The sequence below is a fragment of the Pectinophora gossypiella genome, chromosome 4 (genome assembly GCF_024362695.1).
Source record: "Pectinophora gossypiella chromosome 4, ilPecGoss1.1, whole genome shotgun sequence".
NCBI lineage: Eukaryota > Metazoa > Arthropoda > Insecta > Lepidoptera > Gelechiidae > Pectinophora > Pectinophora gossypiella.
In genome coordinates this window covers 5,074,701-5,212,697 of record NC_065407.1, presented here as the reverse complement: position 1 = coordinate 5,212,697, position 137,997 = coordinate 5,074,701, and the positions used below count along the sequence as shown (strand labels likewise).

General features: G+C 37.5%; 7 protein-coding genes and 1 long non-coding RNA gene across 15 annotated transcripts; 6 read left to right on the top strand and 2 right to left on the bottom strand.

Moving 5' to 3' along the window:
- Positions 1–19,210: 19,210 nt before the first annotated feature.
- LOC126366255 (sensory neuron membrane protein 2-like) lies at positions 19,211–48,313 on the top strand. Of its 4 annotated transcripts, none has more exons than XM_050009318.1 (11): positions 19,211–19,320; positions 26,101–26,325; positions 34,456–34,613; positions 34,924–35,068; positions 35,721–35,889; positions 39,357–39,448; positions 40,622–40,839; positions 43,094–43,219; positions 43,922–44,108; positions 47,447–47,572; positions 48,080–48,313. In XM_050009318.1, the coding sequence occupies exons 2-11, from the start codon at positions 26,212–26,214 to the stop codon at positions 48,305–48,307; spliced, it is 1,563 nt and encodes a 520-aa protein (XP_049865275.1). In that variant the 5' UTR covers positions 19,211–19,320; positions 26,101–26,211; the 3' UTR covers positions 48,308–48,313. The 4 variants fall into 4 exon arrangements, with proteins under 4 accessions (XP_049865275.1, XP_049865274.1, XP_049865273.1 ...); XM_050009317.1 differs by having other exon boundaries at positions 19,264–19,491; XM_050009316.1 differs by having other exon boundaries at positions 19,265–19,472.
- Positions 48,314–50,128: 1,815 nt separating this feature from the next.
- On the bottom strand, positions 50,129–66,641 carry LOC126366211 (periodic tryptophan protein 2 homolog). Its single transcript, XM_050009226.1, has 17 exons — positions 66,482–66,641; positions 66,133–66,245; positions 65,702–65,796; positions 64,565–64,693; positions 63,762–64,192; positions 63,069–63,237; positions 62,163–62,330; positions 61,089–61,341; positions 60,327–60,474; positions 59,534–59,725; positions 58,306–58,451; positions 57,268–57,415; positions 55,752–55,895; positions 55,175–55,284; positions 53,968–54,116; positions 52,362–52,569; positions 50,129–50,954 (listed from the first exon to the last, which is right to left on the bottom strand). The coding sequence occupies exons 1-17, from the start codon at positions 66,497–66,499 to the stop codon at positions 50,828–50,830; spliced, it is 2,748 nt and encodes a 915-aa protein (XP_049865183.1). The 5' UTR covers positions 66,500–66,641; the 3' UTR covers positions 50,129–50,827.
- A 6,749-nt stretch (positions 66,642–73,390) lies between these two features.
- On the top strand, positions 73,391–77,702 carry LOC126366343 (V-type proton ATPase 16 kDa proteolipid subunit c). Its single transcript, XM_050009464.1, has 3 exons — positions 73,391–73,625; positions 74,918–75,110; positions 76,690–77,702. Exons 1-3 carry the CDS (start codon positions 73,544–73,546, stop codon positions 76,895–76,897), a joined length of 483 nt encoding a protein of 160 aa, XP_049865421.1. The 5' UTR covers positions 73,391–73,543; the 3' UTR covers positions 76,898–77,702.
- Positions 77,703–79,524: 1,822 nt separating this feature from the next.
- Positions 79,525–82,728, top strand: LOC126366308 (tumor suppressor candidate 3). The gene is made up of 6 exons (XM_050009403.1): positions 79,525–79,717; positions 80,022–80,303; positions 80,484–80,624; positions 81,091–81,379; positions 81,869–82,055; positions 82,607–82,728. Exons 1-6 carry the CDS (start codon positions 79,640–79,642, stop codon positions 82,620–82,622), a joined length of 993 nt encoding a protein of 330 aa, XP_049865360.1. The 5' UTR covers positions 79,525–79,639; the 3' UTR covers positions 82,623–82,728.
- A 266-nt stretch (positions 82,729–82,994) lies between these two features.
- On the top strand, positions 82,995–89,460 carry LOC126366311 (magnesium transporter protein 1-like). Of its 5 annotated transcripts, XM_050009407.1 has the most exons (9): positions 82,995–83,096; positions 83,488–83,770; positions 84,462–84,636; positions 85,130–85,247; positions 85,988–86,275; positions 86,578–86,712; positions 87,176–87,455; positions 88,670–88,829; positions 89,292–89,460. In XM_050009407.1, exons 4-9 carry the CDS (start codon positions 85,152–85,154, stop codon positions 89,305–89,307), a joined length of 975 nt encoding a protein of 324 aa, XP_049865364.1. In that variant the 5' UTR covers positions 82,995–83,096; positions 83,488–83,770; positions 84,462–84,636; positions 85,130–85,151; the 3' UTR covers positions 89,308–89,460. The 5 variants fall into 5 exon arrangements, with proteins under 5 accessions (XP_049865364.1, XP_049865366.1, XP_049865367.1 ...); XM_050009409.1 differs by lacking the exons at positions 82,995–83,096; positions 83,488–83,770 and adding an exon at positions 83,210–83,461 and having other exon boundaries at positions 84,445–84,636; XM_050009410.1 differs by lacking the exons at positions 82,995–83,096; positions 85,130–85,247 and having other exon boundaries at positions 83,210–83,770.
- LOC126366317 (polyprenol reductase) lies at positions 89,346–93,029 on the bottom strand. The gene is made up of 4 exons (XM_050009426.1): positions 92,530–93,029; positions 91,050–91,238; positions 90,258–90,565; positions 89,346–89,701 (listed from the first exon to the last, which is right to left on the bottom strand). The coding sequence occupies exons 1-4, from the start codon at positions 92,855–92,857 to the stop codon at positions 89,609–89,611; spliced, it is 918 nt and encodes a 305-aa protein (XP_049865383.1). The 5' UTR covers positions 92,858–93,029; the 3' UTR covers positions 89,346–89,608.
- A 199-nt stretch (positions 93,030–93,228) lies between these two features.
- On the top strand, positions 93,229–98,471 carry LOC126366341 (bombyxin C-1-like). The gene is made up of 4 exons (XM_050009462.1): positions 93,229–93,294; positions 95,167–95,282; positions 97,036–97,240; positions 98,227–98,471. Exons 1-4 carry the CDS (start codon positions 93,264–93,266, stop codon positions 98,394–98,396), a joined length of 522 nt encoding a protein of 173 aa, XP_049865419.1. The 5' UTR covers positions 93,229–93,263; the 3' UTR covers positions 98,397–98,471.
- A 12,071-nt stretch (positions 98,472–110,542) lies between these two features.
- Positions 110,543–112,884, top strand: LOC126366370 (uncharacterized). Its single transcript, XR_007566339.1, has 3 exons — positions 110,543–110,669; positions 110,898–112,150; positions 112,482–112,884. It is a non-coding gene; the product is annotated as an uncharacterized LOC126366370 (long non-coding RNA).
- Positions 112,885–137,997: the final 25,113 nt, after the last annotated feature.

Below are 137,997 nucleotides of genomic sequence, written 5' to 3'. Positions count from 1 at the left end.
TAAACTTAGATCTACTCGTAACAACTGTTAGATTCAACGGCTATTAATTGTCAAAGATTAAGTCTTCTGTCCATGGGTATAATCCTTAGTTACCTAAATCTAAAATCTGTAAAATTTGCAATACGTAACCCAATTAGATGATGAAATCGCTTCTACGTATATCGTTGTAGGTCTGTGTGTACCTACAATTGAGGCCTATAAAATCAAAGGCAGCTAAATCCAAGTGTGCCAAGTTCTCTGAAAACAAAAAATAGCTGCTACTTCGTCAAGGTGACGACGAGTTCTATACTACAACGTAATATTTTTAAATTTAATTTTAAAGGAAGTTAGTCGCATTTCTTAGTAAAATGAATGCCCAACTATAGAAAGCGAGTTAGCTAAGTTATATGGTGTTTAGATGCCTTTGTTTTAAAGGCCTAAATTATCGATTATGGGATAAACAAAGCTGGCGACAAATGGGTGTACGGTCACGAGCATTAATATGTATGCACTTTGGTACCATGTCACATTAACTTTTTTGACAAATTGAACTGTAAGTCTCACTTAATGTCAAATATGTTAGTGCGACAGAGTCCTAAAGTGGGTACATTGTATTGCTCATGACTGTACTATGAATAAATGAGGATACAGGCGTTATGCTATGTCACAACATAGCATAACGCCTGTATATGTCACAACATAGCATAACGCCTGTATCCTCATTTATTCATAGTACAGTCATGAGCAATACAATGTACCCACTTTAGGACTCTGTCGCACTAACATATTTGACATTAAGTGAGACTTACAGTTCAATTTGTCAAAAAAGTTAATGTGACATGGTACCAAAGTGCATACATATTAATGCTCGTGACCGTACACCCATTTGTCGCCAACTTTATAATAACCTTTTTTGTAAAGTTTCTGTTTAACTAGACACATCTAGTTAAACAGAAACTTTACAAAAAAGGTTATTATAAAGTTAGTGATTATTTAGAAGATATGAATGCATGGGATTAGCTGTACGAAGCCACTGACAATGCCGTAAGCGTGGCCAATTATTGGTCAGCAAAAATTTAGCTTCGATCGCCATCGACTCGCAAAGAAGAAGAAGCTGTCTGAGAACTGATATTAGGCAGCTAAATTACTCAATTGTATAACAATATTTTATGTTTATTTATTTTTTAAAGAACGTCTAGGGCCCTGTGCCGAGGTTTTTCTTGCAGCTTCTTTTCCCCGGCTATACAGGTTGTGAGAAGCTGCAGTAGTTTTAGGCGGATGAGACGTTCGTTATGTAAAAATTGACGATTCAAAGTGTAACTATGTTACCTACTGAATAAAGATATTTTTGAATTTTTAATTTGAATTTGAATTATGTGATGGGCAGCAGATAGTGCACGTTTCACTACGACGATTATCAACAACCGACATAACATGCATATGACATGATATGAAAACCAGTACGTTTTAACAGTTTGTATAAAAACCATTTCGCGTGAAGTATCGATGCAAATAATTTCCCTTGAGTGTATTCTCAGCTGTATGAAGATACGGCCCAGTAAGTTTACACGATGCTCCGCAAAGAAGTTGTCAACGAGTTTCAGTTTCAGCTTTAAGTGATATCATATAACACCCTAGTCTTAAGAGCTCAAATAAAATACAGTATAAATTGAAGTGTCTCAAGATTATATTAACAATGGTTTTTGCGTTAACAATGTGAATATAATTCTCTTATATAATTATTTATATATGCTGTAAACTGTATCAAACTACATGTCTTCTCTCTTTCTCCAAACAAGTTTGGCTGTAAAATATCTCTAAATAGACATAAGTCCACTTTTTGTTACATCTTTCCTTTATTTGTTTTTATATTTTTTTGTTGAGTGAGTTGTGTTGAGGCTACTTGACGTCCGTGTAACTAAATCTAAGTTGTCATATAATTCGTTCGAATAGTTTTTGAGGTACCGTAAATGTTATAGAATAGAATAGAAATTGTTTATTATAAAAGGACGTCATACACAAAAACAAGACAATAACATGAATTTTAAATTTTCGCAAAACAATTACAAAAAAGCAAAACGGATGTTCGTCCAGATGATAATAAGGTGGTGGTGGACGTCCTGACCTAAAAGGGTCTCACTCAGTACAAGTCAAGTTATACGCATTTACGTATGTTACGTTTGTCCACGGTTTGTTTATTGTATTGTTATGCGTGTTGATGTTGTAATGGACGTGTTGGCTCGACCATTATAGACGACGACACGGCTCACCATCTATCACGTTGGTCTAACAGAAAAGTCGGGGAGGTGTAAGTACTTAGTTCATCTTGCTAAGAATATATCCCTGACTATCCCATTTGGGATATAATCGTGAGCTTATGTTATGTAACTGATATATCGAACGGAATGAATTGAATCCTTATTGGATAATGTTTTTGATAATAAGAATATGACAGGTGTAACTTAAAATTAGATGGTGTCTACATGAGTAAGCTCCATTATACTTATAATTGTGATATTTAACTAGTTTTTTATACCAGTATATACAAAGTAACTACTTAAGTTAATTTTAAAACGAATTAATAACCCGGGCAAATAAAATAGGCATCTCGCTGGTATGCAATCCGTTTGACGTGCTGTCTACTTAATTCTGTCAGGTTATTAGCCGATGTAAAATTTTTAGACGGTTGTTTTCTATAAATTTTATACCTGTCGATTACCAGTTCCTTTCTTTTTCAGCGGATAAAAAATGACAGGTTTAACTTAAAATAAAATAAGATGGCGGCTGTAGGAATTAGCATCAATGTGTTTTTAAATTTATAATAATGAATAAGTGTACAAGTACTTTTCTTTTTCAGTATTTTATGTACTTTCTTGATAACATTTGTGGTTTGGTGGGGAACCATGTTCTCGCTGACCCCACAGCCAGATATCGTGACACACATAACAGAAACAACCACTACTACTAGACTAACGTCAATAAAGTAAGATTTTACATTATATTTAATGGCATTTCACCTCTTTGCTGAAGATTTGGTAGATCCAGGGGGGTTAAAAAGACCACATTGAAGCGAGTCATCTAAAAAAAACAATATTGCAATTTGACATTTGCGCATATAAAAGTAAGTGCAAGTGAAATGCAAACAAATAACAATATTGCTTTTTTTATGTGTCCTTTTTAACCCCCCAGTTCTTCGTAGTCCTTTGGGAATACAGGCGTGATGCTATGTTATTTTCTGTCGACTGTGTCCTCCTTATGGATGTTTCCAAAGTAGGAATGTTCCCATTGTACTCGTAAAAACTCTTTAATAGTAAGGACACACGATGCTTTTCTTTTTCACACCATGATTCTGAGTTGATATCAAAAATATGGAACTGAAAATAATTTAAAAATACACTAAAATTTTCATAAATTTTCTGACGGGATATTCCACTCAGAATCTGGAGCTGAATTAATCCCCTTCAATATTAGTTATGATGCCAACTTACACCTCGTACAAATACGTACAGGTAGCCGTACTGGTACTTTTGAGTGTTAGTGACACCGTAGCGAAAACTTTTGTGAAGTGTTTCAAGTGGAATTTTCCATCGCAAAAGTATAGAATTGTAAATAAATAAAAAAAACACAAACAAATGTGAATTATGCGGCGGCAAATTCCACTTGATACTCGTATAAAGTCGCTTGAGGTATCACTAACAACACCCTGTAGGTATAGATATAATTTCTACGAGTGAACAGTCTATAATTTCCAAGATCTTTTTACACAATTTCACATATCTAGATATTCTTTTACAGACCAAGATGGACAACGAAGGACGTGTAAGTACCTATACCTATATTTAGATATTATCAAAGGCTAACTGACAGTGGTGTCAAGGAATTCAAAATAAGAAAATCCACGGCCGTATATCACAACTACGAGCCGATTCTCTCCTCACCACGCGTTGTGAGTCCAAGGGCTTTATTTTTGAATCGCTCGTGTGTAATCGTGATAGTCTTGACGGGGGGACACCTTTGGGGCATGGTCCCCTTGGTGTAGGCGCTCTTGCCGCCCGCAGAAACGAGCGGGGCTTGGGGGTGGGCAACGGCGGGCGAAGTTCGCCCCTAATTGGGCCCTGTCAAGTCCGTGCGTGCCGCTGGCGAGTCAGCCCACCACGTGAGTCCCTATTGCGGGAGACCCGGTGAGCGACTCCAGCCAGGCGGCACGAGTCTTAAAAGAGGTGGGCCGACGAGCACTGTCCAAGGGTTCGGACCGGCTCAAGCCGGCGGAACTAGAATTTAGAGACTTTGTTTTTTTAGGGGAAGAAAAAACAACAATTAGAAAGATACATATATAAAAAACGACGATAAATATACGTACTTGAATACAATAAAAAAGGCAGAAGAGGCGAAGACAAAGGAAGAGGGACAGAACCGTCGCGTTTAATTCACGTGCAAAAATATATACCTGTCTCATCCTGCAAATGACAAGTTCTGATATGCTATTTGAAATGTTTAGGTATTATATTTTCGAACGTGAGTCGACACGCAGCTAACAGCTAAGCTACACTCCTTAGCACATCGGCGAAAGGTCGCAAGTATGTCGGTATTCTACAGACTGCACTTCGGGGAGTGTGCCCGCGATCAACACGAGCTCATTCCACCATCCCCCTTTTATCTTCGGACTTTCAGACGTACAGCAGGGTTCCATCCCTATTTGGTGGTTATCTTAACTATTCGCACAAAGCGCTTGGCATCGTCCTTCATTATGCGCACTGTTAGGGAATGAAATTCTTTGCCGTCTTCTGTATTTCCGAATGCATATAACCCGGGTGCTTTCAAGGCCAGACTGAAGAGGCACCTTCTGGGTGAGCTCTCTCCATTTTAGGCCTCGTTAATGCCTTCGGGCAAGTCTGGGGCCAAGAGCAAACCCATCAAAGGTAAGAAAAGCCTAGCGATTCAAAAATAAGGCCCCGATCTATTTAGGTACATTATATCAATTTCGAATATACGCAGCTAAGTCATTTTAAACGAACAATATAATAATAATATTCTTTTTTATTTAGGGACGATTTGTAAGTACCTGTACTATTATTTTTAACACCAATTACTTACTCTTAGTAGATTTCGTTAATTATTCTTATTTGGTTTAATTACATACATACGTAAACTCACGCCTTTTTCCCACCGGGGTAAGCACCCACCCAGAGAGATGTGGTGTAAAAGACGACATAGTGACTAAGATTGAAAATGGAATAAAAATGGTCATCATTTAACAAACATAAAATATGCATATGGCTGTTATCTATGAAATTAGAAGGTTAAACGAAGGCAAATTTGGACAGTGCTATCTATATATAGTATGTACATATATCTATATAACGCATCTATATTATTTGGGGAACGTAGCTTGGAAAATTGTTCATTGAATTATTGATGTTATACAATTCTACTAGTGATGAAGAAGAAGAAGAAGAAGAACCGACCATGCCTCAACGGCCAGGCCAGGCCCGTGCGTGGAGCACAAAGTCCGATACAAACTATACGTATGTATTCCACAATATTTTTCATCCTTGCTAATCATTGACTTATCGGTTCCTAATATTGTAAATGCGAAAATGACTAGTATATAGATATATAATAACATAAACAACCTATATACGTCCCAACACTGGGCACAGGCCTCCCCTCAATGAACCTGATTGGGTATGGAGCATACTCCAATGCGCTGCTCCACTGCGGATTCCACCAATCCGCAACATGCTTTCCGACGACCAACGGTGTAACATGCTTTCCGAAGCACGGTATCTTCTTACTTCTTTCGGACAATCAGGTGATTCAAACCTGCAATATCCTTACCAAACAAAGGACAAGGTCAGAAATCACTTTCTGACCCTGTCCTTTCGCGACATTAGTCTCCCAAAGTGACTGCGACATTGTCCCCATTATCATTGCCCAGACATCCGATACACAGGACTACTGCATAGAAGACGTAATGTCTAAATGAGCGGTTTCCAGGATTGGTGCTCGATTAATAACTATAGGCTCGCCTCATGTAGGTAATGGCACTTAAATATGTCTGGCGAAGAGGTGGGTATATACATATATATACCTACTTTTACACCTATGCCTACCCTTCGGGGATACAGGGGTAATGCTGAGGTATATTATGTTACGAGTATGTTGACTGATGTCTAATTAATGACACGCCCCGATCGATGTATACAATATGTTATCAGGGGTAGGTACAAAAAACATCTTTTGTACCTTCCGGGGAATTAATTCCTTCTCTAGAAAATATAAAATAAATATGTTTTTATATAACGATTTGGAGAAAGACAGAAGGGCGGGAACCTACTAAGCTTCCTATATAATTCCATTTATACTTTTAATTCAGTGCTGAAATTGTTAAAAGTTCCTTGCTGATGAGAAGTTCCTTACGCCGTTTATCCTCTTCAGCCATATGGCCATCACATTCTGAAGCTAATGTGGTGTGATTAAATTACAGTCACTATTTGGTATCGAGATAAAACATAACGTTAGAATTTACCCTGCACGGCATCCGCGCCGCGGCGCGAATTATGTCGAGGGTTTCAACCAATAGACGCAGCGAATGCTATCTACGTAGAAAGACGTTGAACCAATAGTCGTTCAACGTCTTTCTACGTAAAGCCCTCGATTTAATTCGCGGTTGCCGTGCAGCTCTTCTGAACTCCTACTCCTATTGATAAGAAAATAACAGGTATTAAGTACTTAAGTAATTTAAACTTAAACTTTAGTAATACTTAATGGTGCTGATTCCAGTTATCCATTAGATGGTATGTATCAAATTTTATTTTAAATTATACCTTTTCTTATCCACCGATAAGAAAAGGGACGGGTAATCGACAGGCATACAATTTATCAGACGTCAATTTAAGGCACACATCTAAAATAACCTTCTAAAAAGTTACAGAATTAAGTAGACAGCACACGTCAAACGGTTTGCATACCAGCGAGATACCTATCTGATTCGCCTGGGCTATTCATTCATTTAAAAATTTACATTTGTCAGTCATCTGTCCTCTTCCTTTTCGGCGGATAAGAAAATGACAGGTATAACTTAAAATAAAATTAGGCGTCTCCTGGAATCAGCAGCAGTATCTGAGAGAGAGAGAGAGAAATATCTCTGGAATGTGATCTGCTTTTAATTCTGTTGTTTTTGCCGTCTAGCGAAACGCGTATCTTCAGATTATTTTCGAGGAACGTTTGGACTAAACCTACTGAGCCGACCATTACGTAAGTATTCATCAAATGAATGAATGATGAAAATAATGCCCATAAACCATAGAGTGTACGCTAAAAAAGTTTCAGCTTGCTTGGTAACTAATTATTTAATAAAGTCTGCTAGAGTACATGAAACCCAGGAAAGGCAAAAGAAAATGAAACTCGATTTAACGATAATAAAAAAGTTTGGCTAATAATTTCTTTTCGGACTTCTTCTATCGTGTAGGTTACGAGGTGGATTACCAACCTCATCCCTAACGCTTAGCCACTAGACGAGGTCGTTTCTCGGTTACCATTGCGTTGATTTTACAATACGATTTTTAAAGTATCAACCGATTCTCACTCGAAACCTACAAGCAAACACCGATACGATGCAACATTAATGAAAACAGTTTTTACCATAACTGTACTAACGTCAAAACTCGCTCGACGTAGACTCGCCGTAAAGAGACTCGCCGTAGCAAGAGTCGCCGTTCGGAGAGTCGCTGTCGGCGCTACAATTCAATGAGACACCGTATTTTTATTTTGAAATGTTAATATAATTACTTTGAATAAAAAATACTATACCGCCTCGTGCACCGCATCGTGTCTGCTCGATAGGGAACACGAGGGTGTATGTGAACATAAATAAATAAATAAAAATAATTTCATTCTTCTCCAGTATTTTACAATATCAAAATTGTAGACCTCCAAGTAAGCCATTTAATATGCTCGTGTCGGGAGTGACCACGCTGCTTCCAAGGGTTACAATGTACCTACAAGTAAACAAAACAAGTGTACAATTGTGTGTATTCAAACGTTTTTTATCATGTTGCAGGACTGGAAATTGGAGGACTTTACTTTAATTCAAGATCTAGAAACTTCTACAAGAAGCAAGTTGCATGCTACCGGCTGACATAGCTACCTTTAAAGTCATGTTTTTTTAAACCTTAAACTTTGTTCACCCCTGATATTATGTACCCACCTACGCAAAACCCTAGTAAAAACGCTGAAAAATATGTAACTTAAGTATTTAGGATCTAGATGATGACAAAAACATACTTTTTTTACCTTTGATGGGTTTGCTCTTGGCCCCAGACTTGCCCGAAGGCATTGACGAGGCCTAAGATGGAGCGAGCTCGCCTAGAAGGTGCCCGTTCACTTTGGTCTTGAAAGCACCCGGGTTATATAGTTTCTAAAAAAAAAATTAATACCGATCCCAACTAAATCATTTTTATGTAAAATGATACCAAAACGAGATCGTATCGATCGCAATATCAAAAAGTTATCAAATCTCATGTAGAGCCAAGTTTGTAATTCTATACGCTCTAACTATACAAACCCTAAGTTCCCAAACTCTACACGTTAGGCGAATATAGTGAGCTAATATACAGGGTGTTAGTAACATCGTAACGAAAACTTTAAGGGATGATTCAGGCAAAAGTATGGAACGGAAATTAATTAAAAAAAAAACATAAAAAGATCATAAATTTTCCGACAGGAAATCCCACTTAATATCAACTCAGAATCATGGTATGAATCATCCCCCTCAGTATTCGTTACGGTGTCACCAACACCCATACCTACTTGTATGGCTACCTGTATGTACTGGTAAGGGGTATAAGTGACATCGTAACGAATACTGAGGGGGCTGATTTAGCTCATTGTTCTGAGTTAATATCAAGTGGAATTTTCAATCGCAAAAGTATAGAATTGAAGATAATTAAAAAAAACTAAAAAAAATCATGAATTTTGCGACGGAAAATTCCACTTGATATTAACTCAGAATCATGGTCTGAATCACCCCCCTCAGTATTCGTTACGATGTCACTAACACCCTGTATAAAGGCTATAACAAAGGTGAGCTATGCATTATTATGATTTTATTAAACGCGAAAGTTTCTGAGGATGCTTCTATATATTTCACAGGTTTTGATGAAACCATACAGCAATGTAGCTTATAAGTACGTCAGAATAATATATAGGTAGACCAATATACAGGATGTTATTTACGCTGTACTGAAAACTGAGTGTCCTACTGGACGATTCAGCTCACGATTCTGTGTTAATATCACGTGGATATTTCCTGTAGGAAAATTCATGACAAAATTAGTGTCTTTTTTAATTATTTTCCGTTCCATACTTCTGCAACGGAAAATTCCAATTGATATCAACTCAGGAACATGGCCGAAACATCCGTCAAAGTATTAATTGTGATGTCACTAACACTCTGTATATGGGACGAATAGGACCAGGGACGTGCAATTTCCGGGTATGTTTCCACTTTGGGGACTTTGGGAGCTTGATATCAATTATCTATGATATGATGAACTCATAAGTCGATCTGAGTGGTTTAGATTCGGGACTGATATTCGAACCCATAACCCAACAATGTAAGTCACGCGTTCTCCAAACAGGGCTATCAAGAGTCTCTACAGTCGACAAAGTCCACTCAAAAAAATTGCCATTTAAATAAAGTAAGGCACTTCCAAAAATTCAAATAACCAATTTAACTAAAAACTTTTATTTTAAACTTAATGTTCGTAATGACGTATTTATCTGAAGGTCATCGTTTAATAATTTGGTCAAAACATCACCATTACGTGAGGGTATCAATTAATCGGATTGATCTTTATGATGACTATTTCCCGAGCGACTAATCATTAGAAGACTAGGAACACAATAAAATTGATCGCGAACCCCGGTACCGGACTTATTATTTGTGAATCATGAGGGCTCGAATTAATGCAGCCCGAATAGACACTGCGACCTAGTCAGACCTATTGTGGCCAAGTCCCTACATATAAATTTAAAACTCCACCTCTAAACCGATCCGTTCGATTAGATCGAGCTATTTTTGTAAGAAGCTCCACGACCTCCTGGGGATCCATTATGTGCAAGGGTACGGCTTCTACTATGTATGAAAGCCTCACAGCTGCACAGCAGGTGTAATGACGTCTCATCTTCCTTTAAACAGAATCTGCATAAAGGGGACTCGGTCAGCTCCATTCTATGTAGGTGCTTGTTGAGTCTGCAGTGCCCCGTGAGGCCCTTATTAAGATTCTTACCCGCCCCCTAGTAAGAGTAAGGACCTCCGACCGGTAACGGACTTGCACCAATGAGTTATTAATTTATCATAAGTGTAGTTTTCACTAACAGAGTTCGCTCGACCGTTATAGACGGCGATGCGGCTCTACCACTTAGGACTAACAAAAAATGAGGTGTGGGTACTTAATTCACCTGGCGATGGATGTACCTCTGTCTACCTCAATATGGGATAAGTCGTGAGCTTATGTTATGTTAAATTAATACAACAACATGACCAATCTACGTATAATTAAATCCATTAGTCAGTAATTCACTTAATTTTCAATAATAAAATTTACGTCTTTGGAATGTTGGAGATACCAATTTAATGGTAAATAACACTTATCATCGGCTAGCAATGGCAGGTTGTTGTCATAGTATTGAGCATACCTGGTGTACTTATACCATGATGAATAGTAAGTCCGATCTATCTTTGTGGTAATCGAAGAAAATGAAAAAGATAGAATTCACTCATAGTACACTAGTACTCCTAAGAAAGTCTGAATTAAATATATGTATATTTTTATAAGTAGATTTACTAAGTATTATGTGGTATTGTGTACAAATTGTTATAGCATTGGAGAATGTATATTATAAGAAATATACTTAATTTCTAATAAACAAAAGTAAGTGACTGCATGTTGTCTTCTAATTATTAGTGGCCCTGCCCATCCCAATAGGGCATTATTAAATATTATATTATATTCTTTATTTGCTTATTATATTACTCGCATCAGTTATCTAAATATATAAAAGGACAAACTGACTGACTGACATATCAACGCACAGCCTAAACGGCTAAAGGTAGGCACTTGAAATTTGGAAGGGACGTAGCTTAGGTACCGTAGAGGTGCACTAAGGAAGGAATTCCCGGAATTCCCACGGGAACGGGAATTAGCGGGAAGAAACATTTGTATGCAAAAATCTAAACTGCATAAGTTAGATGCTTGAAATTTGATATGCACTCCCACACACATAAAGATCTCTCTTTTACAACACGCCACGCGGACGAAGTCGCGGGCAAAAGCTAGTGTATGTATGTAAGTTATCCATTTTCCTAGTGAGTGGAACGCAACGTAAGATTGATAAGAAAGTAAGAGAGAATACTATGGAAGGATCTTCTTCTTATCGTGTGAGTTATGAGGTGGAATACCAACCTCATCAACAGGCGTCAGGGTTATTACTGAGCCGCCAAAGGCCCCTGACATGGCTCATGTAACGACTACATACTTACGTCATTAAGTAGTAACCGGGACCAACGGCTTAACGTGCCTTCTGAAGCACGGATCATCTTACTAAAGAATAATGAATGGGGATTTGGTTGTTTATGGTATGAATTTAAAAAGGGTTGTCTATGATTATTGGGGTCGGAATGTAAAGGTGCATTATTTTTTTGTAAAAACGGAGAAAATAAATATAGTGAAGATAAATAAAATATGCCTTTTAATTCTATATCCCACATGTATATTACTAATATCCTATAAACAAATAGACTCACATTCGCTAAGGAGTATTTCTAAAAAAGTGTCCAAACCGTGTTGTAAATATACGTACTTACGTTAAGTTACGTAGATAGTATAAGATCGTTTCCTCAAATTAAGATGTTAATAGCTGTTGAAATAAAGTTCAATATCGGTTGTACAGTCATGAGCAATATCATGTACCCACTTTAGAACCCTGTCGTACTATCATACTTGACATTTAATGAGACTTACGGTATAATTTACCAAAAAAGTTAATGTGACATGGTTTCAAAGTGTATACATTATTAGTGTTAGTACACGCCGTCTCTTGAGACAAGATGCGCCACGGGCACTTTTTTACAGAGATTGTTTTCCTATTTATACGAGGTCTATGATGTACCAACATAAACAATAGAGGCCACCGAAATGGTACTACAACGCTAGTCATGGCGAACGTCATCAGAAATCCCCTGCAATGTCAATTTTACGTCATTATCGCCAAACAATACCGATGATGGCCGCGAAACGCTTCCGCGACTGTGTGAACAAGGCCTAATGTTTAATCGTTGCCGATTATCCATAGTAGTGGCGTGACATGACAGTTTCAATACTTTCAGTCCACAACATTGTTACCCATCGCGCGGTACTAGGTTTTCAACATAAGTTTATAAACAACAGTTATTGATTCGAGTGAAAAACGCAAAGCCGTGCGCCTCACAACCCTATTTTCTTTTTAAATAAATACTTGTAAAATCTGTGCAGTCAGACAGGCAGTCGCATCTGTAAAAAACCGGACCTCTCAAATCTTCAGGTTAGGCAATCGGACCCCGTGAAAAACGGGGTAATGCTAAGGAGATGATGATGTGAAACTTCACTTATAAAATCTGTGTATACTTAATAGAATCGCAATAAAAGGATTTTATAACACAAAATTGTGATAGTTTGATATAAATATTTTTAAATGTATAATTTGCGTAGTGTTTCCAAAAGTTTCTGGAGAAAATGGAGTTAAAAGGTAAACTGAGCTTATTAACTATCTAGTAGTTACTTACGTTACATTAATTCTGTGATATGGGACCAATCAGTTCAGTTTTCATAATATGCAATGGATACTCTGTTTTCCGTCCAAGTTTTGAAGTGACCCGGCCAAGTAGTGAATGCCATATGCGAAATATCTGTAAGTCATGTCAAACAAAAGTAAGCTCTATTCATCGTGTTGGAGGGGGCACATTTAGCGCAGGGTGTTCTTGGGGCTCAGTGCTCAGAGCTCAGTGGCGCAGCGGTTAACGCGCTCGGTCTGCGATTGTTGAAGTTAAGCAACTATCGCAAAGGCCGGTCATAGGATGGGTGACCACAAAAAAAAAGTTTTCATCTCGAGCTCCTCCGTGCTTCGGAAGGCACGTTAAGCCGTTGGTCCCGGCTGCATTAGCAGTCGTCAATAACCATCAATCCGCACTGGGCCCGCGTGATGGTTTAAGGCCCGATCTCCCTATCCAACCATAGGGAAGGCCCGTGCCCCAGCAGTGGGGACTTGATGGGCTGATGATGATCTTGGGGCACGGGAGTGCACGCGCCATACATAAACATAAACTGCCTATATACGTCCCACTGCTGGGCACAGGCCTCCCCTCAATCAACCGGAGGGGGTATGGAGCATACTCCACCACGCTGCTCCACTGCGGGTTGGTGGAGGTCTTTTTACGGCTAATAGCCGGAACCAACGGCTTAACGTGCCCTCCGAAGCACGGAATCATCTTAATTTTTCGGACAATCAGGTGATTCAAGCCTGAAAAGTCCTTACCAAACAAAGGACAGTCTCACAAAGTACGCGCCAAGATAAGTATTTTAATTTTAAAAGAGATCTCCAAACCAATGATGTTCTTCATGTACCCAACATGATATAGCTCTTTATTTATTTATACTTACTTATACTTATATCTAATAGTACAAACACATCACCATTACAGGCAAGCCCAATGCGATGATGGAAAAACAAGGTACCTTTAAGAAACCAAATAAACATTCATACAAAATTAACAAAAATGAATAAAAACGTTTACTTATTTATTTAGGTATATATATATATTGTATATAGTGTGTATTTTTTATAAACCAATATAGAAAGTATATAATATGTTTATATATTTATGAAATATATATTATATTATAATTTATTTAAATGTGGTTTGTAGGTTTAGGTTAATATTGTGTCTTATATTAGTATAAGTAATTTCTAAATAATTTGTACGCGTATGTATGTCTATCTATATAATATTATACGTTGAAAGTCTCTCTTGTCACGTAGGTCAGCTGGAAGAAATCTCTTTGTTTAGAGATAAGCTTGCCTGTACTATCTGTTTTCTTTGTATGTTTCTTGTGTCTGTTTCATTGTGTACAAATAAATAAATAAAAAAAACTATATGACAGAAAATAACAACTTTACAAACAATATTAATAAAAAAACATATACCATTAACTATACCATTAACTATTATTAAAAATTTAAGAATTATTAACAACAATAACAATAAATTAACAATAAATTAAAGGAACCCTGTCGCACTATTATATTTGACATTTAATAAGACTCCCATTTAACGGCCTCCGTCGTCCAGTGGTTGAGCGTTGTGCTCACGACCCGGAGGTCCCGGGTTCGAATCCCGGTGGGGAAAAATCACAAAAATTGTGATCCCTAGTTTGATTAGGACATTACAGGCTGATCACCTGGTTGTCCAAAAAGTAAGATGATCCGTGATTCGGAATGCACGTGAAGCCCTGGTTATTACTTACTGATATAAGTACGTAGTAGTTACATGAGTCATGTCAGGGGCATATGGCGGCTCAGTAATAACCCTGACACCAGGGTTGATGGGGTTGGTAATCTACCTTACAATCCACACGATAGAAGAAGAATGTGACTTACCGTTTAATTTGTCAAATAAGTTCATGTGAGATGACTTCAGAGTGTATACATATTACTACCCGTGACCGTACATAGAATAAGTTTTATAAAGAAATATACCTTTATTTGTTGTTTTTATCACTCTCAGTACAGAAGATAAGTTTAAATCAATAGCGTATCAATAAAAAAAATAAGAAACAAAGCATGGTCATTATTTATGAGGACAATGTTAAAATTATTATACAGGGTGTTAGTGACTTCATAACGAAAACTTTGAGGCATGACTCAGACCATGATTCTCAGTTGATATCAAGTGGAATTTTCCGTCGCAAAACTATGAAAATGAAAATAATAAAAAAAACATTAATTTTCCGACAGGAAATTCCACTTGATATCAACTCAGAATCATGGTCTGAATCATCCCCCTTAGTATTCGTTACGATGTCACTAACACCTTATAATTATAATGTTTCTTCAGAATCCAGTTGTCGATCTTCTAAAGTTTTATTTTTAATTGGTTAAGTAATGAAATGTAAAGATGAAATTGACAACTTGCGTCACATTTCATACATCAAAGAAATTCCCAATTAGTTACAAGCCATACAATCGTAAATATTGTAATTACATGTTTGTACAGTATTGGTAATAAGGTCGCTGGTTCTGTTATTATTATATTATATTCAAATTGAGCAACTGACAACGTAGCTCTACAATTATAAGTAAACCGGTTTTGATATGATTTCTCATTACCAAAACATAATACAATTACTAGCCATAGGTATAGTTTATATATATGTCTGTTTGTTTATATCATCATCATCATCAGTTTATATATAAGCACATACATAAAATGACGTCAGGGCTTTATCGATCTAATAATTATAAATCATTCATAAAAATCCTGATAAATTGCTATAAAATGTGAGCAACCTGGAGTGTATCGCGTCTGAAGGATGAGTTACGAAAAAGAAAAGAGCCATCAGTTGGAAAAAGACAATTTTGATTGGAAATATATTTTCTAAGTTTCATTCTTTCCGATCTTTAGGGAAACTATGATTTTGTAGTTAAACGCTGCGCAAAGGGTTACAGTTAACAATATATTTGTTTACTCAAATAGTTTAGAGGAGCTCGGTGGCGCAGCGGTTAATGCGCTCGGTCTGCGATTGTTGAAGTAAAGCAACTTTCGCAAAGGCCGGTCATAGGATGGGTGACCACAAAAAAAAGTTTTCATCTCGAGCTCCTCCGTGCTTCGGAAGGCACGTTAAGCCGTTGGTCCCGGCTGCATTAGCAGTCGTTAATAACCATCAATCCTGGTTACTGGGCCCGCGTGATGGTTTAAAGCCCGATCTCCCTATCCATCCATAGGGAAGGCCCGTGCCCCAGCAGTGGGGACGTTAATGGGCTGATGATGATGATGATGACTCAAATAGTATGAGGTACTGTCAAAATTTAAGAACATTCAACAGTAGCGACACCTGATGGGAGAAATATGTAGTTTTTATCCTCATTGGGCTGGGTTTTCCTTCGGGTTGGGAGGTCTGATTGACAGTCACTTCTGTAAAAATCGGAGCAACTTTATACCCATATTTACCACAAATTTACTTCTTCTCACGTGTGTGTCAGTCACTGACTGGTGTCAGGATTATTATTGAACGGCCAAATGTCCCTAACATGCCTCATGTAATTAATACACACTTAATCCGACTGCCACAGAAACGCTGTTTGAATCATCTGATAAAGATGTAAAGGCCTGAGATGATGATGAAATCGACTGATTAACGTGCCCCTCGAAGCACGGATCACCTTACTTTCTTACAATCGGGTGATCAGCCTGCAATGTCCTAAACAAACTAGAGATTATAAAGAGATTTTTGTGATATGTTCCCATCAGGATTCGACCCAGGACTTCTGGATCGTAAGTCCAATGCTCAACCACTCGGTGCTTATGAGTACACCGTAAGAAGTTTAACAAACAATTTGAAACAAAACCTAGGGCGGTGATGTCTAGATAAACCAATTCCAAATTTAGTATTCACGTCGCACAGGGGAGTGATAATATGCAAATGGCAGCAACATTTGCAGAAACACGTTCTGAATATTTGCCAAAATGCATCATATTATCTATGAATTGCTAAAATTACTCGACCACGTGCTCCTGTGTTGGACTGAAGGGGTGTGTTGGAGTAAATATAAAACACTAAACCAGTGCAGCTGTTCATCTGCCCGAGAATGACGAAAAAACTGATTATAGAGGGATTTTGTTTTTCCTATAAGGATAACATAATTGGAAGGGTTAGGCAGAGGTGTAGCTTTGCCTCAATTCCGTGTAATAGGGCGCGAGCTTTTTGCCATTTACGGGGTACAAAATATGGAAACCAAAATATGATCCAGTTTGATCCAAACATGAATTGAAACTCATTAAGTCGAATTCAGCGGTTTAGCGCTAGGCTGACTTTACGATGTAAGTCACGCGCAAACAAGGCGACCGTGGATTGTAAAATGATGAACCATTATACTGGGTGATGAGCTAATCAACTTGCACCGAAAGATTCATCATGTTGCGGCACGATGGGTGGTGATTGAGTCCTGACCTGCCGGCAAATGAGTATAAATAGCGAAAAAAACAGTAAACACCAACAGAAGTACACAATTTATCAATTAGCACTTCACAAACAAGAACTTGACGAAATTATAACGATGCTATATAATATACAATGAAGAATTTATGATCATAAAAAAGGCACCTACAAAATACGAAAAATGAATATTCGTTGTTTTCTTATTTTCTAATTGTAGTCTAGCTGGTTTAATTCCTAAAAAAACATTTCCGAATTGGTGAAATGCTGATTTTCAAACAGTTTTTATCATGACGGTACTATTAAAAAAAAACAGAACAAAAAAACGCGCTACGTCAAGCCACTCGCCGTAAACAGATTCGCCGTAGCGGGAATCGCCGTTCGGAGAGTCGCTGTCAACACTACAATTCAAGTAGTGCACGGGCACGGCCAGAGCTCAGCGGAATCGATGTTGCTCTTATCAAGGTCGGGGATGCCATGCGTCAGCGTAGAATTATAGAACAGATAATTTCGAAATTTAAAATGATTGATGGTAAGAAGGAAATGCCAGTATGTGCAGAGTTTGTACTCAGCTACAATGTCTACCATAAGACTTTGCATCAAAAGTGACTGCAAGTTGTCGTTTAAATACTAGTAAATCTATCCTCAGCGTTCTGGTCTAATAAGCCGAGACTATACTTGGCGGAATAGTCTCGAAACGTAAGCAATTTGAACTCTTCGGTGGCTATCCAACTTAATATTAAAAAAGTTCCTTCATATGTCTTGAAAGTTGGATGTTTTGTTTAATATGAGGAAAACAAAAATAAGCTATCGTCATAATAAATAGAGAACATAGCAACACGCTTGCGTCCCCGTAATCTAGTCAGAGGTGTACTATACACCCACTTTATTAACGGCCTCAGTGGTCCAGTGGTTTGAGCGTTTGGCTCACGATCCGGAGGTCCCGGGTTCAAATCCCGGTGGGGACATATCACTAAAATCACACTGTGATCCCTAGTTTAGTTAGGACATTACAGGCTGATCACCTGATTGTCCGAAAGTAAGACGATCCGTGCTTCGGAAGGCACGTTAAGCCGTTGGTCCCGGTTACCACTCACTGATACAAGTTAGTAGTCGTTACATGAGCCATGTCAGGGGCCTTTGGCGACACCAGGGTTGATGGCGCTGGTAATCCACCTCACAACCCACACGATAGAAGAAGAAGAAGTACACCTACTCCTCCTGTTTAAATCCCATGTACTAGGGTTGTCATTAAGCGGGCACAAATCCGAGAACCCCGTGATATCATTTGCGTGATAGCATTTTGTATACGATATGTATTTGCGGGGCGGAAGGCAAGAGTGAAACCACTGCCCTATTTTTCATTAAAAAAGTAGCATGGGGAATGCTACACCGCCAAGAGCGTGGCTCTTAAAAGTGATACTTAATTATGTATTTGCGATCACCTATAATTGGCAATGTATTTATTAGTTTCAAAAATAATTAAAAAAAAAACATAAAATACATACTATACTAAGTTTTTATAGTGGCAATTAAAGAACCTTTATGTGAAATTGTAAATAAAAGACCATAAAAGTTGCAATCACAAACTCGCTTCAATGTAACTTCGCCTTAATCGTACATAACATGACTTGATTGCAAGGGTTGGCACTAGACTTGGTTTTCATTTAACATTACTTATTTTTAGATTTTTGAGTTAAAGTCGTACGTTAGTGGTAGGATTGGATCTCTGCCTACCCCAACGGGAAATAGGCGAGATATGTCTGTATGAGTGTATATTGTAGATTGCTTTATTGATGATAGCTTAATATTGGAGTAAATGAACATAAAACCACTGCCACAGGTAAATTAAATCGAAATCAGGAAAAAAAATAAACTTAATAAATGATGATGATGATGAAGGTAATAATACCTGTCAATCATGTTGATCTCTAATTAAAAATATAACACGCTAGTGCCAGCCCTGCCCAGTACATCTGTTTAGATTACCACTTATTATCGGAAAAAGACAAGGAAAACTGCAAGGCGCGCGAGCCTGCGCCATTATAATCGAAAAGCCTCGATCGGGTGCCCACGCGCATGGCAAATGGTCAGACAGAAATAAAAAAAGTTTGATATTTACGTACAGACCAAAATATAGTTGTGATTTTTTTGTATCTAACGAATTGTGACAGTGTGACAGCGTCATTAAACCGGAAAGCTGCCTACGCGCAGGATAAACGGACGGACTTGATAAGATTTGTCAGTGAATTTGTGATAAGTAATTGAAACAAATATATTTAAAAAATAAACATCGAGGGTCTTGGAAGGACTTTTTAGTGATTTAGTGATTATTATGGGGATTGTCTGTCAAATTGATGAGCTCTGTTATTGATATCTTAGCACCATATCTAGCTTACATTTTTAATATGAGTGTTGAAAATGGCACTTTTCCAAATTTAATGAAAATCAGTAAAGTTATACCTCTTTTTAAATCGGGCACAAAATCAGACCCCACGAATTATAGACCGGTTTCTATTCTACCAGTACTTAGTAAAATTTTCGAGAAAATTATTCTCGACCAACTGCTATGTCATTTTAATTTAAATAACTTACTCCACAGCCAGCAGTTTGGTTTTACTAAGGGTCGGTCTACAACAGACGCGAGTGTGACATTTGTTCGACACATTTTCGATGCTTGGGAGAAGTCGCAGAATGCCGTAGGAGTATTCTGTGACTTATCTAAGGCGTTCGACTGCGTGGATCACGAGACCTTGCTTTTGAAATTGAGGCACTATGGACTAAATAATGGAGCTCTCAGTTTGTTAAATTCATATCTAGGTGGTAGGATACAAAAGGTACAAATCAATAGTACAACTTCTTCGGGCTCTCATGTTCAAATGGGAGTTCCTCAAGGATCCATTTTGGGTCCTTTTCTTTTTTTAGTGTACATAAATGATTTACCTTATGTAGTACAGAACCAAGCTGACATTGTGCTGTTCGCGGATGACACTTCTCTTATATTTAAAAGCGACAGAAAGTTAGAGGAATTTGACGAAGCAAACAGCGCTGTGTCGCAGGTTCTAAGTTGGTTTACAGTAAATAACCTAGTTCTAAATGCTAAGAAAACGAAGTGTATTAAATTTGTTCTACCAAACGTAAAGAAAGTAAATAATAACATTAAAATTAACGACGAGAAACTAGATTTTGTTGAACACACAGTTTTCTTAGGAATTACTGTAGATTCAAAACTTCAATGGGGCCCACATATTGTATCACTAGCGGGCAAGCTAAGTTCAGCAGCATATGCCGTCAGAAGGATCCGACAACTCACAGATGTACCCACTGCTAGACTTGTCTACTTCAGCTACTTCCACAGCATAATGTCTTACGGTATTTTGCTGTGGGGTCGAGCCGCTGATGTAGAAACTATTTTCATCATTCAAAAAAGAGCAGTTCGCGCTATTTATAAGCTGCGTTGTCGGGACTCTTTGAGGGAGCTGTTTAAAGAAATAAATATACTGACGGTCGCAAGTCAATATATATATGAAAACATTATGTATGTACGTAAAAACTTATCTCTCCTTCCGAGAAACTGTGAAAGGCATACTTACAATACAAGAAATAAACATAAAATTGCTATTCAAAATTCTAGATTAAGTAAATTAAATTCATCTTTTTTGGGGTTATGTATACGTTTTTACAATAAAATACCAGATAATATTTTAAATTTGTCAGAAAATAAATTTAAAGCTCACGTGAAGCTTACTTTATGTAAAAAAGCTTATTATAAGATTAATGACTACCTAAATGATAAAAATGTCTGGTATTGAATGTGTTCCTCTAGTTATTAAATAACTTGTAATGTATATCCTCATTGGTTTTTAAAAGATGTGTTGCTGTTGCAGTTTCTTGTCATTTCTTCTCCTCAGCCATAACACCTTGCGAAATGACGTAAATTCAAAAATGTTACATTGACCTTCAACAAGTTTATCCATGATAATTACGTTGAATAAATGATTCTGATTCTGATTCTGATTTACAAAAAAAAATATATTTAACAGTAATATAATCGTTGACAAATTCATTGAAGCAGTTTAATTAGTGATTTAGTGGCAAATTTGTGTGTTATTATTTTTTGCCAAAGTACCGGTCATCAATCGTTTAGAATATTACGAGTATTAACCTTAATAACATATAATAATTATTTTAAAAAAATCCTGTGATAACTTTCGAAGACAATAATTGTGAGATGAAGAACTGGGGGTCTAAAAATTCCACATAGCTGCAATTCATCTAAGAAAAAAATATTGCTATTTCACATTTTTATTTGCATTGCGCACTTACTTTTATTTGCGGAAATGGCAAATTGCAATATCCTTTTTTTTTTAGATGAATTGCTTCGATGTGGCCTTTTTAAGCCCTCTGATTTCTTACGTTGATTATTGTTTTTTTTTTTTGAGATAATAATAAATATTTATAATAATAATCATGAACAAAATCATAAATATTAATATAATCATATTGATTTTTGATATTTTATTTTTTCTGAGTTAACCAAAAAGATTTACAGAAGAACTTTTAATATCCGCTTAATTATGATTGAATTATTAATGTCCCGTCATTAATCAGTGGTCAACATTATGGTCATGTTTAGAACGCTTGTACTAAATAATTTTTAACATGTTTAGGTTGACTTTAGGCTTGAACTGGGATAGGTATTGAGCTGATTATGGCCATGTAGATATACATAATGTATCTGGATAAGGGGCTAACGGTATTTACGGAATGAGTGTACCCTCATTGATTTAAAAGATGTGTTGCTGTTGCAGTTTCTTGTCATTTCTTCTCCTCAGCCATAACACCCTGCGAAATGACGTAAATTCAAAAATGTTACATTGACCTTCAACAAGTTTATCCATGATAATTACGTTGAATAAATGATTCTGATTCTGATTCTGAGTGTCTACAGATAAACGGTAGTGAAAAGGGGTAGAGAGACTCTTCCTTGTACTTTAATAAGCAAAATATATAAATACCTACATAAACAACATATTTATGTCTCAATTTTGCTGGGCATAGGCCTCCCCTCAATCAATCGGAGGGGGTATAGACAAAAAAAACAGTAGGGAAATAAATAATTAATTAATTTAATTGTCAGCAATATAATGATATTTATAAACCAGCCCACTACAGGTCAGGTCAAACGAAACGCATTTTTCGGAAATGTTCCTCATGATGACAATAATTTATAATCCAAACATGAATTCGAAAACAATTCGAAAATCATTGCTTTTAAGTTTCAGTCCAGTCTAGATAGGACACAGTTTTCTAAACAAAGAGGGGAGCCTAAGCCTTTGCTCAGCAGTGGAACGCAATAGGCTAGGAAAAACAAAGCATTAAAGGCAGCTGCACGCAGCCCGGGGTCGTGTATGAATCTGTATGATACCGCAAAAATATCCCGCGCTGCAGCATAGAATAAGGAATACGTCGATACGACGTGTAGAACGGCAATCCTCCGCTCCCCACCAGCAGCTGAGCTAAATTACTTTACCCTTACTTTAATCTTCAATCACACAGACGCGCGTGTACGATAACGTCAATGTGTAGTGTCTATGTAAAACGAGGATTTTAGTATGAAGTGTCCGGGGTGTGGCTACAGCCTATCTGTATCGCTTTCCTAGCTCTATGTGCAGCCAGCATTAGTAGATAAATCCTTTAAAGTAAATAAAAACTTAATGTATTCAAGTAATTGCCGTTTGACCTGGACTAAGACCGACCGGATCAAGGTGGACAGGTTTTATAGTAATTGATAACCATTTTACCATTTGCTTGTCCGCAAATTACAATTACTGAGATAAATGTTTTGTTTTCTTTTAAATAATGGCTATTGTAGACCTTGGTACATACAGTTATATGTATATACATTATTATGTATACAGGGTGTTAGTGACATCGTAACGAATACTGGTGATACCAGGATTCTGAGTTGATATCGAGTGATTTTTTTTGTGTCTTTTTTTATTATTTTGAGTTACATACTTAATGAGAACACTGATATCACCTATAACTTTATCTTTCGGCTTAATCTTTAGAACCTGGATATTATGTAGCAACGTAAAGCTTGTCGAGACAAATCAGATGAATCTGAATCAGTCAATATGTTTATAACAATTATGTAGAAAATATTTCCCCATAAAAATGTAAAAAAACACGATTCTTCATATAGCCAAAACTTTTTACCTACAGCATATTTTTGACTTCGTTTTGGTATTCAGAATATAAATTGTTTATTTTAAAAGGAATAAAAAAAGGATTAATTACTCGGTATTTAGTAGTGTTGCCGCTCGATAGCGCCCTATCGACAGTTTTCGATCGAATTATCGATAGTTTACCAAAAAACGATAATATCGATAATTAATCGATAGTATCGACTCTATCGATACTTTTTCATCTTGTAACTACCGATACCGGTTGGGTAGATGATTTTGGCTGTTTACTATAGATAGTAAAACTAACGATTTTTCGGAAACTCTAGTATTTAGTGACCTAACTCGATAAATAAATCGCGTTAGTGGTGGACATTGGGACCACTTTTAGTCAATCTCCTTTAACACTTTCGAGGACAAGGACGGGTCAATAACCTTTCATTCATAATAGACTATGACATTGAAACTCAAAAATATATATATTACTAGCTGACCCGACAGACTTCGTCCTGTCAAAAAGATTTGTAATGTGGCAGTTTTTGTGCCTACGTATTTTAAAAAATTCTCCTAAACAGAACCGTCACCCTGGTGATAGGGCGTTGTGAATAAAAAATAATTAAATAAAACATATATAAGGATTTAAAAGTAAGTAATCGCTTTATTGTTAATCATGTGAATCATAATTATTATTATTATCATTGTAGTGCTTTTTGGTATACGATGTTTTTTGTTTGATTACCTGGCGCATAGATAAACAAATCTGATGGTTTTCCAACACGGGAACAGGCAACATACAATTGACCATGTGAGAAACATGGGTTTTCTAGATTAATACCACAAACACTTAATGATTGCCCCTGGGACTTGTTTATAGTCATAGCAAAAGCAAGCCGCACTGGAAACTGTAGTCGTTTAAACTCAAATGGCACATCAGTCGGAATCATTGGGATGCGCGGTATGAGAACATCTTCTCCTTTATACGTACTTTCCTTTGAGTATAGTTGCTTAATATTACCGCTGCAATGACTCATCGGTATATCGCTTATTCTAGGCCTATATAATAAGTTTTCAATTTGCAACGTCATAGATAGGTCGCATCCACCAATGAGGTGGGGTACAGTCATAAGCAATATTATGTACCCACTTTAGAACCCTGTCGCACTATCATACTTACGGTTTAATTTGTCATTTTCAAGCAATTGCAAACGTTGACAGGCTTCTCTGTAGGATCCACACAATTCACCATCAAGAGTTCGTAACTGTTGGAATGATGTTGGGCCACGTACATTGACTAATAGCAGTCGTAAATAAAAACATTCATCATTGCTTGGATGTACTGAATAAATCCGGCCAATCGCATCGGTGGAATATACATCTGTATATCCTGGAACTGGTTTTCCTTGTTTCCGTCGTATAAATCTCCTTGAGGATTGATTCTAGGTATAATATTTTAGCATTTCAGAATATAGCTATGTTTGTGCGAAATCATCGTTTTGGCATGTCTCAAAAAAACTGGTTAATGTAGTAGATCGTGGCTGAGCAGCTCTTTGTACTGCGTTCTGTGCTGTAAAATACACTCTTTGTCCATTTTCTAAATGCACAGCTAAGTGAACAACAGAAGGGTGTCTCTCATGAATAGGAAAAGAAAATATTCGCCAAACTGCTTCATTACTACTGACATAACGGCCCATTTGGTATTGGGTAACTTCATCATTGGAATTCTCTGCACCAATTCCAATCACAGCCATATCACTCCCTTTGGTTACATATTTGCAAATGTATTTAATAGATTTCACTGAATGGCAAGATTCAACGTTGATGTGTGCTTTGAATGTCTTTGATAAAATGGGTGAATATGGAACAATCCAACGATTATCTATTTCAATATCTTACTCAACAGTGAGTGCTTGTAATTTAATATGAACTTTATACCATAGCAATAAAGCTCAAATTGACTACGTTCATTTGTATGGGAAAAAGAAAAGGGCTATTTTTAGGGTTTTTCCAGCAATAATTCTAATTTTTCTCGCTGTAAAAACCATCCTTGAACTTCAACGAACATTTTAAAAAAAGATTTGGCCAAATTGGTCCAGGCGTTGTTGAGTTATGCGCTTACCAACACATTTTGCGATTCATTTTTATATTATAGATTTATTTAACAGTTGATTGAGAGGAGGCATGTACCCAGCAATGGGACGTATATAGGCTGTTATGTATGAATTTTGAATACAAAATAGGATATAACAATATACAAACGGTTCAGCTTATTTTTTGTAGAAATCTTTTTCTTTTTTTTTTTTTTAGACCGGGAAAGAGATAGGTACCTACTTAAAACGTCACGAGTAATATCATGTACCCACTTTGGAACCCTGTCGCACTATCATAATTTGACATTTAACGAGACTTACGGTTTTACGGTTTAATTTTTCAAAAAAGTTAATGTGACATGGTATCAAAGTGTATACATACCAGTACTCGAGACCGTGCATCACTTTACTATTTTGTTGGTAACGTGTGTGGACTTTGAATTTTCAATATCACTTGCTTACATTACAGTACTTCACAATTGTGTAAATATCTGTTTTAATGTCTCCAGAGCTGAAACATAATACTACATACATACATACATATGTACTTATTATTCAAATTGAAATAAATAACAGTTTAATATTTCTTTACAGTGGTTGAAAACCAGTGAGTGTTAATAGTGATATTTTTAATAAAAAAGGATAATTTATTTAGTGTAAAGGTGTTGGTTTAATGAACTTGGGAAAAGACTAAAGTGATCCAAAATGTTGGGGAAACATTCAAGAATATGCTTCGCTGTGTCGCTCGTGGTTCTGATCATAGCCATCGTTCTGGTGGTGTGGGGGGCGCCCTTCATCATTAAAAGACAGGTGCAGAAGGTAAGTGTAGAAATTTCTTATCATTATCGTATTTTACGGTTAACAAGCTCGTCCCGGTTAGATAAGATTTACGTGTTCAAATTCCGTTCGACTTCTTAAATTTAATTTTCTCGTTGTGAGTTTCCCTCAGTACGGGTGAGTGAAAAACAGAATCCTTTAAAAAGTTAGGATGTTTTTCCGTCCTGCTGACCGAGAAGACGATGCAGTGACCTTACCAGCCACTTACCCTAACGGAACGCTACTAAGTATACTTATTTTAGTGCATTGACTGTATCGCTGCCGCCTTATTACTAAGATTTAAAACATAGTCCTTGCCACGAAAAAAGTCGACGGACTAACTGATAAGTCATAGTAGTTCTATATAGAATCTGCGACACTACCGCCGCGGCCGCGGGACTTCTTTCGTGGTGCGGACTATAATTTATTTTAAGCCCGGTACTGGGGTTAATCCCTGTAGATATCATCTTATTTTATTTTAAGTTATACCTGTCATTTTCTTATCCGCCGAAAAGCAATCGACAGTCATAACATTTATGCAACACACGTCAATTTTAGGCAGAAATTTAAAAAGCCCATCCAAAATTTTATATTGGCCAATAATCCGACAGAATTTAGTTCACAGCACACTTCAAACGGGTCGCATATGAGTGAGATGCCTATTTAATTTGCCCGAGTTATTAATTCATTTTAAAATTAACAGTTGTCAATCATGCGTCCTTTTCGGCGGATAAGAAAATGACAGGTGTAACTTAAAATAAAATTAGGATGTGTCTGCAGCAATCGGGGCCATTGCCAGGATAAATTCTACAAATCCACAATAACTTAAAATATAATTAGATGGTATCTACAGGAATTAGCACCATTATCGTTAGTTTTCGTTTCATAATAAGGCCAAGCTTCCACTGACGCAGAGATGGGCGGAGAAGAGCAGAGATGTGCGGATTTGACCAATCGCAGCGTTCGAGAGAGCGAAAAAACGAAGACGCTCTGTCACTCTCTCCCTCACGGTGATTGGTCGATTCCTGGACATCTCCGCTTATCTCCGAACAGCTCTAGATGTAAGATAAAATGTACCTTGTATCGCCCACAGTACAATGTGCTACTAACTAGAATCCACTGGTTTAATTACTTTTTACTGCGGAGCTAATTTATCTTTGTCAGACTGCCAGTAAAGAAAAAACTTAGAATGCGTTCAGCTGTTTTATTTTCATACTGGACGTGACCTAAAAGTCGAGTACGAGTTACACATTGTCCTGTCCAAAACAATTGACTATCTATTGACTCTGGCGAGTGTAAGCTAGTAACTTATCAGTATAGTTTTAATCATATCCTTTTCAAGAGAAGACAAGTTTGCCATACGTAAAACTTTTAACATTACATAGCATCACGCCTGAGTACCCAAAGGGTAGGCAGAGATGCATTATTATAAAATATACACCCACGACTCACCAGATATGTTTAAGTTCCATGTAATATGGGGCGAGCCTCAATCACCTGATTGTCCGAAAAAGTAAGATCTTCTTCTATTGTCTGGATTGTGAGATGGATTACCAAACTCATCTACCCAGGGTTAGTATTGAGCCACCAAAGACCCCTGACATGACTCATATAACGACTACGTACTTACATCAGTAAGTATGTATGTTATGATAAGCATTGTCGATCATTCTAAGTTTTTTTTTTGTTCCTGACCATGGAACGTAGTATTGTGATCTGTAAACAACTTCACAGATAGGTACTTTAATAACAAGTTTCATTACTCAATCAACAAAAAATAAATGAGCTTATAAGTATTACACGTCTCCACTTTATTTTTAGAACGTCTGCTTAAAATAAATATAATATTATATATAAAACTTCAGACATCAGAGAAACTAATAATAGGTTAATAGTGCCTGTAATAATAATTTTAATGTTGCATTTTTGTGAACGTCGCGACCGCCTTTGTAATTTCGTAAATTTTAATGAAATATTTCTGAATACCTAAACAAAGAAAAGCAGTATCTAAATACGTTATTTTTTATTTAAAAACCAAATTCATACATTACGACACTGAACCATTGATAGGTTTAAAGTGTGTCAACTTTGAGCATGTAAACACGTGTTTCTAAACGGTTCGACCCTAAGCAAGTAAGGACCTTAAGCTATTCAATCCGCAATAGATTTGGCGCAAAAGGCATTAACTACTTGGCCGGACAAATAGGGAGCGCTGAAGGTTCTCTCTCACCCGGTACAAAATTTAAGACAACAGGCCTAAGCGTACCCAGTTGGGCGCGAACCTCGGCTCAGGGCGTCGTCTAAGACGAAAATATTAAAAAGAATTAATCGACCCTAGCGGGTCGATAGCGATAACCGCTGAATGAGGGAAATCGTCGACCACACCGGCGGGGTTGGTATCGGGGCTCTGACGTGTTTGTTCTGATGGGTCTGATTGGCCGCTTTTATGGCTAGAAGTAGTCGGGTCGTCGGGATCGTGTATTACGTCCTTCGGACGCCGATACGTTTTAGTACCCTTAGCGGGATGTATTCGGAAGCCGCAACTACCAGGGGATTTGGGTGGTGCGTGCCAGAATCGAAAAAACGTTTGGAAGGTAATTTGAGCCATTGGGCAATAGTTGGCATAAGCGAGCAAGACAGTCCCCCTTACTTCACAACAACTTACGGCGAAGACTAAATTAAAATCCAGAGGGGGTAAGGTTGGCGCCCGATACGAATTAGTGCGGGGCGGGGAGAGTACGAGGCGTAGTAATTATTCTTTGTTCTATGGTACGGTCACGAGCATTAATATGTATACATTTTGGTACCATGTCACATTAACTTTTTTGACAAATTGAACTGTAAGTCTCACTAAATGTCATGTTATGTATGTTAGTGCGACAGAGTCCTAAAGTGGGTACATTATATTGCTCATGACTGTACAGGTAGTTTAAAAATTCGAAATATGAAAATATTGGTAACACTTACTACAGTTTGTGACAAAGTGATAATAATTGAAGAAAAAATTATTAATACGTAAGTAACTGCAGTATACTCATATCGTAACAGCGCACTTAATCTAAGTGTTAATCTACAACAGGACCATCTCACGTTTCTTTATTTATACACCAATAAACAATGTTATGGAAGCTTACCGGTTTTATTATACCACAAGCATATAATTTTGCATTCATACCTATGGTCATTCAGTATAAACTATTGTAGGATTTTCCACTGACGACGGTCAAAGGTACCACCAAGTTTGACGTCACAAACCTCGAGGCATTCGTCTCTTTTTATTAACACAACAACTTTTTCTAGACGGACAAACATGACGACAAAAACTAAGTCGTCACTTGATAATTATGCTAAAACATGCGTTTATTTTTATATCAACAATAAAACCAAATCAAGATCTTTCGATACCATCATCATCTTCTCACTCACTCATCACTCATCTGTCATCTTTGAACGGACAAACGGTTTTATAGAATACTAGCTTTTGCCCGGGGCGTCCCTCGCGTTAAATCCGGGGTAACACGGTTCCTACCTTTTTAGCTTCCTACCTTGAAAACTGCGAAAAATCCCATATACATTTTTTGAAAGGGTTAGGGGCAGATGTCTAAAAAAACCAATGATGCACGTTTTTTTGTTAGTTACTGCGGGTTGGCAGTGTTTTTTTAATACGCGGCACCATGTTGATATATCCTTGTTATCTGAATCGGTGTTGATAGAAAGAACCACCAACTTGTGGCACTGTGCGCTGACAGGGGTAGCAGACTTCCGGCCAAGTAGTTAATGCTATCTGCGGCAAATCTGCAATAAGTCACGTCAAAAAATAAAAAAGGGGTAGCAGGCGTTTGTGTGCGTGTGTGTGTGTGTTCGTTGACGTGTGCATAATTAGTCCTTAGAACAGCCTAGAGAAAAAATGAACCAAGTCACAGACATTCGCTAGTCTCGGACTCCACATGTTTCTTATAAGAAAAAATGAATGATTGTTGATGATTGTTGTATGAAAGTGTGTGTATGTGTATGTATCGTAGCGCGTTATTGCATAAGTCCTTGCCTTGATAATTCCCACGAATAGCATGCACATAGGTATTGTTAAGCGAATAAAAAAACTATGTTTGGTAAGTGTCACTTATTCAAGGATAATTTACAAAACGGATGCTACAAACTGCATATTTTTACATAAGACAAAACTCATGCCTGTAATCCTTATTGGGACGCGCAGAGCAATGAAATAATCAAAGACAACTTAAAGCCGCGTTTTCATACAAACTCCTACTCTCCGGTCCGCAACCTATACCGACCCCGCCGGCGTGGTCGACGATTTCCCTCATTCAGCGCTTACCGCTATCGACTAGGGTCGATTAATTCTTTCAAATATTTTTCCTCTCAGACGACGCCCTGAGCCGAAGTTCGCGCCCAACTGGGCACCCTCAGGCCTGTTGTCTTAAACGTTGTAGCGGGTGAGAGCCTTCAGCGCTCCCCATTTGTCCGGCCAAGTAGTTAATGTCATCTGCGGCAAATCTACAATAAGTCACGTCAAAAAAAATACAAGGTCCGCAACCGTATCGGGTGAGAGCCTTCAGCGCTCCCCATTTGTCCGGCCAAGTAGTTAATGCCATCTGCGGCAAATCTACAATAAGTCAAAAAAAAAAAAGGTCCGCAACCCAAGACCCCGATACCGACACGACATGGTCGACGATTTCCCTTATTCAGCGCTTATCACTACCGACCCACTAGGATCGATTAATTCTTTCAAATATAATCTTCTCAAACGACGCCGTGTGCCAAGGTTCGCGCCCAACTAGGCACCCTCAGGCCTGTTGTCTTAAACGTTGTACCGGGTGAGGGCCTTCAGTGCTCCCCATTCGTCCGGCCAAGTAGTTAATGCCATTAGCCGCCAAACTACTATAAGTCAGGTAAAAAGGTTCGTAACTCTCGGTCGCGGTAGCTACCTCCTCTGTACACATTAAATACAAAGGGCCATATCTCACCCAGACTCCAAACCCACATCAGTCGCCATTTTCACCATACAGTTTATATTGAAATTCTTCGTTGCTAAAGCGTCGCCAAGTGAGTTACCTGACATAAATTTCAGTATGAATTGTTTGGCAACCTAACACATATCGAATGTTCTACTTAAAACATTTCTAGCTTATTCTGCTACCAAGATTTTTATTTTTAGAAACCCTTTAAAACAAGAAAAAAATCATTAAGAATTAATTTCGGTCTCTTTTAAAATAAGCCCTGGAATTTGACAGGAAGCACGCATCCAATTTTAGTTTTATAAAAGTCTATTTGCCACAATTATTTTTTTGACGTGACTTATTGTTGCTACTTGCGACTTGTTATTGCTATTTAGCAATAAGGCCGCCTATTGTACTTATGTTTTTATTCGTATGTTTATGTCCTTTGTATATGTCGTTGTGCAATAAAGTATTATTGATTGATTGATTGATTGATTGTTGATTTGCCACAGACGGCATTAACTACTTGGCCGTTCAAATGGGGAGCGCTGAAGGCTCTCACCCGGTACAACGTGTAAAAGACAACAGGCCTGAGGGTGCCCAGTTGGGCGCAAACCTCGACTCAGGGCATCGTCTGAGAGGAAAAATATTTGAAAGAATTAATCGACTCTAGGGGGTCGATAGCGATAAGCTCTTATTGAGGGAAATCGTCTACCACGCCGGCGGGGTCAGTATCGGGGTCTTAAAGTGTTTGGTGTCGCGAGCTGATTGGCCGCCTCTATGACTACAGTAATCGGGTCGTTGGGATCGTATATTACGTCCTTTCCCACGATTTTCTACAATTTGCAGCCTGCAAAGGATTTTCTGATAACCAAAATGACGAATACAAGTGTCAAAATATACTTGTGAAATAAATAATGTGACAATTTTAATTCGCAATTTACATGTGAGGTTCTAATAAATTATTTTCTAATCATGATCAACTTACAGGAAATTTGTTTTTTAATAGCTTGTAAGTATTTTTTCATAAACAGGGAAGTGATCCAGAAATAAAGTTCTTTATCTCTTAGAAATATAATTTATTTGCTTTTATTTTTACTTACATAATAATTTACCTACACAATAATTCATATTTTTATTTTGAAGATTATTTATTTTAGTCGCGCACATAATTTATTGGCTTCCGTTCTGACATCATACTTATCGAAAATAAGGTTTTTAAATATCCAGATCGGAAATGAAAGAATATTAGAAATTTGAAATACCCCACCTACAATTTCCCGAGTTACTTACCTAAATGTTTTCTGTTAAATTATGAGTACATATATAAAAGTAAAAGTACTTTCCTGCGGGGCGGTACATATATAAAGTGAATAAAATCTAACAGAGGGATCCATACCACCAATATGGGCTATTAATAGGCTATTAGGCTGATCATCTGTCACCAGACCGTAGTATTTATTCCTTATTCTATGACCATGCGATTAATCATATCCATCTAAGGAATTCCTATCAAAAGAGGCCGCAAGTTATCTCCTCCATAATAATACAGGCCTCGATTCCTGCATACACATCCTAATTTTATTTTAAGTTTTTACCTATCATTTTCTTATCAGCCAAAAAGAAACGGGACGGGTGATTGACAATTGTTAATTTTAAAATGAATGAATAACTCGGGCGAATAAAATAGGCGTCTGGCTCATATGCAACCCGTTTGACGTGTGCTGTCAACTTAATTCTGCCGGCTGCAATGCAAATGCATGGCTGCAAGTTGTCTTCTAATTATTCGTGGCTTTATTCCTTAGGCATCCGAAGTGAGTGTTCGTTTGTATATATAAGTATTTATGCACCTACAAAATATTAGGTATACTACAAGCTTATATCAAGTTAGGTAAAGTCATGATCTTTGCAAAATTTCACAGCTAGGATACTCCATACAAAAATCTCTTTCTTACCGTGTGTCGCCTTACCCCGTCTATAAACTTACTCTATAAACTGAAACTCTCATCGGGTGGTAAGGTACGGTCACGAGCATCAATATGCATACATTTTGGTACCATCTCACATGATTTTTTTGACAAATTGCACTGTAAATCTCACTAAATGTCAAATTATGTTAGTGCGACAGAGTCCTAAAGTGGGTACATTATATTGCTTATATTATATTGCGGTGCGGAGCGGAAAGGGTCCCTTCTATACGTAGTAGGTAATATTGTTTACTCTATGGCATCATGAATAGGGTATTTGACTGGGTCAAAGATAAATTATAAAATGCTGTTCTAGAAATAGAAACCAGTCTAAGATAATCAAAAATCAATCTCATTTTACTTTTCGACCTATTTTCGAATTTTATTTATGAATTAAGTAACAATTAGTGCGATGTTTGACCGCTTTTATTGATGACGTCACAGGACAGTATTTCCATACAAACTCTAAAGAATACTTTCATTTTGACGTTTTGAAAAAGTACCTCATTTGACTAGGTTATTAAGTAGCCTATTCATGGGAGAAACTTTGTGTATGTTATCGACCTACCTAAATACCGGAAAAAAATGGCATTTCTAAACTACGCAAGTTATGATCTTGTATATATAAAGCTACAATATATTTATATAGGTACTACAGAAAATAAGAGCACTATTAACCTTTCAACTCTACTTAACGATCCACTTGTTTTGAAGATGAATATCGGTCTTCCCAACTTTAAGTGCGTCTTCGGATATTCCGACTCTTAATAAACTGTTTTGTACTACTTAGCTTTATTTACTATCATCATACTTACTTACTATATATTGAAGGCTATCTTTCTAAATGACTTCGACCAATAGACGCAACGAATGCTATCTATGTAGATAGACATCGAACAGCGTCGTGCAGAGCCTGCAGCCTTATTGCTAAACAGCAATTTAAAATGATATTATACATATATAACAGAAGTGTTATGTACCTTCGGAGCAGTAGGGCAATAGGCTAAGGTTATAGTGACGTTATTTTATTAGTAGTGACTGACTGAATACTGAATATTGAAAAATTAAAAAATATAATATAATATTTTAATTATAATTGTAAATATAGTAAATATTTTTCTAATTTGATTTAATTTTACTATTTTATTGTGTTTTAATTTTATAATTGATTTTATTTATTTGTTATTTATGAAATAACATTTTGTTTCCAGAACATGCAAATCGACAACTCGTCACTGATGTTTGAGCGATGGCGGAAGCTACCCATGCCTCTGGACTTCAAGATTTACGTGTTCAACGTCACCAACCCTGACGAAATCAACAACGGGGAAAAACCCAAACTTGCTGAGATCGGTCCTTATGTTTACAAGTAAGTAGATTAAGTATTTATTTATTTATACAGTTAGAAGAGAGTCACAGGGACTTTAACCTGGAAACTGACAGAGGGCAGCAGTAACTGTCAGTACTATTCAAAAGAGGAGGACAGGAGTCCTAGTACGGCTTTGAAATAAACCACTCTCGTCCGACTGAGTACTGCGGAGCAAAAAGCAAGAGCGAAACCACTGTTCTATTTTTTCCTAAAAAGTAGCATGGACGATGCTACACCGACAAGAGCGTGGCTCTTAAATTAGTGATGAGAAATTGATTTTATTTCCTGATTACATATTTTATTGTTTCAGAGAATATCGAGAGAAGATTATCTTAGGCTATGGACCCAATGACACTATCAAGTATATGCTCAAGAAGACGTTCCATTTTGACGCCAACGCATCTGATGTACTTACTGAGGATGATGAAGTTACTGTCATCAACTTCTCTTATATGGTAAATATCACAGATAATAAAATAACAATCGCATCGTAAGGCGGCATCGCCCGGCACGACCCAATCGTTGCCTAGTTGCTAGCGAGTGTTTTTCTATAATTGAAATTTTGTAGAGAAGATCTACATAAGGCAAAACATAAGGTATAGTTCTGTCCCTTTTCGGCTTGATACCTCCGTTCCGTTACACCCTAACTTTCCCAATTTTTTTTTACATGTTAGCCGCTTTAAAGTACGATGCCGCAATTGTTTATAAACAATAAAGCGACGGTAGGCTGAAAACCTTTTTGTAAATCGAGTCGCAGGTTCTCCACCACCACTAATTTAAGAGACACGCTCTTGTCGATGTAGCATTCTCCATGCTTCTTTTTAAGGGAAAAATAGGGTTTCCCTCTTGCCTTCCGCCCCGCAATACACTGTCTGACGCGATTGGGATGGCGCCCAGAGTAGTCTATTAGAAAGCCGTACTAGGACTCCTGTCCTTCACCTCTGAATAGTACTAACAGTTACTGCTGCTCTCTGTCAGGTCCAGGTGTCAGGTGTCGCAGGTTCTATGAGGCGCTTATTTTTATCCAACATTTCAGAACAACTTGCAATAAATTTACCTCCGACGCTACACAGCTTCCCAAAATAAACAAATGACAATCTCCATCAGGCAGCCGTGCTATCGGTCAACGACCTTCTACCGTCGATGGTGGGGATGGTCAACCAGGCTTTGGAGCAGTTCTTCAGTAACCTCACTGACCCCTTCCTGAGGGTCAAAGTCAAAGACCTCTTCTTTGATGGGGTCTACCTCAACTGTGTTGGTGATAATTCTGCTTTGGGTGAGTAGGGAAAGACTTTTTTATTGCAGATAAATAAAAAAATTACAACATTTTTGTCACTGCTGACAAACAAATATCGAAGAAAACTATGAACTTAAGTATCTTGGTTATATAATTCAGATTCCTAGCCAAAATATGCCTCTGACTTTATATGAATTACTTAGATACTTACCTATAAGCTTAGTAAATGTAAATAACCACTACCAAAGACTTATTTTCCAGAGTACCGGAATCATGTTACATTTCGGACAATGTCCTAACCTAACCACAAAGTGCTCTTTGACACAATATCGCACCGGTTACGGGACCAATGAACGCTCTAATCACTTTGCAGGCTGATAAGGAAAGGACAGGAAAAATATTTTGTTATTTTTGGTTTTTAACAACCAAAAGATAAACCAAAAGCGCGCGGAGATCATGGCTTTCGTTTATTCCACTCTCATGAAAACCTAAAGCTAGTCTTGACCTGATGTTTCTTTAAAACATCCTGAAATACGCATAATACGTCACTGCACTTGGGTTTTTTTTTTATAAATGAGTTCACTGATGGTGCACTGATCACTGACTTAGATTGACTCACTGATTGATCAGGATAATAGACTATTTGCCTGGGTCAAAGATAAATAGCATAATGCTAGTTTAGAAATAGAAGCCAGTCTAAGATAATCAAAAATTAATCTCATTTTATTTTTCGAATTATTTTTGAATTTTATTTACGAATTAAGTAACAATGAGTGCGACCCGCTTTTATTGATGACGTCACAGGACAGTATTTCTATACAAACTTCATGGAAAACTTTCGTTTTGATGTTTCGTAAAAAGTATCTCATTTGACTAGGTTGTCAAGTAAAGTAGTACTTTATACGCTTTTATACTTTTTACATTTTTTACCCTATCTTAATTTTCTTCCGTCTTTCCCGATGAGAGTGGAGGAAGCCAGAGTGGCGTGTCAGGATCAGCGATGTGCTGTTCTCGGAAATATTCCCACGTACGGTCACGAGCATTAATATGTATACAATACACTTTGGTACCATGTCACATTAACTTTTTTGACAAATTGAACTGTAAGTCTCACTAAATGTCAAATATGTTAGTGCGATAGAGTCCTAAAGTGGGTAGGTACGTTATATTGCTCATGACTGTACCTATCCTCCAGTAAAAAGGCGCAAAACCTCTGTAAAAAGAGCATTATTACCTAACCTTTATCAGATAAGACCAGAGTATAAAAAAGAACAATTTGAAAAAGAAAAGCAGCTTTTTTTTGACGTGACTTATTGTAGATTTGCCGCAGATGGCATTAACTACTTGGCCGGACAAATGGGGAGCGCTGAAGGCTCTCACCCGGTAATAGAAAAGAGTTTTAACAATCGGCACATCTCTGGTCAGGATCGTTATAAGTGGAATTCCGTGATCTCTGCCTACCCCAACCTTATGTACATAATTTTCTTTCAATTATGCTCTCTCATCACCCAGAAATTTAGTTAATGTATAGGTATCAGGTACATACATATACAAAAACAGCCTATATACGTCCCACTGCTTGGCACAGGCCTCCCCTCAATCAACCGGAGGGAGTATGGAGCAAACTCTACCACGCTGCTCCAATGCGGTTGGTGGAGGTGTTTTTTTACGGCTAATAGCCGGGATCAACGGCTTCACGTGCCCTCCAAGGCACGGAATCACCTTACTTTTTCGGACAATCAGGTGATTCAAGCCTGAAAAGTCCGTACCAAACAAAGGACAGTCTCACATAGTGATTTCGACAATCACTATCAGGTACCAGGTACTTACTTCTAATTCTGGCAATCAAAACAAAGATATAACCTGTTTTCCATTATGGTCTCTTTTTCTTTTGCACTTTACTTCGAGTTAATAATCTGACAAAAAAATCACAAATCGTTTTTACCTTGAAACATCCAAACGACGTAAAATGACAGGAAACGTTATGACGACTCATTTACTTACAAAATATCCGAAACTTAAATTATAGGTTTCGTTCTTCTTCCGTCGCCATAGGCCTCTGACATGGCTCATGTAACGACTACTTACTTACACTAGTAAGTAATTAGTAACCGGGACCAACGGCTTAACGTGCCTTCCGAAGCACGGATCAATGGATTAGTCTCAGATTGTCTAAGTAGCATTATGTATAATAAAAGTTCGTCTAGTGTATTATAACCTGCAGGGCAATAAGTCAAATATCGACTGTCATGCAAGGAGTTCATTCCTTATCACAGGAAAGCTAAAAACGTTAGAATGATCGGCTAATTTATCAAAAAATACTTTTTTATGGAGTATCTTACAAAAAGTAATGATAAAATTACAGAGTTCACACAAATTTCCGGTAAATCAGCGGTAAATTGGCGGTAGCTATTGAATTTAAGAAGCAGTAGAGCTATCGTAGTTTTGGAGGAGTAGAAAGTAGTAAAAGAGAGCGGGGTTGAACCGCGTTAGGGTCTTTTCAACCTCTATCTTCTATTCCGTAAAGAAACCTAAAGCACCCGTTGTTTAAAAGCTGTGAGATATCAGCCTTAAAAAATCTGAACCCTGTTCTATTAACAACTGAAAGTGTCTAAACTTTGCACACGAACATAGAGCAACACGGACCTCCGCGGACACCAATTTATAACATACTAATTATTTTATAGTGGCCCCTACGAATAAATAATAAGAGTGGCCCCGATTCCTGCAAGCAGACACCTCCTAATTTTATTTGGGATATTATTAAATGCACATCTGTATAATTTTTCAGCACACTGGGTAACTCCACTATTTAACTGAATGCATACCAGAAAACTGAATGCTGTGCAAAAAAAACAATTGATTAACTGAACATGTCACACAAAATAAACTTAAACATCATACAAAACGAGATGACCTTTTTAACCGGATTCACACCAAAAATATCGTTCGTACATGGGATATATTACTTGTGAAACAAAAATTCGGATTGCTTATCAAAAATAGTAACTTGCACACTAAATTGTACCATTTATCATTTTCTTATCCGCCGAAAAGAAAAGGGACGGATGACTGCCAACAAGTTAATTTTTAAACGATTAAAAAATCCCGGCGAATAAAACAGGCATCTCGCTGGTATGTAATCCGTTTGACGTGCTGTCTACTTAACTCTGTCGGGTTATTGGCTGATGTAAAAGTTTTAGACGGTTGTTTTAGATGTCTGCTTAAAATTGACGTATTCCATAAATTTAATGCCTGTCAATTACCCGTCCCTTTCTTTTTCAACAGATAAGAAAATGTCAGGTATAACTTAAAATAAAATTAAATGGCGTCTGCAGGAATTAGCACCAGTATGTTATATAATTATGTTCTAAATTTTAAGAATAATTTACAACATATTTTTACTTAAATATTCCGTCAGTTTGTCTCTTTTGTGTGTAATCAATTTTTCTTTGTTACTGTGTACAATAAACTATTAAATAAATAAATAAAATTATCTTTTTCAGGTCTGGTTTGCGGCAAGATAAAATCGGAAACCCCACCAACAATGCGTCCTTCCGATGATGGCAACGGGTTTTACTTTTCAATGTTCTCACATGTAAGTGAAACTTCTTCTCTCTATACATATCTTTCTCTTTGTCTTTCTTTCTCTCTCTCCGTTGCATTATTCCCACATGATGGTGGGATTTGCTTTTCGCGTCTTTTCTGTTCATTTTGCTCTGTCAGACGTGTCGTCTGCGGAAACCTGGTCCGCGGAAGCCCGTGTTGCTCTGTAACGTAAACATTCCAGGAATTCAGATCTTCTTTGATGACATGTTTCTGGTCTTCCTCGTCTTCTGAACCCGGAAATGTTAAACTTACCTTGAATATTATTTATCAAGCACAAATAATCAAAGAAAACTTGCAGCGACTGTTAATAATAATAATGATAAAACACTTTTTTTTGACGTGACTTATTGTTGATTTGCCGTAAAAGGCATTAACTACTTGGCCGGACAAATTTTATTGCACACTTTACAAGACATTTACAGGAGAAACTTATTCAAAGGTAGGCAAAGGCGACCTTATCGCTAAGAGCGATCTCTTCCAGACAAATTTCGGCAGAGGATATAGTACTTATTCCACTCTAGGTGTTCCAAATTCCAAACAGCGATGTTTAGAGGTGATAGGCGTGGTCGTATGCCAATCTGTCCTAAGAGTTTGCTTATTTGGAAGAAATTCACTGAGAAATATTTTCTTATTTCTTACTTTTTAGGACGCGAATTTTCTTAGTCGGGTTCTTTTTAAACTTACTTATATTTTTAAATGAATTTGCGCCGCTCCCGCGCAATGAACCCGGGCCAATTCGGTCTTAGGAGAAATCCACCACACAGTCTTCAACAAACAGTCTATAGATGCAAATAAACAGTCTTGCGAGCTATATCGATAGTTATTGAAACTCTCTTTGTCTTGTATTTAAACATAACAAGAATATGTTTTAATCAAATATAAATGTTGGTATATCTGCATGTCTCCTTGTGAAGTAGGTCAGCTGGAAGAAATTTCTTTTTCAGAGATAAGCTTACCTGTACCGTCTGTTTTCTTTGTATCTTCTCTTGTCTGTTCTATTGTGTAAAAATAAATAAAATAGTGCGAGTCAGAATTTTGTCTATTTAATTTTCTCTTGATAAAATAGTCGCCTAAATAAATATCTTAGGTAGGGACTTATTGATTTACCTACTTGGCTGTGGTTCCACAATTTGATTGGCTTAATACGGAGTTTCTTTTTCAGCTGAACAGGACAGAATCGGGGCCGTATGAAATGGTTCGAGGGAGGGAGCAAATTTCCGAGCTCGGCCACATAGTATCCTACAAAGGCAAGACGTCGATGAAATATTGGGGTGACCAGTACTGTGGTCAGATGAACGGAACTGATTCAACTACCTTCCCGCCAATAGATGAGAATAAAGTACCTCAGAGATTGTACACCTTCGAGCCTGATATCTGCAGGTAAAACAAACAAAACATGAAACAAACAAAAAAAAAAAAAACAATACAAAAAAAAAACAAAACAGAAAAAGATTTCTGTATGTTTCTGTGTAAAACATTACAGAGTTTGCTTCTATGCTGTTCTGGGAGCAAATAAAAAACATAGAACACGTTCAGCTGCTTGTCTTCCCGGGCATATCGTAAAATCCGACAGAGGGATTGTGTGCTCTAACAAGACGGACTAACGTTATGGGCGATAGGCTGATCCCTTATCACCATAAGGTTCATCATATCCAGCTTACGACATCCTATCAACAGTGGCTGCAAGTTGTCTTTGATTACTCGTGGCTCTGCCCACCCCATTAGAGATTAAGGGCGTGAGCTTATGTATGTATGTTTTACAGATAGTCACAATTAGTTCTAGTTTGGTTGAACTAAGGTCATTCGCTTGATCAGGTTACGAGTTTTACCAGTCGCAGCCTGCCGCCCAGAGCGCTCAGCTTCGCCATCCCTGGTCAGACGAAATTAAATGAATATCAAAATCTCATGAGTCTCTGTGGTCCTATGGTACGGTCACGAGCATTAATATGAATACACTTTGGTACCATGTCACATTAACTTTTTTAACAAATTGAACTGTAAGTCTCACTAAATGTCAAATATGTTAGTGCGACAGAGTCCTAAACTGGGTAAATTATATTGCTCATGACTGTACACTGGCTTGCTTCTCAAATGGAGAGCGGTTCGAACTCCGGTACCTTTCCACTAACACTGTTGGCTCGACAATTATGGATGGCGATACAGCTTACCACCTACCAAGTTCGTCTAGCAGAAAGCTCTGTGAGGTGTGGGAACTTTGTTCATCATGCGATGGATGTGCCTTTGACTACCCCAATTGGGATATAGTCGTGAGGAGTGACGTGCCGAATCTTTCCAAAGTGGGAATGTTCCCGTTGTAAAAACTCTTTAATAGTAAGGACACTGGCTTGTTCAAATTGCTCTTTATTGTACTTTGATTTAATTTGCCTAAAGCATAGAATAAGGAATGTATAGAACGGCAACTCTCCGCCCCCCACCAGCATCTTTTTTTTTTTTTGACGTTGGGAAATGCGTTACGCATACCACGCCGCCCGGGGGGACGACGTGGTTATGTGGGACTCCCCGGGTGTCGCCACGGTGTTCCTCTTTGCCGCCGTGTGGCGGGGATACGGGAACGCAATTGCACACAACCGCGTCCCCGCCGGCGGATGCCCTTTAGGGCCCATCGCCCATGGGAGCGCGTCAAGCGCCTCCCCCTCCACCGAGGGCTGCCCGGAACACTTGGGGAGCCCTACAGCACGAGACCTATGTTGTGGACGGCGGTCCCCCGACCACCGTCCACAGGTCCCCATCAAGGCGGCGCTCGGTCAATCGCGACCAAGTGCGCCCGTCGCCGCCTTCCTGGTCGCCTGCGGCGAATCGTGAATACTGCGCGCGGATCATTGTTTCTATTTTTTTTTTATCACTTTAGTTTAAATATGTTCGAATTTTGAAATAGGTCACCGACATTCTTTAGTACTACCTAAGTAAGTAACAACGGTTAAATTAGGTATTGTAATTGGCAACCCTCAGACGTCACACACACAGTTGCGCGTGTTAATAATATCAATGTGTAGTGTCTGTGTAAAACCAGGTTATTTGTATGAAGTGTCCAGGGTGTGCCTTAGGTAATTAATGTCTTTTTACGTAATTTTTACGCCTTTTTACTGCCGAGAACACATTACTGGGCACAATACAAGCAACAATAAGCAACTTTCGCAAAGGCCGGTCATAGGATGGGTGACCACAAAAAAAGTTTTCATCTCGAGCTCCTCCGTACTTCGGAAGGCACGTTAAGCCGTTGGTCCCGGCTGCATTAGCAGTCGTTAATAACCATTAATCCGCACTGGGCCCGCGTGATGGTTTAAGGCCCGATCTCCCTATCCATCCATAGGGAAGGTTCGTGCCCCAGCAGTGGGGACGTTAATAGGCTGATGATGATGATGATGACACTTTATTGCACCAAAATAAAAATAAATAATTACAAAAAGACTCTTAACTAAGTACATGGCAAATGGGGGCCTTATTGCTTAAAGCGATTTCTTCCAGACAACCATAAGGTGAGGAAAAATATAAAAAAAAATAAAGATTACGGGTACAAACTACACACACACACGCACATTACTGGTCGTGAGTTTAATGTTAGGTATGTTGTTTTGTTATTATTAACCTACCGACCTACCATTTTACGTTTCAGATCCCTCTACGTCAGCCTGGTTGGGAAATCGTCCATGTTCGGTATACCGGTTTACTATTATGAGCTCGATTCCAGCGCACTGGCTGCGAAAAGCGCTAATCCTAACAACAAATGCTTCTGTAAAAGGTGGGTACTCTTTAAGCTTAATGTACACGCGGAATTTTATATGAAACCGCAACGGCCTTCATGGTCCAATGGTTTGAGCGTTCGGCTCACGATCCGGAGGTCCCGGGTTCAAATCCCTGGGACACATCACGAAAATCACTTGATCCCAAGTTTGATTAGGACATTACAGTCTGACCACCAGATTGTCCGAAAGTAAGATGATCCGTGCTTCAGAAGGCACGGTAAGCCGTCGGTCCCGGTTACTACTTACTGATGTAAGTTAGTAATCGTTACATGAGCCATGTCAAGGGCCTTTGGCGGCTCAATAGTAACCCTGACACCAGGGTTGATGGGGTTGGTAATCCACCTCACAACCCACACGATAGAAGAAGATATGAAACCGCAAACGAAATCCTGCACTCTCACCTACTTGTCCTACCCACTCTGACTACCCTAATTGGGATATGGTTGTGAGCTAATGTAAGTGTTATGTAGTTACACTGATGCCAAAATTCAGCTCTGAAAAAGGGGCGTAAATGATCAGAAATACTTCAAATTCAGGCGTTCGTGGTCTTCGTGGTCATCGGGAATCGGATCCGGACCTCCAGATCGTGAGCCTAACGCTCTAGCCACTAGATAGAGGCCATTATGACAACATAAAACCAGGTTCATGAACTGTCAGAAAACTCCAGAAATGTGAAGTGTACCATGTGTTTGTAACAGGAATTGGAGCGCCAACCATGACGGGTGCCTCATCATGGGTATCCTGAACCTGATGCCGTGCCAGGGCGCTCCGGCCATCGCGTCCCTGCCCCACTTCTACCTGGCATCCGAAGAACTCCTCGAATATTTCGCTGAAGGCGTCAAACCTGATAAAGAAAAGCACAATACCTACCTTTATTTGGACCCGGTAAGTTATTAAACACCTACTTAACATAAGTAACTTCCTACTGATGGTGAGAGCCCACAGCACGCTAATCACACCCCGGACATTTCATACAAACAACCTCGTTTTACACAAACACTACACATTGCCATTATCAACACGCGCAATATTGTGTGTTACTTTTAAGGGCTGCCAATTACAATACCTAATTTATCCGTCATTAGTTACTTAGGTAGGTAGTACTACTTAGGAAAGATGTTTTTATAATACTTAATCAGTTAATATTTATTTAATTACTAGCTTTTGCCCGCGACTTCGTCCGCGTGGCGTGTTATATAAGAGAGAGATCTTTGTGTGTGTGGGAGTGCATATCAAATTTCAAGCATCTAACTTATGCAGTTTAGATTTTTTCATACAATTTTTTTCCCAATAACTCCCATTTTTCAAAATACAGCCAAAAATAAACTTTATATTTACTAAGGTATGCATGCATGCTAGATTGAATCAATTGATTGAATTGATTTTTTTTTAATTGATTGTTCATTGAGTTTTAATTTTAATACACACTTCCTCTCTTCCCTTCAACGTTGCTGTGCCCTACAGGGTCCATGTTTTAGTTCCTATGCCTATGTAACACCCCATTGTACTACATGGAATGCAATAAATAATTTAATTGAATTGAATTGAAAACATCTATCTTACGCGGTTTCGATTTTTTCATACAAATGTTTTTTCCCGCTAACTCCCGTTTCCGTGGGAATTTTGCAATATCCTGTTGCAACTAAGGTTTAAGTTAACTAAGGTACCTGCATGCCAAATTTCAAGCGTCTAACTTAAGCGGTTTAGATTTTTCATACAAAAGGATTTTCCCGCTAATTTCCGTTCCCGTGGGAATTCCGGGAATTCCTTTCTTAGTGCACCTCTACGGTACCTAAGCTATGTCCCTTCCAAATTTCAAATGCCTACATTTAGCCATTCAGGCTATGCGTTGATATGTCAGTCACTGAGTCAGTCAGTTTCTCCTTTTATTTAGATTTGTTTTTTTCATACAAATGTTTTTTCCCGCTAACTACCGTTCCCGTGGGAATTTTGTAATATCCTGTTGCAACTAAGCTTTAAGTTTACTAAAGTACCTGCATGCCAAATTTCAAACGTCTAACTTGAGTGGTTTAGATTTTTCATACATACATACATACATACATACATAAACTCACGCCCGTAATCCCTAATGGGGTGGGCAGAGCCACAAGTAATCAAAGACAACTTGCAGCCACTGTTGATACGAATTCCAAAGATGGATATGATGAACCTTATGGTGATAAGGGATCAGCCTATCGCCCATAACATTAGTCCATCATGTTAGAGGACACAATCCCTCTGTCGGTTTTTGCGACATGCCCGGGAAGAGAAGCAGCTGAACGTGTTCTATGTTTTTTATATGCTCCCAGAACAGCATAGAAGATTTTTCATACAAAAGGATTTTCCCGCTAATTCCCGTTCCCGTGGGAATTTCGGGAATTCCTTTCTTAGTACACCTCTACGGTGTCTAAGGTACCTGCGTGCCAAATTTTAAACATCTTACTTGAATGGTTTAGATTTTTCATACAAAAGGATTTTCCCGTTAATTCCCGTTCCCGTGAGAATTTCGGGAATTCCTTTCTTAGTGCACCTCCACGGTACCTAAGGTACCTGCATGACAAATTTCAAACGTCTAACTTGAGTGGTTTAGATTTTTCATACAAAAGGATTTTCCCGCTAATTCCCGTTCTCGTGAGAATTTCGGGAATTCCTTTCTTAGTGCACCTCCACGGTACCTAAGGTATCTGCATGCTAAATTTCAAATGTCTAACTTGAGTGGTTTAGATTTTTCATACAAAAGGTATTTCCCGCTAATTCCCGTTCCCGTGAGAATTTTGGGAATTCCTTTCTTAGTGCACCTCTACGGTACCTATGGTACCTGCATGCCAAATTTCAAACGTCTAACTTGAGTGGTTTAGATTTTTCATACAAAAGGATTTTCCCGCTAATTCCCGTTCCCGTGGGAATTTCGGGAATTCCTTTCTTAGTACACCTCTACGGTATCTAAGGTACCTGCATGCCAAATTTCAAATGTCTAACTTGAGTGGTTTAGATTTTTCATACAAAAGGATTTCCCTTCACTACTCTGCTCCTATTGATTGTAGCGTGATGAAAAGTATACTATGACCTGTCCAGGAGTGTGAAGAATAATTGTATTAAGTTTCATTAAAATCCGTCCAGTAGTTTTTGTTTCTATAAGGAACATACAGACAGACAGACAGACAGACAGACAGACAGACAGACAAAAATTTTACTGATTGCATTTTTGGCATCAGTATCGATCACTTATCACCCCCTGATAGTTATTTTGAAAAAATATTTAATGTACAGAATTGACCTCTCTACAGATTTATTATAAGTATAGATTTACCACACAAATCATAAACAAGACATTTTGAACAATGAAGTTTCACAATTTAAATTAAATGGACTTTACACTTGACTTAAAAAAACACTGAACTAATTAACTGCAATCACATTATTTTTATATTAAGCACTTAGCCTAGGTTCAATTTTATTGCAAATTATTAGCATATTTTAATGAACAATCAACATGAAAAATAATATTAATAGGCGCCGTGCAGACGACCCAACGCGGGGAATTACTTCGAGATCAAATATTCGAATCTACGAAAGAACGTTTTCAATTTCAAAATTCGAACATATAAAATAACTAAAAAAAAAGAATAAGGGGAACACCCAGAAGAGCTTACATGGAACAGATTAAAGAAAAGGTTAACGTCGTGTCTTATAGGGAAGTCAAGGAATTGGACTTTGAATGGAAAATGCTACTATAATGAAATATAAACAACGGTCCTCGCGCTGCCCTCACTATTCAAGTCTAAACTATGTTCAAGGGGAGGTGAGGTAAACCTAGCTCAGACGCTGGTGGGGAGCGGAGAGTTGCCGTTCTATACGTAGTATTATTCCTTAGATATTCTATACTCTAAGTCACATTTTAATATTCGTTTCAAATGCAAAAAGAGTTTTTGTGTTCAAATTCAAATGAAAAAATATCTTTATTTAGCAGGTAACATAGTTACACTTTGAGTCGTAATTTTTTACATAACGAACGTCTCATCCGCCTAAAACTAGTAAAGCTTCTCACAACCTGTATAGCCGGGGAAAAGAAGCTGCAAGAAAATCCTCGGCACAGAGCCTTAGACGTTCTTTTAAAAAAAAATAAACATAACCTTATATTGTATTTTCACATCAAAAAATGTTTATTTTTTCCTTCAGGTTGTATATTTTTCGATTTAATACGACTTGCGTCCTATTTTCAGGTAACCGGCGTTGTTTTGAAGGGCTGGAAGCGACTCCAATTCAACATTGAACTTAGAAACATGCCTGCCGCACCCCAGCTCGCTAACGTGCCCACTGGACTGTTCCCACTACTATGGATTGAAGAGGTTTGTCCTGGAAAGAACTCAGTCCGTCCTTAGAAAATACCCTATATCAATCGCCGGATTTCTACGTATCTATAGATCTATCAATTTCCATCCAAATCGGTGCAGGGGTTCTGACATGAAATAATAACAGACTTCCAGATTTTTATTCCGCGGTTTGGGTGCTTGTCTCAGGTGGGTCAGTGACCTCTTCAGGCCTCGTGTCAGAGATATTATTGAGCCGCCACCGCCACCCTTGACATAGCCCATATAAATACTAGCCGGGGCCCACTACTACGACTATTAGTTACCTGCCCTCCAAAGAACGGATCATCTTACTTGCGGAGAATCAGGTGATCAGCCTACAATGTCCCAGACAAACTATGGTTTACAAAGTATTCTTTTGTGATTACTTATATCCCCACCGGAATTCGAATCCAAAACCAACGATGAACCACGGAGGACGTGGATTTGGGTAATCAAACAAAAGGATCATTTTTCCACCAACAACTAAATCCTATTGTATTCCAGGGTGCAGAATTGCCAGAATCCAACAGGGAAGAGCTGAAACAGTCGCACGCGCTTATAGGCCACGTTAGTACAATGACGTGGATAGTGTTAGCACTAGCAATAGTAGCGTTAGTGGCTAGTGCGGTGACTGTAGTGAGGTCCGGTGGGTTGCCGATGTGGCCGCGAAATAACTCTGTCAGCTTCATACTGCGACCTAACGGCAGTGCACAGGCTAATAAAGGGCAATAGAGACAATAGTGTGTTATTTATTTTTCATCCCGTGTAGCCAAAAGAATTGTCTCTGACGTGACTTGATATTTGACGTATAAGACACATTAACTACTAGGCCAGACAAATGGGGAGCGCTGAGAGCTCTCACGTTATTAACAGTAACATCTATCGCCTGAATTACTATGTTATAACTAAAAATAAAACCGTTTAAAAAATAACGGACAGTCTATTATAGTGATTTTATCAATTTCCCCAACGAACCCAGACTTTTAGATCGTGAGCTGAACGCGCTACCGTTGAGGTGCCTCCTGAAATGAACACGCATAGACTGTATCTGTCGAAGACATGCTAAGGACAAGTACTAGATTATGTAATCAGGGCTGTCTATAAAGACAGAACCCGAAAACTGATCAATATTTGCAGCGACATCTATCGGAGAAAAATAGTAAACTTCGAAGTGACGGTAGTTCTTCACACATATTACAGATGGCTTTAGTATATATACAGGCTGTTAGTAACATCGAAACGAATAGGTCATGACTCTGAGTTGATAATCAAGTGAAATTTTCCATTATACAGGGTGTTAGTGACATCGTAACGAAAACTTTGAGAGGTGATTGAGGCCATGATTCTGAGATGATATCAAGTGGAATTTTTCCTCGCAAAAGTATGGAATTGAAAATATTAAAAAAAACACGAAAAATTTCAGGAATATTCAGACTGAAAATTCCACTTGATATCAACTCAGAATCATGGTCTGAACCATCCCCCTCACTATTCGTTACGGTGTCACTAACACCCATACCTACTTGTATGGCTACCGTATGTACTTGTGTGGGGTGTAAGTGACATCGTAACGAATACTGAGAATCATGGTATGAATCATCCCCCTGAGTATTCGTTACGATGTCACTAACACCCTGTATATGAAAAACACAAAAAAAATCGTGAATTTTGCGAAGGAAATTTCCACTTGATTGAACTCAGAATCATGAGCCGACTCATCCCCCTCAGTATTCGTTACGATGACACTAACATCCTGTAGTTCACTAACACTTTACACAAACTACCTACAAATCTAAAAAGACGCTGAATTACTGAGCTTCTTAACAACATGTGAACGGTTTACGAATCATACATTTTCAAAACGTAAGTTCATATATTCGTTTTTATTATTTATTACTTTCAGAATACCTATACATTACAATAACACGATTCGATTATGTTTCAATGCTGATCATGGAAAGGAATAACAAGCTATATTAATGAATAAATCAATAAAATATTAACATTGGACCGAAATATTATTATGTTCCTTTCATCTTGAGTATGTAGGTATACGTAACGCCTACCGGATTAACTGATATTGTATATAGGTATAATCTACCTTATAGTGAAAACCAGGTAAGTGCTTTTTAGGAAAATCATATTCGGACGTGATTTTTTTCAACAAAACCTCGATTTCTTTCAACGAAGGACCTTCCAGGCTACATTCCTTAAAAACAATATAAATGGCGCTGTACAGTTGAACTGTACAGTGTTCTTAATAACCAGTACCACTAACCTATACTTAATGTTCTTATATAAGATTGAGAGAGAAAGCCCACCTTTAGTTTTGGTTTCATACCAGACCATTAACCCGGCCCCAGGAGGGATAGTCATCTTCTGTCCTCTACGAATAAATAATAAGTCTTATTATTTAGGAGCTCGGTGGCGCAGCGGTAAACGCGCTCGGTCTGCGATTGTTCAAGTTAAGCAGCTTTCGCAAAGGCCGGCCATAGGATGGGTGACCCCAAAAAAAAAGAGTTTAGAATAAAACATGAAATTAGAACTTATAATAAAAACATTTATTTTTCTTATTCAGAAGCAACATAACAAACAAGTGTATTTAATCAACTGCTCTACCTCGAACATTATTCAAAGGTATAAAAAGCTGAGCCAAACCAGTAACTAAAAAGACCTTATTCTTTTGCGACTAATCGCAGACTAGCTTTCCGCTTCCAACTTCGGCCGCATGGAGTTCTGTATCGCGGTAAGTTTGTACAATAAGTATGTCCCAGGAAAGTACTCAACTATTGTTAATCCGTCATAGCCCTGTGTAAATTACGTTTATCAAGAAAAAATATAGGGCTTTTAAAATTGACCGTTTGTGGATTATACGTATGCCGGATTTTTCCCCTTGTTAACTTGTAAGACGGAATGAGCAATATTGTGAGCTGTTGGAGACGCTCAGCATTTGTAATGATTTTCTACAAGTTATAGCTTATAAAGGATGTTTTGATGAACAGAATAACATATATTATAGAAGTGCAGAATATTCTTGTGAAATAAATAATAACACTTGTTACACGTAATTTACATGTGTAGATTTTATAAACACATTCTTGTAATAATGTCAATTTTTACAAGAATAACTTTTGTAATACAAGTCTTGCAAGTTTTGATAAACAGGGCACTGGACTTAAAATTCCGTAAAATTCACAGAGACAATATTAATGCTGGTGACCGTACATAGTGTTTAATTATTTTATTAATTATTTAATCAGAGTCTGAATAAGTGCCGCGACCACTAGAGTTATCGCTGTCCATATCCACATCTTCATTCTTCGGCGTCATTTCACCTACTGATCGTATACAACGAATGGTATACTTGTTGAAGTCGCATCTGAAACAATAATGTAAATATTTGATTTATTATCTAATGTCAATATGTTATATTTATTCCTTATCTATGTTTATTTATATTATGTAATGGAAACAATTGGTGTATAATTTATTACTATTGACAAAAACATCAATATTATTTAATTAGTCTAAGATAAATTACATAATTTTTTCCACATCATACAGAGTGTTAGTGACATCTTAACGAAAACTTTGAGGAATGATTCAGGCTATTATTCTCAGTATTTATTAAGTGGAATTTACCGACCAAAAGTATGATGAAAAAACACTAAATTTTCATGAATTTTCCCACAGGAAATTCCACTTGATATCAACTCAGAGTCAAGGTCTGAATCATCCCCCTCAGTATTCGTTACGATGTCACTAAAACCCTGTATATTTAATATATCCGGGGCTAGGCCCCATCTAAAAAAGTCCACCGTGGAGCGCGCCCTACCCAACGGTTCCCATTATCATCATTTCGGCGTTGCACCGCCAATGACATCCCCTGGGCAAGGAAACATCCCGAGCAAAGATCGCCTCCCTTAACCCGCAACCGACGCCCTATCTCCTTGACAAAGGACCTAGCTTCGGAGCCCCACAGCCCCGCGGTTTCGATGGCGACCGGCACGAACTCATACCCCGAATCCAAGCTAGCTTATTTCGCATGCTTCGTCAAATTGAAGAAGCAAGCAAAATCTATAAATTGCAGAAGTGTAAAACATTTTTTTGAAGATAACTTTGCTGCCGATTAGTACCGAATATCTCTAAGCAATTCCTGACTATCAATCAATCAGTATCATGACTATAGACCACGGTATCATAAGATTGACACATATTATGTATCGTAAGAGTAGATAATATCAAGGCCCCGCTCTTATCTACGTATTATCTTTACACTATCTCTAAGTCTTTATAAGTATGGATGTATGAGACTGGTGATATAATGTGCCTTATGTATGAATAAGGTCATGGGGCCAACTCTTGTGTAATGGCTTATCAGTGATACCAGATTTTTCGGTCAGCTGATCGACTTAAATTTGGTTAAAAAAATGCTCTGATTTTTCCTGATTATCCGAAAAAGTAAGACGATTCCATGCGTCGGTCCCGGCTATTAGCCGTAAAACACCTCCACCCGCAGTGGAGCAGAGTGGTAGAGTATCCAGCTCCATACCCCCTCCGGTTGATTGAGGGCAGGCCTGCGCCACACTCCGGACACTTCATACAAACAACCTCGTTTTACACAGACACCACACATTGACGTTATCGTACTCGCGCAACTGTTTGTGTGACGTCTGACGACGTAAACCTGGGTCAGACGCTGGTGGGGAGCGGAGAGTTGCCGTTCCATACGTAGTATTATTCTATCTATAGTATATCGGCTGTTTATGTATGTTGTGATAGTTACATGTTAGTTAGCTGCGAGTAGCGCACAGTAAGCACTTTCTCAAGCGCCAGCAGCGCTGTGGGCGGGAACTTCCTCTTGTGCACAGTGAGGGACGCGCGCAGCCATAGCAATAAGTGCTCCAAGTGGCGACTGTGCTCTAACAGCCGTGATATGGAGTGGAGCAGGCGGTCCGCGTAGTCGGGTTCTAGGTTTGTCACTGTCAACTCGACTGGAAAGGAAAACATAATATTACGACTAGCTTTTGCCCGCGACTTCGTCCGCTTGGCGTGTTATAAAAGAGAGATCTTTGTGTGTGTGGGAGTGCATGTCAAATTTCAAGCATCTTACTTATGCAGTTTAGATTTTTTCATTCAACATTTTTTCCCCCTAACTCCCATTTTTCAAAATACAGCCATAACTAAACTTTATATTTACTTAGGCATACATGCATGCTAGATTGAAAAGATCTATCTTACGCGGTTTAGATTTTTTCATACAAATGTTTTTTCCCGTTAACTCCCGTTCCCATGGGAATTTTGCAATAATTATCCTGTTACAACTAAGCTTTAAGTTTACTAAGGTACCTGCACGCCAAATTTCAAGCATCTAACTTAAGTGGTTTAGATTTTTCCTACAAAAGGATTTTCCCGCTGATTCCCGTTCCCGTAGGAATTTCGGGAATTCCTTTCTTAGTGCACCTCTACGGTACCTAAGCTACGTCCCTTCCAAATTTCATTTGCTTACGTTTAGCCGTTTAGGCTGTGCGTTGATATGTCAGCCAGTCAGTTTTTCCTTTTATATATTTAGATGACATAATATAATCTCACGATTATATCCCAATTCGGGTAGTCAAAGGTACATCCATCGCAAGATGAACTAAGTATCCACGCGTCATTGAGCATTCTGTTAGACCAGCTGGATAGGTGAGCCGTATCTCCGTCTAGAATGGTCGAGCTAACTGTATTAGAGAAAACTTCACTTAAGATTTAACTCATTGGTGCAAGTCCGATACCGGGCTTCAAATCGGCGCTTCCGATTAGAGATATTATTCATTGTTTTAAGTTTACGCGGTTATTATCATAATTAAAGCACATAATAACGGGTTCTTACCGCGTTTGAATGGGGATATGAGACTCCCGATATTTCGACACTGTTGCAAGTGCCATGATCACGGGATGACTGATGAGATTGGAGTGGAGTAGGTAGATCCATAATTTTCTACGGGCAGACATATCTGTCTACCCTCTTTCTTTGCCGCTCACACAGTGAGTGCGGTTTGTCGTAGTGAGTTTCGTGCGAGTTCAGATGGTTCCGAACATTCCGATATCAAAAACATAAACAAGCGGCAACGAAAGAGGGTAGACAGATATGTCTGCCCGTAGAAAATTATGGATCTACCTACTCCACTCCAATCTCATCAGTCATCCCGTGATCATGGCACTTGCAACAGTGTCGAAATATCGGGAGTCTCATGTCCCCATTTAAACGCGGTAAGAACCCGTTATTATGTGCTTTAATTGTGACTACTACAATTGGGATATAGTCATGAGCTATGTTATGCTCCTTCTGGTCCATAAATCGTCCCCCCACCCACCCCCTGCAACTGGGAAAGTAATGGGAAACTCACTATAGCTCGCGGGCACGGCCTCAATGCACTCCGTGATGACGTCATGTTCATTGAGCTGCAGAGCGGCCACGAGGGCGGGTCCCCAAGATTTTTCCTTTAGTAACTGTTTTACTGCGACCGGGGTTGACCCTTCTTGGAGACGGTATGGCCTGTCAAAAAAGATTTTGTTTTATATACTAGTTTTTATTATTGAGGTACAGTCATGAGCAATATAATGTACCCACTTTAGGACTCTGTCGCACAACATATTTGACATTTAGTGAGACTTACTGTTCAATTTGTCAAAAAAGGTAATGTGACATGGTACCAAAGTGTGTACATATTAATGCTCGTGACCGTACATGTGGTTAAAAGGCCACATCAAAGCAATTCATCTAGAAAAAGCAATATTGCTATTTGACATTTGTTTGCATTGCGCACTAACTTTGAATATGCGCAAATGTCAAATTGCAATATTGCTTATATGTGGCGTTTATAACCCCCCAGATCGTAAACAACTCAAGTCCAGAATGATTTTTAACAGGTTTTCTTGGTATCTATACAAAAGGCGAAAAAAAAGTAATCATCATTTTTTTAGGGTTATCGTGTAGTTTCTCACTATCTGACCTTCAAACCCGAGAAGAGAAAACCCGAGGAGAAAACCAGCCCAATACAGGTTAGGTCACATACCTCCGAAACGCATTTTTCAGGAGCACGTGATAATTATGTATTATTTATATAAGTACCTTTATCTATTTAGTACGTAAATACATTTTATTTTATTTTTTTGCACTGTTTACCCCGCCATTGTTATTTAATTAATTATATCATATCACCCAAAGGTTGTCTGGAAGAAATGACTACCTTTTGTGTAATTCCTGTGTTATGTAACACAGTAGTTTCCAAGGTCAAAGATAAATTATGAAATTCTGATTACAAAATAAAGACAGATCTAAAGGGGACAAAAAAGTTTTCTTTTTTTATTTTACTTATTTATAAATTTTAATGAAGAAAAATGAAAAAAAAGTTCGAAATTTTCACGTTTTTCTATGACGTCACAGGTTGCTTTTTCATACAAATTCCATAGTAATTTCCTGTTTTGACGTTTAGTAAAAAGTAACTGATTTGACTAGTTGGAAACAACCCTATTGTGTTTTGTATTTTTAATACAGTCAAAGTAAATTAAAATAAAGTTTTTCGGTAGAATTAGATCCATAATAATACTAACCTAAACGTTCCGTCAAGCCCTGCGTTCTGGCTGTATATAAGTAGCCCTTCAGTCGCTGCAACGGCGAAGTTCTCTCCCGTAGGGGAAAACCTTACACAATGCACTCGGACCTGTAAAAAACAAATAAAAATAACAATAAGGAATTATAAATAAATACTCTTTGGAAAAAGACAATCGTAAATTCTCGACAAATTCAATTCAAATTCATAAATATATCTTTATTCAGTAGGTAACATAATTACACTTTGAATAGCCATTTTTTGCGTGACGAACGTCTCATCCGCCTAAAACTACTGCAGCTTCATACAATCTGTATAGCTGGGGATAAGATGCAAGAAAAACCTCGTAATTTGTAGAAACGACTATGTAAAAAAACTATACAATAGCAATGGTGTTCAGGACCTTTGGAACACCTGTGAGCTGACTCACTCTGCAATCGCCAATTACATACCTACCTGAGAAAACTAACTCTGGATTATGAAGTCTTGATAACATTTACTACATATAGACGCTTTATTGTGAAATCCACGTAAGTGTCTTTTAGAAAAATCACATTCAGGTGGAATATCTTACTTACCTCAGGTTTGACGTTCCTATCGGCCATGTCTCCCTGCTTGACCCCCGGGAGACTGACGCTGACGTCACCGCCCTCCAACTCCGTACGTTCCTCTATCAGCGCCATATTACCGAACTCAGAGAGCAGTCGCCGGTTTATGAAGTCCTGGTAACATAAATGTGTGGAGTCAGGTTTAGGGTATTCTAGAAATAGAAGCCTGTCTGAGATAATCAAAAATCAATCTCATTTAACTTTTCGTATTTTTTTCGAATTTTATTTATGAAGTAATAATTAGTACGACGTTTGACCGCTTTTATCGATGACGTCACAGAACAGGATGTCCATACAAACTCCAAAGAAAACTTCCATTTTAACTTTTCGTAAAAAGTGTCTCATTTGACTAGGTTCTCAAGTAGCCTATTAGCAATATATAAGGCAAGTCAATTTGTGTTTTGAATATCTGCTCATCCCATTAGAAGTCACGGTCACGAATTCAGGAGAATTTATGGTATTTCTGAAAAAGTACGTAACGATCCTAATTCCTCCAGACGCCATCTAATTTTATTTTAAGTTTTATCTGTCATTTTCTTATCCGCCGAAAAGGAAAGGGACGGGTGATTGACAGCTCTTAATTTTAGAAAGAATGAGTAAATAAATGGACAAACCGGGCGAATCAAAAAGGTATCTCGCTGTTATGCAAGCCAACATAATTCTGTCAGGTTGTTTTAGATTTGTGCTTAAAATTGACGTGTGTAAATTTTATGCTTGTCGATTACCCGTCCCTTTCCTTTTCGGCGAATAAGAAAATGACAGATATAACTTAAAATAAAATTAGATGGTGTTTACAGGAATTAGCACCAATATCAACATAACGTAAAATTAAAATAATAACAAAAAGGAAAGGATCGAGAAGGATTTTGCAATATCTTGGCATCATAATTAAAACACATAATACCGGATTCTTACCGCGTTATTATCAGGCAAGTGTCGGGAGTCTCACATCCCTGATTATAACGCGGTAAGATCCCGGTATTAAGTGCTTTAATTATGATAATAATCGCGTAAACCTCAAACAATGTACCTTGGCATCAGTTTGGTTAACGACGTACATTGATAGAATTTATGACTATCTTTAGACTTAGGCCGGGTTTCCACTGACGCGGAGATGGGCGGAGATGTGCAGATTTGACCAATCACAGCGTTCGAGAGAGCGAAAAACGAAGACGCTGTCACTCTCTCCCTCACGGTGGTTGGTCGATTCCTGCACATCTCCGCTCATCTCCGCACAGCTCGGCGTCAATGGAAACGCAGCCTTACTGTAATAACAACTACGTAGTATCAAAGCGTCTTCTTCTTCTATCGTGTGGGTTGTGAGAATGTTAATCAACCTCAATCTTGGTGTCAGGGTTATTATATTGAGCCGCCATAGGCCCCTGACATGGCTCGTGTAACTAAACATTCTCACAACCCACACGATAGAAGAAGAAGACGCTTTGATACTTTGAATACAGTATTGCCAATTATTAAAATTACTTACATTAACAGCATCTAGCGAGCGATTTTGTGTGACGACGAACTTCTTAATAAGTATAGACTCCTTGACACTGTAAAGGCAGACATGCTTCGAGTTGCCAGCTCCGAGGATGCATGAACCGTCTGCTGAGTAGCATATCGTTGTGAACGCCCTGCGGAACACATTTCAACATAAAATATATTATAAAAGTATTAGTGGTGAGGGGGATGATTCAGCTCATGATCTGAGTTAATATGAAGTCCAAGTTTCCGTCGCATAATTCATTATTTTTTGTATTTTATTTACAATTTCATACTTTTGCGATAGTAAATATACTATCGCAAAAATACTATATACTATCTGGAGAAATGCGTTTCGGATGTATGTGATTTAACCTGTATTAGGCTGGTTTTCGCGGGTTAGAAGACCAAACGGGCAGACGCTTCTGTAAAAGCCAAACCTGTCAAAACTTCAGGTTAGGTAACCGGACCCCGTGATGGAAAATTCCACTTGATATCAACTCAGAATCATGAGCTGAATCATCCCCATCAGTATTCGTTACGATGTCACTTACACGCCGTACAAGTACTTACAGGTACGTATGGGTGTTAGTGACACTGTGCCAAAAACTGAGAGGGATGATTCATACCATGTTGAATTTCCTTTCAATGCATTGGCAAATGTTATAACCGCTTAAAATAAGACCCAGAGGGGGTGAGGTCGCCGTCCGCCACGAATTGGTGCGGGGCGCAGAGTTACCGATCCATAAGTAATCGTTATTCTTTATTCTACGCTTACGGTAAGCCCAAATTTACAGGTAACCACGCGGTCTTAGCGCAAATCCAATGGTGTTCCTGCCTGGGCCAATCACATGCAGCCAGGAATACCGTTGGGTTGTAGTGGGCATACCGGGTGTATCCATCTGGGGAAACCCACTTAACCACGTTGTTCCCCCGGATGGCGTGGTATGCGTAACGCATTACCCATAACAAGAATAAAATACAGGGAACAACTAGTAGGCGGGTAAGAAATATCTAACCTAATATTTCGTCAACAACTCACTTGGTCTTCAGCATCTTCTCTGGAGTGATCAGGTCTGCATCAGCCCGACCAGATCCAAGGTCCGCCCTGCCCTCGATAGTGCCCGCTTGTTCGCACGTAGTTGCGTCGAAGAATGATATGTTACCGTCTAATGTTGATACTGCTATCTGGAATTATGAAAATGACATTAATTGAAGTCATAGATTCACTATTTGGTTGATTGACCGATTATACCATCATCATCTCCCTAGCATTATCGCGTTTTTCACAGGGTCCGCTTACCTAACCTGAAGATTTTACAGGACCGGTTTTTTACAGAAGCGACTGGCTGTCGCTCCTGTAAAAAACCGCCTGCCTGTTTAAAAACCCTCCCAAAGTTTTAAATTGGCCAATAACCCGTCAGAATTAAGTTGACAGCACACGCCAAACGGGGTGCATATCAGCGAGATACCTATTTTATTCGCCGGGCTTATACATTCATTCAGTCATTCATTTTAAAATTTTCAGTTGTCAATCATCCGTCCCTTTCCTTTTCGGCGTATAAGAAAATGACAGAGGTGTCTGCAGGAATCGGGGTCACTACTGCAAGTAGGTTTATCAAGGACCTCAAATTGTTATTGAGTGTTGTATATCTCAGAATACTCTTGAATAAGAAAGAAACAAATTGTTCATTAATCTCTAGAAAACTACAACGATAAATGGGATGTGAAGTTATTTTATTACATAGTTTAAAAACAATACATAAACATAGCATCACGCCTGTAGCCGAACTGCCGGGTAGGCAGAGTTATATAGTAGGTATATACACCCACTACTCACCAGCTGCGTTTAAATCCCACAGGAGACGAACATATCGCATTAACCGTGCTCATATCCTGGAAACTACGTGATATAAATTATGTATGATCATAACAAAAAAAAAGCGTAAACATCTTAGGGCGAAATATGAGGAATAGCTATTCCTAAGCGGGTTGTTGTTCATAATTTGTATCTTTGACCAAATCGAAATCGAGTTTGCGTGTACGGTCACGAGCTTTAATATGTACACTACACACACACTTACACACACACACACACTTACACACTTATACACTTACACTTTGGTACCATGTCACATTAACTTTTTTGACAAATTGAACTGTAAGTCTCACTAAATGTCAAATATGTTAGTGTGACAGAGTCATAAAGTGGATACATTATATTACTCATGACTGTACATAGTATGTAATGTAAAAAAACAGGCACAAACCTCTTGCCCGTCAGGCCTGAACACGACCTGCAGGGCATCGGACGTGAGCTGCACAGTCTCGCAGTCAGTGCTGCTCTCTATACAGTTCCACAGCCTGACTGTCTTGTCCCAACTGGCGGAGGCGAGTCGTGAAGACGCGAGCGTAGGACTGAACGATAGGCAGGACACTGGTGCTTCATGACCTCCTAGTACCTGTTATTTAAGAGTTGTAAAAATAAAATCAAACTATTCTTGTCTATTTTTACTTTTTTACTTTTGTCAGCTCTCGCCGGCGACCGCCAATAGCGGTAAGATGTTTATCTACGTAGATAGGATTCACTGCGCTTATTGGTTGAAGCCCTCGATATAATTCGAATAGCGCGCGGCTCGGTTGCCGTGCGGATCACTCTGGTGGTCTGTGTCTTTGGCTATATAACTTATGTATGTTTGTAATCTTCTTCTTATCGTGTGGGTTGTGAGGTGGAATACCAACCTCATCAACCCTAGTGTCAGGGTTATTAGTGAGCCTCTAAAGGCCCCTGACATGGCTCATGTAACGACTACATACTTACATCAGTAAGTAGTAATCGGGACCAACAGGTTAACGTGTTTGTAATTAAAAAATGTATTGGCTGTGTAAGTTATGTTTGTAAGTATGGTTGCGAAAAAGAAGCTCTGCGCATTTTAGATTTCTAATTCCAGTTGTTTGGGCTATGCGATATTATGCGAATCAGTCGATCGGTCAGTTTATTTAATATGTTTATCGACTTGACCGAACTTTTTTTTAAATAACCAAGTGATCGACCGCACTTACGTCCAAAAGCTTGCCAAACTTGATAGACCAGAGGAAGATCTCGAAGACGTCTTGCCCGCCGGCGGCGCACAGTTCACTGCTCGAGTCCAGAGCCACGCAGCTGAATTGTACGAGGCTCGGTGACGTCAGTGTACGGAAGTTGCGGTATCTAGTGAACAAATAACGAGGATTTCAGTATTTCGTTTTTAAATTCTTGTCGTTTTCTTTCCCTCCAGGACTCTTTTCTTGAAACTAGTCCTCTGAGACGACGTCTTGAGCAGAGGTTTGCATTGCACCCACCTGAGACCACCTCAGGCGTGGGCATTACTATCCTAAATTTTATCCGGTTGAGAGCCCTCAGCGGTCCCCTTTCATAAGGGATAGTAGGCATCCATCAAATTGTTTAACAGTGAGAACAGGGAACCCCCCACAAAACGCCACATCGAAACAATTCATCTAAAAAATTAACATTGCAATTTGATATTTGCGCATATAAAAGTAGGTGCGCAATGTGAACAAATGTCAAATTGCTTCAATGTGGCCTTTTTAACACCCCGTAATGAATGTCGAAGGAAAATGTACAATAAGTCGAACCAAAACTATTTTGATTTTGATTAAAATTATTGAAAACTGATGACAGAATGTATAACGTAATTGACTACTATTGTAACATGCTCTATTTCACCTAACGAGTAGCATTCACTTCAGATTATACAATCGAAACAGTCGTCGTTTGACAGTTGTCAAACATTGATCTGCCAATTGTTCAAAAAAAGAACTTACCTAGTAAGATCATAACACCGGACAGTCCCATCAAGCGAAGAGGAAACAAAGAACTTCTTATTGGCACTGAATTCAATGCTGGTGACCGTGGACTGGTGTTCGCTAAAGGTGACGATGCAGAAGCCGGTCATCGTGTTCCATACTTTGACCTTGCCATCGTAACCTCCAGTCACTATGTACAAACCGTCTGGGGAGTAAGCGAGGCACGTCATGTCCAGGGAGTGGCCTTGTTGCTTCATCACGTATTGTTCACCTGTAAGAATCAATAAGAATATGACAGCGGCGTATTCATGAGACGTTCTTTTTCTGTACAAGTTGGAGGAGAACGCGCTACAATCACAGCACGTACACTAAGCGTCTCCGTGGTCTATTTGTTAGAGCGTTGAGCTCACGATCTGGAGATCCGGTTCGATTGTTTTGTTACATTGCAGACTTGAATCACCCGATCGTCCGAAAAAGTAAAAAACATCTCCGCCAAGCCAACACGCATCAGAGCAGTGTGGCAGTGATGATGATAATGTGATCCAACCGATTTAGACTATGGTGACTGCTTCAACTCCGAGGTTCATGTGTTCGCATGTAGTATGTGTGGTGGAGTATGCTCCATACGAAGTATCCGTGAGGATTTTCCCAAGAAAAAAAAACAATCATGTTCTTTTATGTTTTTCAAATTATTTTCTATTCTATACTTTTGCGATGGAAATTTACACATGATATTAACTCAGAATAACAAGCTGAATATTCCCCCTCAGTATTCGTTACGATGTCACTTACACCCCGTACAAGGACATACAAATAGCCATAAAAGTACATATGGGTGTTAGTGACACCGTAAATAATACTGAGGGGGATGATTCAGACCATGATTCTAAGTTGATAGCAAGTGGAATTTCCTGTAGGAAAATTAATGATAATTTTAATGATTTTTTTAAATTACTTTCAGTTCCATACTTTTGCGACGACAAATTTCACTTGATATCAACCCAGAGTCTTGGTCTGAATCATGCGTCAAAGTTTTCGTTACGATGTCACTAACGCTCTGTAAGACCTTTCAAATGATTAAAAAAAACTTACTCTGCCACTCCCAGACAAGCAATTGGCCAATGTTGGGGCAACCAAAAGCAATCCAGTCGCCGGGTGCAGATATGGCGATGCTGCTTATCCGATGTTCAGATATACTGAGAGTGTGGATCAAGTTCACATCCGGCATTTCGTGGAGGAAGAATATGCCACTGGAAAATCCTGAAACGATACAAATAATTGTAAGAAGTTATCTGTGTTAGTACATCATAACGAATACTGAGGGGGATAATTCAGACCATGATTCTGAGTTAATATCAAGTGGAATTTTCCGTCGCAAAATTCATTAAAATTTGTATCGTGTTTTTTAAATTATTTTCAGTTCCATACTTTTGCGACGGAAAATTGCACATGATAACTACGGAGAATAAAGGTCTGAATCATCCCTCAAAGTTTTCGTTACGATGTCACTAACATCCTGTATAAATGATTACAGTTAGTTATTTAATTCGTCTGTCTACTTACGGTGTTTTGGGTAGTTCTTCGTACATCGGAAATCAATAATATTACCGTGAACGCAAAAATATGCTACATTTTTTGTCTTTTTTCAAATATCCAGTTAGAACTTACGTAAGTGACATACATAAGTTCTGAGTGGATATATGACTACAATTTTGCGATATGCCCGAGGCAAATTGCAAAATGCCTTGGCGTTTTGCAATTACTACAACGCCGAATTTTGTAAAAGTGTTATATTGGAAGTTGTACATATGCGTCTTCCTGTGTAAACTTCGCGGCGCATTTCACGACTGTTTGAAGACTGCATTATTGAATGTGGCGCCATCTGTTGCATGTGGACGGAACTAGGTGGCCAACTAGTTGGGTCCGCCACATGTTATTTTTCAAAAAGGCGCTTACTTGTTTTTTATTATAAAGCGACGATATTTAAATAAGGAATACCTGTGACCAATATCTTAGTATTCTTATGATACTCCGCAGCAGTCAGTTTCACTTTATGATGCGCGTTCCGTATCGCATCACCGATGTAGTGTCGCCCCAACTTTTTGTATGTGAGCTTCTTGTCGTCCTCGACTTTTACTTCAGGTTTTAGTTCTTCATCATCACTACCCTGAAAATTATGACCCAAGAGTGTCAGAAAGCTTACAAGAACATTTCAATTAGGAAAAGGCTGACAGACATCAGGCATGTGCACAGTCAATGAGAGACTTTTCCGGGTACGTTCCCCAAAAAAAACTGTAGATGGCGCTTCTAATTTCATGGATAACAAAAATATGCATTTTTTATCTTTGTTTTTGGATATAAATGATGACCCTTGTTATTACACCCAGGCACAACACTTCTTCCACCCATTAATATTTTCATCATAATAAAGAGAAGCAATATAGGTACTCATATGTACATATATGTGTGAGATACATATATGTATCTGATCCATATATCCAGCAACAATCATAATATTATATTCTATAATAATATTCTCAAATATGATTTTTTTTATTGGAGATGTCCTAAGAAAAGGTTCAGTAAGATCTACTCTGAACCGGCGTGGTTAGTCAACTTTTACGTCCCGGATAGTAGGTATCTGTCAGATTGTCTAGCAGAGAGCAGAGAGAACACATTTTTCATACTCACAATTTCTTTATCTTTCTCAATAACATTTTTCTCATTCACATCATCTTCACTATCATCATCCTTCTGCAATTTCCTGCGTTTCTTGTGAGATATTTGTACCGATGACGTCACAAGATCGTCCATGTCTATACTAGCCTCCCACAGGCAGACTTGGCCATTCCTGCTTACAGTAATCAGGTCTAAACTTTTCTTCTCGAAGAATACTCCGACTATCTTGTCCGTATGTCCGGATAGTGAGTACATGTTTAGGTTATCTAAGTAGTCTAAGGTGTATATTTTTGTTGTGGTGTCTTTGGAGCCTACAGCGAGGAGTTTGGAGCAAGAAGACCAGTCGAGACACGTGACGTCATCGTGTGCTTTCTTGAAGACGCGCTTCATGACAAACGAACGGAATTCGCCGGTGAAGCTACATGGTGCCGTCATTATGAAAACTGAAACAGAGATTTGAGATATTATGTTAAAAGTAACACAATGTCAAAACCATAGACTTTTAACTTCAACTTTATGGCTTTATGGCAACCGGTCATCATAGAGTAGAGACAACCATTTTTTCGATTAATCTAAAAAACGCGCTAACGCGTTTAGTAGACTATTTTATAGTTCTTTATTATTTTTCATAAAAAACATTTTTAGTATACTTTTTAAGTTATAAAAAAGCAAGATGGCCCATAATTCAATTCTTAAACAAAAAATTAATAGTGATTCAGAGACCTTCAGACCAACCTGTATGACACAAAAAAAATACATCAATTCACAATTTGACAGCCTACAAGCTTAAAGCAATTTCTTTAAGGCAACCATACCTGTGTCATCACAGCAAGCAGCAAAGTATTTTCCATCTGGGCTGAATTTGACTGCATTTACTTGCTGTTTAAACTTATACCGATGTATAACTGTGCATGTCAGCAAACTGATCATTTGAGCTTCACCCTCTGGAAATATCAAAAGGAAATTGAATGTGTTTCACTAGAAAGCAAAATTAAACCTAATTATCCTTTTATTATATCCTTAAATTATATATATATAATTTAACCTAATAATTTCATTGCACTTTGCTTGACTGTCTAATACTGACACAAAAGTTCACTGCTTGTTTACTAGTTTTAAGTAAGGTGGCTTTTATTGCGGATTTAGATCAGAGAGACGCAAACTCCTTTTTTTTTTTCATTTTTGTGCTCAAAAATGCGATTGGCCGGCAAACCATGAGCAGTTATAATATGAGACTGTTTTGCTGTGTAGAACAGGCCACCTGTTTAGTAGGCTGCCGTTACTTGTTTATTTTCACTTGATGTTATCCCATGTGTGTGTCCTATTGAGGTGTCTCATGTAGGGTCAGGAGCGTAAGTTGTTCCTGTGCCTACCCCAATGGGAGATAAGCGTGATCTCGCGTATAAGTGTGTTTAAATTACCTATTATGCGTCACGGAGTAGAAGAAAAAAGGTTGGAAAGTCGAAATGAGCGCGAAACGCGCGCCTTATATCTCACAACTCCGGGCCAGTTTGTTTTGGTGGTGAGCACAAACTTAACCTAATTTAGTTTGACAGCTCCTAAACTAGTGCCATCCTTCATTATCAATAAGTGAAGGAAAGAGATAGAGCTAATTTAGTCCTGTAAGATTAAGTTAAAATTAAGTAGGTAGTTACCCATGTCAACTACCTACTTTGTTAACCACCTACTTATATTACTTGGGTAATAAGTTATGGGTATATATAGGAAGGTCATCATCATTAAGAGTCACATTCTCCATGATACTTTTTAGGGAAAATTGGGCAGTGGTTTCCCTCTTGCCTTCTGCCCTGCAGTACTCTGTCACATGCGAGTGAGATGGCACCCAGAGTAGTCTATTTCAAAGCCGTACTAGGAACCTATCCCCTACCTCTGAATAGTACTGACAGTTACTGCTGCTGTCTATAGATATTAATCATAACACATATACTTACTTTCATTGATAGCAATGAGTACAGATCCATTGGGTGATACATCAATAGCAGTGTAATTGTAATGGCTCTCTACACCTAGAGTATTACTTTTATTCCTGAAATGCAAAATTAAAAATATATTATAACATCAGTCGCGCATAATTGGACTACCAATTTGGATTATAAAATTATAAATGAATAAAATAAATGAAAACAATTTCATCTATATGCCCAGAAATATGACAAGGTTCAAAGAAGATTAAAGTATGTAGTAAGTATTTCTGTATGCTAAATCACAACCAAATAAAGGTGATATATAAATTTGAATTTTCAAATGTCATTTCTGTTGCATATATGCTGTAATTGATAGCGAATTGGATAATATTAAAATACTTTATTACAGTTATATTTGAATATTTAAACTTCTCACTTGTTTTATTTAAAATACTTACACTTTTAAATTATAAACAGTAATTTTGTTGCCAACCGGACTAATCACGCAGTTACCATCATTAGTGAAGAGTATATCACCTCTTCTGTATACTGTGCCCAATAAATTTTGAAACTGTAAAGCAAAATCTCATTAGAGGCTTAAGAGAGGTTACTTCTAAATACCAAGTATAATAACAATAAATAACGCTTTTTTTCAGTTATAAAATGACTTAGCCCTAGACCGAAGATAATGCTAACACTATATTAGATAATTAACACGCACATTCATCAACCAACAATTGTTTAATTTAAGTTAAAAGATGTTTACAAAACTTGCATTGCTTGAGTAAAATATGGTAAGATTTATACCTTATAATTGAACTTCATTTTTGTAGGGAAATAACTTTAATAAACTGGTTTAATAATATTAATTCTTAACTAGCATTTGATACAGATATCTATAAAAAATCATAGAAAAATATTTGTTTTCGATACGAGACGCCGAGTTTATGAAAACGTGCTATGCCCATGTGATCAGTGTTGCCAACTTTATTTTTACCAGCCCACCAAATGCGGCCGTGCAAACCACCAGAAACCACTAAAACTGAGTGGTCTCTGAAACCACCAGAATTTCACTAGATAACCCAAAGCCGAATCAGTGCAATGAGATCGTGGGTTGTTTTTTCCCCCTCTTTAGCGCCGCGTCGTAGGTAAAGACGTGCTAGAGACAGGGTAAATTATTCAATTATTATTAATAATGATTCCTTAATAATATACCACATAATTTTCACTTAGCAACTGGACCACCAGTGTTTTCGACTAGTTGCAACCAATCCTTTAAAACTGGGTCACGTAACCAACAATCACGAAACTTTTGGGTGTACTTATGGCTTAAGCATCTTGATCTTACTCAATATGAAACTAATTGTATGTATTACTAATAAATAAACATCATATTGGTTCTTTCGCTCAAGTAACTCATAAACCATATTCGGTAGTGTTAGTGGTTAAATTCGTCACTTACCGCTAACTGGAAGGACTCTGATCCACTAAAAAATCCACTAACCACTAAAACTAATATTTTTTCGCCGAACCACATGTCTAAACCACCAGATCTAGTGGAAAATCCACTAAGTTGGCAACACTGCATGTGATAATGACATTGACAGGGGAGATTCTTGGCGGGAACTTCAACAAAGGCGCAACTTTTGAAATTTTTTTGAAAAATTTTATTAATTTCTTTGTTAAAAATTGTATAGAACTTCAGTGTATTATAGTGTAAATAGTGTTTCTGTCCTCCTATCATGGAGGGAAATGAGGATCAGGGGGATGGTCCCCCTAATCCTGCTAAAAAGAGGAAGGACTTGTCCCTGTCCTGTAGCGGCGTCGGCGGTGAGGATAGTGACTTATATAAACCTTACTTGAAACCGAACTATAAAAGACAATATCCAGAAAATAGTTTCATGACTGAATATAAAGTGTTTATTGAAAGTTTGGACAAAGAACGCTTAGGCAATAAAAGTCCAATATACTTGAACCATATTTTTGCAACGGAAGTGAAAGGTGTAATGGCAATTCGCAGGATTAATGCCAATAAAATTGCGGTGGTATTTAAGCAGCACAATACTGCAAATAATTTATTGAACAATAGTGCTTTTTTGGAAAAGTACAAGCTGAAGGCATATATTCCGGCAGCACAAATTGAGCGCGTTGGGGTGATTCGCTTTGTCCCAACAAATATCTCTACCAAGGAATTATACACTAAACTGTCCTCTGTGTACGACATTGTCGCAGTACGGCGCTTCACGAAGAAGGTGGGGCAGAACCGTGTCCCACTGCAGACCGTAAGCATAACGTTTCTGGCGAATTCGCTTCCTGATTGTGTACAATATGATTTATTTTCGTACCGTGTGTTCGATTACATCCCACCTCTGCAGCAGTGTTTCCGCTGCTTTAAATTTAATCATTCAGCCAAAGTTTGCAATGGCAAGCAAAAATGTAGTATCTGTTCCGGGGAACATATTTACAAGGAATGTGACAGGCCTGATGAGCTTTGTTGCTCGAACTGCGGCGGACCTCACCTGGCCGTGTCTAGGACGTGTCCGGTAAAGGTTAAGAAGATGCTTGAAAAGAAAAACAAAATTACTTATGCAAGTGTAGCAAACACGAAAACATATGAAACAGACTTCCCTCCTTTACCAGACAAGTCTAACACTAATAATACTATAAATAATAACAATGTAAATAAACCTACAAAAAAGTCCCCTGTAAATAAAACCAACCCTGTGAATATTGTAAATAAGGCTTTCCCTGAGGAATATATGGTGTCGTCAGCACCCTCCACGAATATTCGAACTCAAATCGTTGAGAATAAAGACGTGTTACAAGCTCTCGTAGCTACAATAGTTCAGTTAGGTAACAAGACTGATAACACGCCGATTACGGCAGTGTTAATACAAGAAATGCTACTAAAAAACTTACCTACTAATAATGGATAATAGCTTAGTATCACAGTCACAATTACGTATTGCGCAGTATAATATTCAAAGTGTTTTTAGCAAAAAAGAACTACTAATAAATTTTCTACATAACAATAATATCGATATATGTTTGCTTAACGAAACTTGGCTTAAAGATCATCAGCACTTTAGTATACCAGGGTATAACTTTTATAATAAAAATTCTATTAATAGTCATAACGGTGTCGCTATATTAATAAAGCCATATTTAAAATATAATATCCTAAATACTAGATTTTATGAGGACATTCAAACTGTTGCATTGTCTGTCTCTTCAGTAATTGGTAACATTACTATTCTTTGTGTTTATTGTCCACCTACAAGTAGCCATATCAGGTTAAATAGATTGCGCAATATTATAAGGGATCTCCCGAAACCTATATTAGTTAGTGGCGATTTTAACGCACATCATATTGCATTTGGTTGTATATCCACCCAGGGCCGAGGTAGAGATTTATATGATGTAATAGATGATTGTGATTTATGTATTTTAAATGATGGAAATTATACCACTATTAACTATCCTACACGTAATCCATCAGCAATTGACGTTACTTTTGTAAGTTCAAATCTTGCACCCCTTTGTGATTGGTTGGTACATGACGATGCTATGGGAAGCTATCATTACCCTACTATAACTACTATTGCGCTATCTATAGACAGATATCAAATAAATCCCCCTGAGGAAAAATTTTTATATAATAGAACGGATTGGAAGAGATTCCAAGAGCTCTCAGAGTCACATTTTCGGGACATGACGATAGATGAAAGCAATCCTTTAGATTCGTATTTTGATTTTTGCGCACGTCTTGATTCACTGAAACTAATATTGATACCCCGTTTTGTAAGAACAGACAACTTTAGAAGTAGGATCCCCGCCCCTTGGTGGAACGACACATGTCGTAAAAGCGTTATTGCTTCATATGATGCTTTAAAAGTTTACAGGCAGGAACCCACTATAGAAAATTACATTAATTATAAACGATTAGATGCCTTGAAGAAACGAACTTTAAAGGAACAAAAAAGAAATGCATGGAATAATCTTTGTGAAAGCTTTAACAGAACCACTCCATTAAGCAGAATATGGAATCTTATTAAAAGATTTAGGGGTGTTAGGAAGTCTAACAATTCATGTCAGGATGAGTTTATTCAACCTTTTCTTTTAAAACTGTCTGATAATACTAATTTGATAAACTTTAATGCAGTTGGCACCTACTTTAATCTTAATAATGATAATCCAAAATCTAGATTTCTGTTAGATCGTTTTTCTTGGGAAGAATTCATATTTAGTCTAAAATCTAGGAAAAATACTACTCCAGGTCTTGATAATTTTCCATATTTACTTATAAAAAATTTACATATTACTGTACAGAAATTATTTCTTAAAATTCTAAATAGTTTATGGCTTCAAAAATCTATTCCAAACTCATGGAAAACGCAATGTGTTGTTCCAATATTAAAGGCTGGTAAACCTCCTGATCTTGCAACTTCATATCGACCTATTTCATTGTCGTCATGTCTGGGAAAGATATTTGAGAACATGATTAAAAACCGCCTTGACTGGTATGCAGAGTCGAATTGTGTCTTTCCATATTTTCAGTATGGATTTCGCAGAGGGCGTAGTTGTGCTGATAGTTTTATCTCACTTATCACGGACCTGAAAAAAGCCAAAAATGCTAATTTAAATACAATTTGTGTCTTTTTAGATGTGCAAGGAGCATTTGACTCTGTTGATCCTGGCATACTAGTCAAGATTTTGACTGAAAGTATTGAAATACCTGGACAAGTCTCTAAATGGATTTATGACTTTCTCAGTAACAGAACATTATATGTTAAATACAATAATGTCCTTCATGGTCCTAAAATGGCATCCAAAGGGACAATGCAGGGCGCTACACTCTCGCCCTTGTTGTACAACATGTACACATCGGAGATATGTAAATATGTAGATACTAGTAATGTAAATATTTTACAGTTTGCTGATGATTTAGTGGTGTATAGCTCTCATTCAAATTTATTAATTGCAATGCGTAATATTAATACGGCCTTGTGCCAATTGGACAATTACTATAGTAACAGATTACATTTAAAGATAAATGCTTCTAAAAGCAGTTTGATGATATTTGGTGATGACAGTCCTACTGTAGATATTAGGTACAGTGGGGATGTCATACAAAGAGTAAATCAGCACAAGTTTTTGGGTGTAGTTATTGACCAAAACCTTAAATTTGAGGACCATATTAAATATATTAGTAAGAATGCTTTAAAAGGTCTCAATGTTCTGAGATGCCTTGCAGGAGTATCTTGGGGTGCAGACCCTAATATATTGTCAATGTTGTATAAATCCATTGTACGAAGTCACTTTGATTATAGTACTTTAGCATATTTGAATAGTTCTTATGTACATAGACTAGATATTATACAGAACAAAGCTTTGAGAATTATATCTGGAGCTATATGTTCAACACCTATAAGAGCCATGGAGGTTGAAACCAAAATCATGCCTTTGGTTTTGAGAAGGATTGTGTTAGCTGAAAGATACTGTGTAAAATTGTTGTCATCTCAAAACAATTATGTAATTGAAAGAGTGGTTCCTCACCTGATACCAGTCTCGGGTCCATTGGCTGATGCAGTTGACATCTTGCAAAGTGTCTCTCCACATTTGTGTCGTATTTATCTGGAAATGCATAGAAAATGTTCTAATATCATTAAGCAGTCTAAATGGCCTTGTTACAATCACTCTTTTAACAGTATAATACATCCTATCACAGTTATCAAATCCACAGTATGTTGTAATAATGACCTGTTAGCATTTTTAGATGATAACCAACCATTTTATACTTTATACACTGATGGCAGTAAGGGTGATAATTATGTAAGATCAGCTGTTTATAATCCCCAAACTAAGTTTGCTCAAAGCTTTGTTCTTGATAACCAATGTTCTATATTTACAGCAGAGGCTTATGCAGTTTTAGAAGCTATAAAACTGATTCGACTTGTAACTATTAGTAAAAGATTTTTAATTTTAACTGACTCTTTGAGTCTTATTGAAAGTTTAAAAAAGATAAATATCTCCTTTAAAACTAATTATTTGTTGTATATAATTAAGCACTATATATATGAACTATATTTAAAAGGAATAGACATAGCTTTTATGTGGATTCCTTCACATAGAGGAATTTCTGGCAATGAAATAGCGGATAAGACTGCATTTGAAGGGATTAACGCATTAGATGTTAAATGTATTGTAAAGGTTCCATTAACTGATTACTATGGTTTGATAAGAAGCGACGTACAACAGCTCTGGAAGGACGCGTGGAAAAAGGATCAAGAACAAAAGGGCAAATGGTATGGAGAAGTACAAGAAGACTTACCAACTAAGCCATGGTATTCGAAGCCCGAATACAAACGTGCTAGCCGAGAATTCATATGTACCATCAATAGACTGAGATTTGGCCACCATAAGACACCAGCACATCTTACAAGACTGCGAATAATTGAGCAGCAAACTTGTCCGTATTGCAATAGTGAAGACTCGCCCGACATAGAACATATGATTTTTGTGTGTCGTCAATTTTCTATTCAAAGATTAGTGCTTGCGAGTGAAATCAGTGACATTATTCAAATTGACAATCAAGTAACTTCCTCCCGCCGCCTTATTGACCTACTACATAGTGAAAAATGTCTCGCTCCACTATATAAATACATAAAAAACACTGTTGTGAATTTATAAACATATTTTGTGCTGTGCTTGTGCTACGTACAAACTAAAATAATTTAAAAGACATGAAACGAAGACTTGGCCCAAAGGACTTGATTCCAGGCCATAACCCTTATAAAAAAAAAAAATGACATTGACAGCTGTCAAAATTGATAAAAATGTTACCATTTGAACGGAACTGAAAATGTACTAAAATAGAAAATTCTTCAAAATTCATTAGCTTATGTTCGGTTAAAAATATTTTATAGTATTTTAAACCATTTAGTTTAGACCGTTTCTTGCGTCACCACCTATCACGTTGGTCTAACAAACACCTCGGTGAGGTGTAGATACTTAGGCCCGCATTAAATAGATCGATCTCAAGTTTCGTTACGTCTGAAGTCAATCTCAGCTGTGGTCCTTGCAGTTGAGACGCACTTGAGGCAAGATGACGTTTGAGATCGATCTATTAAATACGGGTCTTAATCTTAATTTAGTTTGCCAGCATTAAAACTGGCTCTATCTATTTCGTGCACTTATTGTAATTTACGTATTCTACTTTGGTACGATAATATTTTTAAGACAGTCGTACTAAATTATTTATCACTAATATTGTATTTTTAAATAATATTTGGAATGGTTTATTTACTGATCCGTAACATAAAAAAATAAAAAAATTTTGGTAGGTACCGTAACTACTATATTAGTAGCTTGTTATTATCTAGCAATACTAATGTTTAGTCATATTAGTTAAGTATTATTTTTTATATTAAAATAATTAACTTTATAAATAAATTTTACAGCATATTTAGTATAAAATCACATTTTTGTTTTTATAGTTAATTCAAATTTACATATTTGTTTCTATTAAGATAATCTTGTAAATTAAAAGTAATTGTGTTTTGAAACAGTACATGCGCAGTACAGATTTTGCTGGCCAGCGATCCACATCAATGTTCGACGTCATAGCGCTACCAAATCTGCAGCTCAGGATTGGTTGCGCATTTCGGATGTGACGTATCAAAGCCAATCAGAACTTAGGTCATATTGATTGAACACTGCCTTGAACATCCATCGTCATATGACCCATTCTGTTGAGTCTCTAGAGCTTGGGCCTTATTTGTCTGTTCTAAAGTAGTTCCGTGGAGTGAGTGTGTGCAGATAGTCATCACATTTTTGGGACCTGTAAATACTCCCACATTACACATCAAAATGTCATCGCCAGCAGCTGATAACCCTGCCTATGGACCCTTCTTTGGAGTTATGGGGGCGGCGTCTGCTATCATCTTTAGCGGTATGGATTTCTATACTTTTTGATTGAAATGGCTGTCTCAAGTGATTATTGATCTTGCACATTGTGACTAGGATTTGGATGTGTTATTGCACTGAGCTATTGGCATCTGGTTATGGCAACGTTCTGATGTCCCAATTTGCCGTAAATGTCTGGACATGTTATTTTCGGCGTCCTAATTATAGTATAAGCCGCGCCTTGCGCCATCCGCTAGTTTCACAAACGACTGTGACGGGATAAGTTTTGGCTATGTTTTCAATGAAATCTACATGGATTTTGCTTATTGGGGGTTTGGGGTGTAAAAGGCGTAGAATAAAGCCTCCACAAATTGTGAATCACTGGTCATGTGATTGCTATCTTTGTGACGTTGGTACTACTGTACAAATGTATAACTTGCTACAAAAGAAGGTAGTAATTTGAAGAATCTACATGAAAAAAATATAGTATATATTACGCTCAACCAATTCTACTATATAGCATTATGAATTTGTATGACGATAGTGTATGGATTAGGCATGTACTTTATAGGTTTTCTAGTAAATGTCAAAGTTGTAACACAAATGGGTGGTGTTGAAACACCAACATTGCAGCATTTAGTTTATGATTATTAGTTTTACCTAAAATTCCTGTAAAATATCATATTTGTTTACTTTAGAGATATCACATGACTATGGACCTTTCATCATGTGATTGGCATAGTACTCAAGCAGTTCTATCTAACCTTACTTAATACATACCATCTATAGTTACATAGGTACTACCTATATTACTACAATAACAATATCATAAATTGATGATACTTGAAAGAATTCAATCATGTGATTTGAAAATAAGTCACCTGATATATAAACTACAAGTTATGCCATCAATACTTGGTCATATGACTTAACTTCATATAAGTACATACCTGCTTAAGCATCTATCTACCATGATATTCGTTAATTACTTAGTAGGAACTAAGTTACTCATGAACCTAGAAATACTTATCTAATCCCTTTACATGAATCTTGTAGGGATTCACTACAAATTCCTTACAATTCAGCACAAGGATACAGATCCTTATTACATCACTCAACTATGAAATTACTAGTACAATCCTTGAATAGGTAGAATCCTTAAGTTCAACATTAAACTTAATTAAGATACCTATGTTTCCTCATAGATAGGTACCATGAATTCAGGAAAGATTTTCTGTTGCTATAGCAAATATCAATACAACTAACAAGTTGCCACGATTCATCCACCCAATATACCACAATAGTACTTATTGAATGTGTGAATTTATACCATTACAGCGCTGGGAGCCGCCTATGGCACGGCCAAGTCCGGCACGGGTATCGCCGCTATGTCGGTGATGAGACCCGAGCTCATCATGAAGTCCATCATTCCCGTTGTCATGGCGGGTATTATAGCCATCTACGGCCTCGTAGTGGCTGTACTCATCGCTGGTGCGATGGACCAACCCTCTGCGGGTTACACCCTCTACAAGTTAGTATTATTTTGTAATTACTCATTTATCCTGTCTAATATTATAGACTATTTGTTTGTATGGATGGTAGGTTGATATCTTGTCACTATACATAACTGTACATCACATTTAACTAGTCATCATAATTAGGTGTAGGTAACCATGAGTTACCACTACTCTGACTAGGTACTCTGGGCGCCATCCCACTCGCGTCAGACAGAGTACTGCGGTGTGGAAGGCTAGAGAGAAACCACTGCCCTATTTTTCTCTAAAAAGTAACATGGAGAAAGCTACACTGACAAGATTGTGGCTCTTAAATTAGTGATGTGATCAACCATGAGTTGTTTTTTTACTGGTGATGATGTTGATTTGGAATTTGTCAGGTTTTGAAAATCAATCTATAGTGTATTTTGAGACAATCCTAGATAGAATGACTAAGTATTAGGACTCTAAATTTTGATACTAATGAACAGCATGCATGGCTATGAATAGCAGATCTACATCCCCGTTAAGGCCTCTTCAAGAGAGACCTGATAATCGAATTCTCTCATTTCTAATTGTTGGTCTCTACACCTCATTTGGAAGAGTAGTACCGTTAATTTTCAGCACATTCTTAATTATAAACAACATGCAAGATTTGCATATCCATGCAAAATGATTTATTGTAAATCAACACTGGAAAATGTTTGTATAAATTAAATATGCAGACGTCTGTAATGATAAATTACACTGGTGTGTTTGCAAATAATTCCTGCCATTGTCATGTGACTACTAACTGGGTCACCCACAATAAGGAAGTATTGAAAAACCTAGATTCAAGGTCAGGCTTATAAATAAAGAAAATCTGCAATAATTATTCAACATTGTTACAATTACACAATGAATTCCTTTCTTAATGCATCTTTGTTACATCTAAGTCAAAAGTGAAATGATATAAGGCTATTATCACTAAGTAGGTACTAATTACTTATCTTCTGTCTTTACAAGTAGTTAGTTAGTCCCCTTCTCACTTGAAGATATAACATTAACCATATCTCATTCAAACAACAGTACTTAAGTGTGAACACATAAAATACCTACTATGTTCAAACACAAGTAGTACATTAATTGCAAACTCAAGCATTGTAATAATTGAGAAAGTTTTGAACAACGAAAAGTTACGATTAGGTCGTGTCGTGACTCGGTAAAAATACAAAGAAATTTAATTTGATGGGAACTCCGATTCATGCTTGACTGGCTAATTGCTCCCGCCAAGACCTTCGAAACGCGAAGCGTTTTTCACGTCGCGCTTACAGCACCGTAACTTTACCAATGTCAAAGTCGTTACATTCAATTCAATATATAACTTAACATTTGAGTAAATATTGCAATTGTTTATGTCACTGTCTAGTTGTATAAGCATCTTGAAATAAAGCATAATTTGACAGAACGAGAATTCAGTTGATCATTTTATTATTTATGGATAATAAGTTGACTTGTTAAAATGCTTGTTATTTATTCACGCCAAGCGACACCTGAGTTACTGACTAAACTAGCGTCTACATAGCAAACCCCTATAGAATAGTTTAGACTAAAACTTTGCAATTCTGTTTTTTCCAGGGGCTTCATCCATCTTGGAGCTGGTCTGGCCGTAGGCTTTTCGGGTCTGGCAGCCGGTTTCGCCATAGGCATCGTGGGAGATGCCGGTGTACGTGGTACCGCGCAGCAACCCAGGTTATTCGTCGGCATGATCCTTATCCTCATTTTCGCTGAGGTATTGGGTCTATACGGTCTCATTGTCGCCATCTACCTGTACACTAAACAGTAAATCTGCATTACACTTCTCCCGTCGCCCGTGCTCCGAGCCTCTATGCTACAGAATCTGCTCAGTCGACACGCGCACAGGGAGTTGTCGCCGGTAGCGACCCTAACGACCGCATAGGGCCTCGGAGCACTTCCATGTGTATTATAACTTGTTGAGTACTTGAACTTTAAATCATTTATATTTTGCCGCATAGCTCCGGCACGGCGTGACTTAGATGCTGTAATCGCTCCGTGCCCTGAGCCGTGGCTTGTATAAAATATATTTTTTATCCAATGATACATTTTTAACTTCCCAATTCAATCATGTTTTAATGCTACCGCGCGATGACAGTATTTTATTTTTTAATTTATTTTCTGCCGTTTTGTTTCCCGGTGACAGGAGAACTATGTTTCACCTATCGACATATCAATTTTTTGTTTGCGCGTTCCTTCCCTCGTGAGAAATTACACCATCTGACGATATCACTTTTAGATTATTTTAGCGTTAAGGCGAAACTAATGTACAGTTAGAGTAGAACGAGTATCTTAAATAATTTATGAATCGTTAAACCCCCACGGTACTGTGTACCACCATCTTTGCTGAGAATGTTGAGGTAAAACCTGGCTTAAGTACTACATGCTGTATAGCTTTCTGTGTTATAGTGGATGTATCTTATTACTTGTATCGTTATGGGCCTGTAAATGTTATTTACACTGTTCTCTCTTGAAGTGACCACTGACGAAAGCGAGTCACAAACATTGTATTATTGCCAGGAATCCGTAAATAAACATGATTTGTACATTCCATATTATTTTGTTTCTACTTATTATTCAGTGTTTTATTTTCCTTGTCGGTATTCTATAAGCGAGCCATTGAAAGTATTTAGATAGTCAAAAGCTTCATGACATAAATATGCAGCACTGTCTTATCAAAATTATAATAAATATTATACATTACTAGATAATTTCGACTATAAAGTATGCAGAATAGATTCATATTTCAAATTCGTGTATTTATTCCTGTATGGCATGTTTGAATGATAAAATGGTAAGTAATACAAATTAAGTAAATTGTATTTTATTTTAGGTTTCATGTTAGAGAATGTTATAATCTTTGGTGTTACTGAATGAATTGTGTTAATAAAATATTTTGAAAACACAGCTTTCGATAATTGAATATCCATTTTATTTTTTATGCCACAAATTTTAAGTTTCTTATGTCCCTTTTAACTCTTCATGCAGTGGATTTGTCTACTTATTTAAAGGATAGGTGATTAGATTATGATGAGAACAAGAAATGGTGGCACTTTTCTAATATCTGTGGGTGGCATCGAATTCCACCAAAGAAACTGAGGGGTCCGGCGTAGCGAGTAATGTTTGCTAACCAATAGAATCGCTCCTAAAGCTATTCATCACAAGATGTAATGGGAGTTCCGACTTCAGTGGTCAGCTATTAGAAGAAAAATTTCATGCTGCTTATCAATCGGAGTATGTTTTCTATGCTTTCACCACAGATTTGAAATACCTAATAATATTTAACAGGTTTGTAAGAGAAGTGTGGAATTGGTGCAAATTTTATTCCCGATTGCCACCTGGGGGCAATCCATACGGTGGCGATTGGGAATATAGGTGGATCAGGATCGAAGCAAATAGAATTCCATAGTCTGCTTACCTAACACAGCATGATGCCTGTATCCCCGAAGGGGTAAGCAGAGGTGTACACCTCGTTGCCAGCTATGTTTATATTGCCAAAATTCTCGAAAACACGTATTATAATATCAATTAATATCTATGATCCAAACATTAAAAAGTCGAACTTGCTGGTTAGAGTCGGGATTCGAACCTGGGACACTTATGATGTAAGTCGCGTTCTCTGTTTACCCCGGTGGTAAATAGGCGTGATTTTATGTACATATGTTAGGATCGTTTGCTTGGAGTGAGGCCATAAAGTAACTAACTACGTTACGCCACTGTGGCCTCTACCCCGAAAGGTAATAAGGGCGTGATTTCTTCATGGAAGTACACATCACAGTCAGTAGGTACCGTATTATAGCGTCCGATGTTCTAAGCATTCAATATTTTGGCTCCCGGAAGCGTCCACATCTTAGCCCTAGGGTTTCAAAATTGCTATATACATCAGTTATCTATCGCTAAAGATAAAATTGTTTCCCAAGTAAACTATGTATGTAGGTGGACCATGGTCCTCTATATGGCCCATGGCCAGAGAGGGGGAGTAGTAAAGTAGTAGTTTTTATTATAAGGGAAAGTGGGAGAAGAAATCTGGTTTTTATTCGGCGGCGGTACCTACAACAGCAGAAGCGTTTAGTGCAAAACAAACGCTGGATAAAACAGCTCAATGAGACGAAAGGCAACGTGATCGTGGATTTGTTGCAAAGAAAAAAGTAGCTTTGATTAGGCTAAAAATGGTAGAAGCCAATGCTGTAAAACAAAGTACTTTCTGATTTTAACGTAAACGAAAATAGGCTTTCACATAATAGTATTAAAGTAAATTTTGCTATAAACATTACTATGACATATCGTGTTTTTTCGGTACAATTTCGGTACTTTTCGAAGAACTAGTTAAGTTATTAGAGTGAAGTATAAAAATCGTTTATGTATAGCGTCTTTTCTCTCTTACAATTTTCTTGTCAATTTGACTTTAGAACACGTCATATGTTTCAACTTTCATGTCACGTCGGTTTATAATTTTTCAATAAATTTAGCCGATAATTGTTTTCATATTGTCTTTTCACGGTAAAACTGCAAAATGAAGATCAAGGCACTTTTGTGCTTCACAGTTCTCTTATCCTGTTATCAGGGAAATGCACAAACTCGACCGAAGTTGGTGAGTGTTTAGCATCATAGTTTTCCATAACCGGCATTCGTTTTTCCTATTTTAAAAACAATATAATGTATATTTCTTTATTAGCAGTTTATTCAATTTTCATAATATCCTTATTAACCCTCAGTATTAACAAAAAACCTTGAAATCGATGAAGAAACCTATAAGCAAAGCTTAATATTTTCCCCAACATCTCTTGATGGTACAACCACAGGGTATCTTAATATAATACAATACGTAAAAAAGAATATGCGGAAGAAGTATTTAACCTACCGATATTTTTTATTGAATTAAATATTTTTTTCAGGTTGAAGAGAAAGTCCAACAGCTTTCGGATCTCTTAGCCAAGAAGTCGATAATAAACTTGAATCTCAACAAGTTTAAGGAATATGTTAAGGCTCCACCAAAGGACTACTCCTTTATTGTTATGTTCACTGCAATGGCACCGGCAAGACGTTGTGCCATTTGTCAGCATGTCTACGATGAATATTTAATAGTAGCAAATTCATTTAGGTATTCTCCAGCTTATAACAACAAATTGTTCTTTGGTATGGTTGACTTTGATGAGGGTTCTGACATCTTCCAAATGGTAAGAATAGGCTTTTTATACAGATTTCTTTTCAACTTTTTATATAAAGTCCTGTGAAGTGAACATACATACATTCCTACATCCCAATGCTGGGCACAGGCCTTCCCTGGAGGGGTATGGAGCATGCTCCACCATACTGCTTTATTAGCTAAATAATAAATGTATACTTATACTTTTCAGTTACGTTTAAACACTGCTCCTGTGATCATGCATTTCCCGGCTAAAGGGAAACCCAAACCAGCAGATTCCATGGATTTTGAGAGGGCTGGTATCCATGCTGAAGCCATTGCTAAATGGATCCAGGATAGAACTGATGTACAGGTTTGTAACAGCATTAGCATCACGCCTGTAACCCCAAAGGGGTAGGCAGATGTGTATACTATTCCCCAGTCCTCACCAGCTGTGTATAAGTCCCATGTAATAGGAGGCCAGTCTATTGCAGTCCATTGGAAACAATGTTATATCAATAAAAAAAAAATGTTGCTTGATAATTGGATCACATTATGTATAGAATTAAATTGCTATCTATATTGCTTCCCTTTATTTTGATCAGAATAATAGTGGGTGAAAGATGTAATTGTGTCTGGGTGTATGTAAGAATAAAATAAATTTGTACCATTTATACCCAAAAACAAAGATAAAAGATGCATATGTTTTATCCATGAAATTAGAAGGTTAAATAAAGAAAAAACTGTACAGCTCCATCTATATTGTTTTTGAGGAAAATAGCCTGGAAAGTCCCTCATTATATCGTCATACTAAAACATCCTACTCTATTAATTTCCAGATCAGAGTCTTCAGACCGCCTAACTATTCCGGAGCAGTTGCTTTGGCCATGCTATTCGCACTTGTCGCTGGATTCCTCTATCTGAGAAGGAACAATCTAGAATTCTTGTACAACAAGGAAATGTGGGCTACACTGGCTGTGATTTTCTGCTTCACCATGATATCTGGACAGATGTGGAACCAGATCAGAGGCCCGCCGTTCTTCCACCGGACTAAGAACGGACCTGTGTACATTAATGGAGGATCACATGGACAGTTCGTGCTGGAGAGTTACATTGTAGCTATTTTGAGTATCCTTTTTCGAACATATCACTGCTGGATTGGTGGGAATAAAGAAAATATATAGAATGGGGATGTCATAAAAGTCGGCGGTTGTGCAATTGTATTTCTTTTAAATTAAAGAGAATTTATATTATCGGCGATGTGCTGGTATCACCGCAAACGTCATAAATGTCCATATAGCCAAATCCCCTCGCATACTAGCGCTTTACGAGCGCTGTCGTGCCAGTGGCGACGCGACGTTCAGCGCCAGTGTCATTGAATTTCAAACTGTGAAATTGGTTCCCTGTGTACATTTGCCCGCTTACACGGCATTCGTGTTTACAGTCAAAAGACCCGGGTTCGTGTTTGTCGAAACCTACACGAGATCACTAATTACGTTTACTTGCCGCAATACGTGAACACCTCGTCAATTTGGCGGGAAAGCGGCCGAAAACTGAATGTAATGTAGCATAAAAGTCGCGCCATTTATCAATACAAACCTTAACTCACTCGTTCAGACGGAGCAGTTGCTGTAGGAGTGATTCTGATGATAGAAGCAGCTGGTGGCGTTAAGAACAAGGAAGTTCGCGCGCAGGAGGGCAAGAGGAGACGCTTCCAGTCCGTAGTAGGGTTGGTGCTAGTCTGCGTGTTCTTCTCGCTGCTGCTGTCCGTGTTCCGAGCCAAGACTCAGGGATACCCTTACAGGTACTTAATTACATAATTAACTTTGTAACCTTGGTCTTACAAGTTTAAATATAGCTTGATGCGAAAATTACAGCAGCACAGGCGGCACGGCTTCCGCGGCGCGATATATTGACGGCTTTGACCACGACGACGTGAATAAATGTACGGCTAATGGTCGATGCCCACAGAACAGAAGTATGTGCCAAAGACGACATAATATATGTTATGTTTGTCCTGCTGTTAGTCTAATTAGACTATACTTACTTAAGTACGTAGTTATTCCATGTACCATGTCAAAGACCTTGGTGGCTCAATAGTAACCTTGAAACTAGGATTGATCCACACAAGATAAGAATGACCTGTAGTGGTGTTAATTTATATCGATTTTACCTGAAACGAATTATCTTACATGTTATAGTTTACACCACACTGGGGTTGTGCGGGTGTTGTAGGTACACGATTTCGCTAACCAAAACGCGTTTATGTTGTATTGTATCTCAGAAAAATATGAAGAATTATGAATTGTATTTATGTGTTATGAAGTTACTTAAGTCAAATTTTCTTTGTTTCAGTTTCCTGTTTAAGTAGAAGTTCCTCGAATGTGTAAGAATAATGAGGAGTGTTGTGTCGTGTGTTGCAATATTATGTTCAATTTCATTATGAAGAGTAATAAAATATTATTTATTAAATATAATTTACATATAAATTTCATTTTATAACTCAGTACTCCTTCCACTTGTCTCGTCGCCTTAAAGTGAAAACCACGAAAGCGCCTTTTTGAAAACACACATTTTTTGAAATCTCATTTTTAGCTAAATAAGTACTTTAACACTTATGTGAATATCACAATTCACGACTTACCTATGCAAGGTCTGATGACGCGTATATTAGCTACCGTTTTCCTCAATTTATTCCGAGCATACAGCGTATTATTATCACCATGAACACGTTTTATGGTAAAATAGTAAAATTATCATTACTCAGGCACTTAATACTTTAATTATTTACTTAGTTGTTGATTAAGAACTGAGTATTTGGAATATGGGAATTTCGAATTTATTGGTAATGTATTTTTTTTTTGACTGGCTTATTGTAGATTTGCCGCAAATGGCAATAACTACTTGGCCGGATAAATGGGGAGCGCTGAGGGCTCTCATCCGGTACATTTAAGACAACAACAGGTCTGAGGGTGCCCACCCGCGAACCTCGGCCCAGGGCGTCGCGTCGTCTGAGAGGATAATATTTGAAAGAATTAATCGACCCAGTTGGGTCGATAGTCGACCACGCCCGCGAATGTATTTTTTTTTATTACTTTATTATAAATGGTTGTTTTTTTTCAAGATCCCTAATCACGAGGAATTCTATGGATATTTCTAGTCTTACTCGATACGAATGCAAATTCGTGTTTAGGTCAAGAAGCTTTGGAGGTAACGAAATTGGTTTTTTTTTATAGACAAGCATCACGTCATCGCACTATAGAACCGTCGCCGGTTTTGCGGTAATATTCGCATTCGTTGCTGCAATCTATTTTAGACGTAAAATCATCAAATTCCCTTATTATAAGGAGGTGTGGGGTACATTGGGTGTGTTATGGTGCTGTTTTATGTCGTCTGGACAGATGTGGAATCGAATACGGCGACCACACAAGTATCATTTGCAGGATAATGTGCCATTCTACTTCAGTGGTAATACCACATACCAATTTATATACGAGAGCTACTTGGTCGCCGGAATATGTATCCTTTTTAGGGTTCTAAAAACCCTGTTTAAGTATGTAGACACAAGTATGTTATTCACATATAAATGCGTAAGTAGTAGAAGGTAATTAACTGTCTGTCTGTTACGATTTCCCGTCTAAACTGCTAAAGCGATTATGAAAATTGGCCCAAAGATGATGACTGAAATCCACAGAGGACAGAGGAAGTTTTATGTTTCAGAGTCCTTTTTAGGGTAGGTAGGTACCTATTTATCAGGGACGGATTTCGTGGTCCAGTGGTTGAGCGTTAGGGAAAGTATCCGAAGGTCTTGGGTTCGAATCCCGGTGGCGAGACACGTATACCTAACAAAAAGCGACTACCTAGTATAAATAGTAGCCGGGACTAGCTGCTTCAAGTGCCCTCTGAAGCACGGATCATCTTACTTTGGGACAATCGGGTGATCAGCCTGCAGTGTCCTAACCAAACCCGGATTCGAACTTCCGGATGTCCCGTCCCGTTTCCGGTGTATGATGTATGTAAGGGTTGGTCTCAGGTTGTCTAGGTAGCAGTATTAGGTACATTAAAGTCTATATCGTAAAGCGACAAGATACCATTTCACCTAGATATATTGACCTTGTCGCAAATTTACTTGACCGCAAAATGACTGCATATAGCGCTTCGTCTAGTTTGTGTTTTGTTTCATAAATGTACAGTTAACTCACGACCTCAGTCGCAGCAACGGCATTTAGCATGATCCTATTGATAGAAGCAGCTGGTGGGTTAAAGAAGATGCCATTGTCCAAGGGGCGACGTGTCCTTTGCACTTTAGCCCTTATATCCATATGTGTGTTCTTTTCAATACCGCTGATGCGGTTGAAATCCAAGAAACGGTATTACCCTTACAGGTAAGATGCGTAAGCGCGGAGAAATCTTTAGTCTATGGGTAAGATCTATGCTAAGAAAAAATAATGAGGGATTTTCTTTTTATTTTTTCATTCTAAAAAAGAAAATCTCCCATTAACTTTATTCTGGTTTGAGAATAAATAAAAATATAAGTTTAAAAACTAAAACCCGACCAAAACACTGATTATTTTAAAGCAATGCACCTACTTATTGTTTCAGTTTCCTGTTTAACCCTTAGAATGTCCTAATGCAGAAGTAATGAGAAGCAATAAACTCTGTGGAACTTCTTTTCAACAATAAAAACTCTTTGAAAATCGATATTCTTTTTATAATTCTCTTTGCTTCTATAAAAAGTAAAACTTACTTGACAAGTCCTGCATTGATCGACTGAGAAGAGTTATACGTATTAAAATAAATAACAATTGGAAACTTAATTTTAGATTTATAAGTGTGTTTAAATTTTGATCAAATAATAAAGGTAACTTTCTAAAATAGGTAGGTATATGTCGTAGATATTATGTCGCACCCCCAACACGTCATAAGCACCAAAAAACAACATGCGATGACGTGGCGTAATTGTGCGAATAAAGTAAAAAAAAATAATAACCAGAAGGTAAGTACACATTTTGATAACTATTGTTTTAAAACAATGTTTCGCAATTCCAACAGAAAGCACATTGAGGCGTGCGTGGGTAGTTAATTTTGCGATGGATGTACCTCTAACTACCAAAATAGTTGTGACCTTGTTTATTACACAAAGAAAAAGTTTAAACTCCAGTACCCTGAAATGATAAAAGCCTATGAAAATCTCTCATGTGGATGTGAGGTCGATGACCGACCTCATCACACTGGTGTTGTGCCGCCAGACTACTATTTATTTTAGTATGTAGTCTTTACATGAGCCTAAAAAAATGTTAGAAAGATCAAAAAAAAAGAAAAAGAAAAAAATGTCTGCTTGTGATAGGGGTGTAGGTACTTATTTGTGTTTCTATCTACATAATAATAGGTATACTTACTTACAGTTAGTGAAAAAAAAGAAAAAGAAAAAAATGTCTGCTTGTGATAGGGGTGTAGGTACTTATTTGTGTTTCTATCTACATAATAATAGGTATACTTACTTACAGTTAGTGACATCGTAACGAGAACTTTGAGGGATGATTCAGGCCATGATTCTGAGTTGATATCAAGTGGTATTTTCCGTCGCATGAAAATCCACTTGATATCAACTCAGAATCATGGTGTGAATCATCCCCCTCAATGTTCGTTCCGATGTCACCTGTAGAGGTTACTATAGACTATATACTATTTATTTTCCTACCAACAAGGTGTATCTACTTCTACATTTATTTACAGCTCGAAGACAAAGTGAATCGACTGACAAAAATTGCCGCTAAATATCCCTTCATACCTTTGAACACTAGAAGTCTCAAAGCTTTCGTACTATCACATCCCAAGGACTACTCCTTTGTTATCCTGTTCACGTCCTTGAAAGAAGCTGATGATGAATGTGAAACATGCAAGTATTACTATAACGAATATAAGTTGGTGGGGAATTCATTCAAACGCTGTCCAGCGTTTCAAACCAACCAAATGTTCTTGGGCTCAATCGATTTCAAAAACAACGAAGACATTTTTCAGATGGTAAGTGGAAGAAAAATATATTAACATTTACAAACATCATCTCCCTAGCTTTATCCCGTTTTCACAAGGGTCAGCTTACCAAACCTGATTTGACAGGTCCGGTTTTTCACGGATCGACCGTCTGTGTCCTACCAACCCGCGAACGCAAACCCAGTTAAGTCACATAGCCTTTCTCGGAAATGTGGATTTCCTCATCGCTGGCTTAGTTCGAGTCTGACAACTGCCATAATGGACTTAATTCTCAGGTGATTCTTAATTAAGTATGTCTTTTATCTATCAAATCTCTTCCATAAACTTCACAGTTAAGCGTCACGTCGACTCCAGTGATTATTCACTTTCCACCATTGACAGTACCAAGTGCAGAAGACGTTATGGACTTCAAAAAGTACGGATGCGACGCCATCGATATTAGCAAATGGATTCAAGAGAGGACCGATGTATGGGTTTGTCCACTTTATAATATACTTTATTGCACTTAACAACTAGTTACATCACAAACAAGAAATGGACGTTTACAAGGGTGGACTTATCTCTAAGAGAGATCTCTTCCAGCCAACCCAGAGGTAGTATAAGCAACCCAGAGGTAGCACTTTAAGCCTACAAGATAATCAATAATTTTAACAATCCAAAAAACTGAATTGTGTAAGAAATATCGACGTCAAACATGGAACTTCCTCCTCGTTTTGAAGTCTGTTCTCATTGGCCTTGTATATGCCTCAGTCACTCAACCCACCCACTTGTATATGCAGCATCTGCTTTAGCAGAGCCGTGAAGCTGAGTAGGTGTGCGATTTCAAGAACTTTCTCGTTAGTGACCCTGTCTTTTCATGAGGTGCAATACAATCCAACTCCTAAGGACAAAACGGAAACCTGATAGGTACTTAAATCTCATTTTTTACAGATTGAAATCATCTGTAGGAAGCCCAAAACTGGTTTTTTACCGAAAGTATACCAGTGGGTTGAAGACGGCCTGTTTTACGGTTACAAGAACATTGTGTGCAATAAGGACATCTGGGCCTGCAGCATGGCTCTATTCAGTTTCGATATGGCCGCAGGAGAAGCGTGGCTGGCGGAACACAGCCCACCGCACTTCTCTATTGAAAACAAGAAACTTCAGTTCGTTCGCAAAAATGATATGCATTACCAATATGTCTATGAGACTTATTTGGTCGCATTGTTATGTATCCTTTTCAAATGATATAGCTTCATAAGTAAGTGTTCTAATAGATGCTAAATTCAATCTGTGGCAGATAGGACTATTGACCACCATTTTTGGAAAGCGAACACGTAATACATATTCCGCGGGCTGATACCATATATAGACAAAGTCTGCTATAAAAGAAGATTTAACCTTATCAAACCCACTCGAAGCTGCTTCTCAAATCCTTTGAACGGCGACACTTGTGCCCATCTGGGGCTTTACCTACTGTTATAGAATAAGGAATAAAACTATGTATAGAACGGTACCTCTCCGCTACCCACCAGCGGCTGAGCTAAGTACGTATACCTCAAACGGTATTACTGGTCTTCAATAGTATATGGGCGTTAAACGTCACACACACAGATGCGCGTGTACGATAATGTCTTCTTCTATCGCGTGTGGATTGCAAGTTTTTGTGTAAATCGAGCTGTTTTGTATGAAGTGTCCGGGGTGTGCTACAGTACAGACTTGCGGGGTTTGCATTTAATTATACCAACGGCTTCAACCAATACATACACATACATACATAAACTCACGCCCGTAATCCCTAATGGGGTGGGCAGAGCCACAAGTAATCAAAGACAACTTGCAGTGTTACTGTTGATACAAAGTCCAAAGATGGATATGATGAACCTTATGGTGATAAGGGATCAGCCTATCGCCCATAACATTAATCCATCATGTTAGAGGACACAATCCCTCTGTCGGTTTTTACGACATGCCCGGGAAGAGAAGCAGCTGAACGTGTTCTATGTTTTTTATATGCTCCCAGAACAGCATAGAAGCTCGACCAATAAATGCAGCAAATACTACGCAGATAGATGTCGAAAGGCTATTGGTCTAAGCGCTCGATATAATTCGTTCGGCACGGATGCTGTACAGAGCCTGCTGTAGTTTTAACTATGGTTAATGCCGTATCTCATGTTTACGATATCATGATGCCTCAAAAAAAAGTTTTCATTTCGTACTCCGTACTTCGGAAGGCACGTTAAGCCGTTGGTCCCGCCTGCATTAGCAGTCGTTAATAACCACCAATCCGCACTGGGCCCGCGTGGTGGTTCAAGGTCCGATCTCCCTATCCATCCATAGGGAAGGCCCGTGCCCCAGCAGTGGGGACGTTAATGGGCTGGTGATGGTGATGATGATGCCTCAAAACTTTATTTTTTGTATAATATCCTTAACTATCAACCTCAGATTTACTAGTCGCAGTAGGAATGCTTCTCACTATTGAATCTCTGAGAGGGAAGAAAACAAGTCGCAGTCTCAAAACTGTATTCGGAGTGATTGTTCTGTTTGTATTCTTCATAATTTTGCAAGCAGTATTCCGAATGAAGGAGTCCCTCTACCCGTTTTAGTAAGTTTACTCTATACTATACTCTATAATCGTGTTTTCTCGTGAACTACGATAGTTTACATTCCATTACTGGGTACAGCTTTTCTCTTCGCAACTGCGTGAGGACTTAGGAGAGAATGACTAATTGAGTTCATCACGTCCCACGTGATTTGAACCAAAAAAATATTGACAAGATAGTAGAGACTGTAGCTTAATCTTTTACATTCTTTTTTTGAAGCTGGTGACTATGTTAGCCTTATTTCATGCACTGTATCACTGTGACCTGTAACATCTATTGTGATCGCCGCCTTATGTAGTTCACCTCTAAGCCTTACCTACTCTATCAATATACGTAGCTCAGTAGGTATTTGTTTAGGGGTGAGATGTTTGAGCACCTCTGGAGTCATTACATATCCTCCAAAGAAGACTCATCATTTTATTTTACATCTTTAGAAATATGTTTAAAGTATATTTTTGTTTCAGCTTTATATTCGTGTGAGAATCTTGTCAATATCAGCAAAAGAAGAAGGCGTTAGGTTGTAACGAAAAATATATCTTTATTTAGTTTTAAGTGTAAACCGCGTGCTTAAATACAATGGTATTGTATTAATAATTTAGTTACTTAATAATAAAATAAATAGTTATAAATATTTGTGTTTAGCCTCCATTTCGAATTTTTTGCATATTTGTACCAAAATGTTACAAAATGCATCATTAATTATATTACTTTGTTAAAATTACCCCATACCTGAGCCTCCAATATAATTTCGTTTTCAGTCTTATTATTGTTATGCGATAATTTATAAAACGCCTGGAATTATCGCTTTTCTATTTGAAGGGTAGTCTTTGAACGTTTTCTTGTACCAGTCATGAGCTTGTTGAGCTGTTTGAATCTGAAAAAAAAAACTTCTAACTATATCCTGGAAAGCACCATATTTTTTTTACATCCTATTTAACGTGATTAGAATGACAACAGGACAGAGATATAGCACATCTCCTAGTGCGAAAGAGACGAGAATATGTCATTCTAATCTTTGTTCCAATTCAAAGCACAAATGACAATGGGCACACTTGTATGAAACTTGGTCCAAGAACCTCCACTGATGAGACTTATATGTAATGAAAGCTTATACTTTCCCTATGATTCTGGCAAAGTTCTATCAGATTCTGTCCCGGGGTTCTTTTTCTACAGCCATGTTTGTCCTGGCTAAAAATGTGATAAAATACAGTGGGGGACTAAAATCGACTCAAGATTTGTTGCTCAGTAACTAAATCTACATAGCCAGGACAAACACGGCCGTAGAAAAAGAATCCCGGGACAGAATCTGATAGAACTTTGCCAGAATCATAGGGAAAGTATAAGCTTTCATTACATATAAGTCTCATCAGTGGAGGTTCTTGTACCAGTTTCGCCCATTCTCCTTTTAATAATAACAGAAAAATGCTCACCTGATTACTCAGCACCCATAAGTAAATGCAAAAGAATGTCCTAGTTGGTATTAAAACAACTAAAATGGTGTACATTATAAGTTCCAACATTCTATGGGGACTTGACACTCTTTCAAACCATCTTCCATGAGGTATCTTATGGTCTTCTGTGACCACCTTTCCAGATTTCTTGTCTTTTCGAAGATTGGCGAATATCACGTTACTTTGGTATTGTTCATACCAGCACCATAGGAATATAATGCTGCATGGTATTGATATTAATGTGGTGTAGGTGTCATTCCATGCTATACTGTCTCTGGATTGATTGCCTGAAATGGAGAATAAAGTAATATTTTAGAGCAATTTCGGCCGAGGGGTAGGGATGGAAGAGGAAGGCCAAGGCATCCATACTGCGATCAGATCCAGGATGCTTTAAAGAAGGGTCAGGTCAAGAGTACTCTAAACCGGCGAGCGTGCATGAAGTCTTTCATGAGAGTGGAAGAAGCGAAAGTGGTGTGTCAGGATCATAGTAAGTGGAATTCCATCTCTGCCTACCCCAAAGGAAACAGGCGTGATCTTATGAATGTAGTTATGTATGTAATTCTGGCGAAGGCACAATCAGGGATCAAAGCGGGATCGCCATTGTGGAGGCCAAGGTATCGCCATTACACTATAGAGTTTTCAGAAATCATTATTCTTCTTCTATCGTGTGGGTTGTGAGGTGGAGTACCAACCTCTAAATTTAAATTATAGATTAAATTAAGATTAAATTATATCTAAAATAACATGATTGCCATTCCAAAACAGTCTTACCTAAGAACAGAGGAGCCTGTCCAATGACAGTGACAATGCAGCCAAAGTAATGGATGATCCCTGATAAGTAGTGGCTGAGGTTCATTTTACTGGACTTGGCGAAGACCTGCAGGCAGTATGTTTCGTAGAACCGCCGAGCACATTGCACTGCGAGCAATGACATCGCAACCAGAGCTGCTGTTGCGGATACTGTAAATTATTAATTATTTAATAATAATAAATAAAATAAAGAAAAGAAACTTATTAAAATAATAATAAGTATACAGGGTATTAGTGACACCGTAATGAATACTGAAGGGGATGGTTCAGGTTCAGACCATGATTCTGAGTTGATATCAAGTGAAATTTCCTGTTGGAAAATTCATGAAATTTTTTGTTTTTTTTTTAATTATTTTCAGTTCCATACTTTTGCGACGGAAAATTCCACTTGATATCAACTCGGAATCATGGCCTGAATCATCCCTCAAAGTTTTGTCACTAGCACCCTGTATATTTATATAATTTATTACACAGCATAACTGGCACAAATAGAACATACCTACATTTATTTGATAGGTAATAATAATATGACTTGTGAGTTTATTTGTTTATATATTTGTCAGTGGTATTTGTTCATGATTTTTCATATGCTTTGATATAATACTTATGGATTATGGTGCTTACAATTATGCTTATAATGGCTTTGGCAGTAGTAACAGTGTGCAATAGTAATTACTAGTCATTATGTTGAGTTATGTTATTTTACACAAAAGTAATTAAACATAGAATTGCATGACGATGGTCATTAATGTCCGTTATCTAATAGATTTTAAAGATAATATATTTTTTTCTATTTTTATGAGGCATGAACACCCTGAGCTAGTAACATTATACATCAATGACCCTGAGTGTAGCGAATTTTCATAGCTTTATTATTATTTTGTTGGATGCTCAGTACTTATTCATACATATTATCATTGAAAGGTTATAAAAATAAGATGTAAGCTTTCTCTTTTTACAAATTTGAGCACTATATCATTCAAGGAGAAGAACCAAGCATTTCAGTGCAAAACCTGTGAGAGCATTCACCTATAATGTAATGTTACAGAATGTTTTGAAGTAATATTTTGATACCACCTGTAACATCACGTGCCAATACCAATTGTAATGCTCGAAATTGAATCTGTAATCTTACACAAGGAAATGCTTGAGTCAGGGAAGCAGTATGTATTGTAATTGAATTTGTAAACTTACATTACAGGCTTGCAGGTGAAGGAGCACCCTTAACCTTCTAAGCCCAAGCATTGCGGACACAATAGTTAAACAATGGGGTCATTCAATTTTACAACTTAAAAAATTATAATATTTTTTGATACAAACTCTATTTGTGTGAATTAGCAGAAATGCCATTGATTCGAGCACAAATAAATCAGAATCACTATACTATTATAAATAGATTATTCATAGGTTGCATCGAAAATAGTAAATTAAAGATAGTTACCTGAAGGAACATCTTGCTCCAATATGAGTCTTAGAATAGCAGCGACGAACCGGTTCACTCCAAAACCCAAGAAATACACCAGAATCATGTATCCCAAAGTAGCTACGCTGAGAATTGACGAAAACAGGTAGAAATGTCTATAGTACGCTTTTGATATCTCTATAGCCTCCAAGAAGTTTCCGCCCGACCCTTGGTAAGCGAAACTACCGTATTTATACCCTTTTATAATAAATGCAGGCACATGTTTCTCGTATTTCGATATCAAAATACCGGTGAAAGTTACTGCAAGTGCTAAACTTAGAAAAATAAATTCGAGTATATTTATCATTTTGAAAGGATAAGGTTAACTTGTTACACACTGACACACTACACGTTTATCTAGGACGTTGGCAATCACTGTTTATATGCGTTTGGAATTAAATAGAAAAGTAACGGGACAATTATTCCAGTTTGAACTTTTGCCCCAAATTCCTTATTTTGCAATGACTTTATTTATTTGTATTCTTGACACATTCAGCACTATTAGAAAAAGAGACAAAACACTACCAAAAAGGCTTAATGCTATCACGCTCTGCTCTATTGATATGCGTACAAATTCAGTTGTGTTATTTTCCTATATTTGACGTTAGTTGAAACGTTTATGGAGAGAGTAACCTTCCAAATCGGAATGTCTTATTACAATCTTATTACGTATTTACAAAGAAAATTATTTTATCTTGTTTTATTGTTATAAAATGACATTCACTTCTTGTCTGGAAACATCGGGTGCGTAACGTGTTGTTTCTGTATAAGAAGGCGCGCCTTCGATGTTTATTTATTTATTTATGTTAGCTCCAATAGCGATAAAAGATGGGTCGCGGACTCGCGGACGTCAACTCGCGTCGGTGGTAGGGAAGAACTAAATAAAAGTACGTAGTACTAAGTAAGTAGTGCTGGTCGGCTACTTCTATGGCCAGGTTCAGTACAGAATTGGAGACGTGCTATGGTTATTAAATAGGTAGATACTGAATGAAAACCTTGCTTCAAAATCTTTATCGCATGCTCCTACCATTATACAACACAACAAAGCATCACGCAACATGTATCCCTGAAGGAGTAGGCAGAGGTGTATTAGTAGTATATAATGTCGTGGCCGAATCGTAGAATTGATCATTTCATGATGTGTTCGACCATTTCATGAAATAGTAATATTTCATGAAATAGCCAACATAAGTTGACCATATCATTGAAATGGTAACGTTTAATGATATTTCAATCAACGTTTGGCCATATCGTTAATGTAGGCGGTGACCATGCTATGTGGTGTAATAAAGACGCGAATAGTTGATTAATTTTTTAGGTTCAAAATTATGTACCTATTCGATATGGAAAATTCTACAATAACATAGATTCAATGATTATAATATCAATCAATTTTTAAGTATAAATGATACCAGCGCCACTACCGGTGGATAATGTTACTAATTTTACGATGTGATTGCCAACATTTTTGGCCATATCATGAAGTAATCATGCATTTAGTTGTTCATATTATCGTAAAACGTTTTGTGTTCATTGATCTGGCCAAACTACATCATGATGTGGCTAACGAATGATATTCTATTTAATAAAATATGACCATTTCATGAAATGATCGAGCACATCATGAAATGATCAATTCTAAGAACTGGCCACGACATAAATACCTACACCGGTCCTCTCCATCTATGAAATACAAAACAACAATTGAAACAACTAGTGTGTGTAGATGCTGCCGCCATTATCCACACGGTAATGAAAATTCAGGACACAGAAGTAACTTAGTCTGTAATCGCTATAAGGGTGAGATGAACCACACATCATTTAAAATTAATTCGTAGTTATGAAGGACAGTCCGCGCGCGCGCCTCCTTATCTCTTAGCGGTTTACGGCGGTTAGTAAAATCCATAGGGGGTAAGGTACGTAAATTTAGCTTGGCGCCCGATACGAATTGGTGCGGGGCGAAGAATTACCATTTTAAACGAAGTATTTATTCTATTCCCTATGGAACCTGTATTATGTGGACCTATGTCTACATCCGCCCACGACATCATGTAGAACAGGAATGGATATTAGCAAGAGGCATAGGAAAGGCATGTCCGGGATTATACCTTAGTTACTTCCACTTTCCACTTCAACAGAGAAGTAGGCAAGGATAACGAATAGAAATTTAGGTAAGTGGTATATAGGTTGTTAGTGACACTGTATCGAATGCTGAGGGGGATAACACCGTACTCCACTCAAAAAGAAAAAAAAAACAAACAAAATGGGAACACAGGTATAAGATTTTATTTTTAAAGCGCGCGCTGTCAGAATTTTTAGTTTTTTTTTTTCAGTTTTATACTTAGTAAGTATAATGGACTTATAATCTTATATCTTCGTTCTTTGCTCTGTAATAGTGATTATAATCACACAAAAAATCGGTACCTAAACGTAGGTACCTACGATGCGCAAGAATTCGATTTGCTAGTCTAGTACCTTAAAATATAGGTTACCTACTTAATTATGTACGTAGGTACCTTTTTTCGTGACTGCCATTAAATCCCCGTGATCTGAACATTCAGGAACCCTCTTTTAACAAATGAAGTGTGCTTGATGTTTCGATTACGGTGTTTGCAGAGACTGTCACATCTAATGTTCCGGCTGAATGCAACGTGGCAGCTGGTAGACAACTTAAGTGCGCGCTAGATTTCCCGCCAAAACGGCGCCATGAAAATCTCGTCGTTAAAATCTCAGTAAGTATCGTTTGTTTTGTTTATTTGCATACTTAATGGAGATGCAAAATCTGTTTTTGCGCGTTTGTTTTTTTTTTTAGTGAATATGAAATTAAGGAGAAACTGTCTATTAAGCCCAGGTGAGTTGATTTGCTGTACTTAGGTAGGTATGTAGGTTACCTATTTCGTTATTAAATACTTAAGTAAGATAGGCGGCTGATAGGTGGCTCTTAGGAAGCGCAGTGCCCCGGTGTCTGATTTCTGTGCGAAACAGACTCTATCTTTCGCTTATATTTTGTCTAGGTAAGTATTCAAATTCAAATCATTTATTGTGAGTATGATAAATATCTCATCTACCTAACCTACTCAGACGTTACAGAGAATAATAATTGGTGCCTACCTACTAGGTTAGGTTTATTAGATTAGATTTACTAGATTAGATTTAACCCAGATCAAAATTCACTTCGAGGTCTGCGCCTTAGGAGAGTTTTGGTGTAATGGTATTGAACCTGACGCTTGATGGTATAAACCTACAAAAACTAATAGGTACCTAATAGAATCTTCCTTGACTCGACGTGAAGAAGACAATGCCTTCAGCTGCTTGTTGCCCGAGCATGTCGTCAAGGACTGATCGGGTGATGGGCTGGTAACCAACTGTGTCTCTGGGTAGTATCATATTATCCATATTAATAGCAAGTGTGTGTGGGTGCAGGTTTTCCAACTTTGGCTCTACCCACCTCAATAGAGAGAAAAGGCGTTACTTAGGTATGCATAATTATATAGGTAAGATATATGCTCTCTCTCTCTCATGCCTGCTCCAATCAACTTAGTAGAATATAGCTAATTAAAAGCGAGTTTAATCACTAGTGGATTTGCTTACTTGAGAACATTAAATATTGAAGTTTTAATTTAAAAAGAATTAAGGAGATGGTACGTGTACGCTTTCCTAGAAATAGGTAAGAGGAGGTAAATATTTAAACTCGCTGAAGGTATCACAGGAGTCAAGGTCATGTCAGATTTGAACAATCTTACAGGTTGGTTTTGACACCCTACTGAATATTGATAGGAAGCCTGCGGTGGTAAGGGTATATAATGGGACTTCTCGCAAATGAACCACACACTGGAGAAGTGTGAGCTAAGGTAAGTCTCTCTTAGGCTGCCTTCAGTCGGATCAGCAATCGCGTGCAGTTTCTATATTCTAATGCATGCTGTTACATATGCTGTGCAGTCGTGACTTCAACTTCACGCAGTCGATATTAACTGCATGCAGTCATGATTTCAACTTAACGCGGTCGGCTGTCGATGTGCAATGGACTGCATGCAGTTTATATTTACTGCACACAACTGCAGCCGACTACGAGAAGTTGACATCACGACTGCATTCAGTTGAATGTCGCTTCAGTGATGCAGTCCGTCCGATGGCAGCCTTAAGGAGTTTGCAAGTTGCTGCTAAGCTTAACGCTTTGTAAACTTCGGCTTCTGATAAAGTTCTGTAACATCATATCCATGTGTTATAGATACAATGTTACAATATTATCAAGATTCGGGTATCGGGTAGACAAGTTTATTTTTAAAGAAGGTGGTTTTCGAGTTAACTATAACAAAGTTCGAAAGTTTAATTGTTATTTACCTACCTACGAAGCCTAACCAATATATTTATTCTAAGTATTCCTATTTTTTGGACGTCCTTACTAAAAGTGTTTTCAAGTCTCCTGGTGGACCTTAGTTACGAGTATGTATACTATCCATAGGTTTTCCCACGTTTTGGTTTCAGATGAATCTTCGAGGATCTATGTGGTTGTTCGCTTTCCTAGCGGTGCTGTCACTTTGCTCAGCCCACATCGGCGGTATCCAGAATCTTCAGAATGTGAAACCACTTCAGACCTATTGCGGCAGAAAACTGGCCAGATATCTTGCAGTGCTCTGCTATGACGAAGACGTTGAGAAGAGATCTGAAACTGACTCTGGAACTATGTATAGTAAGTGGATTTTGGTCTGTAATATACTTTTTTTGTGGTTTATGTGGAGAACAAACGTTTCAAGACGGAGGTTTTCTAGTGATATTGCATCGTCGTTACGTGCGGCGTAGGCGAATTGTGTTTATATCACTACCCAGACAACCTGACACCAACCCCTACTAGCCATCTATCGGATGAGGATTGAATCATTAATGGTAACATAATACATTAATGTCTTGAATATCAAATACGACACTATGAAATGATGACAAAGATTAGTTCTGCGATGTTAGAAATGGAAAGCGCCTTTGATCTTCCACATATTTTTATAGTAAGTGTACACTAAAATAAAAAAAAGCATAATAGGACCCCATTAGGGAAAATGGTTGTTCTATTGCTGGGTACATCCGTCAAACAGAGGGGATGTGAAGCATATTTTATCAAGCTCCAGCGGGGGATGGTGCAAATGTGTATGCTTATACATAATATACAATCTATTTTCCAGTGTTTTCCAGCTGCCCGAGGTCTCAAAAGAAGAGTGTCAAAAGCCGAGACAGCCGATTTTACGAATCACGAAGGAGACAAAATGCACGCAATTGAACGGTTATCTACCCATCTAAAGACTATCCGTTCCCGACATTGCTTACCTAACTTTCTTGATCTTTTTCAATCAAAAAGTGCAATTGGTACCGCCGCGGACAATCGGCATTTTTGTCCCACTTATACAACGCAGATTATAGGTACCTACATAAGGTAGAACAAAAAATAATAATTATACAGTTGTATATTCCCGATACGGCTCACTACCTATCACGTTGGTCTAACAGAATCCTTGGTGAGGTGTGGGTACTTAGTTCATCTTGCTGTGGATGTATCTCTACTATGATGGATGGTGGACTCTACCCCAATAGGGATATAGTCATGAGCTTATGTTTATGTTATATATGTATGTATGCCCAGCAGTGGGCGTCGTACGGCTGATAATGATTATGTATGTGTGATTACAGAGGCCATCCTGACTCCGTACTACAAAGATCAAGACGCCCAGCTCGGCTGGCCATGGCTAAGTCCTCACAAGGCTCGAGGGTTGGGTGTACCGACCAGGGGTAAGCGGTTCATCATCACTGAATGCTGCAATAAAGCTTGCGGCGTTGAAGAACTCATGACTTATTGTTAGATTAACCAAAAACAGGCGCTATGGTACTTTATTAATATACTTCCTATAAAGTGTAATAAATAAAATTTTAAAGTATATTACTTTGCCATCTCTCCCTTTGCCTCTTTACTCTAATATGAATTGACTATACCCGTGTCACCGCTTACCATAAGATGAAATTGTGATTAGGAAAACAGATTATTTTAGCTGTGCGTATTTTTATTGTTCTTCAAGTTTTTTTTCTTCAATAGGATTACAAACTCTTCTATTATATGCTTGGAAGATATTAAAGTTTTTTAATCAATGTGGGGCAGACCGGCATACTGTTCTAAAATTTGAGTTTGACTGGGTTTATTGAAGATAATTATTTGTAGACCAAGTCATAATTTTATTCGGGTATGATAGATAATTCACTTGGCTGTGTTTATAAGTCTAAATACAAGAGAAAGCGCCATAATCTTTTGATATACAATCGTTTTTTTAAACTTGGAAAGTAGACGGTCTTCCAATGCAGTGTGAGGCAAGTCCGTCCACAAAAGAAAAAACGTATTATTAGTAACAAATCGTAGGCCTAGACGTATGAAAATAGTTTCAGACGATGAACCAACAATGCCATTCTGATACGTACTTTACCGATTTGTGAATAAGGCTTTCATTACACAGATAATTATTATTTTTTAAAACAAGGCAAGACCGGTATATCTCTCGTGACAGTGGTTGTAAACATTTCGCCATATTGTTTACCCGACTGCGGCGAAGCAAAAGTATGAATGCATGTGTGAGTAGTTACACGTTTGTTCCCTCCTAACTCCTAAAGCACTTATTAGAATTTAACAAATGAGGTGTCACTAAAAAGCGTCCTAATTGTCTGGTGGTAGACTCTGTGACGTACACCATAATTCACCATATTACTTAATATTAGGTACAAGTCAGTAAGATTTATAATGTGAACACACACAAAGACAAAATATTTACAGAATGGGACACAAAATACTATTTCATTAGTCTTGCATAAAATATGCTCTGCTGTAATAGTTGACAATATCTGGATTGTGGCAAGATCGGCATATGACGGACTTCCCTATCTTAATGTAGACCTTCCCCTATCTTCCCTATCTTAAAATTTGAAATTCCACACGGAAATAAATTCTAAATAAAAGCTATAATCCTGCATTATGTTTAACGAATGCATTAATGGTTTAATAAAAAACCTACGTGATCAAAAAATCTTCTGAAAATCCTCCGATTTGCCACTTTTTTTGATCAAAAATCCGCCATTGGCCACTGCATTCTGAAATGGTAAAAAAAATTGCAGGACCGATATTGTCCAAACTAATCATACTAGCGCCATCTACGGTTTTCAGCTCGGACTGGCTTTTTAGGCATTGTTTTATCTACAGAGACGTAAGGCGCCAGTTATTCAAATTAATAAGTTATTGGCATTAGACGGTCTTTAGCCCAGACGGTCTTCTCCACATTGACCTACCTTGATTTCTGAAGGAAGTTACTTATTCAAAAAAAAATACAGCTCAAGAGCCTTTCTTAAGCTACAAGGAAAGCATTTGCAGCCACACAGTAAGTATGTCACATCACATTTCCAGAGATTTATTTTGTAATTCCCTTTAAATTGCTGTTTGTGAAACTACAAACAAAATAAAAAATCAATATCGTTGCATTTTTTATTTATTCCGAACTTTTTAGACTGATCGAAGCAGGTATCTAGAAAATGCATAGAATAGACACTTTTAAAGACAAAAACTCTGGTTTGCTGTTTTAAATTTTGATATGGTGAGAGCCTCCACCATCTCCATTTGTTCGGCCAAGTAGCTGTTGATGTTATCTGAGGCAAGGTGAAGTCCCGTCAAAAAAAAGGAAGAAGAAAAATGGTTGTAAACTATGAAAATTGCGGTTGTAAGTACGGGGCTATTAGCCGCTAGGAGACAAGCTGTTCACGAAAAAGTTTGAAAAAATCTTATTGCTTATAATTAGGTACTGCATCGCATCGCATTAGACAGGATCCCCCTATCGACTTAAATTTTTTTTGATGTGGTTTTTGTAGACAGAACGACGGAAAAGGCGAGTCACAGGGATTGTAACCCGGAACCTGACAGAGGCGCAGCTGTAACCGTCAATACTATTCAGAGGCGGAGGACATAGAATATGACCATATATATCTATATTATCTATACACCAAGTCTAGTGCATCGAAGATAATGTATTTAAAAGTAAAACAATGTAATATTCTCGTTGTTTACGGAAATTATGCTACAGGAATGCGAAATGGGATCCTGTCCTTCACTGTTGTTTCCCATATTTCACCCTTCGCGGCGGTTTTCTAAGCTTCGCTATGCATTGCTTTCTTGCTAGGGGTCTAAGGGACAATTTTAGTGTTAAATGAGCAACGTACTTGAAAATTGGTTGGTGTTGGAAAGTCGTACAGTTCAGTATTGTTGTGTAGTGGTGTCTGTTATGCATTTGTTGACAATTCGGCTTTCCAGTCACGGTGCACTCTAGGCGTTTGCCGCCAACGAGTGCATTGGGTTTTCTTACAAAGACGGACTTGCGTAGTCGGGCGTTTCTCCGACAACAGCGTGGTGGAGTACCGGAAGCGTTACTTTACTTTATCTCTTTGCATCTTCACTAATAATATTTTTTGATTCTCGTCCTGAAGACAGAATTCGCTGATCTGCATGGCATCGGCTACGGATCGCTATTGTTTAGAGTGCGCTGTGTATACATATAAAAGAAAGAAAAAGACGTTTACTTATTAGGTATAAAGGGACACCACATTAACAAATAAAAAACAAAACATGGAACACATACCTAACTTACAATCAAAACACGTAACAAAAACAACTTACACAGAGTACAAATAAATAGACAAAAATAATTAAGGTAAATTGTACCTAATTCAATATTATGGACCAGTCAACAATAGTGGTGGTGTGGTGGTATTTCGATAAGTAATAAGTGAATAACACAAGTAATCAAATCTATCTGGCAATAAGGTGAATTCTTGACAACATTCGACTTTTATCGAGAGTAAAGTGAGCACGGGAGTATTTTTTACTCAATTGTCACTTAACACTCGTTAAAAGTGAAGTAGTGTTGAAAATAGAAACGTGTTGCGAGTTTAGATTTTATGCAATTTTGCCGGGCAGCGGTTTAAAAACCGCGCGTTTGCACCGCATAACAATAACATAGGTCCCAAGTTTCCTTTTTGAGGGAATACTTTTCAAAGACTTATGAAAGAAGATGTTGTTCTCGACATACAAATTAGACTTGTCTTGTAAAGTGTTCTTTTATTTAGATAACCTAGTTGAAGCGAAGTTATAAAGTCGGTCTTGAGTTCTTGACGTTTAAATGGTGGATAAATATTAGCAAATATCGTTTTACAAATATCTTTTAGGTGCCTATTTGCTTTTTGTTTCAGGTACTTATTAGTTATAGTGCCCTATACCTTTTATTAGAGATAGATAAGTAGGTAGCGTGGTCGACGATTTCCCTCATTCAGCGCTAATTGGTCCAGTGGTTGAGCGTTGTGCTCATGATCCGGAGGTCCCGGGTTCGAATCCCGGTGGGGACAAATCACAAAAATCACTTTGTGATCCCTAGTTTGGTTAGGAAATTACGGGCTGATCACCTGATTATCCAGAAGTAAGATGATCCGTGCTTCGGAAGGCACGTTAAGTCGTTGGTCCCGGTTACTACTTACCTACTGATGTAAGTACGTAGTCGTTAGATGAGTCATGTTGTTGTTGTTGTTGTTGATGATGGGCTTATGACGGCTCAATAATAACCCTGACACCAGGGTTGATGGGGCTGGTAATCTACCTCACAACCCACACGATAGAAGAAGAAGAATCGCTATTGGCCCACTAGAGTCGACCAATTCTTTCAAATATCAGATGACGCTCTGAGCCAAAGTTCATGCCTAACTGGGCAGCCTCAGGCAGTCTTATATTTTGCCCGGTAGGGTGAGAGCCCTCAGCGCTCTCCATTTGTACGGCTAAGTAATTAATCCATAAACGGCAAATCTACAAAAAGAAGCGCAATGCCTAAGTAATCACCGTTGTCCTGTGGTTCACTGGTTTGCTTCTCAAACGGGGAGCGTCGTTTCGTCCCGTACCGGACTTTCACCAATGACATAATATATTATCTTATGTGCAGTTTTCACTAACACAGTTGACTCGACCATTATAGACGGCGATACCGCTCACCACCTGTCACGTTGGTCTAACTGATAACTCAGTGAGGCGTGGGCACATAGTTCATCTTGCGATGAACTACTCTTTGAACCTGACTACCCCAGTTGGGGTATAGTCGTGAGCTTGTTACGTCTAAATGCTTATAAATTTAGAACTCCTCTCTCGGAAAATTACATTGAAATCGGATATGCGATGTTGATTTTTTCATAAAAGGATTTCTGCTTTGTATAGAGATCAAAGGCAGACAAACATTTTTGGTACCTTTGTACATTAAGTACCTACGTTATTATCAGCAGATTTTTTCGGGAAATGCGACCTTGTACAAAATTCAATTAAATAAAGAAACGGTCTAAAAGCACTATAAATATTAGTATAGTTTGAATATATTTCATTGTTTGTGTCGAGTTTAGATAATTGAAATCGACTTGTTTAATAACAAATAGGTATATTTTATTGTATATCAAAATAATAATGATAAAAATCAAAGAATATTTTCATCACGTTATGCGTTAGGTTAGGTTAAAAAAAAATCTTTATGCTTTAGAGTGATCCCATTAACGACATACCCGAAACATCCCTGCCCCCTACATAACATACCCCTTGTTTGTTTGTTTGTTTGTTTGTATACTCTTTATTGTTTTAAAATAGAAAGGAAACTTACTTATAATTTATCGTTAGATAAAGCATAGGCGAGCTTTTCCCTAATTGGGTTTTTTTCCAGCTAACGTTGGATAGCCTGTATGAAACTCAGTGCTCCTTCTGTGTGCATTCAGCTTTTGTATTTTGTGTGTGCATATCGATAGATTGTAAAATCCGCATGGACAACATGAGCACCCTGTGGTGTAATGGTTACCATTCGCCGATCGCACGGGTTGACAAGGGCTGCGGGTTCAAGTCCCGACGACCTGATTACTCTAGCCATAGAGGCGGCCAATCAACTCGCGACACCAAACACTTCAGAACCCTGATACCGACCCGGCCGGCGTGGTGGACCCTCTAAGGTCGATTAATTCTTTCAAATATTCTTCCTCACAGACCACGCCCTGAGCCGAGGTTCGCGTCCAACTGGGCACCCTCAGGCATGTTGTTTTCAACTTTGTACCGGGTGAGAGCCTTCAGCGCTCGCCATTCGTCCGGCCCAGTAATTAATGCCATCTGAGGCAAATCTACAATAAGTCACGTCTAAAAAAAACAAAATTCAGTGTTACTTGTTTATTGTCAATACAATAAATTCTTAATATGTTTTCCTCACTAAAGACGCTGTAGTAAATAAAAGAAACCGATAACGCAAGTCCAGTGCAATAAAACAGTAGAACATCGGTTCAGGTCCCGGCGAACAACTTGTATTTCTGTTATGAAAAAAGTTCGTTGATCGAAATAAGGGGAAAGCCTCGGAACAGTGCTGTAATTTGGATTACTATGGACCCGGAATTTTTGTCGTGGACCCCTGCTGCATATTAGGCAAGTAATCAAATCAGAAGCTTATGTTTACTGTAAAGCATTTATCCGTTATATAATTGTCATCTAGCAAAGCGTGAAGCCGTCGCGAAAATGCTTTCGTTCAGCAGGCCATGACGCCTGAAAATGTGAATTACTTAGCATATAATAGGTATGGGGTTGACATAAAGTTAGCTAATAACAATCCCATATTATATTATATACTTAATGTTTTATACATTTCTATTCTACTGGAGTTAACGCTACATGAAAAGCGATTTCGACTTGACTAGGCTCTCAGCAATGGTTAGTTTTTAGCACAATTGATGTGTCAGTTAAGCGATATTAATTATAATGTAAGTATTATAAATAGGTAAATAAGTGTATAAGTGTTTTATTTGCTAAGACAGATTGACATAGTATCAAATGCTATTGAAAGTATATTTCGGCACTGGCATCGTGTACACCAGAACGCGAACAAAAAGTAACGTGCATTGACTAAACCTTATAATAAAATTATGTAGGTTAATATTTTATTTTATTGTATATTTTATTTTTTACTTTCTTATTTTAAGTTATTCTGTATATTTTTTTTGTAATTTTTCTGTAAATATGGCTTTATTGGCTGAAATAAATGAGTATTATTATTATATTGCTATTTTCATTACCGGCCAGTGTATAAATTACTAACAAAAAGTATGCAAGTCGAACATTATGCAATATTAATATAGTTTCAAAAATTAAGGTCACTATTATAAATAACACTAGTTCGTTAAAAAATTGCGGCCCTTACCTAAAGCTGTCCCTGTTCAAAACTTGTAGTAGACCGTAACCGACCAGTTTTATTAGATCTTTCAGTGTCTTTATCCGGTTAAGGGGGTCGGTTCTGTAGTTGGGTCGCTAGTTTTTTGTCGCCCTTTTCCGTGGATACAGGAAAAACTTTGGGTTAACTCGCAATTGTCTTGGTTTGGCTCTGGACAATCGTCTGAAAAAAAAAATACACACAAGATTGGTGAACTTTGCTACTGAAGAAAGGAATTAAGGAAAGTAAACATGGTTAAGGGTATTTTTTATTGGTTGATGCGGTTTATACTAAAGTTGTTTTTTGTCTGAGTTTATAAGTAAGGAATGCAAATGCCCTAATAAGAAATAATAAAGAGATGAAAACTTGAAAACTATTTAATATATAATATAGGATGTTAGTGACATCGTAACGAAAACTTTCAGGGATGATTTAGACCATGATTGTTTTTATCAAGTGAAGTTTTCAAAAAAAAAACACCAAAATTTTCATAAACAACTAAGAATCATAGAAATAGAAATGTATAATTGCGATTGTGTTCGTACAAAATGTGGTATTATATAAAAATACAGAAGTAAGTATTATAGTATCAACATGGACCCGGTAAGGGCACTGCAACTGGTAGAGAGGACAACATACTTAATTATTCATATATTCATAGTCTGAATCATCCCTCAAAGTTTTCGTTACGATGTCACTAAGTTAACACTGTGTATAAGAAATTTAAGAAAAAGCCTACCTAAAACAAAGTAAACTTTCAGATATTAAAAGTAAATAACGCGTAACGTTACGGAGGCGTGTTTTCACCTAGTATTTTGAAGGGTTTTTAGGTAAATGCTGTCATCAGCTTCCTGCCTATCTAGATGTCTGCAGCTTCCGAGGGTAAGATAAGGCACGCTCCCCACTCGACGGCTACCGGTCTGAGTGAACACTTCTACAAAAACACAGTAGGTATCTATTTACCTACATACATAAGCTTAAACTCACGCTCGTAACTCTTACTGGGCTGAGCAGAGTCAAAAGTAATCAAAGACAGCTTGCAGCCACTGTTGATACGGAGTCCTAAGAAAGGTATGATGAACCGTATGGTGACAAGGGATCAACCAGCCTATCGCCCATAACAATTGTTCATCATGCTAGAAAAGACACACTTCCTATGTCGGATACGGTGGGTAGTTGTTGACAAGAGCGCAGTTCTTAAATAAAGAGAGAGAGAGATAATATAAAATGTGGTAATACGACGGAACATGATTGGAATATTTGTCCAGATGCAAGGTTAGGCTTTCCAAAACTAATACGAGTCTGGATTTGATCTGAATATCGTGTAAGGCGCCTTGATATTGCCTAGATTGAACCTGATCTATCTGGCTTAGTGTTCGCAGCATTGTACAGGAACGAGCAAGGTAATCGATGTTTGAAAGCAATTCAAATTCAAATTCAAATTCAAAAATATCTTTATTCAGTAGGTAACATAGTTACACTTTGAATCGTCAATTTTACATAACGAACGTCTCATCCGCCTAAAACTACTGCAGCTTCTCACAACCTGTATAGCCGGGGAAAAGAAGCTGCAAGAAAAACCTCGGCACAGGGCCCTAGACGTTCTTTAAAAAAATAAAAATAAACATAAAACATAAAATATTGGTATACAATTGAGTAATTTAGCTGCCTAATATCAGTTCTCAGACAGTTAATCCCATGCATTCATATCTTCTAAATAATCACTAACTTTATAATAACCTTTTTTGTAAAGTTTTTGTTTAACTACTGTCTTAAAACAGTTGAAAGGCAAATTCTGAATGTCAATGGGAATCTTATTGTAAAAACGTATACATTGCCCCTTAAAAGATTTAGTAATCTTATGTAATCGACTGACTTGTAAAGCAAGTTTATTTTTGTTCCTGGTATTAACAATGTGCCGATCGCTATTTTTTGCAAATAATCCTATATGTTTTTTTACATATATTAAGTTTTCAAAGATATATTGTGATGCCAAAGTTAAAATATTAATTTCTTTAAATTTATTTCTAAGTGACATCTTGGGTCCCAATTTGTAAATCGCCCGAATGGCTCGCTTTTGCAGAACAAAAATGCTGTTCATATCTGCAGCATGACCCCACAGCAAGATGCCGTACGACATTAGACTGTGGAAGTAGGCAAAATAAACTAATCGCGCGGTTTCTACATCGGTTATTAAACGAATTTTTTTGACCGCGAATGCTGCTGAGCTGAGCCTTTTGGACAACTTATCAATATGAGGACTCCATTGCAACTTAGCGTCCAAAGTAATTCCCAAAAATACAGCAGTATCCGTGAGGTCCAATTCCTTATTTTTTACAATAATAGAATCGAGGGGCCTACTAACATTCGATAACGTAAAATAAACATATTTTGTTTTATTTTCATTAAGTAGCAGGTTGTTTACAGTAAACCAATCCACTACCTCTCAATGTGAAACCAACTATGCAAAATGGAAGTAAGTTTTTAAGGAATTCAATCATCCGTCCCATTCCTTTTCTAATATAATTAACGATAATATTACTTATTTTCTTTTTTGGGATCGTCGCGTAGAAAGTCCCTTATTTACTTTGCACGGGAATTTTAAACCGTTAGTAAAATAATCAATACTTACAGTTTAAGAATTACTTAAAATATAAATGTTGGAGATACCAATTTAATGGTAACACTCAAGTCATTTACGTCATCAAACGGCTAGCAATGGCGGCGTCATATGTTTTGTTGTACCATGGGTAAGACGATTACTTTAGTGAATCTTCTTTCACCCTAAGGTTGCCTGGCAGAAATTGCTGTTTAGCAATAAGGCCGCCTATTGTGCTTATGTTTTATTCGGTATAGTATTATTAGTATTATTGATTGATTGATTTGTTCACTAAAGTATGTGAACTTGGTATTCTTCATGTAAACAATTTCCTTTTTGTATTAGTGAGGTACTACTGGTGTAGGTAATATTAATGACAGTAGATAACCTTCTTATCTTCCCACATAAGGTAGATATTAGTCACCTCTGTAAGTACATTCCCCTTCTCCATCATCATTCATTAAACAAAGTACTGGGACATTTAACAACTTCAGATATAACCGCAAAATGGTAAAATCGTTGGGAACCATTGAATTATTATCTCGTTGTGGGAAACTAGAATTTGACTGAAGTTTCTGCGGTTGCCCACAACAGAAGCAACTTTTGCTTTAATAGTAACAGGATTTAACAGGTACTGTACATAATAGAGCGAAGAGGTAGCAGTTTTGGTATTATATTGTATAATCTACTTACTTATTTATTAAAACTTGTTATATATTTGTATAATATTCATATGAAAATAAACCTTCCGTACACTGTATAATCAATGGTTATGACATTGACATTCGGGCGCCATATTTGTTATTGAAATAACTAGGGTTAAAAAAACTAGATTAGGTATAAATAAGGCATCCCTATCAAGGCAGATAATTAGCAAGTACACTTGGTTTTAGAGCCACACTTTGAGTCCTAATATGGATCGTAATGCTGGAAGGTTACGAGTCAATTGCTGGATAGTCCAGTTCTTTATGTTCGTACACGTAGGTATTGTTTAAGGCGGTTCTCACACGGCACTGTGCACGGAGGCGGTTGGTGGTGAAGTCGTTTAATGGTCGCATTGAGTTATGATCATGTAAGCATTATCTTCTAATTATATAAAAGGAGAAACTGACTGACTGACATATCAACGCACAGCCTAAACGGCTAAACGTAGGCACTTGAAATTTGGAAGGGACGTAGCTTAGGAACCGTAGAGTGCACTAAGAAAGGAATTCCCGAAATTCCCACGGGAACGGGAATTAGCGGGAAAATCCTTTTGTATGAAAAATCTAAACCGCTTAAGTTAGACGCTTGAAATTTGCCATGCAGGTACCTTAGTTAGCTTAGTTGCAACAGGATATTGCAAAATTTCCACGGAAACGGGAGTCAGCGGGAAAAAAAAATTGTATGAAAAAATCGAAACCGCGTAAGATAGATGTTTTCAATCTAGCATGCATGAATACCTTAGTAAATATAAAGTTTAGTTATGGGTGTATTTAGAAAATTGGGAGTTAGCGGGAAGAAAAATTGTATGAAAAAATCTAAACTGCATAAGTTAGATGCTTGAAATTTGATATGCACTCCCACACACACAAAGATCTCTCTTTTATAACACGCCACGCGGGCGAAGTCGCGGGCAAAAGCTAGTGAGTATATAATCGGCTGATGCTTAACAGACTAACACATGAACACCGCCCGGCCGTGCGGTGCACCTCACCTCTACAAAATCCGCGTCGTGTGAAAATCGCCTCTACTTATATGCGGACAGCTGCTGAATACATTCTAGTTTTCCAATCAGCTATTTTTACTTTTGATTACTTCAAAAATGTTTCCATATTACTCGTAGTGTTTATGTTCAGTTACGGAGTCGACAGGGGTATGTAAATAGAAAATTTATACAGCACTTGACCTAAGGGCCGATGGAAATCAGGTACCCAGGTGTTGTGTTGTTCGGGAATATTGAATTTTGCCCAACTTATTTTACATCCAGACGATACTGTCCATACAGAGTGCATAAATTTTCCAAATTGAACAAAGTTGCATAATAAACAAAATAAAATATTAACTTCTGAGAGCCTAGCCGAGAAGGTACCATAAAATGTTACGTGATTCGTTTATGTCAATCCTATTTTGCGGCGCGGAACCCGTGCCGCGGGCGCTTGTGCTGATTGATGGTTAAGCAATCGAGAGAACGGTAGAAAAGGTCCTTAATTACAGTCAGTGCACTAAATCATTGCAGTGCAGTAAGAACCTAAATTATAAGAACTTATTATGGCACTGATCGCATCACGATACGAGGAAGTTGGCTAAGGTAATTGTACCTTACACCGACCTGGATACATTCAGGCTTAGGCAACTCATGCGGATTCCGCTACGTATTGACTTACGCAACTCATGCGGATCTCGCTAAGTATTGACTTAGCGGGATCCGCATTAGTTGCGTAAGTCTGAGGGTATGCAGATCGGCGTCAACTTCGTTTCATTCTCACAGCGTAATTTTCTGAGAGGATTAGGTATGCTAGAGAGGAACGGCTACGGGCCGAAAGCAGTTAACTAACAACTGAAAAGTGCTGAAGAGTTAAAATAATGTACGTATCCCATCGGCGATATCGGTATCAGGGAGCTGATGTATTTTCTGTCGCGAACTGGTTAAGGCTGGCTATAGAGTAATCAGGTCGTCACTTGTCAGCGTGTAAAGGGCAACCTTAACCGTAGATTATATCTTACATCGATTTACTTACTTAATGATTTTTTTTGGATATCTTGCTGTGGCGTGGTAATCTAATCGCAAATTATGTCAAAATAATTGAAAAAGAAAAGTCTGATAATGTTTATTTTCATTCTCTTTCCCTACACTTTATCTTATCTTCACATTATTTACATAAGAATTATTTTTCGAAAATACTAAGTAGTTTCTATCTTCTTGTATAATGACGTCAAATATAATTTTATGATTTTGTTATTACTTGTGTGGTAATAACAATAATTATCTTAATCGCTGCTTGTCAACGTTATGCAAATGAAATAAAGTAATGTTAATAATATAATTCAGTTTTGATAGTGTTACTCGAGGTGTAATGATGATTGAACATAAGACTTTTTTGATTTTAAGTTTAATTTTACAACATAGTGTTAAGGGTGTTATAAATGATGAGGTCACAGTGGAAACTAAAATGGGATTAATTCGTGGCCTAAAAGCGACAGATGGGGACTATTCAATGTTTCTTGGAATTCCTTATGCTACGGTTGACAAAGATAATCCTTTTGGGGTATGTACTATGCCAAATATAATGACTAGTACTTTCTGTCGAAATGCAATGTGAAATAATACTTGTCAGCGGTGCTAAGCTGAATAATCAAGGCGTAAAATTATAAGCTAACTATGATAGCCATTTCAAGAACGTAAGTCGTATGTTCAGTTCTGATATATTTTTTTTCATAGAATGTATTTTAAATTCAAGCAATAATAAATAATATTTACAAATTGTCTTTTTCAGCTATCAACTCCTCATTCGAAGTTCGACAACGTATTCGACGCGAAAGATAATTCCGTGATATGCCCTCAAAGAGAAGAGAACGGAACAACAACAATGAGTTTAGACTGTTTACATCTAAGCGTGTATGTACCTGAATGTGTTTCAACTAATAATCGTCTTCCCGTACTTGTTTTCATACATGGCGGAGCCTTCGTCACAGGAGACTCTAGAAAGTCTAAATATGGCCCCAAATTTTTGGTCAGACACGACATTATTTTGGTCACTTTTAACTATCGCCTTGGACCTTACGGTTTCATGTGCTTACATACAGTTGAAGTTCCAGGCAACCAGGGGTTGAAAGATCAGCTATTAGCTTTAAGGTGGATAAGAGATAACATTGAAGCGTTTGGAGGTGATGTTGATAGCATAACAGTAGCTGGAGGAAGTGCTGGAGCTAGGTCGGTGGACTTGCAATTGTCGTCTCCCCAAGAAAAATTGTTTCACAGAGCAATTTTGCAAAGCGGATCAGCTTTAAATCCTGGCTGGTTTCCTGGACCCGATTTGCGAGCACCAGAGAAGGTGGCTGAAGTTCTTGGGTACACGGCTACTAATGTAGATGACGCTATTTCTTTTCTAGCCAAAGTAGACCCAAAATCAGTTATAAAGGCAGCGGCAACGGCCAATGTTGTTTTTAGACTTTGTGTCGAAAAGGAGATCGATGGTATTGAAAGATTTTTACCGGTGCATCCCTTACATGCAGATATGCCTAAAGCTGCAGGCATACCAATCTTACTTGGGTACAATAGCCAAGAAATGCTTACAGTGTATGTAAATCAACAACCACCTGAGACCCTAAATTTGTTTCATAATAGACTGAAAATCACGTTTGATTTTAAAAATGAAACAGTAACTGAACTGGAAAAGATTGTGAGAAACTTTTACATTGGTGATGAGGAGATGACAAAAAATAATAGTGAAAATAAATTCGCACTAGCCGATTTTGATTCTGATACCATGTATGTTCATTCTACTACGAGAAATATAGCAAGATATATTAAAAATGGTGCCGATAAAATTTTCTATTACGTATTTTCATACAACGGGAGAAGAAATTTTGTTAAATCAAGAAACAATGTGACTGTTGGCGGTGCTAATCATGCTGATGAATTAGGTTACTTATTTGACATGGATGTATTTCCAGAAGAACCTTCATCTGAGGATCAGAAAGTTATTGATATAATGACTACATTGTGGACTAACTTTGCTAAGTATGGGTAAGTATGTAATGTAACAAGTAAAACGTGAATAATCTTAAATGTCTCCGATATAAATTCTATGATGTAAAGCAAATCTTAGGTATACATACAATGAAGACTAATGCTATCCATATCAGTCTGTTATAAGATAAAGATTAGCACAAACGTTTACTATTGCAAATGAATCCATATTTCATTGGAATTTGTTACGACTTGCAAATTTCTGTTGAATAGAAAATGATTTTTATTTTTTTAGACCGAAGCACGGGGTCTTTCATTTTACACATGTCCTTTTCACTTTTTTCTCCTTGATTTCATTAAAAGTTCTAAAATCTATTTTTTATTTCAGCGACCCGACTCCGTCTACTACAGAGTTATTAACAGTCAAATGGGAACCAATTAGCATAGATTCACAGTATCATTACTTGGACATAGATTCAGAATTGAACGTTGGAATGAATCCTTTTTACAAAAGAATGGCTTTTTGGGATCTATTCTTCAAAGCATATGGGGAGTATGAGCTTGGTTACGCAGAAAATAATCATTCTACACGTCATATAATGCATCCTTTGAATATTTTGCTTCACATTTTGTTATGGCTATGTGTAAGGTAAATTATTTTAATGTAGATATGTAGTCGTATTTTATTATAGCCTTTACACACATAAAAATGAGCATTAGAAAAAATAATATAGAGATTGTATGTAATTGCACAACATTTGTTACCTTCAATAAAATTATGTTGGCGAGTTTCCTGTAGTTTGAAAATAGCTATTTTACCTTTAGAATTCAAAACACTTTTAGTGGAACCGTTGTTGTAGGCGTTTTCTACCTGTATTTGGTAAAGATGACTCATCTAATCGCTTAACGTAGGTATTAGTCATACATTTTTTTATCTGATACTGTATCATTACACAACATAGATTTCCAACAGTTGTTTTTGACATTTGAGGCAGACTGGTTATATGATCTCAGGAAAGATGAAGGCAGAAATTGGGTTTTTGTTTATAATTATGTTATTAGACAGATATTCAAGAATAGATTTTTTAGTGGATACTAAAGTGGGACTGATCAGTGGTATTAAAGCAACTGCTGGTCATTATTCTGAGTTCACTGAAATACTGTACGCAAAAGTGGATGAAGCAAATCCTTTTGGGGTGAGTAAAATACCTTCATAGTTTCCTAATGTCTTTTCTATGTTTCTTTATTTATAAAATAAAGTATAAATTGCTAACTCTAATTTTAAATTTATTTTTGCAGTCGTCATATGCTTATCCACCATTTGATAAAGTATTTGACGCTCACGATGATTCAGCATTATGCATACAAATTGAAGAATTCAATAACACCGTAGTTGGAATAATCGACTGTATACATTTGAACGTCTCCGTTGCATCATCAGCGTGTTCAAAGAATCGTCAGTCAGTTGTATTTCGGATTAATGGAGAAGAATTTTTAAGTGAAAAAGAAGTTAATCTTACGGCCCCTGTACTTTTGGCTGAGAGATGTAATTTCAACATTAGTGATAATTTTGAAGCATTATCTTTTCTTTCCACTGATGATCCGAAATTAGATAATAATATATCAGTTACACTTGCAGCAGATGATTTCTATCCATACATTGAAAATGGAATACCGAATGGAGACGTGTTCACAACTGATTATGTTGTAAAACGCTATGTACCTAAAGCCAAAGGGAAGACTATTTCAACAGGATGTAATCATAGGTGGGCACAGCTACTTGAAAAGTTTACTTCGTTTACTACTTTTACTTTACATAGAAAGTTAATTTCGATATACGTTAAAGTTAGTTTAGGTAAGTCAGGACTCGTACCTATATAGCCGATGTCCAGATCTCGAATGTATATTTTTACTATTTCGGATGAAAGGTCAATACTTGGACTTTGGACATCAACTGTGAAGGTTATGACTCGGCACGTGCAATTTTTTTTAATTTTGCTATATCATGCGTGTAGATGTGACTTAATTGGGCTGGTTTTCCCTTCAGATTGATAGGCAGTCGCTTCTGTAAAACACTAAACTTGTAATCTTCAGGTTAGGTAGGTTCTTCGCGGGTGAAGAACGGGAAAGCGCTAAATCATTATGATGTCATTTGTGTACGTGTTTGTTAGACATACAACACTTACAGATAGGTTCTCAACAACTACCATAATGTTACTGCCAAGAGTAGTAGCGGCGAGCATTTTTATGATAACAATGAAGAAATTTACTTCAGTTTCATCGTACATCGAAAAACATTGCTTGAGCCTGGAACAGTCTACTATAAAGCCTGCACGAACATTTTTTGGCTCGATCTGCGCTGGCCCTTATAGATAAAATGTACTGTGTATGTGTAATAGGTAAAATGAAAAATTTATCGTACATCGATAAACATTGCTTGAGCCTGGAACAGTCCATTATAAACCCTGCATGGATATTCTTTTGCTCGTTCTACGCTGGCCCTAATAGATAAAATGTACATTATAGTCTATTAGTGTATTATTTGTAAGTCTACCAGTTTCTCAGATCTAAGTAATTTATGTAAGAAAGTTTTATCTGTTTTTTGTAATAAAATCTAGAAAATATTTACTTCAATTTCTCTCTCTCTAATTGGATGGATCACTACTTCAACAATTAGATGCTAATAAAGATTAATGTACTTAAGTAAAATTACTTTAGTTATATTATACCTACTAAAAATAAACATGATAGATACAATTGGGTAGTTTCCTAGGTCAAAGATTAATTATGAAATTCTGATTACTAAATAAAGACAGAACTACAGGTGATAGAAAACGTTTTTTTTCTATTGAACTTATTTATTAATTGTAATAAAGAAAAATGAAAAATGCGACATTTTGTCACGTTTTTCTATGACGTCACAGGTTGCTTTTTCTTACAAATTCCATAGTAATTTCGAGGTACCTATTATGCCAGTTATGAATTGTCATTTTATTTATTAAATCTGAATGTTGTGTGATTGAAATTTGTTATTTTTGTACAATTATTGTTTTATGAAGTTGTAAAAGATGTTAGTATCTACTGGGGGTTTAAAAGGGCCACATTGAAGCAAAGCAAAAGAGCAATATTGGGATTTGATATATTTTGCGCATGTAAAAGTAAGTGCGCAGTGTCAACAAATTTAAAATAGCAATATTGCTATATTTTATTTTTCAGATAAATTGTAGCCTTTTTAAAACTTTGTAGACGTACCTTTTATTTGACGTTATTTTTTTTGACGAAAGTTCGCCTGATCTTTAATTTGTTCCATGTACGCCTTTCTGGGTCTTCCCCTTCATCTTTTTCCTTCTGTCTTCCCTTTCATGATGTTTTTAATAAATTCGTCGGATCTTATTCTGTCCAATCGCGTTACTATACTAATATTATGATACATCAATGGTCCAATCATCTTGCGCCTTCTGTCCTCGGTAACTTTCAATAGTCTCTTTTACTCTTTGTAGCACTTATAAAAGTACCTCTTAATTATAAAGCGAATAAATGTTTTCTGATTTAAATATTCTTCAGTTATATAGTTCTAGTTTAGTGTGTCAGGATCGAAGCAAATGGAATTCTATAGTCTCTGCTTACCCCGGTGGGAAATAGGCGTGAGTTTATGTATGTATGTATATAGTTCTAATTTATTCTTAATTTTTTTACGCTAGAAACATTGCTTTGAAGCATTTCACTAGGCTAGAGTTCAGATTGCAGTTGTCAGTTTACAAAACGAACTTTTGTGATTCCGTTTTTGTAATTGAGTTTCACCACCAACCCGCGAGCAAAGTGGAATAACTGGTAGATAATAGTACTGGTATCAGTTACTGGTATCAGACACATATCCAGCAGATAGTACCCCCAGCAGCCAATGGTGGTGGTTTGTAAGAACAAAGCCCGTTATTGTCAGACGGACCTGTCTATCCAAGATGTACGGATTCAAGGTGTGTGCGTGGATCCAGGTCAGTGGTATGTTCTGCAGAATAGTTTCCGACGAATTAATTTTAATTAGTGTGCCTACAAATAACGTCGCTATTGCTGTGCTATAGCTACGCTCAGGCGTATAGCTAGCGGTACGTTCCCGGAGAACTCTAGAAAAATGCACAAACCCCGTGCCTCTAATTAAGGTTAACGTTTTATCCCACATTGTGCACCTGGGCTCTGCAGACACTTTGTTACATTAAAACATACCTACCCTTATTATATTACCAAAAAATGCATGTAATACTGGAAACAGTTTCAGGAATAATATCATGCGAAAGCGACGAAAATTTCAAAAAATTAATCCGTGGTCACCACCACGCAGTTTAGAAGAGAACGAATTTCAAATAAGTTCAGTTAAGTCAATTTTGAAATTAGATTACTTATATAGTAATATTCAATATTCTTTATTAGCATACTATGGTGTACAAGTTTGTAAGTTACATATAAGTTTCACATCATAGACCCTTTCGGGCACGACAAAATAGAAGTTTAAAAGAGAGAAGGAAGCTTTTGAAATAGTAACATCAGTATCATTAACGTATTCACTAGTGTTGTAGTACATTAAGAAAAGCTAAGATCGGATATGTCAGTCACTTGAGAGCACACGAACGACGCTCTCATTAGTTGTCGAGTCGTTGTGGCCGAATACGGTCAGGAAAGGATTGATTGAGTAACATTTAATTTTATTTATTAGAAGTTCTTTAATTTTTTCAATAAAGATTTTGTCACTTTTTTCATCTTTTAATATGTTAGGCAGTTTATTATAAATTTTGATGGACATCACATATGGACTAGAAGAATGTAGGATCAGTCTAGATATAGGCAAGTTTAATCTTTTTCCATGACGTAATGTGTATTTTAAAGGGAGATCTTCGCGGCGTTTAAAAAAGTCTTGGTATTTACGAACAACAAATTTCTAAAATATGTATATAGAGAAGGAAGCGTAAGCATTTTATGATTTCGAAAGTGAAAGTAGTTACTTATGAATTGTTTGAATAAAATAATAATAACCTCGAAAATCATAATTTTCGTCAATTATTAATTCGAAATTTTGTTTTTTTTTTGTCATAGATTTCGATTTATTTCTATGATATTATGAATTGATTCATGTGCGTTGTAAGGCCATTCTCGACTTCAATGGAGTACCTACTTACATACTTACCAATATACCAATAATTACTCTACAGTGTACTTATCTGGTTTCAGTAATACACAGGGTTTTATGTAGGTGACCCGGGTGCTAGATTGTTTTTTAACTTTCACTAATAATAGCCTTTCAATCTACCTCTTGGGATTTGATCCGGATAATCTTTAAATAATTCAACGTCTGATACTTGTATAAAACAAACTTAGTTCCTCAAAATGTTGTTCTCATGACGTCATGAATAAAATTAATGAAGACTTAGCTCAGCTTTTAGGGTTCCGTACCGGGAGACGATTAACTTTTCAAATGCCGGAACGCTGATCTCGATCAGACACAATGTAAAATTTATTGTGTCTGGTATCTCGGCAGATGAGAAGTTAAGCTCAATGCACTCATAGTCAGTACCGGAAGCTTTCCGGGTGCCTGAACCGTGACCTAACCTGTATTGGGCTGTTTTTCCATTCGCGGGTTGGGCCAGACAGGCAGTCGCTTCTGTAAAAAACCGGACCTGTCAAATCTTCAGGTTAGGTAAGCGGACCCTGAGGAAAACGGGATAATGTTAGGGAAATGATGATGTGGAAATCCACATACATCGGGAGAAAACGCTCCCGATGTTTTCCTTTACATGATAACAATTATTATTTACGGTCCAAACATGAATTCGAAAGTCATAGGCCCGTGCTGGATTCAAACGTTCGACCTCACAGTGAGAGACAAATGTTCTCTCAACTGGGCTCCTACGCTTCTCGAGAGCCCAAATTATGTACTATTCGAACTTATACTTAGAAAACCTCAATTTAGGTTTCTACTTCTCGCCGCGCTACGCTATGTACCGGTATCGCTTACGCCTGTGTGTGTATTGAACTATTATCGGTATCTTTTAAACTGTAAAAAACGGTATAACAGCGTCTTACCTATTGCGGTTACATTGCGAAGTTTGAAGTCAAATAAAGAGTAAGGTTTTGGATCCCGGACTGAAAAACGAAAGAAAACACATTATTTTTGGTAATTATCTCGTTGCGAGAGTTGGGTCGACTCGCACTTGACCGATTTTTTATCTCAATTACGCCTACGTTAGCTGTTTTGTTTTACTGGAGATTACCTACTATAATAGACATTTTTTTGTGAAAGTAGAAGGTAAATGTTATTTTTGTATTTCGGTCGAGTAGGTAGGTATTAGGTACCTAGCAGTCTAGGTACCTAATACCTACTATTATGACAGTTCATAATCTGAGGTCATAATTAATAATCGAAAATTTTAACTCACAATTTAACGATAGTAAAACTAGTATTATTTTCTGCCGTTATAATACAACGATATCGATAACGTTGGCTACTCTTCGAACAACACTAAATAAAAAATATTTAGTTGGTGTTTCCATTTAAAAAATATAACGTTATTATTCTATACTTCAACAATAAAAACATTGCATAACGATTTAACATAAGTTTACGTTATCTTTCGCTTCACCAAACATTTTAAACGAACGTGATGTGGTCATAGTGATCTCTTTCACGATCTACCTAAAGATAAATAAGTAGTTAACTTATTTGTGCAAGTTCGGTACTGCGGATTAGACCAGCCTAGTAGTAGGTACCTACACATATATATCGAAATCAGAATCATTTATTCATCGTACTTAATTAAACAGATGCAGGCCAATTGAACATTTTTGAATTTAAGTACGTTATTTTGCAAGGTGTTATGGCAAGGCTCAGGAGAAGAAATGATAAGAAACTGCAACAGCAATACATCTTTTAAATCAATGTATGTATAAATTACAAGTCATTATCATTTTTGTCATTTCGGTAAAAAGTAAGCTTCACATGTGCCTTAAATTTATTTTCTGACAAATTTAAAATATTGTCTGGTATTTCATTGTATTTTTTTTTTACTTAATCTACAATTTTAGATAGCAATTTTATTTTTGTTCTTTTTATTGTAAGCATGAAACTGTGAACAGTTTCTCGGAAGAAGAGATCCATTTTTATGTAAGTACATAATTATATTTGTTTTCATAAATATATTGAAATAAATACATACTTAGCTACACATAGTACGCGTTCAGCTACCTATCTTCCCCGAAATGTCGTAAAAGGGAACTGAGGGATTCGACGACCTCTGTGGTCCAGTGGTTGAGCGTTGGGCTCATGATCCGGAGGTCCTGGGTTCGATTCCCGGTGGGGATATATATCACAAAAATTACTTTGTGGTCCCTAGTTTGGTTAGGACATTACAGGCTGATCACCTGATTGTCCGAAAGTAAGATGATCCGTGCTTCGGAAGGCACGTTAAGCCGTTGGTCTCGGTTACTATGGTGGTTCTGTGTTTCTGTGTGTTCTCGCAAATAAACTGATTTGATTTGATTTACTACTTACTGATGTAAGTAAGTAGTCGTTACATGAGCTGTGTCACTTCAGCCTTCGGGCCTTTGGCGGCTCAGTAATAACCCTGGCACCAGGGTTGATGAGGTTGGTATTCCACCTCACAACCCACACGATAAGAAGAACAGTGAGGGATTTCTAATATTATAAACGTCAACTTTGACGGACATCCACAATAAGAGTGATGGGTTGTTCTTATTAACATACGTAGCAATTTATATAAAAAATGAATATTTCAATTAGACATTTTCGCATATAAAAGTGCCTAATTTCAACAAATGTCAAATACCAATATTGATTTTTATATGAATTGCTTCAATGTGGCTTTATCCCCCTGTTCATGATTTCAATTTCAGCACTTCAATATTAACATAGCGGGTGTGAGATTGTATGTATAAGGAAACTTATGTAAGTGAATCAACTGACGCAAAACCTCTTTGTCGAAACTATTTCAGTGTCACACAACAAATTGGCTAAAATATCATCTTGACGTAACATACAGGTACCAAGTGACCTATTGGCATAGAATAAACAATTTAATACTACTTACAGAAGGGACATTATTTGCCGGGGCAGCCCAAGAATTGATTTGGGTAATACGAGTCTGGAGTGAGCTTCATTTACCTCACCCTTTCCGATGGTATATCATTTTATTACCTGTAAAGTATGCCTTAAGAAGCGAGGGAACGCGAGTGGATTGTCTGTCTCGTTCGCACACACGTGTAACGTGACACATGACAAGAATGTAATTTTTGTATGGAGTGTGCGGGCTGTGCTTTTGGCTCGACATCTTCCAACTCTTGACCATCGGCATGCAGGCTAGCAAACTTGGGAGTCTTTTGAGAACACGATCTCAAAGGATACTCGAGCAGGTACTCTTTGAGGCACTAAGTAGTTTAGATTCAAGAATTCCAAGTTGAAACGCAGTTCTTTTTATTAGAAGAGCTTGGAAATTCTGCTTTGGCAACCTTATTATGTTAGATGGTATTATATTGTTATTGGCACTGAAAAAAACACAAAATACAATAAAAAATGAAGAGTTATTTGTACATTAGAACCTTGGAAAATATTATACTTATTATAAAAAAAAATGATGATTACTTTGAAAAACAATTCACGATCAAAACGAGTTAATAATTATACATTTCCAGTGATCCTCTGAACTACATCGTACACTAAAAGTGCTAAGGAATTTCCCCTCAACTTAAATAAATTGAATCAAATCAAGCCGATGCAATCCTCTTCAAGCAATCAATGCTAACTAGGAGGCATATCTAAAATTCGAAGCCAGTCAAAGGCGTAATCCGCCAACGACTCAAACGGGGCTCAGTGATTTAGGAAGCCTGATTTTGAGCTAGGTTTTGGCAATTTATTTACCTTCATTCAGCCCAGACAAGTGCTTTGAGCTAAATGTGAAAGCGTGATAGGTTATTTTGGCTTTCGGCCTACGAATAGACTTGCCTTAACGTGGTTCGTTTCCATTTCAGGCTAGCAGGGTCGCTTTAGAAAACAAATGTCGTTTATTTTATGTTTAATATTAGGTAGGTTTATATCTATACAGTTTTCTGACTTTATTTTATTAAATATGCGAGACATTTACGAATGTATCTAGACGGTAAGCATTGTTAAAATAAACTTTGTTCCACTTGACTCAATACGGATCTATTGCCTCTCATACCATACATACATTACGGGGACCAAACAAGATTATATGACAAAAATCCACCGCCGGAATAGAAAAATCCCAAGAGAAATTGAATATAAAGAAACGGAATAAAATAACGCGGCCAAAAACAAATATCAGCGGACAATATCGAGGGAAGCTGATATCTTTTAGAATAATCGAATTTCAGGCAAAAGTTTTAGGGTCGACCCGTACAAAATATGTAAATGGAGAACCCGATAACAGACGCAATCTTCTTTCTTTTGAAATCAAAGGTCCGACGGACTCTATCGATGTCATAAAAGGTTAACTTAATATTTGTGGTAGCTGTGCGCTTTGTAAATGGGGAAAATATCACGGGTGGAATGACTATTTACATGTAAGTAAATCCCGTGATCCTTACTAGGGTGGGTAGAGCCAAAACTTGCGGTTTGTTCTCATGTTATAAAGGGAGACGTACATTAATCAAATTGGGGGTGTCCTTAATTTTTTTATTACAATCTTCTCTGATAGAAATGAAAACAGTGTGAGATCGTTTCTTACATGAATGTGGAAGAGAAGCAAGAGAAGTATGTTAGGAACGAAGCAAATAGAATTCCATAGTCTCTGCTTACCACTGTGGGAAATACCTAAGCGTGTTTCTGTGGGTATGTTGATATTAAAATCGAGGGATAATTTTAAACCCCGTCTATTATAATTAAAGAGGACGCAATCTCTTAATCAATTTTCTAATATGATACTTGCAGGCTGATAGACTTGAGCATTCACTTGTAACAGAACTTAGACCCAAACATTGCTATGAACGTTTTCATGAGCAAGAACACTCGATAGAATGCTCGCTAAAATGTTCTCGTATTTTTCTCATATTGTAACATTCGCACGAATGCTCATTTAAAGTGAATGCTCAAGTTTATCAGCACTATTAGGCGAATTATTTTTTTGTTGAGGATTTTGAAAGAAAGAAAGAAACAACGATTAATTAATTTACCACAGATTCAGACAGACAGGTACGTTACATTTAACATAGGACAAAAACCACACGGAAACTAATAAAAAAAGAACACTAAAGATTAAAAATAGATTTGATTAGAATATATTATAGATTAAGTTTTAGAATTTTAGTTTTTGCATTATTCTGGGTAACTTTATACTATGATAGTGACGCAACAAACTAAAATATTTATTCATTTACTTGCATAAGCATTAATCATGTTCACGAAATATTGTGATTTTGTCTGTACGTCACAACACTAAACGGAAATAAGCTTGCACGAATTCCAAACAAAACTAGCTAATAAGTAATTCGAAAACAATATTAACATTCCCTAACATGCCTAAATAGTTATTTTAGCAGCGCAAACGATGTTTTTGCCCTTACAATATTTATTAGAGTGTCGGCTCCTAACTCGCAGCCCAATTCATTAATAGTACCCTCGGGTGGTATGTTAGCATCTCAATTTTTCTTTCTCACCTCGCTAGCCTTCTCTTTATTTACGACGCCTACGGGTGAAATTCTATTTTCTACTAATAATACCGTAGGATAGGCAGATGTTAAAGGCCTGCCTGAAAATGTTTCGAATTTAATTCGATTGCGTCTTTAAACTCAAAATTGTAATGCTGTCACACCTGTGCGTTACAGAAGAAAAATTCAGTTGGTAGTGGGTTTAGCTGTTTATTGATCTACATATAAAAGCTTGAAAATATACGTTCAAGCCATGCTGCCATCGCGGAGCTAGACCCCAAGACATCTGGATACACACATAATGTTATGTATACATTTATATTTTTATTTGTGTTCAGATATGTATTGAACAATATCTTTTATATTAACAATGATATTACGAGGTGTTTTGTATGAAGTGTCCGGGGTGTGACATTATTTAAAGCACATAATTATTATGAAAGTACGTAGTCATAATTTGCTTTGATAAAGTTGTATAACGTATCGATCGACTATTGATGTTACTTATTCAAACTTTACAAATCTTTGAAATCCAATACCTTTGTTTTTCTTTAACACAAGCTTATATAACGTATTCCCAGTAAACTTGTAAAATAATACCGACTAAACTACGTGTATCTATATTACGCGGATTTGATTTTATCATACAAAACTCCCGTTCCCAATTGAGCATGCTAGTTTAACAGGTACAGGCAGACCTCGAAAGAGATAGCGTGACGACTTGGACGCTTGCCGGAGGGACCGGCCGGATACGCACTGGACCGCGAAAAATGGAAAGAGGAAGAGGAGGCCTTTGCCCAGCAGTGGGATCTTGTAGGCTAGATTAGTATTAGTTAGTAGTATTTTAATGACATTTCAATTTTTCTGTATATTTGCGATGCCCTATTAGGGCTATGTACTGATTCTACTTACTTATTATAAAATTTGAGACCTTTTATATAATGTACAATTATGCTGCAAATAAATTAATGAAAATGTAATGACAACACACTGGACACTCTATACAAAAATCTCATTCTTGTCATTTATTCATTATTTTCTTTTTTATTTTGTCATGTGTCGTTTAACGCGTAAGTGTGAAAGAGAGGCAATTATTATGAAGCATATATTGAGTTAGCTATTCAAGATATGTAGTTGAACTACTGACATCTCTACTCTGTGAGCGCATGTTATCTAAGGTTCACCATTTATTTAGATAACGCTAGTAACGATATTGACTCGATATGGCACAGTTTAGGGTTCCGTATCTGAATGCGGGTTCCGCATATCCGATGTTATGGTTTGGATCATTTGCAACGTTATTGATACAGAGCAAGGTAAGAATTTTGGGTCCTGGTGAATAGACTGGACTTACAATTACTTACGTGATATATTATCTCTTATTTAGCCTATACGATCTTACTGCTGGGCAAAGGCCTGCCCTTGATTTTTCCACTCCTCTCGACTATGCGCGATCTCCGGCCAATCCTTCCGATAAGCATTGAGGTCGTCACACCATCTTTTACGCGGTCTTCCTCGACTTCTAAGCCCGCCCTGAGGTATCCAGTGAGTAACGACTCGTGCTCACCGCTCCGGATGCATCTGACAAACGTGTCCGGCCCAGTCCCACTTCAGTTTGGCGGACTTTTTCCCTACATCAGTGATACCCGTTTTTATATTATGTAATAGTTAAATAAATAGGTATTATTTTACAAGTTTACTGGGAATACGTTATATAAACTTGTGTTAAAGAAAAACAAAGGTATTGGATTTCAAAGATTTGTAGTTTGAATAATTAACATCAATAGTCGATCGATACGTTATACAACTTTATCAAAGCAAATTATGACTACGTACTTTCATAATAATTATGTGCTTTAAATAATGTCACACCCCGGACACTTCATACAAAACACCTCGTTTTACACAGATACTACACATTGACGTTATCGTACAATCGCATTTGTGTGTGTGTCATCTGACGCCATACGATTGAAGACTAAACTACGTTTGAAGGGGAATTAGGTAAACCTAGCTCAGACGCTGGTGGGGAGCGGAGAGCATATTGCACCACGATGCTCCACTGTGGTTTGCTGGAGGTGTTTTACAACTAGCCGGGACCAATCATCTTACTTTTTCGGACAATCAGGTGATTCACAAGCAAAGGACAGTCTCACAAAGTGATTTCGACAATGTCCCCAACGGGAATCGAACCCGGACCTCCAGATCTTGAGTCTAACGCTCTAATCACTAGACCACCAAGGCTGCTGATTTCGTTTTGTTGTAGTGTTAATCACTCACAGACTCAATATAACAGACGCGACAAATTGTAATAAAGAAAGAACTTAGAAGTTAGGAAATCCGCCGATGGCAGTTTCACGCCGGTAATGGCCAATCTACAATTCTATTTAGCTAACTCTTACATATTCACTGTGTTCGCAACTTTAAAGTCAGCCCACAGTATATATGCTTGCAGTGCGGTATCTCTTTTATTTTTTATTTTATTTATTAGGCTCACAGATAGCTCACAGAACAGGTTGGCATTACCACACTAAAAATAGGTATTAAATATTAGCCTTGAACTAGATCTTAGCCCAAGATATGTGTACTCAGCGTAGCCAAATGGGACGAAGCTTATAAGCTAGATGCCACAACAAACATATTGTGGCATCTAGATAATTATACAAAACATATAAACCCCAAATGTACTAGGTGCATTATTTGTATCACATAAATACTGAACCAATTAAAATTATGAAAGTTATATTTTAAAGTGTTAGATTCTTATAATAAACAACAAATGACAAAAAAGAAACAAACATGTCTAATTGTAAGAGAAGAGAACAGGATATCCTTAATTGATTTTGAGAAGTTATTATAAGTATCGGAAAAATAATGTTAGTTATAATTTGCCACCAGACCAGCGACTGTATCCCGCTTAGGGACGGCACGGAAACGTAATAATACGATCTTGACGTCTGCGACAACAAACACTTCAGGACCATGAGTCAGCGCTAACAAAAGGTAATTCTTGGGAGTCTGGATGAGGCGCATTGGCTCAGCTAAAAGAAAACAATTTCAAATTGTGAATTTTACATACAGGTTTGACACTTGACATTTCGCTAGCGTCTTCAGACCATACAAGCAGGGACGACCCGGGACCGCGAGTGACACATACGATGCCCTGTGTTAACGACGGCCTCTTTAGGTCGTCTTAAGTTTTTTTTATATGTATATACTTACTTGTAATTTTCTACTGGAAATAATTAAGGTTCTATTGTTTTTTTTTAAAATGTCAGTCAGTTTTTGTTCAATATAAAAATCAGCACGTAATGTTTTTGCTTTCTTGATTATTTCATATGTATGCACTCTCAACACCCTGGCTGTCTCCAAAGAAACTAGACAAGTGAGGAAGAAGACAGATAGATACAGAGCGTACAATAAACTTAGTAAATCTTTCTGACGGTTTTTTAACCTACAAATCTACATGTATATTTGTCGTCGAGTGCTCCGTACAGCTTCAAAGTTTGTGATTTAACTAATTTCATTAGATAGCAACTAGGCTGAGAGCCAAGCGACGATGTTTCGGCTTTTTACTGCACTGTTGGCGAATGCTGGTGAGATGTAAACCGCGGAATAGACGAGATATGGAATATATTGACTGGGATTTAGGTACAATTCACAACGTTTAATGTAGGAAAGTAAGGTAGTGGACCCCAAAATTAGATTTTAAGTTTGGGGTCTTCATACAAAAAAATGCTTCATTGCCTACACTAGTTATCAGAATGGGCAGAACTACAAAATTTGTAGCCACACTTCTTATTCAAGCGACAAGACTGATTTGAGGAACCGTTACATTAACGCATCGCCAATATAGACAATAAATCACATGGAGTACCTACATTGCGTGTATGTAATGAAGTATATCCCTATATCGATAATACTTTTATCGAAGCCCTAATGCAGCTTTTAGGAAGATGAGACGTTCGATAAAAAATAAATGACGTTCCAATATGTAACTAAATATGTTCAACTCTACAAATTTATTTCTGAGATTTGACTTACTTATAGCAAATTGCAAAATGTCTTTTGACGGATTGATGATTACATCAGCGTTAGTTGTCCGTCAGGTGATGATTGATCTACAAAAGTCTGCTGCAAATAATTGTCTTACCTATACTAAATACCGTTGACATCCTACACCGTGTCTTAAATCCATTAATTCTGTAAGAAACGTTTCATTAGAGTAGCTCTAAAGCGAATTTTAATGCATCTTTTCTGTTCGTCCAAGAACCTTCCGGAGCGTTGTAAGCAAAAAGTTTCCGACGCCTTTGTTAAGGAGAGTACACTTAGATATACTAAGTAATACAAAAGGGAAAAATATTGCACAAAGTATACTTTTGTTAGCTAAAATGTTTGTAAGTAATACAATTAAGTACTTATAAAAAATACATTGGATTGTGTAGTAAAGTGCAGTTCATAGCAGCTCTTATATGTATATTCTCAATGGAAATTATGCAACACTATTAAAATCCACTTTTACAGAACTCTCTTTTACTGTTTCGGATTTATCTCCTTCCCGCCTTTACAACATGTAAACGTACCTTAAGTTCGTCTCTTTTCCAAGGCAATCAGTGCTCGGATAGAGTGGATATACATTCGATTTGTACTTACACAATGGATATAAATCAGCCCGTCTGTGAAGGGAGTAAGCACTCTTACTAAAAAGACAGATTTTTGCTCTTTGCTCGTTCAGTTCCTATTATAGGGCGGGAGGGAAAATGGAGTTGAAATTGTCGAAAGTTGAAGGGTATCCTGGAGAATATATATTTTATATTTATATCTTTAAAGGTTGTCCTTAAATTTTTTTTTATACAGATCTGGAAAGAAGACAAAGAGACGTTACAAATTATTTATAAAAATATTGATTCATTTAACATTAAACTTAAACAGCCTATACAGGGTGTTAGTGACATCGTAACGAAAACTTTAAGGGATGATTCAGACCATGATTCTCAGATGATATCAAGTGCAATTTTCCGTCGCTTAGAATCATGGTCTGAATCATCCCCCTCAGTTATTCGTTACGATGTCACTAACACCCTGTATGGGCCACTGCTGGGCAGGTCTCCCCTCAATCAACAGGATGGTGCATACTCCACCACGCTGTTCCACTGCGTGTTGGTGGAGGTGATTCATTTCTGCAGACTAAAAAATATTAAGTAAATATTTACAAAAAATGTGTTATGTTAGTATCATCAATTAATTACCCATCTTTAATACCTTTCCATTAATCAAGAACTATTTGAAAAGTCGTGACATAGGGTTGGCATTTTACCATTTACTTAATTTTTAATCTGTTTTCTTTCACCAAGTTTGACGTACATCCCTAAACACTTAAAACAAGTAAGTACCTAACGAAAAGTGTCAAGAAGTTCAAAATTGTCAAAACTTTTAAAGCACGCATTTCGAGTACGTTATAAATAAGATATTACTTACGACGCATCTTTTAGAGCGATTTTTAATTTGTGATTGCGACGTGTCAACTCTTGCTTAACTTCTAAGCTTCGTCTAAAGAAGCGATATTTCCTCATGGAGGGTAGGCCCCATCGACGATAATCAAATAGACGCCTAAAGTTTAATATTTCGTATGGAATACATTCTGTTAACTAGCTTCCTCTTCTTCTATCGTGTGGGTTGTGAGGTGGATTACCAACCTCACCAACCCTGGTGTCAGGGTTATTATTGAGCCGCCAACGGCCCCTGACATGGCTCATGTAATGATTACTCACTTACATCAGTAAGTAGTAACCGGGACCAACGGCTTAACGTGCCTAACGTGATCAGCCTGTAATGTCCTAACCAAACTAGGGATCACAAAATGATTTCCCCACCGGGATTCGAACCCGGGACCTCCTGATCGTGAGCCCAACGCTCAACCAACGGACCACGGAGGCCGTTTGTTAACTAGCTGAGGTAAGAGAACGAAGACGAAGAAAGCCGGACGCTGCGTTCTAATTGGCTCACTCAAGATCCTAAAGGGCACGGAACTGATAGCGATTGGTCGAACGTTCTCGGGCGGCATCTTATATCTGATATTAAAGTCAGATATGTTGACAGAATTACAAATCTACAGGTTGTATCGTCGATGGTAGTTCCAAACTTTTTAAGTGTCTCTTAACTTGGTTGCTTCTTCTTTGACATGACATGTGCGAAGTTGAACATTAAACTTAATGCGTGAGAGTGAAAGCCTGTCATGTTGCCGCCACTTCGGTTTTTCCTCTGAATATGTCTTGCTTTATGTATTCCTCTTTGTAATACTCACTTGTTTTTTTAGAAGCTCGAAAGTACATTTCCAGAATAAAACAACAGCCTAACTTCTTAATTAAAAGCTTAACAACAACTAGATTATTTAGAAAATAAATAAATACGCGAGTGAAAGCAAAATAAAAATAAATATTAACAAATATAACATGTTTTGTTAAGTTCATAAAAACCTTACAAAGTTGTTTTCAAAATTTGTAAAGAACTATTATTTAAATAATGACGAATTAATGTCAAGGGTGGGTTATTTAGGGTTCCATAGTCAACATTATGACAAGATGATTGGACACCTAATAAGACACGACCAATTCATTAAAAAACATCATAGAAGGAAAGCTAGAAGGAAAGAGAGGAAGGGGAAGACCAAGAAGAGCTTACATGGAACAGATTAAAGAAAAGGTTAACGTCGTGTCTTATAGGGAAGTCAAGGAATTGGCCTTTGATAGACTGGAATGGAAAATGCTACACCGACAAGAGCGTGGCTCTTAAATTGATGATGATGAGTCAACATTATAGTTTCAACATGTCCGTCCGTCTATCTGTTACTTAGTTGAGAGGCTTTTACTACTTAATATAAAACTGTAATTTGACATGGATATAATAATATTAAGTAAAATAAAATCTTGAAAATCTTTTTAGAGTGTTCCTCGACGAACGTGGGACCAAATATTTTTTCTTCAAAATATTGTAGGCGTTATATATTTCTTTTTTGAAATGAATTGAAAATTACTAAGATGTAGTTGTTAATGATGGGCAACTAAGGAACCCTACACTGCGTGCAGCTCGACACGCTCTTGTCAATTTTAAAATCTTGTTAAATTCAAGTACAAAAACACAAAACAAACAAAAACGAAATTTGAATAGAATAAAATTAGAGTTTGCTTTTTTCTTTTTACAAAAAAAAATATTAAAAGTGCTTTTCAAATGAGTAGCGCTGTTTTGTGGCTTTTGCTTATATGATTGCATACTGAGATTGAGCAGGAGTGGATACAGGGTGGCCCACAGGTTTACGTTCAAATTGAAAAATTAGCCGGAAGGGTTCATTGGCTACCAGAAACGTATTCAGCGATTGTTTACAGTTTTAAGAGATATGACCCATTTTGTAGCTTTTAAGATTTTACCTTACTTCAGAAATCATTATTTTTACGCTAGGCGGGGGACGGGGGTTGGTTGGGGGTTGTTTGGCTAAGCAGGGACCCCTGCTACAGCTACAATGTTTAGTTAAGTAGGTATTTTATGTTTTTTTTTTTATTATTTGTCACATTGTGTTGTATCTTTCATTTGTAAATTGAGAAATTTATTGTTTCTATTTTACCCTATTTTTTTTTCTTAATAATTATTTTATTTTACTTCACATCTATGAGGGAGTTTCCAATCGGCGTTCCCCAAAAAAACTGACTGAATTGTTTATGAGTGAATGAGCCCGAAACGGTATTTGAACCTGTGACACTACTATGTACGCCACGCGTTCTTCGAAAAGGTATGACGGATTCAATAAATCGAATGTTAATAAAAATATATTTATCAGATAATAATGCTTCTATGCTGTTCTGGGAGCATATAAAAAACATAGAACACGTTCAGCTGCTTCTCTTCCCGGGCATGTCGTAAAAACCGACAGAGGGATTGTGTCCTCTAACATGATGGACTAATGTTATGGGCGATAGGCTGATCCCTTATCACCATAAGGTTCATCATATCCATCTTTGGACTTCGTATCAACAGTGGCTGCAAGTTGTCTTTGATTACTTGTGGCTCTGCCCACCCCATTAGGGATTACGGGCGTGAGTTTATGTATATGTATGTATGTATCAGATAATAAGCATGATGAAGTCATCATCATCATCATCAGCCGTACGACGCCCACTGCTGGGCATAGGCCTACCCCAAAGGAAGGATCCTGGATCTCCACGACGATCGGTCCTGCGCTGCCCGCATCCAAGTATTGAGGTCATATGGATATTGAGGTCGTTTGGACCATAAGCCCACCGCGCTGGTCCAGTGCGTGTTGATAGGTCGCCAGAGCCTCTTTCGTTGAACAGCAGGATGTACCGCGTGCAGGGAGGTTGGCTTGGGCTCCGAAAGGTGTCATTTGGAGCCCCTTACATCCCCATCCCCATTACATCCCCATGATGAAGTAATAAGCAATATTACTTAAACCGCATATGAACATAAAACCCATTGCTGTATTCGTAATTGCTTAATATAAAAAATCAAAATGACAAAATTTTTCATTAAGTAAACAAAGGTTCCGAATTTCTGTTTAAATTATAAAATATTGCCGGAATTACGTTCTCAAGGTATAATTAATTATTTTGTGTACTCAATGCCCCATCATTTTGATGGGGGAGATAGTATTTAAAATTAATGGATGCCCATCTTGTTTCTCATCAAGATGAGCCTTTAAATAACTGCAGCCTGAAGACGTTGTCACTGGTTCATTATTAAAAACCTTGTCCTGAATATAATGAAAATTTCATGAAGGGTTAGTCTCGATATCAAAGTAAAAGATATTTCTAATGGAGATTACAATTGGTAGTAGGTACGGTGGGTTCAGTGCCCTAACAAGATAGTAAGATGATCCGTGCTTCGGAAGGCACGTCAAGCCGTTGGTCTACTACTTTCTGATATAAGTGAGTAATCGTTACGTAAGCCATGTCAGCTTTTGGCGGTTCTATAATAACCCTGACACCAGGGTTGATGAGGTTGATAGTTCACCTCACAACCCACATGATAGAAGAAGAGAAGTACCCTAATATAACCAGCCTCCTCCTCTAACACTCCCCAAATAGTACTCTATAAGTAATTAAGTATGCTACCTAAGTGCCCTGTAAGTTAGTAAGTATGATCTAGCGAAATACTTAAAGAAAACAACAAAACTGAAGAAATACATTACTTACCAATAAAAATAAATATTATGAACTTTGCTTGGCTTTCAAATACCCCACGCTGTAACGCACGCTGTATTTTATTAAGAATGTTTTATTGGTTAGTATAATTACAAATAGGACAATGGTCCAAAAAGGCAAACTTGTTAACAAACTTTTACGTCCATACCATAAATTTTCTTCTTAAATTTTATTCGTCTTAATAATATTAGATAATAAATAAGTGTACAAGTAATATATATTTCTTTTTTTATACATAGAGCGTCATACGGGCCTTCGGTTAATATTTGTAGTTAAAATAACCAATTATTCATTATTTAGTAATTACTTGTATGCCAGAATAGTTGTAAATGAAATATCGTGGTGACTACCATAGCAGTAAATACGCATAACCTTATGTATTTAAAATTGAAAAAAGTAATGTTTTGGCCACGTAGAGCAGTGAAGGAAAGTGGGTTACAAAATAAATTATACTTAAGGGGAAGTTTGTTGGAGGAAGATCTAGAAATGCGTTGCCCTACAAAAGGTTTACTTAAGTACTGTATTTACTGCGTTCTACTCTGATACGGCGCGCATGTATGAAGCGAATGATGAATGGAAAGCAAGAAAAGTATCAACGAAGCAAATGGAAATCCATAATCTATGCGTACCCGGAGGGAAATAGGCGGGAAAAATTGAGAAAATACGGCATTTTATTTAAAAACAAACAGTTCAGCCTATTGAATATTAAACCCCCCACATTCACGGGTATTCGGCAGTAACATAACTTTGGCGTTTTATCTGTTGGCTCGTTATTTTCAATTTTAACAGCGGCCGATAACGATATGCGTGGCTTTACGACGAATTTACTTCGCAACGTTATAGATAGCGTATCGGAATAAATTTATGCTTCTTTTCATACTATCACATAGATACATACTTCATGTTCGGCTTCGCTATCGGGTTGGTAAGCCACAAGACATCTGGAGACAACTTGCAATTACAATTACAATTGATATTAAAATTGTACTTTAAGATAATAACTACGGGTCGGAAATGCGGTGGCATATTTACCTTTTGATGGCAGATTTAACCTGCATTTTATTATTCTGGTAATAAATGAAATGTTTGATATATTAAAAGTCAGTGGAGGCAGTGAAAGGTAATATTAGGTTTTTTTTTACCTTTGATGGGTTTGCTCTTGGCCCCATACTTGCCAGACTTGGCTTGCCTTGCTTTTATGAATTACAACCATTAAGTTTAGGTAAATATATCAACGAATAGCCGATCTATATTTATAACCCAATTCTGTGACCACATATTTAATTTTGTCACATAGTAACTGCATTGTGGGAGACACTACAGCATTTTTAAAGTGGTCAAATGTTCTTACTTAATGAAGGATATTAAGTGAGAACTCTCATTGTCTACACTGGATTACGGGCAATTATCCCACTACATATCTGTGACCACACGGTTAATGGTTCCTAGTATATCGTGTATAATTTGTGCCCTACATATACCGGGTGTTAGTGACATCGTAACGAATACTGAGAGGGATGATTCAGACCATGATTCTGAGTTAATATCTAGTGGAATTTTCCGTCGCAAAATTCATGAAATTTTGAGTTTTGTTTTTAATTATTTTTAATTCCATATTGTGTTTATAGCTGCATAGAACCCAAATTTCAATAAAAAAAACAATAATGACAAATTATCGAAAATTTTCGATGTAATGGAGACAACAGCTGCTCGAACGGGTCAACGGCCACACGCACCGAGCCGCGCGCCCCGCTCCGCACGCCCCGCTCCGCGCGCCCCGCGCCGCACGCCGGCGGCGGCGCGGCGGCGGCGCGGCCTACAAAGTAGGCACTACGAACCGATCCTATTTCTTTCTCTGTCTATCGTAAATTTATAAATTTATTTTATTCTTATTCTTAAATGGACGGATAATCAACAGGCATAAAATTTATGGAATACACGTCAATTTTAAGCAGAAATCTAAAACAACCGACAGAATTAAGTTGACAGCACACGTCAAACGGTTTGCATACCAGCGAGATACCTTTTTGATTCGACCGGGTTATTCATTCATTTACTCATAGGAATCGGGGCCATTATCTACCTAAAACAGTTGAAACAGTAAATAATTGTATTCTTTGTTGTCATTAGAATAACTAACAACCAACTAACACAACCACCACAGATTAGGTAATTAGTTACCTACTATGTCAACCATCCACCAACTTAGTATGTAAGTACCTACGCAAAACCTCGCTACACAAAAATCGAGCGAGATCGCGTCTAGAATTGGGCGGACACTCCGCCAGAGTGTTGCCTATCGATATTCTATCGATACCTAGTTAAAAAAAACCAATAGTAGGTACCTATCGATAGATCTTTTAGATCAATACCCATTATTATTACAAAGCAAGACCTATCGGTACTATCGCTAGTATCGATCTAAATGTACTATTACTACTTTCGATAGTTTAGACAATTTTCAAGTTCAACAATTGATAATCTACCTATCGATAGTTCGGCAACTCCGCCGCGTAGGCAATGTCGGCATGTTCAAAGAAAAAAATTGTCCGAGAGGAGTGATCTTATTTTTCTTGTTACATGTTGGTACCGAGGTACTAAGTACTAAGTTATTCGTGGTTTTAAATCTCATTGTTAAATCATCAGTAAAGAACTAATTAAACCTATCCTGTTCTGTGTACAATATTCATGTAACGGCTACGTGCTTACATAAGTACCTAGTAGACGGGAGCAACGACTTAACGTACCTTCCGAAGCACGGATCATTTTACTTTCGGACAATCAGGTGATCAGCCTGTAACGTCCCAACCAAAGGCCTTATAAACAGATTTTTGTGATATGTCCCCACCGGAATACGAACCCGGACCCTCCGCATCCCATCGCTCAACCACTGGACCACATAGGCCAAGAAGGTTCTAAGACATAATTAAAGGATCCTGGGACGCAAGACCTCCGAGTTAGGGCTTGTTTGATCTGTCTTGATGGATACTCGGACGTGAATAGCCTCACGGATCAAGGGCAACGCGCGCCAATAAAGTAGGCATTACGAACAGATACTAGGTATTTCTTTGAGTTGATAGGTATCAAGTGAAGTTTCCTGTCGCCAAATTCATAAAAAAAATAGATTTTTTTCAGTCCCATATTGTGTTTTAAGCTGCATAGAACGCACATTTAAAATAAACAAATAAAAATTACTAATTATTAAATTTTATCAATGTCATCAATAATAATAATAACGTATCTACAACTTCAGCTATGCGCAGGTGAATAGCCGGCGCACGGGTCAAGGGCAACGCTCGCCAATAAAGTAGGCATACGAACAGATACTATTTCTTTCTCTGTCACTTGCACCATAAACATACTTCTCTCTCTCTCTCTCTAGTCGTCGGCTCGACTCGGCCGCGGCCGGTGCGTCGTCGGCGCCCTTAGTCGGCGCCTTTGATGCTTTGCGCTAACGCCGCCGCGCGCTTCCGCTCAGTCGAATACTAAGCTTGACCCGAATCGCGTGATGTTTTTCGAGGATATTTTTTTCGTGTTTGTGAGTGTTTGTTTCATTCTGTAAATGAGTAGTGTCGACTATGATGATAGATCATAGACCATTTACTGCGCAAAAGTATGGAAGATTGTTGATGTTTATTAAAGAGCAAGGTGTTGTGTTTGTGAGTGCGTGTGATACCTACCTACCGCGGAGGAAACGCGATGTTGCATACCTACGTGACGTGACATGTTCTAGGGTACCTACCTAGGTACTTCATCCGAAGGAATAACAATTAAGGTAAGGCAAGAGTAGGGTTTTTATTGTTAATAAGTTAGGAACGTTTTAATAACTGGTAGGTAGGTACCGTGCGTGAAAAATCGTGGCAGTAGGTGTTCTACTTCAACAAACAACATTTTTAAACGTTGAACCACTAAGTATCTAAATACAAGAGAATGAAAACTCCTACCTAGATATCAACATCGTATCACGCACGCGTAACGTAGCCGCGCGTAAGTTTAGCGTCTGTGTGGCGCGTTGTTCGACTTACATTGCGGCACAGTAAAAATTGAAAATCTTAATTAAACATTTGCGACAAGAAAAACACCCACCATCATTTTTAGTACAATAAAATAGGCGTTCCATTTTTTTTTCGTTACGATGTCACTAACACCCTGTATATCTTAAAGTCCTTCCAGTAGCTTGATGAGGGCAACATAAAAAACAGGCGATTTATAGAATCACGATATATTTATTTTATGGCACGAAAAAACTTACACCATTTTATAACATTGAGTTTTTTTAACTAACCATAGACAATCCAAAAAACTATTATAGTATAAAAATATTTATGGTTGACTTGGTCATAAACATAATTAATGCAGAATCCTTCCCATATTTACCTTTATGACATTCTGGGAAAGAAAAACAATTGAACACAATTCTGTTCGGTATTCTGCCGCAGTTTCACGCCAGCATAGAAGTTATGTTACCCTACTTTTATAATTTTTCTTCTATGCTTAAAGCTAAGCCAGGTTGTTAGCGTCGGCTTAGCATGCGATATATCATATCAAGTTACTTGTTACTCTGATATAGTACTTGCGAAGTCCCTGGAGCGATAAAAACGTCGCGGCTATTTCCAGTGGGAACCTGATAGCCTTATACAGTCTCCGCGATATAATTTAAAGATGACTTTTAGATAGCCATCGTAGCCCAGTTGGTAGAACGCTTGGCTCTGAATTTGAAGTTGCAGGTTCGTATGTAATTCATGTTTGGATCATAAATAATTATCACGTGCTCAGCGGTGAAGGTAAACATCGTGAGGGAACCCACATTCCTGAGAAATGTATTTCGGAGGTATGTGACCTAACCTGTATTCGGCTGGTTTTCCCTTCGCTGGTTGGAAGGTCCGACAGGCGGTTGCTTCTGTAAAAAACCGGAGCTGTCAAATCTTCAGGTTAAGTAAGCGGACCCCGTGAAAAACGGGATAATGCTAGGGAGATGATGAGATTAGTAGTCTGTAAAACATTCCAACATGATGGACTAATGTTATGGGCGATAGGCTGATCCCTCATCACCATAAGGTTCATCATATCCAGCTTACGACATCGTATCAACAGTGGCTGCAAGTTGTCTTTGATTACTTGTGGCTCTGCCCACCCCATTAGGGATTACGGGCGTGAGTTTATGTATGTATGTATGTAAAACATTCCAAATGTGTAACTGATTCCGGACTTGCACCAATGAGTTATTAATTTATTTAAAGTGAAATTTTCAATGACACAGTTGGGGTTACCATCCCCACCTATCAAGTTGGTCTGATAGAAAGCTCGGTGTAGCGTGTGTGGGTTCACCTTGCGATGGATCTACCTTTGAAATGTCCTTAATTGGGAATATCATCACTAATTTAAGAGCCACGCTCTTGTCTGTTTTGTCTTCTGCATGCTACTTTTGTAGGGAAAAATAGAGCAGTGGTTTCCCTCTTGCCTTCCGCCCCGTAGTACTCTGTCGGACGCGAGTGGGATGCCGCCCAGAATAAACACGTGAGAAAATAAAATAATCAATAATTTAAAAAAAGAAACATTCCATTATTCTAGAGAAAGAAATGCTTACATTTAGTGCTAACTCCTTTAACATAGTTTTAAGATACCATTGATGTATAATAATTACGTTACTATAGTAACGCAAAAACCACTTGCACTAGACCTTACAATTTGAGAATAAGACGAAATGTGTCAAAAATTTTCTTTTGTCGCCATTCAAAGACAAGGAGCCTAAAAACAGCACGTCATCCACCGCTGCTCAAGATGAATAGACTGTCGGAACATTTTTTATCTGAATTGAGAGACGAGTTAGCAATGTGCTCTCTAGTTTTTGTTCCGTCAACCGGGGAGGTGCCTGATAAATATGACTTGGCAAAAAGTAAATTAATGGATGTCATCTACTTATATTAATTACTCCAATTCTCCATTGTCTAGAGTTTCTGAATTACAACTGAGAAGTGACTAGTTTTTTTTTAACGAAAACGTTTTGTTTTAAGTACCTATTAA

Excerpts from the sequence above, each read along its gene's own strand:
- LOC126366255 (XM_050009318.1), top strand. The coding sequence starts at position 26,212 with ATGTTGGGGAAACATTCAAGAATATGCTTCGCTGTGTCGCTCGTGGTT. Across the intron at positions 26,326-34,455 it reads TTAAAAGACAGGTGCAGAAG|AACATGCAAATCGACAACTC; the intron begins GTAAGTGTAGAA and ends TTTTGTTTCCAG. Across the intron at positions 47,573-48,079 it reads CACTACTATGGATTGAAGAG|GGTGCAGAATTGCCAGAATC; the intron begins GTTTGTCCTGGA and ends ATTGTATTCCAG.
- LOC126366211 (XM_050009226.1), bottom strand. Across the intron at positions 61,342-62,162 it reads GCTTGTCTGGGAGTGGCAGA|GTGAACAATACGTGATGAAG; the intron begins GTAAGTTTTTTT and ends TGATTCTTACAG. Across the intron at positions 59,726-60,326 it reads AGTTTGGCAAGCTTTTGGAC|GTACTAGGAGGTCATGAAGC; the intron begins GTAAGTGCGGTC and ends CTTAAATAACAG.
- LOC126366343 (XM_050009464.1), top strand. The coding sequence starts at position 73,544 with ATGTCATCGCCAGCAGCTGATAACCCTGCCTATGGACCCTTCTTTGGA. Across the intron at positions 73,626-74,917 it reads GTCTGCTATCATCTTTAGCG|CGCTGGGAGCCGCCTATGGC; the intron begins GTATGGATTTCT and ends ATACCATTACAG. Across the intron at positions 75,111-76,689 it reads GCGGGTTACACCCTCTACAA|GGGCTTCATCCATCTTGGAG; the intron begins GTTAGTATTATT and ends TGTTTTTTCCAG.
- LOC126366308 (XM_050009403.1), top strand. The coding sequence starts at position 79,640 with ATGAAGATCAAGGCACTTTTGTGCTTCACAGTTCTCTTATCCTGTTAT. Across the intron at positions 79,718-80,021 it reads CACAAACTCGACCGAAGTTG|GTTGAAGAGAAAGTCCAACA; the intron begins GTGAGTGTTTAG and ends TATTTTTTTCAG. Across the intron at positions 80,304-80,483 it reads GTTCTGACATCTTCCAAATG|TTACGTTTAAACACTGCTCC; the intron begins GTAAGAATAGGC and ends TATACTTTTCAG.
- LOC126366311 (XM_050009407.1), top strand. The coding sequence starts at position 85,152 with ATGTCGCACCCCCAACACGTCATAAGCACCAAAAAACAACATGCGATG. Across the intron at positions 85,248-85,987 it reads AAAAAAATAATAACCAGAAG|CTCGAAGACAAAGTGAATCG; the intron begins GTAAGTACACAT and ends ATTTATTTACAG. Across the intron at positions 87,456-88,669 it reads TTATTTGGTCGCATTGTTAT|ATTTACTAGTCGCAGTAGGA; the intron begins GTATCCTTTTCA and ends TATCAACCTCAG.
- LOC126366317 (XM_050009426.1), bottom strand. The coding sequence starts at position 92,857 with ATGATAAATATACTCGAATTTATTTTTCTAAGTTTAGCACTTGCAGTA. Across the intron at positions 91,239-92,529 it reads GGAGCAAGATGTTCCTTCAG|TATCCGCAACAGCAGCTCTG; the intron begins GTAACTATCTTT and ends AATAATTTACAG. Across the intron at positions 89,702-90,257 it reads TATGGGTGCTGAGTAATCAG|ATTCAAACAGCTCAACAAGC; the intron begins GTGAGCATTTTT and ends TTTTTTTTTCAG.
- LOC126366341 (XM_050009462.1), top strand. The coding sequence starts at position 93,264 with ATGACATTCACTTCTTGTCTGGAAACATCGG. Across the intron at positions 93,295-95,166 it reads TTCTTGTCTGGAAACATCGG|AGACTGTCACATCTAATGTT; the intron begins GTGCGTAACGTG and ends CGGTGTTTGCAG. Across the intron at positions 97,241-98,226 it reads TGACTCTGGAACTATGTATA|AGGCCATCCTGACTCCGTAC; the intron begins GTAAGTGGATTT and ends GTGTGATTACAG.